We start from the raw sequence: 143759 nt of genomic DNA, 5'->3' as shown, positions 1-143759 counted from the left end.
GCCCAAATCGCATAGAAAAATAACTTATAGCCTGTTTTTACTAGAGCATAAAGGCTTGGCCACACTGGAGGGTATGCGGTAGCGGTACGGGTAGCGGTGAGGGTACTTGTATGAAAAAAATTCCAAACTGACACATCAAAATTCAGGTGTGGAATTTTTTTAGTACAAATATCGTTACCGCTATACCGCATACCCTTCGGTGTGGCTAAGCCTTAAGGCTTGGCCACACCGGAGGGTACGCGGTAGAGGTACAGGTAACGGTACGGGTATTTGTATGGAAAAAATTCCAAACTGACACATCAACGTTCGGGTGTGGAATTTTTTTAATACAAATATCGTTGCCGCTACCCGTACCGCTACCGCGTACCCTCCGGTGTGGCCAAGCCTTTAAAGGCTTCGCCACACCGGAGGGTACACGGTAGAGGTACAGGTAACGGTACGGGTATTTGTATGGAAAAAATTCCAAACTGACACATCAACGTTCGGGTGTGGAATTTTTTTAATACAAATATCGTTGCCGCTACCCGTACCGCTACCGCGTACCCTCCGGTGTGGCCAAGCCTTAAATGAGATAATTTTGAAAAATAGGTCAGTTCAAATTATTTTTTTTCTATACGATTTGATATTCGAAATGAGATACCTACCTAATATTCGAAATTATCATTTGAGTAGTGAAAACATTTGACTATTTTTGTTGTTATTGTAATAATGTGAGAAAAAACAATAAAGCTTTTCAGTGAAATGAAATCCCACGTGTTTACAACTGCAAAAGAAATCCTAATATGAAAAATCGTCGAGTGTAAACCCTGACTAAAAAACTACACAATTAAAAAAAAAACATAAAAACAAAACCTCTCTAACATCCCTGCGAATGAATTTTTATTTATGTGTTTGACATGTGTCAAAATGACATTTCCGGTCAAAAAACTTGAAAGCTTTTCTTGTCATTTCCCCCGGAAAGTGTCTCATCACATCCTTCAAAATTAAATTTCAATTCAAAATTCCAAAACAATGTCCCTCTCCCAAACAAATCTCCAGCAATTACACACCGACATCATAAATTACCTCACCAAACGTAGTCGAATAATGTCATGTCACAAATTACACACTTGGAATGAATTCACAACCCAATACCATAATCAATATTCCGATTTCACTCGAGAAGATTTACGACGTGAATTCCTCCAAACAATTCTTCCAAAAGTCTTCTCCTACCACCTGACATCAATTCAAAGAAGAAAAATTGAAATCTATTCAACACACAATGGTTTCACGAAAACTGACAATGGTTTCCAAGAACAACCTTCGTTGACTCATCTTCCAAAAGAGGGAATCCACTTTTGTACTAGCAAAGAAGAAGCTCAGGTAAAAGCTTTTCCAAAATTCATGAAATCAATAAACGTTGATAGAAAAATCCTTTCAAGATAAAAGGATTAGCTTGCGTTCTAGAAGAACCAGCCTCAATTCCGACTTCCGATCAAAAAATCAGAGCTTGGTTATCGGCGGTAAACTCCACTGAAGATGAATTAGCATTGAACCGTCTTCTGCCAGAACAAGAACTCCGAACAAGACTGACACAATCCCACATTGACTTCAAAACGACGGCAAACTATCCCCCGAACCTAACTCCAACGATAGCCCAAAAGATCATCGCCTATCGAACCGAATGCCAGGAACTATCATCCCGCTTCAATAAATCTTAGAAAAATAAGGTTTGTTTTTTTTTCCATGAGTAGGGTGTTGAAATCTTCAAAAGATTCTATGAGGACCGGAACCGATTGCAACTAAGTTCAAATGGAACTTATCTAGCAATTTATTCTTCCCTAAGCCCTAATTTTTCAATAGTCAGTTGGACTATGATTATTGAAAAATTGGCTCTAGGTTACTGATGATATTTAAAAATAGCTAAACAACATTTTTTGTTTTTAAATTAAATCATTTAAGTAATGGTTAAAATTAGTGATGGGAACTATAGAATAAAAACTATCAAACTATCGATAGTTGTAAAATATTCTTTCATTCGATAGTTTTAAATCATTCATTCATTTAGTTACTATTTTCATTCGAATAGTTTTTTCATTCAATAGTTTTTTATTCGATAGTTTTTCCATTCGAATAGTTTTTTTATTCGATAGTTTAATCGATAGTTTTTATTCGATAGTTTATTCGATAGTTTTTACCCAATAGTTTATTCGATAGTTTTTATTTGATAGTAACTTTCCGGTGAAAGTTCCTACTGATGATATTTAAAAATAGCTAAACAACATTTTATATTTTTAAATCAAATCATTTAAGTAATGGTTCAAATTAGTGATGGGAACTATAGAATAAAAACTATCATACTATCGATAGTTGTAAAATATTCTTTCATTCGATAGTTTTAAATCATTCATTCATTTAGTTACTATTTTCATTCGAATAGTTTTTTCATTCGATAGTTTTTCCATTCGAATAGTTTTTTTCGAATTGTTTTTTTATTCGATAGTTTTTACTCAATAGTTAATTCGATAGTTTTTATTTGATAGTTTTCATTCGAATGAATAAGAATGAATGAATTATTCGATAGTTCAAATCATTCAGTTACTAACTATCGATATTTCAAATCATTCGATAGTTCCCATCACTAGTTCAAATCTTGTTATCAAAAAAAATTTTCTATAGGAAATTAAATAATAAAATCTCTAACGGCCCATTTCTTCACAGAGTACTATCGCTAATACCGGTCCTAGTCCTAAAGTTAGTACTCAAATCAGTATCAACTCATTTCTTCACCCAAGTACTATGTCCTAAGACTGTCAATTTAGGACCGAGTACTATATAATTATGACCTAGCTAGCTCTTCAAAATCGGCTAGTACCTGGTTTTTATACCAATGGTTAGTACTCAAATTGATACCAAGTGATTTTTTCACACAAGTACTAAGCCCTAGTACTGTCAAATTGGTACCGAATATTAGTTAGGACTCGGTTTTGGTTAGCTATCTCAAAATCGGTAGTCTAAAAGGTTAGCACTCGAATAAAATGAATGGATTTGATTCGTTTTAAGAGAAATCTGCAAAATTTATTAATTTCTTGGGTGCTGTTTCGCTTGACAAGTGTTTGTTTTTTATTTTAATGATTTCAACGATTTTTAAAAATTTACCAAAAACAATTTTTTTTTGTCTATTTTGTTTAGTTTGCTGAAATATCAAAATAAAAATGACAGTTAGACCAGTTTTATACGAATTATTTCTTAGGACCGTGTTGTGAGCTTAGATAAGGTACTATAAATGTGAAGAAATGCTCAGGTACTAACTTTTATTTATAACCGAGTACTAGTGCTAGGTCCTGGTCTAGGTAGACCAGGTGTTAGGCTGACTTAGGACTCATGTGAACCAAATTGGCCGTAACACATTTAAATTTATATTAATCAATGCCGATATTTTGAAATAATGGAATTAAATTGAAAAATTTCACTGTACCAAATCGGAAGGTTTAGCCCTTCGCAAACGTTTGTCTTATCGAGAATTTCAAGTTGTTCTATAGTATGTTCCACTAACCGTTTTCTATGCTTTTCGGCAAAAGTTTTTATTTCTTCGCGAGCCGTGGGGACTCCAAGATCCCTGTGAAGATCTTTGTTTTATATATACCACGGCGCATTTAAAAATGATCTTAATAATTTATTTTCAAAAGTTTGTAATCTATTTAAATTTGTATCGCGGGTACAAACCCAGAGTTTAATACCATATTTCCAGATAGACTTAAGTACCTGCTTGTAAACTAATAAGTTTGTTTTCGACACTAAGTCTAGAATGTTTTCCGAGCAACCAGTACATTTCTTTTAATTTCATATTTAATAGATCACATTTATTTTTAACATACAGTTTCTATTTTAATTTCGCTTCGAGAGTCATCCCGAGATAGTTTGCCTCATTTGCAAATAATGGGACTTGAGTAGTATTAATAAAAATAGGTAGTCTATTTATTTTCTTATAAATGTAAAGCCCACGGAGACTGACTGACGCCATGTTTTTCTCCATTCATTGACATTATTAAGAGCATTTTGCAATTTACTTGTCGATTCGTTGATTGTTTTGCCTGCTGCAAGTATTGCGATATCGTCAGCAAAAGTTGTGCTTTCTGTTTGAGGTATATCGCTTGTAAATAGAAGGTACAGAATGGGACCTAAAACACTACCTTGTGGTACCCCAGCGACTATTTCCCTAAAGACTGAGAAATCATTTCCATGCCTAAAGTGGAAAATTCTCTAAGAATGGTAAAGAGTCATTCAGGTAGAACTTGTCTTAACTTGAATTTGAGGCCCTCGTGCCATACTTTGTCAAAAGCTTGAGACACATCTAAAAAGACCGCTGAACAAATTTTCTTTTCTTCAAGAGCTTTCTCAATGACATCGGTGATTCTATGCACTTGATCAATCGTCGAGTGCTTGCTTCTAAAACCTAACTGTTGTTCAGGTATACCTAAGACCTTTTTCTTCTATTATTAGCTCAAGACGTTGTAGACGTGTACAGAAAGTAGTAAAAATAAAAATAAAGTAAATTCAAAGTTTTATTTTCATTACATTTTAAGTTGGTATTGCCAATTGCTTGACAACTCCCGCCAGAATCTCTGGAGTCTTAAAACACCAGTTCTTTATGTGTTTGCTAACGGCACACCATGCCTCTCCGTGTTTTGGCTCAGCAGCTACACAACGCTCTTGGACTTCTTTTTGTTGGTCCTCATTTCCATGAATCAATTCGAACTTGTAGAAATAAGCCCATGCATCTCCAAAATCAGGATCAATTTTAACCTGCAAAAAGAATAGTCATTAGAATCCATGGTCTCATATTTCTTTTAATTACCGTTCGATTAAACCAATCCCTGCACTTTGAAAATTTGTGTTCGGACCAAAATAGTTTTGAAACTGCCAACAAAACATGTGGATCATGTTCACACTTTTTGAGAGCATCCACAGACTTGGTCTTCCTCTGTGGCTTCGATTCCATGAATATAGCCTCAGCCCAAAGTTCTCCAGCTGTGGGACACTCTTGTAATGCTCTTGCCATCATGGTCGAGGCGATTTCTTTCAACCCGGCCCGTAATTCCACTCGAATAGCTTCCAACCAGAGTTGCGAAGTCTTTGGATTCTTAAGACGTCCACGTTCCAAAATCGAACGAGCTTTAGTCAAAGCTCCTTTAGATTCTTCCAATGATGACGACAAAATCCACAACGGAATCGAAGTAGGACATTTTTTTATACCTTGGGTATAAGTGTTGGCAGCTTCGTCTAATCGCTTTTCCTGTTCTTCTATTTGTCCTTTCATCATCCACAATTTTGGAAAGTCAGGGAAAACTTTTACAGCCTCGTCAAGAAGACGAAGTGCATCGTCCATGCGATTTAGAGCCCATTCTAATCTCGCCGATTTCATCATAACTCGAGGAGTTGGTGCTGATGCTCTAGCTTTGGCCAGGAGACGTCGAGCACGTTCGTATTCAGAATTCTCACTTTCTAGTTTGACGGCTGCCAACCAGATATCCTCGGAATTGGGATTTGCCTGGAAAGCCAACGATAGAATACCACGAGCAGCTGGAACATCATCAGCCAACCATTTAGACTTGGCTCCCATCAACCAAAGGACCTCCGATTTGGGACAATGGGCAACTGCTCGTTGAAGGAGAGCTTCCAAACTCTCGCGAGTTCCGTGGTTTTTCTCGAAATAAGCGGCACGCAGCCAGATACTCTTTTTAGATGGAAACACCTGAAGGGCATAGGCGTAAACTGCTCTGGCGCACTCGAAAGCGTTCTCCTTTGCACACTGAAATAGAATATAACGGTTAACAAGGAAATTGATAGGAAAGAGCTTAAGGGTCAAAATCATAGAGGTGTGAAATTTCGATCACCGAATTCTTAAAAAATCAATTTCATGCTCAAGTGTTCGCTTTAGCTATAATTTGTGGGTTCATAAACGGGCACAGCACAAAAATGTGTATTTTTCAATTTACCGTATATTCAAGTCTTCAATTTGGATAATATTTGCAACAAATATAGAAGAATTTTACTACAAATATACCAGGTATTTTTTTTTTTTTTTGAAACGGTTGGTGACCCAACTCAAATAAGAATGATAGAGAATATGAAGGGTCCAGGATAAAAACGACACATGTCCATTTTTTGCATACAATAAACTAATGATGAGGTCTTGTAGTATTTACTGAGCACTATCTGATGGCATCCTTACTTTTATAAAACAAATTTAAGCCTTGCTGAAAAAACAAATAAATTGTGTGCTTTTAGTACTAAGTTGTATGGAGAACAAAATTTTAAAATGCGTTTTTCTCGAAATGAATTGGAATGGACTTGTGCTGTTTTTCCCCTGGACCCTTCATATGATTATGTTACTTAAAGTAATAAAACATGTAAAATAAATAGATGTGACATGTCTTTGATGCCGGGTACAAAGGGGTTAAGTCAAAAAAATCGATTTCGGATTTTTATTGGACTTCAGTCAGTTTTGTTTTCTCTTTCGTTTGGTCCTATCGCCATAGCTCTAGCGTATCTCCTTTCGTTAGAAATTAGATTCGAAAAGATTCGGTACAAAGGGTTTAAGTCAAAAATTTTTTAAATTGTATGGTACTGAGGGCGTAAACTGACTTAACTCCTTTGTTTTTGCATTCATTTTAAATTTTTAAATAAAAAAATTGATCCTAAAGCGTTAAGTCAAGATGAAGAAAAAAAAAAAACGTAAGGCGATTTTTCTACTGTTTTATATTATTTCAAAAAGAATTTTTACATTTGGTAATTTATCACATTAATATTTCCAACTTTCTTTTATAAATTAAACCTTGTTATCAATGTAAACAAAGATTTTTCTTGACTTAACACCTTTGGACCAAGTTTATTTTTAAAGACTAAATGGCTCTAAAGTTTTAAGTCAACACAATTTTTTTTAACGGTAATTTTCTGGTCAACAGCATATGGATATTAAAATAGATCTTATAAATGATGTTTCTGCATCATTACTTTTTAAAAATAATAATATTCAGATTTACAAACAAAAATTGAAACTTCAATTTCATTTTCCTCAAAACTACATTTTCTGACTTAACACCTTTGTACCCGGCGCCAATGATGTATAAATATATTTTTAAGAATAATTTTCAATAATATTACAAAATTTGTTAAAGAACCATTTAACCTATAAATTATATACCACAAATGCTATTCCTTGCTAAAACAACTAAAGCCGAAAACAGTTTTTCGGGTTTTTTTTTTTTTTTTGTTATTATTTCTAATAAAATATGACGGTTATTTTACACATCCGTTTCTTACAACTGAAATACTAAATTAAGCTTAAAAAAGAAAGTTAGGCCTAAAAACCCCTGGTACAAGCAAATGCAAAAACACCAGCATTCAGTTGGCCTCAGAAACGGAACAATACAAAACCGGGAGGCTTGCCGCCGATTTCTGAGGTCAACCCGGCGAACCCCACAAGCGGATCACTAGTGTGAAGCAGTAACGTGGGAAGGTTATGATCCCCTCGACATCGAGATCATAACAGCGCCGAAAAAAAGGAAGAAGAAGAAGCTTAAAAAAGTCCTCTAGCTTAGTTTGCATGAGCATGAAACAGTTTTTATTGGTTCCTGAAAAATGTTTGGACTTACATAAGTGGTTTTAGAAATGACCGATTCATTCATTAAAAAAAATCAACTCTCTACGATTCACTGTTAAAAAAATAGCTATTTCTATCCTATGTCGTTTTACCCCTGTTTGCCCTATTAAATTTTTGAATTTCGAAAATTCCCTTCTTAATGATCACTTTCAAGTTATACCTATCTAATAAGATATTAACGATTCTTATATATATTATAGTTTCAGCTGTGCTTCGATTATAAATCATCAATATTATACTGTCGCTTTTTCGTTTTATCGTGTTTCAAATCACTACGATACTAAAAAAGTTTTCACTTCAAAAACGGTTAAAGAAGAAAAGAATGTATAAAAACCAAAAGAAACTTACAAATTCAGCATCGTCAATCCAAGTCTGTTTCCTATCCTCCTCCTCGACACCAATTCCAATCACTGCCTTAGTAATCGCCTGACAACAATGAACCGCACCCGATTTCTCCGCTTCAATTGCCTCCTGGAACCACTGCTCCCTATTAATCTCAACTCCATTAGCACTCAACGAAGTCAGCGATCTATCAATAATCTTCTCAACCATATGAATATTCCCATTAGCCTCCTCCAACTTTGCAGCTGTAGTCCAAATCTGTCTATCCGTAGGAATATTCTCCCTAGCTTTATTAAGAACCTTTCTAGCATTTTCATAAGTCTCCAATCGAGCCAAAGCCAACCAAAGTTCTACACTCGTATTGCAACATTCTACCGCTCGTGAGAGAAGAATCCTAGCATCATCAGGATTCTCTAACTCGACAGCGGCTTTCCAGAGACGAACGGAGTTTGGAATATGTTCGAGGGCTTTGCGGAATACTCGTCGCTTGGCTTTGGTTTCGGTTTCTAAGTCAGCGGCTTTAATCCATATTCTCACCGAAGTGGGAATATGGCGAGCAGCTTGAGCTATAACTGCTTTAGCTGTATCTGGTGGTTGCAAACGTGCTGCCTCCAACCAAAGATCCTCACTTTGAGGATTAATCTCACAACCTCTCATTATGAGATTCCTAGCCATTTGAACCTTCCCAGTGACTTCCTCCAGACGAGCTGAAGCAATCCAAGCTGGAGGATGATTAGGATTTGTCTCTCTCACACTCTTTAAAAGCAAACGAGCTTTTTTGATATCATTAATATCACCTCCATAAGTCGGAATCATACTTTGCAAATCTGTCAAGTATCCTTTCGGATCAACGACAGTTTGTCCCTCAACTGAATCAGAGACTTGAGAAAGCTTGACATTCATTAGGGTGTTCCTAGCTTGGCCAATCTTTCTCAAATCCAAGTCACCAGTTGGTGTCAACATTCCCGGTGTAGCAACACCAGGAACCATCGAAGACAAACCCGAACGAGGGTCAATTGTGGAGGAGGCTTCTCCGCCCAGATTTCTCGAAATGACACTATCCGGGAGCGGAGTAAACTTCTCCGCTCGAGGATTTCTTTGTTTCCTATTGCGACTATCACCAACTTCGGGAATAGTTGACCATTCCTCAGCGGTGACAGTGGCCAAACTACGTTTTAAATCAGAAAATTGTTGTTGTATTTTTGGACGTTCTTGACGATATTTTTCCAAGTCCTCTTTCATTCGACGATCTCTGTACTCCTTCCTTTTTTCATCCATTCTTTTGTCTATGGATTCATAGATGGCATCAGCTTCTTCGTCATCTTTGTCATATGGATCTTTGGAAAACAGTGATCCACTGTATCCACTGAATTCGTCATAATTTGAATCGTTTAAATCCTCGTCGTCTTCCTCTTCTTCTTCTTTTTTTTTGCGTTTGGCTGCGGGGGGAGCATGACGATCGTCAGAGACGTCGTTGGCATCGCGAGCGGGACCGATGTCAGAGCGAGTTGTGAAGCCTGTGGCACTGTTGTGGGGAGGGAATGCATTTTTGTTTTAAACGTTTTGGTGTCAGTTTGTATTGAACTTACCCACGACCAACACCGGCTACATAGCCGAGTGGTGCTGGTACACCAAGGAAATGTTTTTTATTTCGATTTGCTATTACGGCCGCTGTTATGTTAGACATTTTAATTGATATTTTAGTTTATTTTGAAGAATTTAATGCTATTTTTTATTTATATTTTTGAGACGTGTGTTGATTAAAAAAAATAAAATTGTTGTCTAGAAAATTTAAGCTGTCAAATTTTTGTATGTCAAAAGTGACAGGAGCAATGAGGTGCATTCACAATAGGAAAATAACTACGGCCATCTGTTGGTGAGAAATGAAGCTTGATTAATTTCGTGATTGTGAACTGTCATATTTTTAAGAGAGTTCTACATGAGTTGTTTATGTAAGTGATTTATTTCTTATCAAATTTTTAAGGCAAAATAAAAATCCGTAGATTCTTTGAAAACACAACCACAAACAAAAAAGTTATTTTGTAAATGTATGTTTTTCTTTACTTACCAACGACTTTCCAATTTGAAACAAAATAAATGAACAGTTCTTCACTACTTGCAAATGGGAGAACGAGAGCGATGTATGCTATGCACAAAGTGTCTTATGTCATTTTCTATTGACTTTGGAGATTTTTGTGTAAAAATCTCAGATATTCCAATGCAAATAGAATATGAAATCTAGTTTTGTAATTGTGTGCGAAATCTGTGAGTATAAAACAAAAAAACAACAACAAATGTTCAGACAAATGTCAAACAGAGGAGTGTGTGTGATAGTGCGTGTGTTTGTATGCGTGAATCTTGATAAAAATCCAGATTCAGATTTCAGATTCTCAGATTCATTTTTTTTGTCATTTTTTTGAATCTCAAGACACAAATAGATCATGAAATCTGAGATTTTTCCACTATTTCCCCTCTTCACCCCCCCTTTCAGCTGTCAGATTCACAAATTTCTTTCTAAGATTCGTGAATAGAAAACAACATTAGACAGATAGATAAATATTTATGAGTGTCAACTTAGCGAAACAACTTTCACCGATCCAAACGGGACTAGGTTCATAATTTGCCGTTATCTAGTCGTTGATTGGTTGTGGTAATTTTGATTTTGTTGTTCATTGTTTTCATATATATTTTTCATGTTTCGCTAACTTGATATAACAACAACTCTTAAAAAAGGTCTTTTTGAACATTTGAGTAGGGGAGAGTGGGGCACATTTGAACACTTTTTGCTCTCGAAGCTGCTTGAACGAAATATGTTCGATTTCTTGATCTGTAAAGTTTACTAACATTGAACAGTAACATTGAACTTCGATTTCAAAGAACATTTGGTTAGTTAAACAAATTATTTATATTGAATTTTGATGTTTTAAAAGTTTTGAACATGGCAGGGGCACTTTTGAACAGCAGTATTAGTTTCGTTGTAATGAATAAATAATACTTAACTTTTTATTAGTTTTTTAATAAGAACATACAAAAACTCCAAATTGATTATTATATCTTGGGCACAAAGCCAAAACCACGAATCTGCAAAATTGAAGTTTTGAGAAAAACAGCTTCAAAGTTTTAGAAACACATGCAAACTTATGGAAACTCGTGCAACAAAAATGATATTTTAGGCATCTAGGCAACAGATGGAAGATTGGGATTAAATCAGTGAATACAGGGACCGATAACAAGTGAAATGACACATTAAAGTCAAAATGCCCAGAAATACAGATCTAAATCGCATTTAGATTTAAATATTAAATCTAAATGTTAACAAAGCGGATGTTCTTCATGTGCCAGGAGCATTAATTGGTGTAGGTAGCTTGAATTTAATTTCTATAACGCTTAAGCGGTATATAATCGAGTTCTCATCGAGAAAAGTCTAGCAGAACTTGAAGAATTCAGGCATTTTTTTAAATCTTCAATTATGTTGTACATATTCCCATTTTTTCTTCAATTTTGGCCACAAATGCTAGTTTCATTATTTTTTTTTTATAAGAACATTACGATTTATTAAATAAAACACATTCAAGTGTCCTTAAAATGTCTGATACAAACTGCTCGGGGCGGTTTTGAACATGTTCAAAAGTGCCCCACCATAATTGTTCAAAACTGCCCCAACTGTGTCAACGACATAAAATGTTGAATAAATATTTAACATTAATATATTCATTCAAAAATTTACCGTCAGTTAGTTTAAAATTCATTAACCATTAACAAAAATTGTATTGCGTTTTAAAAAAACTGAAATAATGCAAAACCACTATAAAAATCACCTTCCACCTATAAATCTGAAAGTCAGCCGAGATAACGATGCAAAGTCATTGACATTTATGGATATCGTGTTGACGGGTTCAAGTATCGAAATACTTCTAAAAAAGATTGATGTACTAAAATTTTGTATGCAGTGTTCAAATTTGAACCGTGTTCAAAACTGCCCCACTCTCCCCTATGTCATAATTTGCTGTTAATTAGTTTTGATAATTTCGATTTTGTAGCTCCATAATTTCATGAGGAAATGTGTTGTTTCGCTCACTTGATATAAACTTATAGCATCCTTGAGAAAGAAGTCAGTGTTTTTTTTTTTTTTTTTTTTATTTTTTTGTAAAAAATGTAGGTATTATTTATTATTCCTTATTGTCTTTAAGATTTTACAGTTTTGTTATTAAATTTTTTATGGAGAAAAAGTTAAAAAAAGAAAACAAATTAAAACACAAAAAAATTTTATTAAAAAAAAAAAACAATGCTTCTGAACGATTTTATATACATACATTCGTCGCTAAGTAGTTTTTATTTTTGTTAAACAACAAACCACGGCGGTTGAAAACAAATCTAATTTTAAGATCTCGTTGAACTCAAAACTCTACCATAGTAATCCAAATTGAATGCCTTAAAACTTAACAGATGTACTACCAATTCTTTGATCGTACTTATTTTGTTTAGCACTATATGGAGGTGATCGTACTTTTCTACCAGAAAGACTTCCAATAACCTTTGGTGCTGCATTTCTGTAGACCTAGAATTTTAAGTTTACAAATAAAATTATAAGTTGCTAAGAATATTGAAAAACAAAATCAAAGACTTACCAATTCTGGTTCTAAGTTAGCAGTATTTTCTTCAGGATGAAAATATTGTCCCAAAGCGACAGCCAAAAGTACAAAAAATATCAAAGTTTTAAAATACATTTTGTTAGAGCTGAAATGTTTATTAAACTTTAAGTTCTGAATGTTTAAGTAAGACTAAATACTTAAGAAAATTCTTGTTTGTTATTTATATGAAATTAAAAAGATACAAAAGCAGGTTCTATATATTAATTTATGATAACAGACTTTCTCATGCATATATCAATACTTTTTGTTATTATTGTGTTATCTTAATATTATTATCTGTTTACGAAAGAATATACATCTTGATTTAATTTTGTTTAGATATTGAAAGGAATGATGGTTTTTAATATGCCGTATTTTATTGTTGTGGTTAAATTTTTTTTTAAGATTGAATATAAATAATCATTTTTAGCAAAAAAAACAAAACCGACTTCCATGGATCAAAACTGGGTTTTATGGTTTTTAAAATAGTTCCTATGGCTTAAAGTGAACGAAATTGAAATGGGACCACACCATGGGACAGCAGCCACCAGCTTTCCAATACAAAAAGAATTATCAAAATTGGTTTACTCAGTCCAAAGTTATGCGGTAACAAACATTAAAACAAAAAAAAAAAAAACAAAAAAAACGAAAAAAAAAAATACAGATGAATTGAATACCTCCTCCTTTTTGGAAGTCGGTAAAAATACTTTAAAGTCTATAGATTAAAAATTGCCGTTTTGATTTTTTAAATTTAATTGAAGATTTTTGTTAACAATAAAAATTTTTTTTCAAAAATTTTTCTTAAATTTCATAAATTAATTGATGCCAAAAGATTGTCTAGGAAATTCAAGGAAAAAAATATATGGGAGTGACGACAATCTTAAATCGTTCAAGCGATAGATGCAATTTTCTTATTATGTTATTGACTTCCAACACAAAAAAAAATATTTGAACACAACGGCAACATCTACAATATTTAAATATACATTTTTAAAAAGCTAGAAGCCTAGTCATATTTTTAAATTTTTGAAAATTTTTGAAAAAAAAAAAATATTGAAAAAATTTTAACATGCCGTTTTTTAAACTTTTTCGTAATATAAAATGCATTTATTTTGAAATATTTTTGGCCGCATTTATTATGATTTAAAATTATAAAAGAAAATGTTAATATGTATTACGGTTTATGAAAAAAATTAAAAAGTAGGTATTTCATTTTCGAAGAACTTTTTTTAATAAAAGTTTTGAAAAAAAAATTTTACTTACTTTTTTTTTTTAAATTCAACATCTAAACATAAAATTATTTTTTATTCATTTAATAACCCTTAATATTGAAAGTTAAATAGCAAAAATTTAAAGTTCTTATTTACGAAAGTCTTTGAGAAAATTAATTATTTCAATGCAAAAATTCAGTTTTTATCAAAAAAAAAAAAAAAAAATTGAAATTGAAGTAATTTTTATTTTTTTTCAAAAGTGTGATATATATTACTTTTTCTGCTTCGGAATTTAACTGATTATATTTATGGCCAAAAATTTTTGTAAAATAAATTCATATTTTATTAGAAAAAGTTTGGAAAAAAGTCATTTTAAAATTTTTTTAAGACATTTTTTTTTTAAATTCTGAGTTTGAGGACCATTTTTTCAAAAACTCTTAATTAAATTTAGTGGATTTAAATTTAAGAGATAAGTATGAGCTTCTGGCTTTTTAAAAATGTATTTTAAAATATTGTAGGCGTTGCCGTTGTTTTCAAAATATTTTTTTTTGTGTTCGAGGTCAGAATGCTAGAAAATTGCATTTATCGCTTAAACGATGGAAGATTGTCCCTTTTTGCTATCATTTGTTTTATGAAATTTAAGCAAAAAAAAAAAAATGGTTTTGTTAAAAAAAAATATATTTTATTTTAATCTTAAAAAACAATACGGCAACATCGGCAGTTTTTAATCTATAGACTTTAAAGTATTTTTAATAACCTACGTTTGAAAAAAAAAATTGTCAAAATCAGAGCTGTTCGGCCGGGTTCCCTAATAATTTGCTTTAGTTACTCCACTATGAAAATGAAATATTATGTAAGTTTATGTAGTAACTTTTTTTAAAATAAGCTTAAATTAATATTTTCATGATAAATCTATTTTATTTTGGCAGTTATTTTACAATAAATTATATTTTTTTTAATCAGTAAATATATTAACTTAAAATCTATATCTTAATCCAGCATGACCACTGTTATCGTTAAATTTGAAATTCCTCGAAGCTCCAGCATAGACATCAAAATTCTTACTCAATTGATGATTGTAATCAATTGTTGCACTTGAACCCATCGGACGGCTGTGTTCGAAAATACCGCTCACAGATCCTTGAGGTGATCGTGCTTTCCTCACAAGAACAACATCTTCAGCTACTGGTACTACATCTCCGTAAACCTTAAATTAAAAAATAATCTGAAATTAGTTTCTGGCAAAACAATAAAAAAAGAGTCTAGACTTACCCATTCAGATTCTAAGTTTGCAGTATTTTCTTCAGGAAGAGTAAATCCCAAAGCAACAGCCAAAAGTCCAAAAAATATTAAAGTTTTGAAAGACATTTCAATAATGAGATATGGGTTTTGTAAATTTTAAGAATTTGTAAGTTACTCTGTTTGAGAATGCTAGTTCAAGACTGATTGTTATTCATGAAACTCTGTTGTCTTTTATAATAAGTTTAACCTTAGTGCCTACACATTTTATAGATAATAGATGTAGGTTGGTACTCTGCGGTGCAGCATATTTTTAATTAGGGGGTTTTCTTACCGGAATATTATTTATTGTTGTCTTATTATTGTGTTTTGGGTGATTTTTTTTTAAATTAATTTACAAAATAATTAGTTCACATTTTCAAGAACTAAACTTGGCGTAAATCATTCATTGATAGCAATTTAATCTCATCTTCTGATCTTCTGTTTATACCACATACGTAGGTACGGTAAAGAATCTTACGCGATCTTTAATTAGGTTCAATTATCTATGAATTAGTCAACGCAAGTGTAGTTATACTGAAAATGATAAGGAACTTTGAAGATTCATTCATTCATCCTGCTCCAATGCAAACCAAACCAGATAATATTTGGGTTAAAGATCAACCGTAAATTTAAAAAAATCACCCAAACCAAAATAAGACAATATTTCGGTAAGAAAACCCCCAATCAAAAATATGCCGTAGAGTACATACAGCAATAAAATGTATACCTAGATCTTGCTTATTATAAAAGACAACAGAGTCTCATGAATAACAATCAGTCTTGAACTTGCATTCGCAAATAGAAGAGCTTAACATTTCTTTAATTTACAAAACCATCTTCAACATGTCTTTTAAAACTTTAATATTTTTCGGACTTTTGGCTGTTGCTTTGGGATTTACTCTTCCTGAAGAAAATACTGCAAACTTAGAATCTGAATGGGTAAGTCTATAGAAAACTGTTTGATTTCCAAAAAACTAATTTTTTTTTTACTTAAGGTCTATGGGGATGTAGTTCCAGTAGCTGAAGATGTTGTTCTTGTGAGGAAAGCACGATCACCTCAAGGATCTGTGAGCGGTATTTTCGAACACAGTCGTCCGATGGGTTCAAGTGCAACAATTGATTACAACCATCAATTGAGCAAGAATTTGGATGTCTATGCTGGAGCTTCGAGGAATTTCAAATTTAACGATAACAGTGCTCATGCTGGATTAAGATATAGATTTTAAGTAAATACTTTTAAGTTTTAAAAATAAATAATTTATTAAAAAAAAAAAAAAAATCATGTGTGCAATTCTACCTATTTTTATTCTATCACCTTCAAATCCATGTTTTTTATATGACAACCTATATAAATTTTATATCATCTGAAAGCTTATTGTCTTAGCACAAAATATATACATATATATGTATATCGATCAGGTCTATGAGACATCTACAAAAAGAGCTAGAATTTTTTGAACTCGATCAATTTCTATCAAGAAAAACGAAAAACACGTATTTTTATCTTCTCACGCTATTAAATCCATTTTCTTCCCTAACAACCTATAACAACCTACACCATCTGAAAGCTTATTGTCTTAGCTCAAAATATATATATCGATCAAGTCTATGAGACATCTACAAAAAGAGCTAGAATTTTTTAAACTCGATGAAATTTCATAAAAAAAAAAAACAAAAAAAAACATTTATTTTTATGTTCTCATGCTATTAATTCAATTTTTTTGTTTGACAACCTATAAATTTTAGACCATGTGAAAGCTTATTATTTCATCTTTTATAATGATGCATAAATCTTATTTCAAAGATGTCTACAAGAGAAGTTAGAAATTTTTAAAGTCAACCATGTCGAATTTCCAGACTGAGATTATGGTACTTCCTACACTGGTAGCTGGTCATCGCCAACAGATCTCCACAGGTGTTTTGAGGTATTTTGAGGTATTTTTAAATTTTTTTCAATTTAAGATTGTATAACTTGTAGAGCTTGTACCGTTATGTGTGATATCAAATAAAAGGTTATGTTATCAGCATGCGTATTAAAGTTAAATCAAATTTGTATGTGCACTAGATCAAAAGATATAACGTGTGTTGGGAAAGAACATCTTTTTACCGTTATCTCCGAATTTTGAATATGAAATTAATTGAAATTTTTTACAATTATAATTTATTTAATTACCTATCTACAGTACAAATTTCATTCATCTATCTATTAAAACAAAAAAGGGATTGGGGACAAAATCCCGAAAACCGAAATCCCGAAAACCCAAAATCCCGAAAACCCCAAATCCCGAAAACCCAAAATCCCGAAAACCCAAAATCCCGAAAACCCAAAATCCCGAAAACCCAGAATCCCGAAAACCCAAAATCCCGAAAACCCAGAATCCCGAAAACCCAGAATCCCGAAAACCCAGAATCCCGAAAACCCAAAATCCCGAATGGGATCCCGAAATCCCGAAAAATTATATAAAATGAAAAATTTGCGCAAATTTTTCATTTTATATAATTTTTCGGGATTTCGGTTTCGAAAACAATCCTAAGTGTGAAATTAAGGTGTTATTACGTAAAAAACAATATAAGTTTATAATTCCGTTAATATCTCTTTTTTACATGATTTCAAGTTCTTATTGTGATTTCAGCAATGCTTTGTAATGATTGAGTTAAGTTGGAAAATCGTTGAACTAAAATCAAAAGAATTATTAGTTTTAATATTTAACTTATAATAATTGTATGTTTAAATTGTTTTTAATTGGTTTTAATTTTATGTTTCAGTTAAAATTTCAGTAAAACACAGTTTTGAAGAGTTTTTTATTTTTTCTGTTTTTTTTTCGGGATTTTGGCCTTTCTGGATTTTGGGTTTTCGGGATTTTGGTTTTTCGGGATTTTGGGTTTTCGGGATTCTGGGTTTTCGGGATTTTGGGTTTTCGGGATTTTAGGTTTTCGGGATTTTGGGTTTTCGGGATTTGGGGTTTTCGGGATTTAGGGTTTTCTGGATTTTGGTCTTTCTGGATTTTGGATTTCGGGATTCTGTCCGTCTCCCACAAAAAAGTTATAACAAGTTGAAGTCGTGTCGCGTTTTCGTTTCATCTTGTTTCAAATCACTACGATACTAAAGAAGTTTTCACTTCAAAAAACTGCCAAAATAAAATTAGACTATTATGAAAACATTTGAGTTTATTTTATTAATGAAGTTTGTTGTAGTTCATAAATCTTTAAAATCTCAACTTTGAAGTAAGTCCTCTTTCAGCCATCAGGACTGTATAAAAATACCTTTATTTTAAACAAACTTCCGCTATTATATTCCTAGTTTAAGTGAAAAATAATATCGATATTGGACAGGTTCAGAAACGTTAGGGACTAAATATTTAGGTAATTTCTCGGTCTCTGATTGGTCAGCTGTCATAAAAAATCGTTCCAATTTAGGTAATTTTATTGGAAAGCAGACTGGAAAGTTAGGCAAGAAAATTTTCCCTAAAAATTTAGGAAAGTTTTTTTTTGTCAACATGACAGCAGATTGTTTTTAATTAAAGAATTTATTTAGCAAAATTAAATTTATTTGTGTGAAAAACAACTAAAAAGTGCATTACCGGTTATAAAAATTCTTAAATACCTAAATTTCGAAATTTAACAATAGCATCATATCCAAACTAATTTAGTCAATTTACTCAAATTTCCGTTCAGAAAATGACGTTGCCTAAATATCTAGTCCCTAATATTTCCTGAACGTGCCCTGAAAGAAATTTTTAAGGTTTTTGATAGACTTTGGACACGTTATAGAGGATGAAATTCTGAGGCGATAGTAATTTCATAACTTTCTCGAATAAATAGTCAGGCAGCACTTTTTTCTTTATACCTAAAAGTGTTGCCTCTAGAAAGTGGCAATCCTTTTTGTTCGATATGAGTATTGAGCAATTTTTTGATTTATTTTGAAAAAAGAAACTATGATAAAAATACGAAGAAAGTGGTTTCTAAGAACACATTTTTGGATAAACAAATTTGTTCTTCTTTGTTTTATTAATTTTAACATTTTTTTTTTCAATGTTTGAAAATTTTTTCGCTACTTAAACTATATTTGTTTATATTCAAACTAAATGAAAAAAAAACAAGACTAATCGACTACTGCATATTAAAAAGCATTATTCTGTTAAAGAAAAAAACAAAATAAAATCAATGTATATATTCCTTCAGATAATAAGATTGAGATAACACAAAACAAAAATAACTATTTTATATGCATGAGAAATTTTGTTATCATAAATAGGTATAGAACCTGCTTCTATATCTTTGTTAGTTTCATATAAATAGCAAACAAGAATCGTCTAAAGTATTTAGTCTTACCTAAACATTTCAACTCTAACAAAATGTATTTAAAAGTGTTGTTCTTTTTTGCACTTTTGGCTGTCGCTCTTGGACAATATATAGTTCCTGAAGAAAATACTGCTAACTTAGAACCTGAATTGGTAAGTCCTCAAAATATTTAGTTTGATAAATTTTCTAAGCAACTTATAAAAATAATGAACTAATAATTCTAGGTCTACGGAAATGTACCACCACAAGTTGCTGGTACTCTACTTGGTGGTTAGAACAATCACCTCAATTATGTTCCTAAACAAAATAAGTACGATCAAAGCATTGCAAGTTTTAAGTTTTAAGCATTAAATTTGAATTTCTATGGCAATGGTGGAGCTTTGATATAATTTAAGTTTAACGAAATCCTTAATTTAATACATTAAAAAATAAAAAAAAATTTAAAACTATATCAGTTATTTATTTTGAATAAAATGTTTTTATATTCTATTGAATTATATTCGTCCAAGAGTTTTATTGCTAAATATAATTCTTTGCCATAAAAGAACTGTTTCTAAAAAAAAAATTTATTATAAGAAGTGTTAAAGATAATAAAGAAAATTAAAACAAAAGTTAAAGTTAATAAAAATCGATAAAACTATATCAAAGAAATGAAAAAAATCAAAAACAATTCTTGTGGAAACGGTAACGCGGTTATACAATTTTAATTTATATCAATTTTGTGGATGAATGGATAACACAACCCTTTTTTTTTTAAAGAAAATCTCAAGTTGCTCTAAAAGTTCGTTGTCTAATTGTTAAAAATGTTACAAATATTTAGGTACTTCAAAATAAGCAACTACCATTCTATCTGAGTAGAAAAAAATAATGAATTTAAATTTGTTTCTTTGAATAAAACATCAGCTCTGCTTCTTCTTCCTTTTTTCTCGGCGCTGTTATGATCTCGATGTCGAGGGGATCATAACCTTCCCACGTTACTGCTTCACACTAGTGATCCGCCTGTGGGGTTCGCCGGGTTGACCTCAGAAATCGGCGGCAAGCCTCCCGGTTTTGTATTGTTCCGTTTCTGAGGCCAACTGAATGCTGGTGTTTTTGCATTTGCTTGTACCAGGAGTTTTTAGGCCTACCTTTCTTTTTATTTCGTGTTGGAACGTTATATGATATTGCTTTTTTGACGGGGTTCTCAGGATCTCTCCTTTGAACATGGCAATACCAACTGAGTCGGTCGTGTTCAATTTTTTGGGAGATGGTATTTTTAAAACATCAGCTCTGCTATCTAACCAAATTTCAAGGATTTGCGATAGTAGAGTCAGAAGTGCTCTATACTAAAATCTTTGAAATAATTCAAAAACTCATTTTACAATAAATTATTTTTTATTTAATTAAATATAAATCTTAAATTTTAGTCTGCCAGTATTAAATTATCTCTAATGCCAAAGTTTATAAAAACACTATTTTTGATGAAAATTAAAAAAAAAAAAAAATGTTTAAAAGGAAGCATTTTTCAATCAAATTAGAATCTATATCTCAAGCCAGCATGAGCATTGTTGTCATTGTATCGGAAATTCCTTCCAGCTCCAGCGTAAACATCCAAATTTCTTGTCACTTGATGGTTGTAGTCAAAGTTTGCACTTGATCCATCTCGACGGCTGTGTTCGAAGGTACCACTCATTGAGCCCTGAGGTGATCGAGCTTTCCTTACAAGAACAACATCTTCAGCCACTGGCACTACATCTCCATAGACCTTTAAGATGAAAATATTGTTGAAAATGTTTTCGTCCAGGATTTAAGTTTTTTCAATGACTTACCCATTCTGAATCAACAAGGCCAGCAGTATTTTCTTCAGGAAGTGTAAATCCAAGGGCTACAGCCAAAAGTCCAAAGAAGATTAAGGTTTTGAAAAACATTGTGCTTTTTTTAATTGATAAGCTGTGCTTTATAAGAATGCAAATGCAAAACTGAATACTGTCTGAGAAAATTGTCTCGTCTTTTATAGTAAATAAAAATCAGTCTTAAATTGATAAGAGATGCTTTTCATCATAATTTGCTTATCAGTTTGCGGGTTTTGCTACAGTCTTTACTTTTGTCTTGAGGGTGATTTCCCTTGTGCTTAAAATAGACTAAAACTTTGGTGTGTACCTTAAGATTTTTGGTATAGTCGGGGGTTTTTTTTTTACAATTTCTGTATTGAGTGGTTCTTTTACTTTCATAGATCTAAGAATAAGATAAGCTTATCTATGTAGCCTACTTATCTTGAGATAATTAAGTAATTCCAGGAGTCTTTCCAGATATCTGAACGGAGTCTTTTAACAAAATATGTTAGATACTTAGGTTCATTAATTAAGTGTGTAGGTATCAAACAAAATTGCATTACTGGGTCACACGAACTTGCTCCATGAATTGGAGTTGCTAAAATGTTTAAGACTTTTTATATACACATTTGGTTTATGTATGAAAAAAAGAAAAAGAAAAAAAAAAACTATCGTTCTTCAAATGAAAAAAAAAAAACATTTCAAATGAAATTGAGCTCCAAAACAAGTAGGTAGGGGAGAAGGGGGTACATTTGACACTTAGTTTTTAAAAGTCTGTATTTTCGAAAACTGGTAATTATTTCCAATGTTTTGTTTTGTATTTGATTTATTGACTATTCAAGATTATACTAACAGTAAAATTTTTTGTTTTACCATATTACAACATTTAAAAAAATAATGTTTTTTAAAAAAAGTCATTTTGTCAAAAGTGCCCCGGGACCGGGGCACATTTGGCTTTAAAAGGGGTACATTTGACAATGGTGGATTAAACCCCACATCGTGTGCATTATATTTTTAAAACTATCAGCGAATCTTGCTTGTCTATTGTTTAATTAGAAAAAAAACAGGTTTTAAACAATCTACTAAACAATATAACGAAAAAAAAATCAAAAAATTTATTTTCTAAAAAGAAGAAGAAAAATCAAAAAACCCTTAAATATTTCAAAAAATCTCTCCATTTAAATCTGAATCAAAATTAATCGATGTCGATTTATTTTTAAATAATTTATTTAATATATAATTCAACAAAATCAACGTAAAACAGTGCCCACATTGCAAAAGTCAAAGGTGCCCCGAAGGAGCCACAGAACTGTTTTTCTTTTTTTTCAATAACTAATACTATTTTTTTACAAAGCTGGTTTTAATTAACTTAATTTTAAGCTTAGTGCTATCAAAATATTGATTCACCATTAAAAAAACTGTTTTATTAGGTTCAGAAATCGCTTACATACCTTTGGTCAAAAATTAGATCAGAAATACAGAAAACACGAAAACACGTGCTACTTCGCGAAAAGTTAATGAAAGACTGCGAAATTTCGCAAAAATTTCTTAAAATCAAACTAAGCTTCTTTCTTCATCCAAACTATTGTTAATTAAGGGCACGATCATACCGAAAAACGCAAAGTCAAATGTGCCCCGGTGTCAAATGTACCCCCGCTTACCCTATGCAGTTTAGTTTTTTAATTATTATTTTTACTTATTAACATGCATTTTTAGAAAAAAAAAAAATTCAAAATGCTTAGAGCCGTTTTTTAAAAGAACTATAAGTTTTTATATAATTTTTTGAAAAAAAAAAAAAAAATATTTAGTAAAATTAGTAGGTATGCTTTTTTATAGCAATTAATAACTTACATTTTAAATCAAAATTTCAATAAAATTCAGTGCCTCCATTTTTTTTTTTATTCCAAAATTTTTTTTTTAAATATTTCAATTTTTATATAAAGTCATATGAGTGGCTTTTTTATAAAAAAAAATTCGTTGAAATCTAATGATCACTTCAGGTGAAAAAGAGATTTTAAAAATGGTTCTGTGTTTCTGTATCTACCGTTCATAATGATTTTCGAAAACAAATTCATTATTAGATAGACCTTGGTTTTATAACATTTGAATTTTTTCCAAAGTTTGATGTTAATTGGTCCATTCGTTTAGGTTGTAGCTCCTTATACGGGCAGAAACATTTTTTTTGCATTGTCTATCATCGTAATATTATGACTGATTGTTATTTCAGCTATTTTTTGTAAGAATGCAAAACTTGCTATGAGTAAGAAGTACAAACATTATTCAATTACTATCAATGAATCATTTACCTACCACAAATTTAGTTAATGAAAATTATTAGGTACTTTACTTCGTAAATTCATTCATCATCGTTTTTTTTTTTTAATTTGGGTTTGAGCTCAAACGTAGATTTAAAAATCACCGAAAACAAAATAACACAACAATAAATGTTCCGGGAAGAAAACCCCCCAATTAAACAATAAGCAAAGTCGTAGAGTACATTATCTGTTATCAATAAAATGTGTACTTAGGTCTGGCTTTTATTATAAAAGAAAACAGAGTTTCATGGATAACAATCAGTCTTGAACTTGCATTCTCAAATAGCAGAACTTCATAAAATTTACAAACCATAACATCTTATTATCAAAATGTCTTTCAAAACTTTAATATTTTTCGGACTTTTGGCTGTTGCTTTGGGATTCACTCTTCCCGAAATAAATGATGCTAACTTAGAATCTGAATGGGTAAGTCGAAACTTTTTTTTTATATATTTTTTTGTGAAACTAATTTCAGCTTTTTTTATGTAAGGTTTACGGAGATGTAGTACCATTAGCTGACGATGTTGTTCTTGTGAGGAAAGCACGATCACCTCAAGGATCTGTGAGCGGTATTTTCGAACACAGCCGTCCGATGGGTTCAAGTGCAACTATTGATTACAATCATCAATTGAGTAAGAATTTCGATGTCTATGCTGGAGCTTCGAGGAATTTCAAATTTAACGATAACAGTGGTCATGCTGGATTAAGATATAGATTTTAAATACCTTTAAGGTTTAAAAAAATTTAAATAATTTATTGTAAAAAAAACTGCCAAAATAAATTTAGATTTATTTATGAAAATATTTGGTTAAAACCTCGTTCTTTTTTTTATAATTAAGTACTTTGTGCTTAGTAGTATCTACCTACATAACAAACATATTTCATTTCTAATCTTAAGGAACAAATACAATTATGTTTCTTTGAAAAATTACAAATAAATCAGAAATTATGTATACATAGACCGATTTTGGGAGTGGAGGTATACCTAACCAAAATGTGAGTATATGCAGTAGGGTGTGTCAAAATGCTAAAGTATGGAATTTTCAAATGTAATAGCTTTTAAAAGTTGCATTACTTATCAAAAATAAATCCTGCGTTAACAGATTTCATTTTAATTAATATCTTTGGCTCGCTCAAAATATAGAAAGAAATCGAAGAAATTTGAATTTTTAGAGATTTTTTAAACATATTGGTACATCTCTTACAAAAAAATTAAGTTTTGTTATTTTTTATACATTAATAAAAGTTGTCCCAAGAAAAATGACGCATAAAACCAACATTTCTTAATGTATCAATATTTTAATCATCTAACGTACAAATTGTGCTGCAAGCAGTTTTTAAAGTTGATTTTATATAGATTTATCATTCCACGCTTATTTTTATGGATAAATATATAAAATGTATGTAAGAAGCTAGTTTTAGTTTCATTTTTAAGTAGCGTACATCAATTAACCGTCATTCCGGGAACGCTTGTTTTGGGGTATAGTTAGATTGAAATTTTAATTTTTTGGTGATATTATGATCAAAAATCGAGGCCACTGCAATATAATCTCAAAAATATTTCGTTTAACTTTGTGACATAAAAAATAAAAATAAATTAAGGTCAAAACGTCATTTCCGGGAACGTCATTTCCGGAAACGCTATCTTAGAATCTGAATAAATAATGCAATCTAACACTCATAATTTAGCATTTTTTTGGTATTTTTACTCAGAAGTCTATATACACAAAGTGTAATATACACTTTTATCAAAAAAGTTACAAGAAAACAAAAGAAATAAATTGCACGACTGGGGTCGCACGTACTTGCTCTTATGCTTAAAGTAACTATAATGTTAAAGCTTTTTATTCAAGAAATTTAAAATTTGATATTTTAAAGAAATTTTATAAGTAGTATAAAAAAATTAAATCTGTTTTTATAATTAATTAAACTCCGTTTTAAATTATCTTAAGACAAAAAACAAATATGCCATTTTATTTCTTGTATAAAAAGGTATTTTTAGAAAAAAATTTTCGAAAATTGTAGGAGCCGTTTTTTAAAAAAATAATTTTTTATGTATAAAAATTTTTTAACATTTTTCAAAAAAAAAGTTGGTATGCCATTTTGAAGAAATAATTAATTTACACATAAAAACTAAATTTAAAAATTTTTCATTGATCCGTTTTCAAAAAATTGATTTTTCAAAAAAAAATTTTGAAATATTTTTTAAAAATCCAAAAATGCGTTTTTTGAAAATTTTCAAAATTTTTAATATTATCTTTACTTACACACGTTTGTATAAAAATTTTCATTTAAATCGGGTTATATTGTACGAGATATTCAGAAATGAAAAAAACCCGTTCTATGACAGGTACCGTTAATAACGGTACAAAAAATATTTTTTTTAATTAAAAAGTTGGCTTTTATGTGTAGTACTACACACAAAAATTTTAATCAAAATCGTTAGAGCCGTTTTTGAAAAAAATTAACTTTTCTATTTCCGTTATATGGCAGGTACCGTTAGTTTTGGTCATAAAAAAAAAATTTCAATTTCCCCTCTAGGGAATCACCAAAAACTGCTAACTACCAAGTTTGAAGAAAATCACTTCACTCGTTTAGGCTGCAGCTCCAGATAGAGACAGACACACAGGCAGACAGACAGACAGACAGACAGACAGACAGACAGACAGAATTGCCGGACCCACTTTTTTGGCATTCTCCATCATCGTAATGTCATGTAAAATTGTTATCTCGAGTTCGATTTTTTTTACGAATCCTAAACTTGCCCTATAGTACCTATATCGCAAGTAAAAATTACTTATGAAATCGGTCTCTGTCCCAAGAAATAAAGTTATATTTGATTAATTTAGGACCTACTACCTTAATATAATAGTGTATCATTCACATTGATACTATTTCTAGAACCCTAAAGTCGTTTTGAAGAGAATGCCACCATTTCGAGGAACGTTTTTCTTGTACTAATTTTTGGGGTTTTGCGGTAAATTGAAAAATATACATTTTTGTGCTCTGCCCGTTGATGAACCGACAAATTATGGCTAAAGCCAACATTTGAGCATGAAATTTTTATCATAAAACAAAGTTGATTTTTTAAGAATTCGGTCATCGAAATTTCCCACCTCCATGATTTTGACCCTTATATCTTGAGTCCTATTGATCGCATCATCAAGATTGATGTCTTTAGGCTTAGGAAAAATGACAGACCATTAGTTCCTTTATAAAAAAAAAATATGAAATATTGTGAATTTAGCCTATTTATATGAATTGGAAAACTCACGATTTTTAACCCCCTGAAATCAATACAAAGCCGCTGTTTAAAGCTGCCAGAATTTTTAATTCGTTATTAGAATGCATAAGGCTATAAAACTGCATACTCACATTTTGGTTACTCTTAGTTACAGAATGAAGTTTATGTTTTTCATGTCAAATTAAAGACAATATCTACAGAGCTTTTAAAAGGGACCAATCGACACCGTTGTTATAACCTGATTAAATTGGGCTATGCAGCTTCAGGGGCGTATACAGGTTTACTTCTTGGGGGGGGTCATGCCAAAATTTTTGGCACAACAATTTTGATAGGTGGAAAATGTGATAGTTGAATCGAACAAAAACGGAATGTGATTCGTTTGCTTCCATTGAATAATTTGCCTAAAAGCAACTATGTATATATTTTTTCCGCTGGCCTAAAGTAATTTTAAAAGTTACAATACAAAATTAAATCTTTTTTTATGTAATAAACAGTGGTAACTTTTGAATTAAAAGTCTTCTTAACCTCAGGCAAACGAATCGCATTTGAAAATAATTTTGTTTTTTAATTTTGTTTTAAAATTGAATGAAAAAATTTAGTTTGGAGAATGTAATATTGACGACTATCTCCGAAAATTTTACCTACATTTTTTCGTTGAAAACTTTTTATACGGAAACATTACAAAAAAAAAGTTTTTTAATTAAAAAAAAAATAGAGAATGAGTTTTTCTACAAAACAAGACAAACAAATCTTTTCTACAACAAACGGAAGCCGAGAAAATCACAAAAAGGCATTTTTCAAAATGGCGGCCAAAATTTTTTTGTAAAAATGTACTTATTTATGAAATATCAATGCTTTCCGAATATTCTCAGATGATTCAATTATGTAGTTATAGTAAAAACTGAGATTTTTGCCAAAAATTGAACAAACCTCAAAAAACTTCAGTTCTGCAAGATTTCAGCCTGCCCCTATTTTTTCCATTTGCTTCATAGTAAAATGTCTCTATTCACTGGACTAAAATTATAGTTTGCCTTAAAACGCGATTGAAGATTGAGTAATGTATGAAAATCGATGAGTTCTTGAGGATTAATCCGTTTATTTTTATAGGGAAAGTTGCTCTAATGGTGATTTTTTTTTTACATACCCAATTCAATTTTTTTTTAAAGCTCTAAATATGTATTCTTGTTCGGATTTTAAATCTACACAAAACTCTACAGCAGAACTCAACTTAGTGTCTGTCAATTTGTAATATTATCGAACTAATGAAAATAATCCTAATCCAGCATAGCATTCGCTAAAAATATCATCGCATCCCCAAAAAATGGTAAAATAGGTTGTTTGAATACCAAAAATTTTTTTCACTTTTCATTTTCGTTCATGTTCTAAAACTTCAATATTTTGAAAACGGTCTTTCTTAAAGGAATTGAGTATAACATAACAATTTCTTGTTTAAGTTTTGAGTTCTTGGAGGGGGGGGGTCATGACCCCGTGACCCCCCCCTTGTATACGCCGTTGTGCAGCTTCAACTATATTTGCTTACAATCAAACTTAAAAAAAAAAAAAAAAAAACAAAACAAAACCAGAATCAGCACCATGAAATACGGCATAATATTAAAAGTCATTATTATTGCCAATAAACAAAATATCTGGTATCTGGTATAAAATTGATATAACACAAATAACAATAACTATTGTATAATGCATAAGAACGACAGTTATCATTATCATAAATATAGAATCTGCATCTGTACCTTTTTTCAATATTATATAAATAGCAAACAATAACCGTCTAAACTATTTAGTCTTACCTAAACATTCATAACTTGAAGTTAAAAAAAAAAGAATCTAACAAAATGTATTTTAAAATGTTGTTCTTTTTTGCACTTTTGGCTGTCGCTCTGGGACAGTATTTAGTTCCTGAAAAAAATACTGCTAACTTAGAACCTGAATTAGTAAGTCTCTAATTTTTTGTTTTGACAATTTTTTAAGAACCTTATAATTTTGTACTGTTAACTTATTATTCTAGGTTTACCAAAATGTAGTGCCAAAGGTTCAAACTTCACGTGTTGGTTGATAAGTACGATCAGCTCAAAATACCTACATAGTCTTTAGTAAAAATAAGTAAGATCAAAGTATTGCAATTAAGTTTTAGGCATTAAATATGGAGTACCTACTATTGTGGAGATCTAACGAAATTAAAGTTCAACCAGATCATAAACTTGAAGTAAAAGCATTTAAAATTATTTGTTTTTAAAACCTGTCTTGGATTTATCATTATATCAAAAATAAAAACTAATTAGAGACGCAATGTACAAAAAATGTTTCACTACAATTATTTTCCCTTGCATTTGTTTCGAATAAATGTTTTTTTTTTTTGTATAAATGCTATTTTTTTTTCAAACCTGCCTGGTTCGATTGCCCAACATAAGCCCATAAAAACCCACCTTGTATTTTCGCTATCCTTCCTTTAGTTTGAAAATTATAGAAGCATTGTTTTTTATTTATCAAAAAAAAAAAAAAAAAATAGTACGCATACACCACAGTGACCTTTATATTTTATAATTTAGAAAATGTTAATCCACTGGTGTGGGCACTGCACCTCAAATGTTTTGACTTGACTTAAAATTCTTACTTGATTGAATATAGTCCACATAAAATCTCTGTTAAGAATCTTAAGTTGATTTGTTTTATTTCACCTTAAAAACCATAAAAGTTAAAAAATAAAAAAATGAAAATAAACTTTGATATTTATTAGAATGAATTTTTTAGTATTTGACTTAAAACTACCACGTCGTTTAATAATGATAAAAAAGATCCATAATATTTCAAAATTTTATACAGAATCTATTAAAAAACGAAAAAAAAATTTGTTTCTAAATTTCGTCTTTAAAACTTAATTTCTCTATAATCATTTTTATCAAAAAAAAAAAACAAAACCGACTTCCATGATTCAAAACGGGGTTTTATGGTTTTTTAATAGTTTCTGTGTCTTTAACTGAACGAAATTGAAATAGGATTACACTGCAGCCACTAGCTTTCCAATACAAAAAGAATTATCAAAATTGATTGACTCTGTCCAAAGTTATTATGGTAACAAACATAAAAAAAAAAAAAAAAAAATGCAGACGAATTGAATACCTCCTCCTTTTTGGAAGTCGGAAGAAACTACGTAATGAAACAACTTGAGTCAAAAAACAAAATAAAGATTAAATTACTAGCTTTGAGAAAAGTTATAGAACAGAACTGTGTGCATTTTTTTAATAATTATTAATAATTTTTTTTTGCACTGCTAATCGGGAGGTAAGCACTTAAGTGGGTTTTACTGTACCAAGAAAATGAAAAATGATCCTTCCAAATAACTTTTTTGGTACCTATTTGATGTGAGAAATGTGCCCAAATATTTTTTTGACTATGTTAAAGACCAAAAAATTGCACTTTGCGTTGTAGGAAACACTGAAAGAAACAATGGATTTGTTCCTAAAGCTTAAAAATGAATAAATTAAAAAACTTTTTTTTACAATAAATTAATTTTTATTTTTCTTAGATATTATTTAATTTTTAGATCGCATTTTTCCTTTGTAAGCATTAATTTCTCTCCTTTGCCAAAGTTAAAAATAATGAATATTCTTGGTGAAAATAAAGCAAAAAACTTGTGTTTAAAATCTATATCTCAAGCCAGCATGAGCATTGTTGTCATTGTATCGGAAATTCCTTCCAGCACCAGCATAAACATCCAAATTTTTGGTCACTTGATGATTGTAGTCAAAATTTGCACTTGAACCATCTCGACGGCTGTGTTCAAATGTACCACTCATTGAGCCTTGAGGTGAACGGGCTTTCCTCACAAGAACAACATCATCAGCTACTGGAACTACATCCCCGTAGACCTTTAAGATGAACAAAATAAGTAAAATCTCTCTTTTCAGAATTTAAATTTTTTTTCAAACACTTACCCATTCTGAATCAATAAGGCCTGCAGTATTTTCTTCAGGAAGTGTGAATCCAAGGGCTACAGCCAAAAGTCCGAAGAAGATTAAGGTTTTGAAAGACATTGTGCTTTTTATTAATTGATAAGCTGTGCTTTGTAAGAATGCAAATGCTAGACTGAATACTGTCTGAAATATTCATCTCGTCTTTTATAGGAAAGTAACAATCAGTCTTAAATTGATAAGAGATGCTTTTCATCATATTTGCTTATCAGTTTGGGGGTTTTGCTACACTATTTATTTTGTCTTAAGGGTGATTTCCCTCGTGCTTAAAAAATTAAATAGACAAATTCTTTTGGTGTATTCGTTAAGGTTTTTGATATAGTCGGGGATTTTTTCTTACTCTAAGAAAAATGCATAATTTATTCATATAGAATGAGATAAGCGAATTTGTGTCCCTATGAATCCAGGTGCTTTTTCAAGATTTAAACTCTTTGAAATAAAATTATTTATTAATGAAAACTTAATATCTCAAGTGTATACTTTATTCAGCTACAAACAAATGTTAATATTTCTATCAACGAATTTTTATAAATATATTTGAATAAATTATGTATTTTCTTTTGCGGGAAAGAACCATTAAATGCCAAATCTAAAAACTTCCCCTATGCTATTTTTAGAAAAAAATTAAAGTACCTAAAAAAGGATCAATAAATTATTAAATTTAAAGCATAAGGGAAATCACATTAGCGAACGAAACAAAACCCCCAAATAGATTCAAAAATATGTAAAAAGAAAAACACATTTCTTATCAAATATTAACAGCATTTATGTTTGATTAGAACTTTCTATAAAAGGGAATACAGTGTTTCAAATAGTATTCAGTCTTGCATTAGCATATTTTGAAGTATATTCAAATCACAGCTTATATCAATACAATATTAAAGCACAATGTCTTTCAAAACTTTAATCTTCTTTGGACTTTTGGCTGTAGCTCTAGGATTCACTCTTCCTGGAGACAATACTCTGGTTGTCAATGATTCAGAATGGGTAAGTGTTTGCAAAAGTTCAAGTCCTTTAGAAAAATATTTTTTATGATACATTTTCTTTTAAAAGGTTTATGGAGATGTAGTTCCAGTAGCTGATGATGTTGTTCTTGTTAGAAAAGCCCGATCACCTCAGGGAACATTGACAGGTGCTTTTGAACACACTCCTGAAGAAGGCTCAAGTGCAAATGTATACTATAACCAACAACTCGCCAAAAATTTGGAATTGTTCGGAGGAGCTGGAAGGAATTTCAGATATAATGAAAATCATGCACATGCTGGCTTGAGATATACATACTAAGTAAAAATTATAATGAGAAATAATTTATAGGTATTAAAGTTAAAGTTTATTTTTATTTATTTCTATAAACGAATTTGTAAATTTTGGCTTAGGAAAAAATTAACTATAGAGAAATTCAACTTTCACTAGAAAATTAAATACTGAGAAAAAATAAACTGTTACATATTTATTGGTAAACAAAAGTTTTAATTTTTAATATTTTGTTGTCAGTTTTATTAATATTAAAAAAAGATAGAATAGATGACTAACGGTTAAAACAGACATGCTAAAAACAAGTTCTATATTAAATTAAGCAGATTTCTGCATGGTTTTTTGCCAAGAAGATATCCGTCTTAAATTAGCAGACAAATCTTCTTAACTTCTTGAATGTGCTTATTTAAAAGAATTCCCTTAATTTAAGAAGAAAATCTTATTAATTTTATGTGAAGACATTTTTAAATTTAAAAAAAATAAAAAAAAAACAGGCAGCCATTGGCGATCGATCCTACAACTCTTGGGACACTTGGCGAATGCTTTAACATCAGACTTTCTTACTATTGAAAATTAATATGATAAACTGCAACTAAAGCTGAAGTCTGACAAAAATTTTAAAATCTGTTTAAGTTTTAACTACAAAACATTTAAAAGATTTCCACGTTATTTTTAAATGATTCACTTAAAAAAAATCTTTTACTTTTACTAAGTATTCATATAGAATTGACAAGGAATCTTTTTATTTTTAGAAGATTTTTCTAAGAAAAAAAAAAACTTTTTGAAATGAAATGAAATCTTATTGTTTTATGATATGAATATGGAATTTAAAGGGGACATCATCTGATTTTAAAGTGAGACACTCTTGTAAATTAGCCCCACAAATTTAAGTTAAAAAATAATTTTTATTTTTGATAGAATGAATTTCAGTGAAAATAAAAAGGCAAATTAAGGCAAAATTAAAAAAAAAAAACAACAAAAATGGTTCCAATTGTCCTTTTTTCTATCAAAATGTATTTATTTTTTTTTTGTATAGAAGTTTTTATATTCTTGTTCATTCATATATTTAAGGGATATAGCTTTGCATAAAATCTGCAAAAATTTAAATTAAATAAAGAAAGAAAAAAACTAAATAAAGAATAGAGTAAATTAAAAATTCTGAAATAAAAACACTAAAAAAATGAGATAAGTACAAAGGAGAATGGGCAATTTTGTATGGAACTTGGACGTTCCGCGGCCAAGAACGATTTTGTTATTTTTTGATGTAGTTAAGTCTTACATACATTGTGCAGAAGTTTTATCCTTCTAACGCTCTTCACAAACCGATAAAATACATTTTTGCATTTAAAAGTTAATGCACATTGTCTCAATGTTTAAAATTGAACGTGTATTTTAAGTGCAAGATATGATAATCTGTCATTTTCCCTGAGCCTGAAGACCTTTATCTTGGATATCCAACCAATAGAACCCAATATATTGGCTTTTTAAAACATCAATTTCGAGTCTATTTTAAGACTTTTTTCTCAATTTTTTATTTGTTTTTTCCTTTTGAAAACTCAAAAACAAAATCTTGAAGTGGTTGGCTTAAAAAGCTTATATTTTGAGTTCCATTGGTCGAATATTCAAGATTGAGGTTTTAAATCATAGAAAAAATGACATAAAATCATATTTCATAATTTAATTCAAATAGTAATTCAATTCGCATATTGCTCGATGCATTAACAACACTAATATTGCCATATCTTCCATTCCAAATGCAATACAACGAAACCAATTGATACCAATTTCATTATTGGCCGCCAAACGTCCAATACGCCCATTCTCCTTTTTATATATATTTAAAATTTTAGCGATTTTGAATTTTTAAGCGAAATCAGACAGCGCAATATAATTTCAAAACGGTTTCATTCTGCTATGAATGTAAAAATCGTGGATATCATAACAAACAATATTAGTTTAGGTATATTACCTGAGATTAAAAGAATAAGAAAATATAAAGTTTTTCATTCCATTTTCATGATTTATGAATAAATTATGCATTTTTCCAGAAAGGAAGTTATAATACTAAAACAAAATAAAATCCCCCAAGTTGGTATAGATATATTAAAAAGTGACAACGCTTACTAAATCAATCAATCAATGAATTCTTAGCTCAAAAATTGGCGGGAAATCACCCATCAAAACAAAGTAAATTCTGCAACAAAACCCCCAAACAGATAACAGACGAATATGAAAATATGATGAAAAGCATCTCTTATCAATTTAAGCTTTCTATAAAAGGCAAGAGAGTACTTCAGACAGTATTCAGTCTTGCATTGAAATCTTTTGTGTTAAAAACAATACACACTTTACTAATATTTTAAACAATATGTCACTCAAAACTTTGATCTTTTTTGGACTCTTGGCTGTGGCTCTAGGATTCACTCTTCCTGAAGAAAATACTGCTGTCGTTAATGATTCAGAATGGGTAAGTGCTTTAAGTAGTATTACAAACTTAATTTAGTATTTTTATAATATTTTTTTTTTCCTAATAGGTTTATGGAGATGTAGTTCCAGTAGCTGATGATCTCGTTCTTGTAAGGAAAGCCCGATCACCCCAAGGCTCAATGAGTGGTACTTTTGAACACAGCCGACGAGATGGATCAAGTGCAAACTTTGACTACAATCATCAAGTGACAAGAAATTTGGAAGTCTATGGAGGAGCTGGAAGGAACTTCAAGTATAATGACAACAATGCTCATGCTGGTCTTAGATATAGATTCTAATTTGAGTGTTGAATATAGCGAAATTATTTATTGTATAGCTTAAGTAATTCTTTAATTCTTTTAAACGAAAAAATAGAATTTGTAAAATTTGGTATTGAAGAGAATTCAATACCGGGAGAATAAAAATTAATATGTATCAAAAAAAAAAAAAAAAAAAACAAACATATTTGACTAATTCAGAATTTCAATCCAGAAATAAAATATTCAATTAGGACACCTAGTTGGATCTTGTACTTGCACAAGATGTAAATTTATATGTACCTAGTAAGATTGAATTTAAGTTTAATTATTGAGAATTTATTTATTGTTCTTTTTTTATGATATGAACTAAGAAAATTAAAAAAATGATGCATTTTGTATAGGAAAAAAGATTATAAGGAGTCCACAAATATTTTTGGTGAAAATGTGTTTTTTGGAGGAGACCTTAACAAAACGAACTGCTGTCCAAATTTAATGACTTTTTGGAATTGTCTGATGTTTTTAAATCATAATTAAGTTTTTGTGAAAATGTTTTTTAAAATTTTTATAAGTAAGGTAATTGGAGGCAGGATCTATTTTTCCCTATTTGATGAGGAGGGCATTTTTGTCAACACCAATAACACGATATATATTTGTGTGCAAAAGGCATAACAACATGAGTCGACTTATCTGAAAATTGAGTTTTTTTTTTTTACAAAATCTGGTACACATAGCGATTCCGTCTGATATCATTTTTGCGTATTTTTATCTTAAGCGGTTTATGAATAACAGGTAAAAGCAAAATTACACAATCATTGATTTAAAATGGGAAGCCAAACATTCAAAACACTCTCATGAAAAGTTGCAAAAAATGACTTATGCTCTTATACCTTTTTGCTAGAGAAGTCACAAATTTTCTCAAACCAGAATTTTTTCAATAATTCCATCATTTAACTGGTTACCTAATTGAACAATTAAGCTAATTTCAAACTCAGAATTTTGAAACTGTTGAATTTTTGAAAATTTATTTAGTATTTTTTTTTTAAGTATGTCATTTTTTTTATATAAAGTAAATGAAGATACGAATTTCCAACATTTTCTGATTTACCCATTTTTTTGTACGAGTTTATTTCTTCCGCTTTGAAGACTTTTGAAAAATCTATAAAATTAGAACTTTTAAAAAAAAAAAACTCTTTTCATAAAAAAAAAAATTATTTATACTCGAGTCGAATTATTATAAATAATTCTTTCTTTTGACGTGATAACGTCTTATAAAACAATGAACCATGGCAGCCACCACAAAAAAGTGACGCCATTTTCTAACGTTACACTCTCGCACTTTCGCAGTGCGGCAAAAAATTTCAATTCAAAATTAAAAATAAACTATTAGAGATACAAAAATCTTCTATAGCTTATTTGAAAGATAATAACCTCAAGCTTAATCCAAATGAAGGATTTTTTAAAATTCCGTCATTTAAAAGGGTAAACAGGGGTAAAACGGATAGATGAAATTTGGGTTAAAATCTAAACGCAAAGTCGTAAAAAATTGATTTTTTTGCTATAGATAGATGAGACTAATTTAAGAATAACTGCATTTAAGAAAAAATTCTAAAAAAATTTGAAACTAAGCTATAACGTTTTGATTGAACGTTGTATACGTGTTGGGGCTATGACAAAATGATGATTTTGGGTAAAGGAATTTTTTTTTCACTATTCTAAAGATGCCAGGTGAAAGATGAGGGAAAAAAAATTAGGCGTCTGATACGGATTTTTTTCCAACACTCTGTGTTTCGAAATATGAATTTTTGAAAAACACCTTGTTTTTTAGGGGTATTTTTGGGTAATTTTTGATTTCTAGCTTTTTTTTTTTGAAAAGTTCAAAAAGTCTCAAACTTATGCATACATGTGCAAAAAATTGGAATCGTTTAGTGAGTTTTGACTGAATAACGGAAGAAAAAAATTTTTTAAAAACAAGTTTTTTGACCGTTTTTAACCGATTTTCATCGTTTTTTATTTTTATCTTTTTTTATTTAATAAATACAGGAATAGAGTATGTGGAGTAATGATAGACCATGACTACGACTATGTGTGTGCGAAGTTTCAATCATTTTCGTAAACACAATTTTGAGATAACGGTAAAAAAATTATAATTCAACAGGTTATAACTTTTGACCAAGAGCAGATAGAAATTTTATTAAACTTTTATGATCATTCTGATACAATTACCTTTCATTTGGTACATCACACATAGACTAACTACAAGCTACACAATGTTAAATCAAGAAACTTGCGGAAAACCTCAAAACACCAGTGGAGATCTGTTGCCCCCCGAACAGCCACCAGTGAGGGAAGTACCGTAATCTCAGTCTGGAAATTCGACATGGTTGACTTTAAAAAATTCTAACTTCTCTTGTAGGCATCTTTGAAATGAGATTGACACGTCTATGAAAGGCGAAATAATAAGCTTTCACATGGTATATATTTTTTAAAGGTTGTCAAACAAAAAAATTGATTCATAGCCTGAGAACATAAAAATAAATGATTTTTTTCTTTTTTTAATGAAATTTGATCGAGTTAAAAAAATGCTAGCTCTTTTTGTAGATGTCTCGTAGACCTGATCGATAAATATATTTTGAGTTAAGACAATAAGCTTTCAGATGGTATAAAATTTTGAATAGGTTGTTCGGGAAAAAAATGGAATTAATGACGTGAGAAGATAAAAATTCATGTTTTCTTTGCTTTTTTTTGATGAAAATGATTGTTTTCAATAAATTTATTTTTATATTTTTTGCGCATTGTAAAAATTTAAAAATGGTTTTATTCTTAAGAAGAAATACTTGGCTTTTAAATTGCATAATTTTTTTTTGTAATGTCGTTTTCTATTGACGAATCTCAGAATGAGATTTGTGAATTTGACAGCTGAAAGGGGGGGGGGGTGAAGACGGGAAATAGTGGACACACACACACCTCTGTTTGACATTTGTCTGAACATTTGTTGTTGTTTTTTTTTTATATGCACACATTTCGCACACAATTACAAAACTAGATTTCATATTCTATTTGCAGTGGAAAATCTGAGAATTTTACACAAAAATCTCAAAAGTCAATAGAAAACGACATAAGCTTTTAAAATAAAAATTAAAATTATAATAATGAGAAAATAAAAAAGGTATTTTTTTTTTAGCTTTTTCTTGTAAATTATGATTGTTTGAAAAAAGTAAACTCTTCAATTGACTCATTTTAAACAAAAGCACACAACCTGTTTTCTGACGACGTTATCACGTAAAATCATCGTCCGTAAACCGGCTTTACAGACAGCTTCTTTTTTTTTTTATTCAAAACATTGTGATTAGGAAGTTACAAAAACAAATTTTGAATTCTTTTAAAAATAATTTAATTCTTCAAATTTTTAAAAGCAATTTATTATAATATTCCAAAGGGAATATATAAATGAGAATTGCGATGTAAAAACATAACCCAGGATGTTCTCATTTTTTTTTTTTTATATTAAGCGTGCACTAAAGGGATTAATGTACTCTTAATATGGTGAACACAGTACGAGCATTAGGAAAATAGGGAGGGGTTTGAAAGGAGATACCGATGAACATTAGTTTTGAAGTTCTGAGTTTTGAAATGGGATGGGAAAACAGAGGCGTAACGGTAACGCGTTCCACATTCGTGTAGTGCGGCTGAAGAAAGAATCTCTGTATTTGACGGTACGTCTGAAGTTGAAACAATTTTATACTTTCCTACGAATGTCCATATATTACAAAATTAAATTAACTTTTTTTCATTGAATTGTGTTCCTAGATTAATATGAGTCAAAAACGTTTGTTTTACAATAAATAGTTTTATATTTTAAATATTAAGTCATTTTTAATGCGCCAGTAATGAATTCTCTAGATATAGCACCAACATTTACGAATTCGAATTTTGTTGAAAGAAATTTTGGAAAAACAAAAAAACACTTAAGCTATACAATAAATAATAATTTCCCTAATCTAGACTCAATTTAAAATCTATATCTCAAGCCAGCATGAGCATTGTTGTCGTTGTATCTGAAATTCCTTCCAGCTCCTCCATAGACTTCCAAATTTTTGCTTAGCCTGTGATTGTAGTCAAAGTTTGCACTCGAGCCATCTCGTCGACTGTGTTCAAAAGTCCCACTCATTGAGCCTTGAGGTGATCTAGCTTTCCTCAAATGAACAACATCATCAGGTACTGCATCAACTTCATCTCCATAAACCTTTAAGATCAAAACAAATTCTATAAAATATTTGATTAAATATAAGTGAATGTCTTTAAACTCACCCATTCAGAGTTAATAGTTTCATATGAATATTTTTCAGGTAGAACAGATCCTAGAGCAACAGCCAACAGTCCGAAAAAGATTAATGTTTTGAAAGACATAATGTTTCAAATATTGATAAAATTTACTTTGTATTTAACTCAAAAAATGCAAATAGACAACTGAATACTGTCTGAGGCACTTTCTTGCCTTTTATATAGAAAGTAAAAAATATGAGAAAAGTACCTACCTAATAAAAGTAAATAGCTTATTGATAACAGATGCTTATAAATCATATTTGCTTATTATCTGTTGTGGCTTTCGGGGATTTTGATGTATCTGCGAACTACCTTCAGGGTGATTTCCCGTCTTTTCTGTGCGTTGATTTTGTTTGCTAGTATTGCATGTGCTTTTGGTTTTTTGTCCTAAAAGACTTAGATTATTATGTGTTTGACCGAAATGTGAAAATGTATGTTCATCTGTTTCATCATAACTGCTGAAATCCTTGTCATAGTTCGACAAATGAGGTATCGTTGGAAGGGTCTTGCTTGTACGCAAGTTATAGGCTGAGTGACGTCACATAACATTGACAAAAACAAAAACAAAAGTCATGAACTAAAAAAAAATTCTCATAATAGTCTAACCTAATTTCAAATACCTACCAATTATAAAATTCATATAAAAAATAAAACTTTTTTTTCATAATATTTATTATTATTCGTGACATTTATGGGCTTACGTGGAACTCTTAAATTGTCATCAAAAAAATTACCTTATCCCAGAAATATTTACGGGGAATCACTTTTAAAACAGAAAAAAAAAATATAACAACAGATAATTCACAACTTCGATTGCATAGCATCTCTTATCAATTTCAATACAAAAATTACTTATAGCTACAATGAAGCATCCATTTATTGCAAAAATCATTTATGTTAACATTTTTTTAATGTGGTAAACATAAAAAAATAATTTTTTTAAAGCTTTTTGATTTAAAGTTAAACTGATAAATGCTAAGTCCTAATGCATTACTTAGGCTTTTACCCTACTGATTTTGAGTTGGAAACTTGTTTTTTAAGCTCTGACATCTTCTTGAACGCACGAATTTTTAATTTTACGTTAATCCGTCAGATCCGTCAGACTTTTTTCAGAAAAGCATTGATCACAATCTGATGGATCATGGACAGAATCTACACCTGAGTCGATGAAAATGCACAATTTCTTTTTTCCACATGGACCAGAACTCTAGGTCTATAGGGTAAGCAGTCTAAACAGAAAACGCCTGATGGAATACTGCCAATCTAGGAAGCGAAATTCAGCCCTTTGCTGAAATATATATTTTCAGGATGCTCACTCGCAAAGTGCCAGCAAGAGTAAATCTGTGATCTTCGCGGTGAAGCTGGGAATCCCCCATAACACCTCCGTCAAAAGTTGTGAAATGCATCATGAAAGGGAAACGATTACTCACTTTATCTGCAACTCTTCTCCTCTTGTCGGAACTTGAGTGTAAAGTGAATTTAAATCATGTAAAGTGAAGTAAAGTGAAGTAAAATGAAGTAAAGTGAAGTAAAGTGAAGTAAAGCGACGTAAAGTATAGCGGAGTAAAATTAAGTAAAATAAAGTAAAAAAAAGTGAAGAAAAGTGAAGTAAAGTGAAGTAGAGTGAAGTAAAGTGAAGTAGAGTGAAGTAAAGTGAAGCAAAGTAAATTGAAGTAAAATTAAGTAATGTTAAGTAAAATGAAGTAAAGTGAAGTAAAGTGAAGTAAAGCGACGTAAAGTATAGCGGAGTAAAATTAAGTAAAATAAAGTAAAAAAAAGTGAAGAAAAGTGAAGTAAAGTGAAGTAAAGTGAATTAAAGTGAAGTTAAGCGACGTAAAGTATAGTGGAGTAAAATTAAGTAAAATAAAGTGAAGAAAAGTAAAGTAAAGTGAAGTAAAGTGAAGTAAAGTGAAGTAAAGTGAAGTAAAGTGAAGTAAAGTGAAGTAAAGTGAAGTAAAGTGAAGTAGAGTGAAGTAAAGTGAAGCAATGTAAATTGAAGTAAAATTAAGTAATGTTAAGTAAAATTAAGTAAAGTGAAGTATTGTGGAGTAAATTTAAGTAAAGTGAAGTAAAATGAAGTAAAGTGAAGTAAAATGAAGTAAAGCGGAGTAAAGTTTAGTAAAGTAAACTGAAGTTAAGAGAATTAAAGCAAAGCTTTCTTCTATTGTTTCATTTGATGGATTTGGAGCAAATTTCTAGGTTATGTCCAAGAATATATGCGTCAAATAAAAATATTTCGATTGCAATAACTCAGCAACCAAACTTCATAAATAAAGCTAAAAGATATCTTGGTTTTTTTTTTTTTTAATTTTTCAAAATGCATTTTTGTTCCGCAAGGATTTAACACTAAAGAATCTGTTCAAAAAGTTTTTAAATGTCTTTTAACTCAAAACTTTTATTCAAAATCTTTAAAATCTTCAACTTCATAAAAAAAGAGATAGCAATTAACTTAATTTAATAGCATCTTTGTCCATTGTTTTTGACTTCTTTAATCCATTTCCAGATCTCTACTCAAAGCTTCGGTTTTCTTTTGTAAAAGTTCTTTCATTTCCGGTTCAAATTTCAATATTTCAACAGCTTCTTTCAACATATCCATAGCTTCTTGTAGTTTTTCCTATAAAATAAATTAATTTCATTTCAAAACTTGTACTTTAGATGACTAAGTTCCTACCTGTGTTGCAGTAATTGTTAGCAAATCTTTAGCATAATCCCTCTTAGCTTGAATAACCATAACTTCTTGCAAATCAAGTAATAAATTTCCACGGAAAATACTCCATCCAGGATCAAATATATCAGCAATTTCTAAAAGCTCCTGACAAAGTTCTAATTTTCTTTTAACAGCTGCATCACACAGTTCTGTTTTTAAGGAATGGTTATTATTGATAAGTTGACACTTGACAAGAATTTACATACCACTCAAGTAAAATCCTGGGACATTTCCATAAAGTTGGGTTAAGGCATACTTAACCTGCAAAACATGCGTATTTTTGTCATGTAAAGTCTCCCGATAGCGATAAATGAACTCTTCGAATGGTTTTGGAGAATTTTTATCCAACGATTCAATTTCCTTCAACATGGCATTATTTCCCCAAATTATTTGCTTAGCTGTGATTTCGTGAGGACAAAGCAAACATCTCCAAACAGCATCATTATCCAAAGGATCTGTAGAAACAATCTAGAAAAAAAATTGATTTTAGTTTTTCTGTTGGATCTTTTTTCAAGAAATTGCAATCACCTTTCCAACTTTACATTTTGAGCATAAAATTGCTCCAGCAAAAGTATCCATCTCCCATGGGTCTACACATCTTCGACAAGAACAATCGAAACACTTGGCTTGTCTCAGATGAAGCCTTCTCAAAATGGTACTCTTCAAAGGTTGTGTATATGAAGTTGCAATGATTTCTCCCTTTTTAATCGTTGTTTTAGCCAAAAACATAATTTGCATATTATCATCGAAAGCATGACGAGCATTCGAAATACAATCATGAGATATCATAGCAGCTTTTGGATAAAGTCCACGAACTTTAACCTGCCTTGAAGGTTGACGAATTTCAAAAGCATTTGTATCCAAAGTTGCAGCAATACGAAGAATTTCATTTTCATCTAACTCTTTAAAGCCAAGAATTGTCTTGACAAAAGTTACTAAATTAGCCTTGAGAACGTTATAATAAGGTGTTTCAAGACGTTCAGTAAGATGGTCTTCCAACTCCATAAGACGTTTGTAAGCATCAGGTTTTTTCATTTTCATTAAAATACACCTCAAAGGCAAGATTACACAATAAGCTGATTCTTTTTTCGGTTCCTTACTGTAGTCAATTTTACAACCGAATTTCTTTTCAGCCATTAGCTGACATTCTTCGATGTGATGGGGAGATTTTTCGCAATCTTTTCCACATAATGGCCATGAACATTTACTGCATTTGTAAAAGTTTTTCTCTCCTGGTGGTGGAGCTGAAAGTTGTCGATGGCAACCAAGACACAATGGATGACATGCAACTTTGGGACCATAAATGAATGGTTGTTCACGAAGGATTATTTCACCACGTTTGATGTCACGTGTTGCTACCAAATGTCGGCCAAGAACTTCGTTTGTTGCTACCTTTTAGTAAAAAAAATAAATTGTTAAAGAAGGATAATTTAATAATTCGGAGGAAATTTGAAGAATTTTCAGAAAAATAAAATCTTTGGATGCAAATAACTCGGCAACCAGACCTCGAAGAAATTTTTGATTTTCAGTTATGAAAAGAGCTTAAAAAGACCTTTCTGATGCCTCACTAAGGAGGCAAAACAAAACAGCAACAATAACATTAACTGTTTTTTCCGGCAACACAAAATCCCAAATTAAAAAATAAATTGTTTTGCTCCAGAGCCCCGACATGCGACAGCTCAAAGTACGCTTCTGTCAACGTGAGATTTATGATCCGGTTTATGTCAGCTTTCAGGAAATACCTGATGAAGAAGATACCTTCATTATTGAACTGAAAGATCTGTCCAATTACTTGTAATTGGTCAAAAAACTTTACATTATACATAAATTAGAACGGGCGCTTGAAACGAGTAAGCGTTTATTTTTTATTAAAGTTGATGTAAGAGCTAAAGTGAATTTAAAAAGATAAGAAGCTCTTTCCATTTGTTAAACCATTCAAAAACAAAAAAAAACTCCTCATAAAATTTCAGCTACTTAGGATGAGTATTGAGTAGTTTCTGAGATACATAGCTTCAAAAATCGCAAAAACCGTAATTGACTTGACTCACTGACTCTCACTGACAGATCATCAAAATTATGGAGAACTTTCCGTTATCGTAGAAACTTATTTGCGATGGGTCTTGTAGTGCATACAAGGGAAAAAATCGAACATTTGAGATTTTTAATTCAGAGGGCGTGGTAACCGCCCATTTTTGCTGAGTTTTCATCTTGGTAGAATCTTATGCAAAAGAAACAATACAACAATAGATATTCTCTTATCATAGATTCGAACACAACTTCCTTAAAAGAATAAGTTTTACAGCAATACCTTGCAAAAAGTAGTGAAATCACAACAAAAACATAAATGTTAAAAAAAGAGCAAAATTCTCCTATGTTAAAATTTGCTGGCACAAAAAGTACTAAGTTATAAAAGTGTACCAAATTCTTAAATTTTGTATTAGATTTGTATCAAATAAATTTTGATTGTTTACTTGGCAATTTTTAGAATAACCTTAAAAATCGATAATTAAAAGAAAAATTGTCAAGTAAGAAATGGTAACGGAGTTATGAATAAAAGAGTAATGCTCGACAGAGTTACGCGCGATAAAGTTACGCAAAACCGAAGTTACGAAAAACCGAAGTTATGAAAGACCGAAGTTATGAAAAACCGAAGTTACGAAAAACCGAAGTTATAAAAAACTGCCAATCCAAAAACCACGTTTCATAGCTTTTGTGTTCATAACTCTGGTTTTTCGTAATGCGGTTTTTCGTAACTTCGGTTTTTCGTAACTTCGGTTTTGCGTAACTTTGACGCGCGTAACTCTGGTATTCATAACTTCGTAGGTTTCCCGTCAAGTAAACAATTAGAATTTAATTGATACAAATTTAAAACCAAACTTAAGAATTTGGTACACTTTTATATCTAAGTACGTTTTGGGCCAGCATAACTTGAACATGCTACGAGACGAGAACAGCAGCAATATTCAGAGTGAATTTTCTTCAACGAGTTGGTATGATTTAGCCAAAATGGGTTTTCCATGGTTTGCACTTGTTGGAGAAAAGACGAACCTGAGTAAATCAACAAAAAAAGACTCTTATAAGAACCTTATTCCAAATACTATAGCAATCGAATTATATAGAAATGAAATGAGAACTTGCATTATAGTATTATTTATAGACTCTGTACTAGACTGATTCAAAAAAAATTTTTTTTACTTGCGATATAGGTACTATATATCAAGTTATGCATTCGTACAAAAAAAAAAAGTTGAGATAACATTTTTCCATGACATTACGATGGTAGACAATGCCAAAAAAGTGGGTCCCGGAAGTCCGTCTGTCTGTCTGTCTGTCTGTCAGTCTGTCTGTCTGTCTGTCTGTCTGTATAAGGACCTACAGCCTAAACGGATGGACCGATTAATGTCAAACTTGGTATGTAGCGTTATTTGGCGACTCTCCAGAGGGGTTTTTGGAATTAATTTTTTTGGACCAAAAATAACGGTACTTGTCATATACCGATTTTAGTAAAATTGAAATATCTCGAAAACGGCTCCAACGATTTTGTTTAAAAAATTCAAATGTTAGTTTCAAGCTAAGGTCTATATTTCAATGAAAAAATTTTTTTTTGAAAATCATTATTAACGGTACCTGCCATAGAACCGTTTTTTTTTCAAATTCGAATATCTCTGAAACTTCTTATTCGATTTCAACGAAACTTTTTGTGAAGAAGCATTTATATAATTTAAATATAAACCAAAAATTAAATTTCAAAAAAAAGAATTTTTGGATTTTTAAAAAAAATTTGAAAATTTTTTTTTGAAAAATCAAATTCTCGAAAACGGGACATTGAATTTTTTTGAAATTTTGTTTTTAGATGTTGATTAGTGATTTCTACAAAATGGCATACCAATATTATTTTCAAACTTTTTTTCCAAAAAAAATTTATAAAAAATTGTTTTTTTTAAAAAACGGCTCTAACGATTTTGAAAATTTTTTTCTAAAAATACACGTTAATATATCAATCAAAATGGCATACTTGTTTTGGAGGGCAATTCAATTTCAGATTTTATTTTATTTTTTTTTTAAACGAATTTTATTTTTTTTTTTCAAATTTCTATATAAAAAGTCTTAAAAATTTAAGCAACTTTAACTCCAAGAGCAAGTTCGTGCGACCCAGTCGTGCATTTTATTTTGTTCAAAGTAATACCGAAAATATTGTTGCTAATGACGACAAAAAATACTGTCAAAGTTTCAGCCCTTAATAATTAGCATTAAGTACCGCCGCATCACAAATTTCTATATTCCATATGATTAACATGGGAAAGATTGTGTTTTTGAGTTTGGAATTTTATAAATTTTATTTCTTGTATAAAATTGAACGCTCTACAAAATTGCATTTATAAAATTAAAAAAAAAAAAAACGACGAGAAAAAATAATTAAAATAATTTTAAGTTGAAAAAATGAATACAGTAAAACCTGCTAATTGGGACACTCTATAATCGGACCACCTCCTATTCGGACCGCACTTAATGCTTTCCCTGCTATTTTTCATACAAATTTCCCTCTATAATCGGGACAACTGCTAATCGAACCATGGACCACCTTTATAACATTCTTTGCTTATTGTTTTACCTGTTTAATTGGACCAAAAGTCAAAAATATGAAACATGTGTGTTCAATGTTCATGTATGTACATAGAGTGTCCGCAAGAAATCGATTTTCGAAATTTGGTCGGGGGAACCCCATAAAATGTTCCGCCTTTGCAGATTTTTAGATAGCCAAAATTTAAGCTCGATTGGATAAGTCTAAATGGTGCCGACACTCGCTCAAAGTATCAAAAATCTCTGTTTTTTCACTGTTTTTCGAAGAAAATTAGCTCTAGCTCCCAAACAGATGGGGTTATTTTCACTTTTTATATATTAAATGAAAGGTAGTGTTATTACACATAATTCAGATTCAAAATTTGTTTAGTTTTACAAAAAAAAAAAATATTGTCATCAATTTAAATTTTCAGTACTTACCTCAAAAAGAGCTGAAGTGCAAACTCGATTTAAAATGAAACTTTTTTTTTACTGTTTTATTTAAAAAAAAAATCGAAACATTTAACAGATTTCTAAAAAACAAAATACTTAACATCGTGTTAAATTTCTTATACATAATTATTGAAGTAAATACTAAAAAATTTAATCAAGTGACTTACTTAAAGTAGTTTTGGAAGCATCAGGATATAATTTTCGGCACTCACTGACTACCTGAAGTACATATTGTTTTTGTTCCTCATCTTTAGTTAAAAGATTATTAAAATCGGTTATTAACTTGACTCAATTGGATTTTGCCCTAGTGCTTCTATCGTAGCAATAATTATGCGAGAAGCATTTCTATCAGATACCTTACATCGATCTAATAACATAGAAAGTTTCATTGTTAACAGCTCTTTCACCCCACGACTATACCTCATTTTCCTGCTACCCGATGGCCCAGAGGTTGCCTGAGATAGAGAAACATCCATTCTATCCTAATCCGCAGAATTCTGGCTATATACTTCTTCTTGAGCTTCCTCCTCCGTCCCCTGTGTTTCCGCGTCATCTTCAGTATCTTTTAAAATCAGTCAACATTAGCAAAGATCTAATTAAAATGATAATAATACTAAAGCTTACCAATATCAAATCTGAATTCTTCAATTCTGCGTTTTTTTTCATTAATGGTCAAGGCATCTCGATGTGCTATATCAAAGAGATCGTCCATTTTCAACGCAAATTCTTTTATTTTATTTTTGGTGCTTTCAAGCGTTTTGTTTTTATTTCGTTGGTGATTTCTCCACTCATTGTAAAGTTTTTCTAATTTAACAATGGCCTTTTTCATATTTTGTTTGAATTCTGGCTTTTTCCCAAAAAATATGTACCTCTCGAATGACAAGTCTTGCAGATTCCTTTAAATTTAATTTTACAATTCGCAAATTAAAAAATAGTGTTGACAAAACTTGACGATTTGAGGGTAATTTACACCCTGTAATTTGATGAGACGGATAGCCTACAAGAAAAATTTTTTCTCGGGTGTTTGCTGCCAATGCCATATCAACGAACACAAAATATATCTGGAAAACACTAACAATTCTTAAAACTTCTTTTAATCTTAAAACAAAAACGCAACAGAATTAATACTCACATTTTATTTTAACTTAATTTATTTTATATACAAAGGAAAATTAGCAAAAAGCGAGAGTTTAATAAAATTATTGAACTACCAACGAAACGACTCGTGAAGCTTAAACTTCATAAAAAAAACAACAAATATGTATTTTACAACTGCATTTTATTTTTTTTCTATAAAAAAAAACGTAAATAAACAGAAAAATTATTTCTCTAAAATTTAATTTTTTTTCTATTAAAAGCTTAAATCCTGAAAATTCCATAACACTTCGTTGAATATCTTAAGATTTGTTTTAGTTTGTCACGACAATTGTGAACATTGAGTTAGCCCGATGTTAAAGCGCTCGCCTATCATTCCAGGCATAGCAGGTTCAACCCCCACTGGGTGCCCTTTTTGTTTTGTTTTTTTTTTTTCAGTCAATTTTACTCTGTGCTTCTATAATTGATAAAATTATTATATATTATTATATATAATACGAGAAGCATTTCAATTAGATAGGTAACATCAATCTATAACATAGACAGTTTTATTTTAAATCGAGTTTGCACTTCAGCTCTTTTTGAGGTAAGTACTGAAAATTTAAATTGATGACAATATTTTTTTTTTTTTGTAAAACTAAACAAATTTTGAATCTGAATTATGTGTAATAACACTACCTTTATAAGAATAAGATTTAATATATAAAAAGTGAAAATAACCCCATCTGTTTGGGAGCTAGAGCTAATTTTCTTCGAAAAACAGTGAAAAAACAGAGATTTTTGATACTTTGAGCGAGTGTCGGCACCATTTAGACTTATCCAATCGAGCTGAAATTTTGGCTATCTAAAAATCTGCAAAGGCGGAACATTTTATGGGGTTCCCCCGGAAAAAATTCGACAAAAATTTTTTTCTATGGGAGTTGCGGTCACTCTAATGTACATATGTATCCCATTTTTTTTTCTTGGCCAATTTTGCAAAGTTACATTTGTTATATGCGGGGATTCCTCAAAATGTTTAATTTTATTTTTCGTTTCTTAGCAAAGGAAACAATTTGACAGTGCAATAGAGTTTTTGAAGTTGATTGTTTTGCGAAATTGATTTGAAAAAGAATGTTAAAGTTAAAAGCCTTTTGAAATTTGTTGGTACCTATATTTGTTGTCATTTTTACGTGGGTTAGAGGTATGAATGAGAGAAAATTTTTTCTAAATGGATCGGTCCGATTAAAAAGGAACCTCTATAAGTGGACCACCTCCTAATCGGACCACTTTTCTTCGGTCCCAAGGGTGGTCCAATTAAACAGTTTTTACTGTAATTCGAATTTATTGAAGAAATCTAATATGATAGTATTAGGGGTTTGAGAGTTATATAAAAGAATCAGTGAAACTAAAACACAACATAGAATGCAAATATTCGAAAAGTTTGCCAAATTTTTTGAAAAACATAATAGTTTCGTCAAAAAATTGAAAAAAATGAAGAAAAAATTACATTTTATACCTATTTTAAAGTTGAATAACTTCGAAACGGGGCAGTTTATCAGAAAAATTAATAAGAGAAATTAAAACCCCGCCAGAAAAGTCTTATAAAACCATATTTGTATTTTTTGTATCCATGTACCTAATAAAAATGTGAACAAATTTTACCAACGTGCCAATTCATTTCCTCACTTTTCAAAACAAAACAATATCGTAATCGGCAAAAACAATCCAAATGTAAACAAGCGAAAAAGTCACACAATTCTTACGCTCAAAACAAAATGAAAATTCCTTTCTCTCTTTTCTATTTTAAGCAGCTTAAGGGCAATCACCTTAAACTTAGCAGCACGTGCCATTGCATAAAAATAGCCAAGCACATTTTTGACCGAAAATAAATTTGCACTAAAAACAATGCACTGTGATGCACATAAACTTGAAGTAAATTCCTTCGAAGAAAGAATTTTATTGAACTTTAAAAATGAATCAGCGCCATTTTGTTGATCGACTTGAATATATATTGAATAATGACAAAGAACTTGACATTTTAGATAAAATCCTTAAATAAAATTTGACACTTATGTATAATTTTTGATATTAAAAAATTATAGTAAAAACCACCGCACCTCATAGCATTTACATTCGGCCTTGTGACCTTTTTTCCAATGAATTTTCTGATGTTCTTTGCCACAATAAACTACACTTTTACAACCGGCACATTTAAGTGTTGCCGGTGTTCGGCAAATTGGACAATGTGTTGCATTTGTCATAATTTCAAAAACAAATTGTCAGAAAAGAAAATTAAATTAACCAAATTTTTGCGTAACCGTAAGAAAAAAAAACCCCGACGAGCAATTTTGTTGGAAAAATAATGTTTCAACGACAATGGGATGAGCGAAACTGCTGTGAGATATCTTAAATCAATGAGTTAAACAAACGACAAACAGAAATCCCAAAATGATTAAAATTAGAATGGCTCAAGTGAAATTTATTTCTCGTTTTCTTCTTGTGTCGTTCGAAAGCTAAAAATACACTCGAAAGCAAATCGATGCACTCGAGAATGTTGAATATCATAAATTTAAGAGTATAAATGAGCTTTAGTACGACCCGAATAGTCGGTGAAATCTCATGGGAAATGAATGAATTACAAGGAAACAAACAAAACTAAAATGGGTTGAAAATGACGAAGCTTGAAGTTTTTCTATGGCTTAAGGTTCAAAAATATATAAATTCAAACAACTTTTTTACAATAAATTACTTTTTTTATTTTTCTTATTTTTAAAAATTAAGTTCTTTTTTTTTAAGTTTGCCAGAGTTAAATTCTCTTTTATGCCAAAACTAGCTTCAAATTAAAATCGATATCTCAAGCCAGCATGAGCATTGTTGTCGTTGTATCGGAAATTCCTTCCAGCTCCTCCGTACAATTCCAAATTTTTGGTCACTTGATGATTGTAGTCAACATTTGCACTTGAGCCATCTCGACGACTGTGTTCGAAGGTACCAGTCACGGATCCCTGAGGTGATCGAGCTTTTCTCACAAGAACAAGATCATCAGCCACTGGAACTACATCTCCATAGACCTTCAAGATTAAAATTTCAGTTAAAGTTTTCGTTTTAATGAATTAGTTTTATCAATCAATTAGATTTAAAACACTTACCCATTCTGAATCAATAAGGCTGGCAGTATTTTCTTCAGGAAGAGTAAATCCTAGAGTTACAGCCAAAAGACCGAAGAAGATTAAGGTTTTGAAAGACATTGTGTTTTTTTTTTTTATGATAAGATTTGCTTCTATTAAGATTGAAAATGTGAGACTGAATACTGACTTAGACACTGTTTTGCCTTTTATAGAAAGTATAAATCTGTCTGGAATTCAGTGGTAGATTGATAAGAAATTTTTTTTCATCTTTATTATTGGCTTATCTCTTTTGGGGGTTTTGCTAGAGTATGTTCTTTGTTCTATGGGTGATTTCCCTTGTGCTTAAAGTTTATTAATGGATTGATACTTTTGTGCGTGCGTACCTTTTCGGTATAGTCGGGGATTTTTTAAATTTCAGTATTGGGTGGTTCTCTTGTTTAAAGCATACATATATGCATAATTAATTCATAGATCTTAAAAACGGGAATTGAAGTTTGTTTTGCTACTTATCTAAAACTGAAACCTATTGCAAGTTTTCGAGTTTTGTTTGTCAGTTTTGGTTTTACTGGTACACTCATACTTCAAAATGTCTACCTATAGAAGCTTATTTCACGGACAGGCTTTTTTACTGGTAGAAATTTATCATTCCAATCAATCCACCCAATATGAATATAAGTCCGTCAGAGTTCCTTAGGACAACCTATGTCCAGAAAAACTTATGCCCCCAGCATCCAATCTATAAGAAAATATGGTCCAAACTGAAGATAAGATGAGAATCTATACCCAAAGAGCTTTTTAAAGAATGAAATTTAGCATGTTTTTATTTTTATTCTACACTATTGGAAAAAAAGTAAATAAAAAATGTTCAAAATTTTGTTGAAAATAGGAAGAAACCCGACTTTACCTGTTCATCGCAGGTAAATTTTTTCCTCAAAGTCCTTTTTTCAGTTGTGGGAATTAAATATAATCAGACGACCAAAATCTGAGTTTACCCACCGAACTCAAATATCTGTAAGGCAGTTCTACTAAAAGCAGGGCTGCCAGAAATCATGCTTTAGCATGATTTTCATGTTTTTTGAACTAAAATCATGTTTTAATGTTTTCGTGCCCAAAATCATGTTTTTTTTTAATCCAAGAGAAAAATCTTTATAATCTTTTTGTAAACCAACAATCTTTTTTACTAGATGAACTGTTATTTTTAATGGGGGTTATCATGAATAAAAATTTCCCTCCAAATGTTTCCCATGTTTTAAATATGGGAGCGAAAATGATCATAAAAAGTTTCCCTCGGATTTTATGGGTATCGGCAATCAATTTTCCAGGGGAATTTAGACATCATTTCTTACGATTTTTTGCTCCCTGGAAATAAATTCCGAGGAAGATTTAGGATCGCACAAAAAATTCCGAGGGAAAAAAATATTCTGAGGGAAACAAAATTCCCCTCGAGATTCACGATAGGGCCCAATAAGTCATTCAATACTTACATGAAGTATGTGTATATTAAAATTACCTTGAATGAGTACAAATTATAAACTGATTTATGTTTTCAAGTTTTATTCCCGCCATTTTTGTAATTTAAGTTATAATTACAATGGCCACCTTTTGAAAAAAAAGTGGGTAAATTACAAAAGCAAATAATTTATTTTTTCCTTTAAAGGGCAATTTTTCCCGAAAAAAAAACTATAAACGTTTTGAAGCCAAGATCTAAGAATTCTCCATCATAAAATGAGTTTGGTAATTTTCACTTTAAGAATTTTTGCAAAAAGTACCCTGTGTAGTTATACCTCTGATACTTTATACTATTTTCTAAAATGAACTCGAAATAATTTGTTTTATTCCCCCTAGTCACGATGTGGTTGTTCATTTTCTTTCAAATTTTGCTTTTTTTTATAAATCATGTTTTTGAACTGAAATCATGTTTTTTTTCATGTTTTTTTAAATTTCAAAATGGAAGCACTGACTGTTAGAACTTGTCTGTAAAAGCAGATCCCCTTTGTCCACTTTCATATTTTTTTCTCTGATGAAATTTTTTCTTATGCCCGTCGTACACCTCATGCGCTCAACGCATTCAACGCAAATTTAAAACCTTAAATTCTAATTGATGGTGCTTTCAATTATATTCAAACAACGAGTTTTAGAAAGTTGGAGATCGCTGCTAAACGAATTAATTAAAAAGTATACGTATAGTGGCGTCGTTTTTTTTTTAAATTATAAATTTGTTAAATTTGCGTTGAATGCGTTGAACGCTAGGTGTACGAAGGACATTACTCTTTGTTTGTGTAGTATTATTAAATAATTTATTAGTGTTATGTGTTTCAAATAAAAGACTTTTAAGTATTTTAACTTAAATATAAAAGAGAACTTTATTAAAAGACTTCAAGTATAAGACTGACTTAAAATAAACTTAACTATTAATACAATGTTGATGAATGATTGCAGTGCATGTGTGTTTGTTAATATATAAAGATGATAGAAAGTATTAGCTATAGTTGTGGTATTAGTATTATAAAGTTTATACCTTTTAGTTCTACTTTATACAACATCTCCCTTTATATAATTATTTTTTTTTTTTTTTTTTTTTTTTTTTTTTTTTTTTTTTTTTTTTTTTTTATGAAATATATTTGAAAGATATTTGAAATATATTTAAATGCATTTAGCAATTCAATAACTTAATTATAAAATTAAACAATTCAAATTTTCAATTTTAAATTTTAATAATTCAATAATGCTACGATTAGAAAAATGCCATTATATGTTACGAAAATTATTTTAATCAAACGCGAATCGACTCGGTGGCGCTACTGTTCTTCCGAAGCGAGTTACATAATCAGGCGTTGGAGTGAGGCTATTCGAATCACTAGAATGAGGTACATCTTCATTACTTTTTCCTTCAACGGACAATGATTCTTGTTGAATTTTTTCATTTTGAATTTGGTCACTATTTTCAGATGTAATTTTTTCAGCGTCAATTGAGGATCCCTCTAGGAGATGCTCCCTATTACGACGATATTCTGAACCATCATTTGAACTAATTATGTAAGATCGAGGCTCTTGGCATTTCTGCAAAACTATACCTGGTTCCCAATTAGAAATTGGAGTTTTCTTATAGAAAATATTTTGACCATCGGTCAATGTTGGTAAGGTCTTAGCATTTTTGTCATAGTAATTACGGGTCTTATTTTGCTGGAGTTTAATTTTCCTATTATGCTCATCAAGGTCAACATTCACAGGCTTTAAATTTTCATTTAAAACGGGAAGTTTTGTTTTTAATTGCCTAGACATTAAAAGTTCGGAAGGCGAGTTAATGTTTCCCTTACGAGTTGTCCTATAGTGCAAAAGAGCAACATATGGATCTGAATGTGTTTCGTGACATTTTTTAAGCATTTTTTTAATAGTCTGAACAGATCTTTCAGCCAATCCATTGGACCTAGGAAAATATGGACTTGAGGTAACATGGTCAATTCCCCATTTTTCAGAAAAATTTTTAAACTCCTCAGAGTTGAAAGGGGGTCCATTGTCACTCAACATAATGGTTGGAATTCCATGACGGGCGAAAATAGACTTGAGATGAGTTATGACGACATTACTTGAATAACTTTTATTTAATTGTGCAATCTCAATATATTTTGAGAAAAAATCGACGACCAATAAATACATACATTTATTGAATTCAAATAAATCCATACCGATTTTGAACCATGGAATAGATACAACATTATGAAATTGAATTGGTTCTTTTTGGTTTTTCGAGCGGTGGCGAATACATACGTCACAATTTTTTATGACGTTTAAAATGTCTTGGTCAATATTTGGCCAGTAAATTGATTGTTTGGCTAGATTCCTACATCTTTCTATACCCATGTGTCCTTCATGCAAAAGCATTAAAATATTATGGCGCATTTTTAAAGGAATCACTAGGCGATTTGCCTTGTACAATAGCGAATCTATTACTTCGAATTCATTTCGAATATTGTAATATGGCATTAACAATTCATTAATTTTAGATTTGTTGTTTGGCCATCCGGCTAAATGAAATTCAATGACTTTTGACATTACATTATCCTCTTTCGTTTCTTTTTGAATTTCTTCATATTTTGACTTTGACATTGATAATGGACGAGAAGAAAGAACTAAATTGCAATGAAGACTAATGTCTTTGTCAAATTCCGTTAGAGTTGCGTTTGGCATTGCAGCACGAGACAATGTGTCGGCGACATACATGTACTTTCCGGGTTTAAAAATAACTTTTAAATCATATGCTAAGAGTCTTAGCATAAATCGCTGTAACCGTGCTGGGACTTTATATAATGCCTTTTCGAAAAGAGGAACCAAGGGCTTATGGTCCGTCTCAACTAACACTGTTTTGCCAAAAACAAAAGCGTGGAACTTTGTACATCCAAATAAAATCGCGAAAAGCTCTTTCTCGATTTGAGCGTAGTTTTGTTGAGACGATGTTAGTGTAGCTGAGGCGTACGCGATAGGATTTCCATCATGAGAAATTACAGCTCCAACTGCACTCTGTGACGCGTCAACTGAAAGTGTCAATGGTTTATTGACATCGAAATAAGTTAGGACTGGTGTGTTGGAAATCAACTCTTTCAGTTTTTGAAACTCTTTTTCATGGTCATCGGACCAATGCCATTCTACATCTTTCTTTAACAGATTACGCAAATTTACATTTTGAGTAGACATGCCCTTTACGAATGTACCTAAATAATTCACCATACCCAGGAAACGTTGTAACTCCGTCTTGGACTTTGGCCTGGGTATAGCACAAATCGCTTCAACTTTGGATGGATCGGGACGAACACCATCATGACTAAATAAATGACCGATAAAAGTTACTTCAGTTTGACAAAATTTCGACTTTGTAGGATTAAATTTTAAACCTATATCCCTGGCTCTAAGTAAAACTAACTTTAATATTTTGTCATGCTGTTCTTTGGTCGTTGCATGAATCAAAAAATCATCTATATAAATTTCTAGGTTTGGAATATCACTGAACTGTTTGACCATTTCACAATGAAAAATTTCCGGCGCTGCATTTATACCAAAAGGTAGGCGCAAAAAACGACGACGACCGAAAGGCGTATGAAAAGTGCACAACATTGAAGATTCTTCATCTAGCTGAATCATCCAAAAGCCCGAGTTTGCATCTAAAACGGAAAAATATTTTGAACCACTCAAATGAGCTTTAAAATCTTCCACGTTTGGAAATTGAAAATGTGGGCGAAGAATCGCCTTGTTTAAATTACGCGGATCAAGACACAAACGTAAATTCCCATTGGGTTTTTTAACCAAGACAATAGAGTTAACCCACGGAGTAGGCTCTTTGACTTCTTTTATTACATTTAATCGTTCTAATCTTTCGAGCTCTTTTTTAAAATCCGACTTTAACGCGAAAGGAATTTTACGAGGGCAGTCAACTACCGGAGTGACATCACATTTAACTTTAAAATGGCACTTTTCTTTTAAACAACCTAAACCCTCAAAAACATCTTTAAAATCTTTTATAAAATTGGGCAAATTGTGAATATCATTTTCATTTTTAGAACACATTGCATTGACATTTAGATTAAATTCATCATTTTTCTTAATTAATTTCATTTCAAGACACGTTTTAAGACCTATAAGACACTTGCAATCAATTTCTACAATAATAAATTTGATTTTATAAACTATATTTTTATAAGTACAATCTAGCATGCAATATCCTAATGAATAAATTTTTTCACCACTAAACGTTATTAAATTTTGATTACTTGATTTAATATAATTACTAGATAATCCAAGTGTTTGTAGTTGATTGGCAGACATGACATTACCTTGAGCTCCTGTGTCAAGTTGACAGGAAATGTTGCAGTTGTTTATCTGCAAAGACACATGCCACTGGGGCTCATCTTCGTCATGTTGATAACGTGGTTGATTCTGGATCTGATGATGAGAATTATGATGACGTTGCTGGTTCTCGTTCTGCTGTTGTAGCACGCCAATAAACAATGATGACAAGACTGATTCTGTATCAGACACATCAGGCATAAATTCGATGTTGCGGACTTGAATATTTCTTGGGCACATTTTCGAAAAATGATCTTTACCTCTACACCTATAGCAAGTTACACCGATAGCTGGACATGTGTATTTGTGAACCTGTCCACAATTTTTACACAAATTCTTACCGTTCGATGAAGTGTACTGTGAACTCTGCTGATGATAGTTTTTTGGAACGGTTTGTTGTTGGCTGTGGCGTGAGTAGCGGGAATAGTTTTGACGATTTGAAGACGATTTTATATGAGACTGTGGTGATGACGACGATGACGTATTGGTTTTGTATGGCTGACGAGCTGGCTTCGAAAATTGACGATGATGAGGATGACGATGTGTTTCTGATGACGAGTTGTTGTTTTGCCTATGCAAAGCACCGATGAAACTGCTTGTTTGCTGGGCTTGCAATTGTTGGACGTGCTCTTTGTTGAGCTCCATGCTTCTGGATATTAGGACTGCTTTTTCCAAACTGATTTTTTCTTCATTGAGAAGTTTTTCTTTTAGATGAGAAAACTTGTTGTGAAGTCCACAAATGAATATGTCGCGTACCAAGTCCTCACGTATGCTTCCAAAGTCGCATGTCAGACTTAAGTTTTTTAGCGAAGTGACAAATTCATCTATGGATTCGTCTGGACCTTGCCGCCTGGAAAAAAATGAATATCTTTCCATTACAATGTTCACCTTTGGAAGAAAGTAAGCATCCAGTTTTTTCACAAGGGCATCGTATGTGATTTTATCCAGATCTTCATTGAAAGAATTGAATATATCCAGTGAATCAGGACCCATGTAATGAAGCAACAATGCTACTTTTCTGCTATCTGTTTGCTCCTCGAGACTAGAAGCACGTAAATAGATTTTAAATAGACTGAGCCAGTGCTTCCATGCGGCTGGCAAATTTGTGCTTTTTAGGTTTAGTTGTGACACCGATGATACAGGTGTCATTGCTGATGACACAGTTGTCATTGCTGGGGGCACTTCTTCAATTTTGGGCGGCATGAATTGCGTTTATACTTTTTTTTTTTTTTTTTTTTTTTTTTTTTTTTTTAAGACTTAGTGACACACACCTGACACCATGTTATGTGTTTCAAATAAAAGACTTTTAAGTATTTTAACTTAAATATAAAAGAGAACTTTATTAAAAGACTTCAAGTATAAGACTGACTTAAAATAAACTTAATAACTATTAATACAATGTTGATGAATGATTGCAGTGCATGTGTGTTTGTTAATATATAAAGATGATAGAAAGTATTAGCTATAGTTGTGGTATTAGTATTATAAAGTTTATACCTTTTAGTTCTACTTTATACAACAATTAGGTAAATCCGTTCCGTATCCCAAAAAATGTATTGACTCTCTACCTCATTTATACTTCATTGTTTTTCCAATTGAAGTATCCTTATAAGTATCCTTATAGTCAAGAACTTTATCACAGTTAGAGAATAAATTGTATCCATAAATTTATTTTGTACCTCCGATTCTTTTGCTTACCTACTCAATGAAAGCAAAATAACTAATGACCCATTTTTTATCAAACTTAGATAATTTTCCCTAATAAATGTCCAAACAAACCCTTTTATTCCATGAATTTTTTGACAAACAGAGGGGTTCCCTTTAATTTAAATGCATAGTTATTTAAGACCAAGACATTCAGAAACAGAATTAAAGTAGGGTTGCTTCTACTTAAATTTCTTCTGTCTGAGAAATACTTTTTCTATGCCACACGACATTTGGAGAGATGAAAAGCCAAACAATTTTCGCACAGTTTTTATCTCTCCGGAGAATATTCTTTTGAAAAGTCACTGTAAATTGCCAACGATGCATTTCTTTCACAATCAAAATAAAAACAAAACATTTTTTATATTGGTAAATTGGAAATCAGTCTTTTATTTAAACACAAAATTATTAATTAACTATTTCAGATTTGTTTTCTTTTTTTTTATGTAGCAAGAGATGTAATTATTTAAGTTTTGTATTTTTCATCATCATTTCGTTACAGTAACAAAAAATAAATTAAATAATAAAAAAAACTGTATTTAAATTAAAATATAAATGAAAAAAAAAAAATGTTAAGAAAATTTGTTTTCGTTTAAAAAAAAAAGTATTAACATTATTGTCTTATAAGAAGAAGAATTAGAAAAAAAGCAATATTACAAGAATGAATTTTATATAATTTAGTTTTGTATTTTCTTTTTTGTTTTTTTTTTTTGTAATGAAATAAAATTTTCTACCATAATAATGTACATTAAATATCTATTCATATATATAAACTTCTTATTCACAACATTTTTGTTTTTTTTTTGTATTTATTTTTTTCTATATTTTTTAACATTTTATATTTTTTAATGTATAATTAAGAATTTTCCTGCATTAAGTTGGCACAATTTATGTATGTATACCAATAGTCTAGGAAAATTTTGTATTTTATTTTTTTGTATTTTAATGTTTCAAAGTTTTTAATACTTATGTTTGTTTCATCCCTGTGTTTTAGACAAAAGTTGTACAGCAAATAAAATTTAAAGTTAGAAGTGTTTTAATTTTAAATTTTAGTTTTTTTTATTTATTTGGTCCTTCTTATCTAAATTTATGATGTTTAACGTCAAATTGCCTTCAACACAGGAGTGGTTTTGTTTTGTTTTTATTTTGCATTTTTCTTGTTTTTAATTTTTGTTTTTGGCCAATCATTTAGATATGCATTTACATTATTTAATTACATATACATATTTAAATAGTTACAATAAATTTATATTTATTTTTTATTTTTAATTAGTTTTTCTTGCATTGTACACATTGTTTTGTATTGTAGTTTGTATAAAAAAAAGAATTTTTTTTGCTTAAGTTTCTTAAAAAAAAGTTCGAAAGAGTATTATATGTTAATTTCGAAAAAGAAAAGTCATCCATTTTTAAGTTAAAATTAATTTAAAGTTAAGTAAAAAAATAATAAAGTTAAAAAAATATTTGTCAATATATAAAAAAATATTTAAATATATAAATAAATTATTTAATTAGTTTTTTTTTTCTTTTGTTTTTCCTTAAAAATTAATACAGCAAACTGTCATAATAAGCATTTGCGTTTGTGGTATCATATTGTGGAGAGTTTATTTGACATGTGTCATTTTTTTTTGCAAAAGACAGGAAATATAATTCTTGTAACTGTCATCACACATTCTAACTAATATCCATCATAAAAATCCTTCTTTGCATTAATATGAAAAGAAAAGAAGAAAAAATTTGACACATGTCAAAAAAACTTTACCACAAAACGATGATTACAAAAAAATCACTAAACCACCTCACAATAAGCACACTCACACATTCACAAATACAAAAAAAGCATACAAATACCCGTTTATTTCCATTACCCACACCATTACTTCCACCTGCTTCACAAATAGTTAACAACCTAACCACAATGTAGCAGCAGTAGTAGCAGCAACCAACTCTCTCTCTATGTCAAACTTAACTTTCTAAACTGTCAAAATAAATAGTTTTCTCCAACTTTCAAACGCAATCTATTACTCCTCCTTATCTTCAAAGTGATGATAATGATGGTGAATGTGCTCATGCACGTATCTATGTATTAACGACGACGAACTACTGGTACTTCGACCCTCATCAACACCACCTCCTAGACCACCACTGACATTACCACTAATGGCAGCATTTGGAGGAGATGGAGGTGGAGATGGTGTACGTGGCACCGTGGTAGATTCCTCATCTGACGTGAGATGAAGTAAATTTTCACATTCCAAAGGATCTCCATTGATTGGTATCAACGTCACATACTTGCTACTGCTGCTGCTGTTGTTGAGTAACTTCTCCGTGCTACTGGCACTACTTCCGGATGTTGGTTGTGCCGCCGCTGCCGTAGATGGCGCTACAATAGCTGACAATTGACTACGACGATGATGATGCATTTTCAGATTTTGATTTTGTGAATTGTGCATCCGGCGGATGTTCTCTTTGTTTCCACTGTTACGTCCACCATTTGTAGATTCTTGTTGTTGTTGTTGCTGCTGTTGTTGAAGTTTCTCTGTCAGTTTGGCAAACAATAAATTATCATAGTTTTTGACATCTTTCTTGCATTTTTCATCGACTCCTGCTGCGGCGTTTTTTAATAATTTACGATCACGTTCTGACAGCCATTTTTCTACATGCTCGATGGTCTGGTGAAATCTTTCCTGACTCGATAAATTCGGACTCATTGAATTTAACAGTGAAATGTTAAGTTTTGCAGCACTTTGACTTCCTGATGGCAATCGATGGTAACCATGAAATTGTGGTGAGTTTTGTTGACTGCTACTATGATGGCCGCCATTACGGAGAATTTTACTTGTTTTAATTTGTTGTTGTTGATTGTTGGCATCGATTTTTGGTGAACTTGTCATAATTGGTTGTACTGTTGCAACTGGCTGAGAATGTCCGACGACAGTTGTTGTTGTTGGTGGTGGTGGTGAATGGCTAGTTCCACCACTGCATATTGTTGCATGTAAAAAAGAATCATAACCACATAAATTCATTTTACTGTGAACGATGCCATTTTGGGCAGCTAAAACGGCTGGATTAATGGCCATTTGTTGATGGTAAATAGGAATGTGCGGTTGAAGATGATGGTGATTGTGGTTGTTTGCTTCGAGCTGTTGCTGTTGTTGTTGTGGTTGTTGCTGAGGCTGATGATGCGTGATGGCTGTAGGAGGATCGGTAATGATGGTTGTGTTGTTGTTGTTGATAGGAGTATTGTTGGTGTTGGTGTTGTTGTTCGAACTTGTGAGCATTTTCGATACCGTATTTGAACGATGCCGATGACGGATGGGGCTCACATTTGCTTGGGGTTTTCTAAAATGAAAAGAACAAAAATATAGAATAGTTAAGTAAAAATTGTTATTATTTGGTAGATTTATTTGGAGAGGTGAATAAAACATAAAATAATTTACAAGAAGAAGATAGATGAAAACAAGCAAAAAATATTAAATAAATACTTAAGAGCATTATATACACTATCCGACCCCTGAAACGTTTGTCTTTCTGTATACTTAACACTATTCTAGAGCTCATACCTCCAAACCAATCGATAAATTCTTGAATGTATTCAAAATCAAAATGCAATCAGAAACCTGTTTGATAATTGTTGGATATTTATTTTATTTTTGGGAAAATGGCGCCCAACGTGGAAAATATTTTCCTTAATTTTGCTTGTAAGGATAAGTTATTTAATAACAGACTGCAGGGATGACTAATTAAAACCCTGTGACATTATAATTGCTTGCTAAATTAAAAAATTACTGCTGGGTTCATTTTTGAATGGCGCCCAACGGACAAATATATTTTTTTTATTCTGGCACTAGAAATTTATAACCGATTGAATACAACAACATAAACCATTTGGAATTGTTGATAGGCAAAGATTGAATTTTTCATGTTTTTTTTATAAATTTATCAAAATGGCGCCCAACGTGAAATATTTTTTGTGTTTTATTTTAACAATTCATTTAAAATGAAATGTAACAATAAGTGTAAGAGTGGATGGGGACTATTCTCATAGTAGATTCGAACACTTTGCTGTTGGATTTTTACTAACCTTATGCAAATGGCGCCCAACGTTAAGCAATCTTTTCAAAACATTTATTTCAATGGATAAATATTACATTCAAAACTTAATAAGACTTGACCAATTTCTGCGACAACATATTTCTATTTGAGTACAATTTTTTTGGATTTCTTATTTTCTTTTTAATGGCGCCCAACGCACGAAAAATAGTACCCCATGGCACAATGACACACCAGAGGTCTGGGTTTATAAAGACGTACTTACTGCCTTTTGCAAGGCATTGCCAAAACCTCCAAGACTACCATTGTCAAGAAAAAGCGCATCATTTTTGAAAATATTAATAATTTAATTTAAATGGCTCCCAACGTGAAACATGTTTTCTATTCTACGATGTATTGAAAACAAATTTCAAGCAAAAGTACTTAAAAATGAAGTTAAAATATATTCATAAAGAGGTTTCGGATATTTAACGTTTCAATTTCAGGAAAATGGCGCCCAACGTAGAAAAAAATCGCTTTACTTTTCAAAAAAAACTATGTGGAATTTGATATACAATTCCTGTACAAATCTTATGAAGCACCAGCGCCAATTAGTTCTTATTACACTCATTTTTCTTATGTTAAATTGGCGCCCAACGTGAAACATGTTCTCTTTTACACGATTTATTGAAAACGAATTACATACAAGACTTCGTTAAAATAAAAGTAAACAATTATTCACAACGCAGATTCGGATATTGAAGGTTTGAATTTTAAGAAAATGCCAAATTGCTGTTTTTTCTAAGTGCTGCTTGATTTAAAAAAAATGTATAAAAAAATGGCGCCCAACGTAGAAAACATGATTTTCTTTTTATTTCTAATAACAATTGAAACGGAACTCAATACTACAGAAAATATATGAAATATCTGCACTAACTTTTTGAATAGATTTAAAAGTACATTACTCCATCAAAATGGCGCCCAACGCGATATAACGTATTAAGATTTCCACATTTGTGCGTAGTAAAATTTTGCAAATAATATAGTTCCTGAAACCTGTACCTGCAGAAAATAATAAGGAAAAATTAATTAGATGCTTTTGAGCTTCCATAACTCTTACAAAGAGATGAAAAGACTAGTTTAATATACACATTTTAGTAGAACTTCAATGGATGCTATCTTATCTATGATTTCTATTCAACAGCAGACTGAATTCCAGCAAAAGCATTTTTCAAACAAAAAAAAATATAGTAAAATCAAAAAGACCATAAAGACACTACACAAAGTAAAATAAAAGAAATAATTAAATTAAAAAAAAAAGAAAAAAAATAAATAAACAAAAAAAAAATAGTAAAAACAGGGAAATCATCGCTCTCTCTCTCTCTTTTCCATCATCGACATTATCCTTACCTATTCGATTGAAAACACAGTCGATTCTTCTCCATACTCTCTCGAATGATATCAATCAAATCGTTACGATTCAATGCATTATTCCAGCACTCTGCTGTTGTTGATGCTGCGTTTGATGTGTTATTAACCTGAGCCTGAGTATTATGACCACCTCCACCACTTCCACCAACCATCACCCCAATGCTATCAACTACATCCTGACTCGGATGTTCCTGCTGATGCTGATGATGATGATCAGGACTACTTGTTTGTGTATTGTTGTCTGTTTGATGTTGATGATGATTATGGTGTGAGTCATGATGTTGTTGCTGTTGATGATGATGATGTTGTTGGTGTGACAGTGTTTTTATAGAATTATTCGCTCGAATTTTCCAACACGATTCATTTCCAACAGAAAGACTTCTTTGACGGGATTCATGACAATGGTCCTGGTACTAAATAACATAAAATGTAAAAATAAAAGAAAAAACAAAAAATAAAATAAAAAATAAATACAAAAATAAAAACTCAAAGTAAAAAAAAAACAAAACTAAAACAAAAAAACAATCTCCACAAAAAACATCAACACAACAACAAAACATTTTTTTTAAAGGTTAAATCACAATAACGATTTTTCAGAGAGGCGTTGTTGCTTTGACAAAAATACATGAATACCGGGATTAAATCTCATGTTTTTTCACATGAACTGAGTTTGTCTGTCATGTCAGTCAATAGAAAGTAATTAAAGTTTATTCAAGTATATAATTCACACCCTCTTTTAACACTTATTGTGATTTAACCCTATTAAAACTGTCAAAAATTAACATATTCTCACCTTCTGTTTTCGAGCCTTGCGCAACATCTTCACTCGCGTCGATGCTTGTTTTAAGTACAATTCAGACTTTTGCTGTTGCGTTAAACATCCCTTGCATTCGTCTTTGAGATTCGACATATTTTCGTAGATATTTTCATGTCCACCACCACCAACACCACAATTGACATCCAAATTACTTTCCACTTCAACTAATGGTTGTGGTTGTGATGGCTGTTGTGGTTGTTGTTGTTGTAATTGTAGCTGTTGCTGACAGCATTTTGCTTTGCTAGAACTATAGGACTTTTTGACCGCTTCCTTTTCACTTGTACTATCATCATCTTCGTCATCAGTTTTAACCAACTTCCTTGGTCTATAACGATGCTGACGTCTCGAATGACCACCACCACCGCCCCCATGATGTGTTGTAGTTTGCTGACTACCATCTCTAGTCGAATGGCCAACGACTGCTTTCTTATTGTACTTTGTTCCAGCTGAGGCAGCAGCTGCGGCAGCGGCAGCAGCAGCCGCAGCTGCCTTTGATTTACCCTCGGGTGAGACAGTAAGACGAACATTTATCGTTTTACTACCACAATGTGGCACCACAACCGACTTGCCAATGGATTCGTATATCGTATAGACAATGCCAACGATGTCGTCCTTGGTAATTTTCCCATGATGCCCATCTAAGTCGTAAAAGGTGAAGGAAAATTGCAAAGGTTGTGATGATTTGCCACCCTCAACGGACACATCACATGTGAATTCCTGCAAAAACAAAACAAAAAGAAAAAAAATATGTTAGGAAACATGATGAAAAAAACTACTACATTTTTATTGAGGTCAAAAACAGAGGAAGTTGTTAAAGAATGAAATTGGCTTTGAAAAGAACATGGCCATCATCAAAAAGCCGTATGTATGGATGATGGGATCGGGATGGAAAAAATATATATATATATTTTAATGACGTATTTAGTTTTGCCTTGAAGTTTCAATTTATTACTCTCTCTGAAGAAGATTAAATCTTGATTCAAGAAAAAGAACTTAATTATAAATCCTACTTTGTATTGTGACTTGTGAAGAAAAAAATAAGAAACAGATTTATTGTTCCAGGAAAAACAGATGCTATGAAACATTTATGATAGAATTAATTAATTTTGTTTGAATTTTATTGTTTAATTGGCGCCCACGTGATATCATTGCGAGGACCCTAGTTTCGCAGACTTGGATACAATGATTTTTGTTGGAATTCATTTCATGAAAATGGCGCCCAACGTGAGAATATTGTTAGGTTATTTTAATCAAATAAACTGTAAACACAGAATTTAAGAACTAGATAATGCGAATATTGGTTGTGTGGTATCAGAAAATCCGTGCCATATTGACATATTGAGAACATCGCACTTCAGCTGGCGTCCTATATTTTTTTGAGCTATAATGAGTATACATTGCTGTTGGAATTGAAAAATGGCTCCCAACGTAAGACCATATTTTGCGACTTTTTTGATGCAAAAAAAAGGAAAAATGGAGGTGTACACTTGATTTGCGAGACTGTTACTTCTGAGGCACAATTAATTCATGCTTGAACTTAATTCATTTAAAGAAAATGGCGCCCAATGTGAGAAAATTCAACTGACGTTTCATTTGCCTAAATCAATACTAAACACAAACCCGCAAAATGCTAATATTGCCAATAAGGCAAGGGTATTTGTCAGTCATTTCAATTGGAATATCATTGAATAAACGACTTGGAACACCTCTGAGAGGAAATAAGCTTACAATTTTGTTTAATTTTCAGCATTTTATCAATTTGGCGCCCAATGCGAAAAACTCCTTTATATTCTAATGACTTTTATGAACAACAATATAAATGAAAATTCTCAGATTTTGTTTCCCTAAAATACTGCTCTCTTCACAAAACTGGCGCCCAACGTGAATCATTTCGTGGTTATGAGTTACTGACATTAAGAAGTTCATTAAAATGGCGCCCAACGTAAAATATGTTTTATTTGCTCTCTTAGTATGCAAACCTCTAGCAAAGACTTCTTATGGCTTAATTTAATATTAATAATGTTATAAAAATGGCGCCCAACATAAAGCCTTCAAATTCTATTGAAACTTTATTAAACTGTTTTAAAGACTCAATTCATTGTTAAATAAATCAAAATAGCCTCTAAAACAATTTATCAGAAATGTCAAACTTCCATTTATCAACAACCAAAATCAGAGAACCGCCTTTATTTAGTTTTCTCACCATAACTCATCATCTATACCCATCATCAAAAAATTGATTTATATTTTCAAATCACGTATTGTGTACTTTGAACTTTTCAACAAAAATATTTCAAAACAATCCCCCAATGTTTCAATGCCAAATAGAAATATTTTTTAAGAATGTTTATTTGAAAATTCTGCAACTTCGACCGACCGACTAAATTCCCCACAGTCATAGTCAGTTGTATGGTAGAAAAACAAAACAAAACAAAAAAAAAAATATGCGTAAACATTTTTGTTGTTTGCTTTTTATTCTTTTGACCCCTATAGCGTAAACCAAGGTAAATATACAACGAAACAAAAGAAAAAGAATACTTTTTTTCTTCTCCAGACTGTTACAAAAAGTTTTAAAACTAAGTAAACAAAATAAAACCACAGGATGGCTACATAAACACACACACACAGATCATTGCTAGTCCTCTCAATCAACCATCAGGCGAAACTATTTTGTGAGTAGGAAGAAAAAAACAACAAAACAAAAAAACAAAGACAAACAAAAACCAGGGCCAAGATAAACATAAAACAAGGTTAAACAAATAAAACAAACGTCAAAGAATCGTCTTTTTATTGGTTTAAAAAAAAAAAAAAAATTTTTAACCACACTTGTGTTGTGTGTGTGTGTTGAAAAATGGTCAAGCAACATTATCCCGCAAAAAAATTTAAGAAGAACATTTAGACCATAAAATGAAGATGGCTTGTTTTATTTTTCTAGCTGATGCCTTTTAACAATTTGTTGATTCAATTTTGGATTCCTCTACTGTGATTTTCATAAAAGAGCAGGGGGCTTTATCTCAACACCGCATCACTTCCTGGAATCGCGCAAGCAAGCAGAAGAAAAGTATCAATCTCTCAATAACTCCCAAAAGGTGACAGCGGGTGGGTTTTAAAATGGCACAGCAGAGCTACAACAGAGCGCAACGAAATATATAAAGGCGCTTAAACACACCAGAATAAATTTTATTATATTCACCTTGACAGTTTGGCGAGTGGGTGGTAGGTATAGGTATGGCACCTCTTTTTCCCGGATAGAGAGATGGGACGATTGCGGGAGAAATGGGAGCATTGAATTTATTGCTGCACCACACCGCGGGAAAATAAAATGCTCCATTAAGCATTGAGAAAATCCCCCAGGGAGTTTAGCAGCATTTTCCAATCCTAGATATATACTTTTAAGAGATATTTCTTGTAGAGAGATGGGGCCCGTTCTGAAATACCTGGTATCCAAGCATCCATAAAAAAAACCTCTTCTAATTTCGTGTTGTATCCTTGAGTTAAATATATGTCTTCTTCTTTATTTAAGCTTGTATTTTCTTTTTCTAAGGGATAAAACTTTTACTCCTATAAACATTGTATAGCATAGTGTCACAACGATGACAACAAAAAAGACGACAACGAATAAAATTTCGTTGACATTTTGTTTTACATAGCATATTTTTAGGCTCTGGTGCTAATTTAAAAGATTTTCATCTCAATATTGCGAACGTCGTCGTTGTTTGTCGGTCGTTGTCATTGCTGCAAAAAAAAAAGATGGAAGAGGTACCAAGGAGTTAAGGGACTATAATAATAATTTCGAAAGCCTACACAACGCACATATTTTCTTTAGGGATGAATTGTAAAACATTAGGAAATGATAAGGATTCACGCGGATTTGTTTGACAGTATAATAAAAATGAAAATCATAATAACAATAATGAACATTGGAGCGAAACGAATTTTTCGGGGTAAATTAGAATTACCCCTTTAATACTCCTATAATGTATAAAATGTGAAAGAATATGATGCGAGAAAACAGATTATTTCAAGATGGTGTTTTTGACAGTATTTTTTTTTTACTTTTCTTCATGTTAATTTGACATTTGGATGATTTCACACAATTAATTTTTTTTTTTTTGGGAAATTAAAAATAAGTATTATAAATTAGAAAGTTAAATAATTAAGAAAAATGTTTTTTGTTTGTATTTATTTTAAGAGAAAAGTGACTGTTAATTTGGAGATGTATATACGGTAGAATGAATTTTCATTAAATTTTATGACAGTTAGGTGACAGATGTCTGCGAGTTATTAAAAAATATACAAAGAGAGATTATTATCATTATCATCGTGTTTTCTTCAAAAATTAATTAGGAAGAACTTTTGAACTTTGCCTAATTTTTCGCAAAAAAAAGAAGAATTAGATTTTATGGCACTTGCCATCAGGAGAAAATTGTGACAGGAGAATGACAATTGTTTTCACAGTTTTGATTTTTAATGTTTGAAGAGAATAAGAAGAGTAATTGAAAGAGGTAAATTTAAACATTGACAAATCTAGCAATTAAAGTAAAGAAAGAACTCTCCTCGACAGGAACTGAGAAAATTTGTTGATCTGTTTGTGGAAGCTTGTAATCAACAATACTTATCCGATTTTAATATAACTCTGTGAAGACAAGTATTTTAATATGGAAATGAATATAAGCTACAATTTTTTTAAATGTTGGTTCAACTTATGGAAAATGTTGCCGTACCGTGCCATTTTCGTCTATATCTATATCGCAGATGACAAGAACAAAAAACAAACGCTTAGGGACTACAACACCAATACGAGTTTATAGGTGTTGTAGTTACTTTCAGCTCATTTTCTGTCCGTTTGGACACTGTTTCGAGTACAAACGGGTAAGGTAAAATGCACTTTAACAAATTCGATTGAGGAGAACGTAATTGATGCGGAGAATTCTGAATCAATCCAGCAAAGTCGTCTAAGTGTTGTAGTCACTTTCAACTCATTCTGTGTCTCATTGTTTTTTCATCTATATCTATAGAAGTCGTTAAGAGTTAGGTAATTCGGTACAAAGATTCCTCATCAAGGACTATAAGAAATAAACAAATGCCTAAGGACTACAACACCTACATCAGTTTATAAGGTGTTGTAGTTACTTTTAACTCATATTGTGTTTGTTCGCTCATTTCAGCGAATCCAAATGGGTAAGGTAAAATGCAGTTTATCAGCTTCGATGGAGGAGAACGAAGTTGATGCAGAAATACTGAACCGATCCAGGAATGTCGTAGGTGTTGTAGTCACTTTCAACTCATTCTAGGTCTGTTTGGTCATAGTTCCGAGTCCAAACGGGTAAGGTAAGATGAATTTTCTCAACTTCGATTTAGCAGAACGTAATTGATGCACTCTAAATATCTTCGTATATAAGTGTTGAGATCACTTTCAACACATTTATTTTCTTAAGTCGGTGTTTAGCTGGGGTTTAGCTTAGGTTCAATGTCCATAAAGCATAAGATAGTTAAGAAAATGCTGAAAAAGTGTGGAACCTCATCTTAACCCCCGAAATAGTTGAATTAAAAACTTTAACCAAGGTTTAACCAATGCTAAACCACGATTGTACACCTGGCCCTAAGAAATTCACAGAATGTCAAATATTTTAACTTACTTCTAAATGTATCCGTTCATCTTTTCCCTGTTCCACCGTCGCCGGTGCATCTCCACCGCTGCCATTTTGTGTTTGTCCACCACCATTTACATTAACCGATTTGCAATGTTGTTGATGATGAGTTTTACTGCTACCGTTTTTTGAATTTTTACTAAGAACATCTTTTGGTGTGCTGTGTTGCGGTTGATGTGACGAAGGATGATTAATGTGATGTTGATTCTGTGAATGATGATGTTGTTGTTGGTGTTTGTGATGTTGTGACGCAGATCCGGCTGGTGATGTAGCGGATATTATATTAACTACCGGTGATTTTAATGGAATATTATTCTCTCTATCGCTAACTAGAAGTAAATCGGGTGGCGCACTGCAGGATGATGGTGCTCTAACTTGATGATACATCAATTCTTCAGAATCTGTTGTGCATTCTTGAACTGAAATGATAAAAAAAACATAAAATAAATATAAAAATTAAGAATGTGGTTTGGAAATAAAATTCATGATGAAGATATTTTTTTGGAAACACATTAAAATTGAATTTCATTTAGCACCGTTTTGACCTCTTATTAAAGCTTTACGACAAAATCGAACTCTAAAAACGACCGTTTAATGATTTTTTCGTATTTTTTCCCTCATTTTATTTTCAGAGAAAAGGAAATTGAATAATTTTTTTTTTATTTTTTTTTTTCTTCTAAAAGTAGATATAACATCCATTTGGTTTGCAATAAAAATCCACTTAGGCTAATATAAACGAAGGCGCGGTTATAGCTTTCAAGTGGTCTGTCATTTACAACACCCCCTATCTCATTTTCTCTCTCGGATTAAAATTCGTATAATAAAACTGTGGAGAAAAAAGTATAAATTGAGAAAACGAAAAACAACCTAACTTCGTAATGCGCGGCGACGATGAACGAGTATCGAATGGAAAATGCTGTTTTTTACTCGCCAGTAACGTTAATGGAATATAAATTTTCAAATGCAACCAAATGAATGACAAACGAAGCGCCTCCTTACTTTCTCCCTTCCCCTTACCCCCCAAATCTAAACTACTCTTCGACGATATTGGACGATTATTTAATCAAATAGTTAATTGAATTGTAATTTGATGCGTAGTTTTTCTTTTTTCAATGATTTTCTTGGATTTTTTTTTTTTCTTTGGTCGTCTTGATTTTTTCACTTATCATTAAAATCAGTTGTTTCAACAAATGTTGGACACAAGTTAGTCTTGCATACCAAAATCTAACCGCCACGGCACCGGGAAACTAGTTTTCTTTCAAAAGCAGGAAGTAGGTACGTAGATTTTATGTGAAAACACGAAAAAACTACAAAGCGTTGGGCGCCAGTTTCACAATCAACACCCTCTAGGCAGTGCATGTTTTTTCATAGCATATTCTTACATCGTTTAGGTTTCCAATGTTGAACACTTAAATGCCACTTAATCGACGGTGAAACTGCCCCAGAATCTGTACCAGGCAGTTACAAGGTTAAGCAGGGACTCTTTTTTGAACGGGTTTAATTTAGGCTGTCCCACGCCAAAGACGACTCAAAAACATCACCAAAAGAATTTTTATATGAAAAATGTTGAAAGCCGAAACGTCGACGTTCAGGTGTTGAGTTTTTTTTCATACAAAAACGCTGTGGGCGGTGGTTTTTTTCGTCGGTGGTCGTTGGTGATAGGTTTCAGCTGACAACAGCGTTTTTATATGAACAACTCCAAGGGCAGAAGTTTCTTGGAGTTTGCGATTTCTTTAAGACGCTGTGCATCCAAAATTTCACACCTGAACGTCCACAATTTGAAAAACGAAGATTGAAGCGTTTTTTGACGGTGGTCAAATTGCATTCCAATATTTTGTAGAAAAACACTATTTCGTGCTTATTTCCTGCTTATTTCGAATTCTGAGCTTCAAGACCAATAAACTAATGAACTGGGGAAAATACAAAAAAATTCCCTAAAGAAAAGTTTTTTGACATTTATGAGGTGAATGGGAACACAAAGAAATGTTATAAATTATACAAAAGAAAGAAAAACCAGAGTTGTAACGAGTTTCTTAAAAACCACTTGAGGTCTGAGCTAAACACCAATGGACTATTTAGGTGATGAAAATACAACCAACAAAATTCTGAGTTTTTGACACTAATGAGGTGAAAATGTGAACAAACAGAAATGTTATAAATGAGACAGAGAAATCAAATAACCAAAATTATAACAATTTTTTGGAAAACCACTTGAATTTTGAGAACCCAACACCAATGAACTAATGAAGTGGTGAAAATGAATACAAAATTTACCACACTCTTATAATCTGCTACAGAAATGGTACTAAAATGTATTGTAAGAATCTTTTTGAAACACTAAAATATTTAAGTGCCAGATAAAATTTCAAAAAAGACTTATTAAATTCGCTTAAAGTCCCACCCAACATGAAAATTCACCTCCTTTGAGGTGAAATAATATTTCTCATTTTAATATCACAAATCTCTTCGTCTATGTTATCATCATTAATGGATATGATTTCCCATAAAAACTTGAATTATCATATCACTTTGTACTTGTCTTCAAAAAGGTCAAAAGCTTTTAGCGTAATTTATTTTCCAAAAATCAATTATTTATCAGTTTAAAAAATTACCCCCTAAAGATATGACCTAAAATAATGACCCTGTGATATCTTTTCTACTTAAAATATACTAAATGAAATCAACTCACAAATGCTAATTTATTTTTTTTTGTTTTTGTTTAACCGCGATTGTGAGAGAGACGATGACAAAAGACTTAAGTATAATACCTACTTATTCATACCCCACGTAGAGAGACCAAAAATACAAAAAAAAAAATATCTATACTAAAAGGAATAAATATCGAAAAGATATTCAAATTTACCGCCCGATGAAATAAAAAACTTAAATACCGACCACCGCCCCTCTTTTCAGTCCCTACTTTAACAAAGCGGGGGCAATGATGGCAAACACTTATCGAAACTCCACAAAGCCACAAATGGTGTGTTAAAAAAAAGCCGCCGCTACCGCCGCCGGCCGTCACTTCGCCGTGTATAGTGTTTGTGCTGGCCGTGTCGCCGCGTCGTTGTCGATATATCCGACCACGAACCTCACATATGAACCCAAGTCATTACTTCTACTACTATATTCGAACCGGTATTTCGAATTAACGCCAAGCGTAATTAATTTCCGTCTTAAACCAGTTCCCGCACTATAACACATAAAAGAGAATTCGCCGCATTTTACGAGAATAGATTTTTTGTATACCAGCAACAAAAAAATTATTTATAAATCGATGGAAAAGGCTACAAAAAAATTTAAAAACGCGCACCGTATGCCGCCACCACTTAAAAGATTATAACCGCTCGCTACAAACAGCTGCCGCCACCACACCGCCGCCGCTGACACGCCTGAACACCAACCACTCATAGACCATAGGTGATTCGCCACATACAGTGCGATTTTTTTTACTTTCTACACCACTTGAATCTGTTAGACAGATATTTTCTACAAAAGGGGCCGTCATCGTCAGTGGCAAAGCCGCCTGCTGTTATCGATGACAGTGGCACAGCTGTTTTTTTGCGCATGCAATTCGATAGAGAGTAAGTTGCTGCCCACAACTAACAACCGACGATCGAATAGATTCGATCATCTAGTTTTAAGCTAGCAATACATTACGGGCTCAGTTTTTTTTTAGTTTTATTGTTATACAATTAGTAGAACAGTTTTTTTTATATTCATTACATCTAACAAATTACAGCATTCCTTTTTTTTCTAATCTTTTTAACGCCCGCCGCCATCGCCACCGCCAACAACGACGCTCTACTTATATCGATCTAAATAACGATCATCGTCGGCGATTTAGCGCAACAAGGCAGTAAATTAATCGATCAGTTTTTGTTTTGGCGCGCAAATTATTATTATTGTTTTTTTTTTACAATATAACAGTTTTTTTTTTTTTTCTTTCCTTTGCTTACTATTTGAACTAGATCTAGATAAAAATGTGTGATACAATTACTAAATAGTTGTGTTGTCGGTGACACACAGAGTGACGTTAGCGACGGCGCACAGTGTGGGAATTCGCGAATTTAGCGGAATAAAATTAATAACGCTTGCATTTTAAATTTTGTTGTGGTTTTTTTTGTGATTAGTTCATTGAATATGTGTATACAATCAAATGTAATTCACATTTTGGTGATATTTTATTTAAGTTTTTGTAAAATGAGCTTTGAAGTGACAGGTTATTTTCACCAAAAAGTACTTTTTTTTGAAAATCATAATTTACAAAAAAAAACTTTTGAGGAATGATTTATTGTTTAATTTTATGACAAATATGAATAAAATAAAGAAAAAAGTTAATTATTGTCAGAATTGACTAGGTTTTTTGCAAACCGATATGTCAATGACGTTGTTTATGAACTAAAGAAACTATTCTCTAAAAGGCTACTAAAACGTACAAGATACTATTTCAAAGGATGTTTTAAATTATGTAGCTTTATTTATGCACAATCAATGTTTTTTTTTAAATTGGTAAGTGTTCTGTCACGAAATTTTTCTGCCATACATTATCAAGGATACCAAAAATTAAAAGAACCTTAAAGTTCCTGTCGAAAAAAAATCAGTTTAACTGGAATAGACAATTTGTTTTTACCAATCGTGTTATTTTTGTAAAATAAACAGCCAATTTGAATTTATTTAATTGTTTTTACTATATGTTTTGTTTTTAATGTAAACAATTTCACCCTTACTAATTCCTTTTTCCACTTTTTCGCAAACTAATTTCATATGCAGTTGAAATTTCTTCAAAGCTAAATGAGTCTAAGAGGCCTTGTACTTTCTTCTCCTTCATTTTTTCACAGCACTCATTAAATGATTTTCTAGGTCGTAAAATATTTGCTGTGGTATTACTAAATAGCCACTGAGCCAGGAAGCATTTTTGCATTCAAAGCTTTCACGGTTCCTGTTTTTTGACCATAACTGATCTAACTTAAAACAAGTTGTGCTCACAGACGCTTTTAATGATTTAACTGCTTCTTCAGAAAACCAAAAACACTTAAAACAAATGAAATAACTGCCTCAAAGCGCTTAATTTTTATTTTTGAGACCCAAACATCAAATATTTCCTTCTTTGTTATTTGGAAAGACATTCTTTAAATTATATAATACCGAAATATTTTGTAATTTAAAAGGATAGTTTGCTAATTATTCAAATAACATACCACATTATAAAAAGACGAAAATTAATACTCCACAGTCATATACACACAATAACAAAACACAGCACTTATAACAAGTAAAATTAATTTTAATACCGATTTTCAAAGTATCAAATATCAAATTTTGTGAAAAATACGCGTTAAAGGCACTATTGCTCGAAAAATAAACAATTGTTTTTTTTTTTAATTAATTTATTTTTATTATTATAATTGGAACACCCTTTATCAGATGTAATACTTTTTTTTTATTAATTGATAGTTTTCGTTTTTAATTTTTAATATAACTTAATTCTTTTTTTTTCTTACTGTTAACTTTGAATTTGAACACCCTGTATTTTTATTGGAACTATTTTAAAATCAAATTCACAAATTTTTTGAACACCCTGTGAAATAAAAAAAATTTCTAATTCTATAACATTCTTCTTCTAACAAAATACCAAAAAGTTATTCGATTTTTACGGTATGCCATCATTTTTTTTTTGATGGTCATTTAGAAAAAAAAAAATATATATCATAACAAAATTGGGGTGTCAAATTTTAGTGATTCTTGATAGATAATAAATCAAGCTTTGCATTGAATATTGTCTCTAAGCGGAATAACGCGGAATAACTAAAGTTTTGCTCTAACAAAGGTACAAAAATCGAAAAAAAACACATTTTTTTAACTTCAATCACCAAAACAAATATGTAAAACACCCTGTGAAATAAAAAATTACTTACATAATTATATCTTGATATTTAGAAAATATAAAAAAAATAAAACTTTTATTAAAACGCACACCAAACGCACGAGAAAAAATTAAGAGCAAAGTAATCTCTTTCACCAAATAAACAGAAAAAAATCGCCAACTGCAACTTCGAAGCTATTTTTTTTTTGTTTACATGATCCCCACCTATCAATGCTTTTGTTATCACTTTCTACAATCTATTAGCTTTAATAAAAACCGGTTTTGGCATCAAACAAGACAAGTCATTTTTCGAATTAAATTCCGCTAAATTCGCGAAATCCCACACTGTGCGGCGGCTGCTGTGTTGACTATAGACATGGCAAAGGTGGTGGAGGTGGCGGTGGTGGTGGCAGTGATCGGCATTTAAGACAGCAATGTGTTGTCAGTTGAATGTTAAGAGATCTTTCTATATATATTTCACTTTTGATATACATGACTACTTAGTGCATATCGATGATCTAATAAATTTTATTGGTGGACATGCCGCTCTGGCTCTATAGTAGATCTATAAGAAAAAAATAAAACAAGGCGCAGTGTGTGAAAATGACGTCAATTTATTGATTGCGTGGGGAATTTCTTTCTTTTCTATTTGGATTTTATACAATCGTGTAGGTGGAATGTTATGTTTATAATGGCTCTCATGGGGGATGTTATAAATAGTGAATAGCAGATTCTGATTTATAATATTGTCCGTGGTATTGTCAGTTAGAAGTCAAATGGAAATTTAAAGGTTAGATACTATGACAAGGCAAAACAGTCGATGATATCAGACTAAAGGTTCTACCTGGGCGCCACTTTTATGTTGTTAATGCGAATCAACATCATTTATTCGTAACAAAATTGCCAAGAGTTGAAAGGCTAGAAATAATCATGAGAGGAACAGAAGAACAAGATCAAAAACCAAAAGATTGTTGAGAAGTATAACAGTTTTCCTGTATAACAAGCGATAAACGTTGCAGGATGAGCCATCCAGCTTTTTAAAAAGTGGAAGCGTAAAGGTCAGAAGGCCAAATTTCTGAGGATAACACAACCAAGACTTTAAGTTAGGTTATTAAGGATGATCTTGATGCGTATAACAGTTTTCTAGTAAAAAGGCACAATGACAGAAAATATGGAATATTGTAAGAAAATTATACGTTTAATGTAAGGTTTCACTCCTCATAAATTCTTATAATGTCATTAAAGTCTTTAAACTACAAAATTAAATTAAAAAAAAATAGTAATAAATGGCGCCCAACAAAAGTGAGTAAAAAGTAAAATCATTTAAATGCACTTCTTTCCGAATAAAAACAACAAAGTTGCGGCTATACCTTATTATAAATTGTTTTCAAATACTTAATTACAATCTTTATACCTTACAACAACGCCTATGGCGCCACCATATGAGGCACATATAAAAATTTACAATCAAATTGCCTCTTTCCAAGTATTTTTACCCCCTAATGGTTGTATGGTATAGAAAACACATTTTTTCTCAAAACATAAATATTTCTCTGAATTTTAAATCATAATAAACTCTCAGTTATTAAGCCTATCTATCATATTATCATCGTGTCTATTATAAATCTCAAAAAATGTTTTCTAGATTGCCTATATTCGACGAGAAGTGTATTTTACGATTTCTTGTTATCGTATACAAGTATCGTAAATCTATTTAAGAGAAATAAAAACATAGACCCAAAATGACATTAACAGCAGCCAAAAATGAGCTTAGTTCAATATTACAAAAAAAAAAAGTATCGAAAAACAAACCCAACAAAAAAAATTAATGTTGTATATTATTTTTCATCTATCTATATGCTATCATCTATAAATATCAATGTTTATGATGAAAAAGAAAAACACAGACAAAAACAAACTTCTCTTATGCTTACAACAACAAAATAAAAAAAGTATAATTCCAATCGAAAATAAAAATAAAAACCCATCCAAACCATATAAATTCATATGCGTGGTCATAAAAAATTATTGGAAATAGGCCGAAATGTATTATTATGGGGTATCGGATATAGTAGATTCTATATTTTTGGACATTCAAGCTCATTTAGAACATACAGTTTTTCTATTGTTATGGTCGCACATTTTCAAAAAAAAAAAAAGAAAAAACAACTTTATTGAGGGTCAATTTATTATAGACATGGGACATCGTTCGTATATGCGATGACAGATAAAGGTTTACACACAATGATATTTCTATAGTACTCTCGTAGAAATTGTAATTTTATTTTTATTTTTATTGCCATAAATGACAGGAAAACTCCATTGAATTAATGGAAATATTTTTTAAGTATTGGAATTTTGTTTAAGCGAGGTATCGTTAATCAAATGTCAAATCTGACATGTGTCAAAATAAAATTCAATACTTCAATAAATTGTTCAGTTTGCTTTCAAGTTGATAAATGAATTGATTTTCTCCATTGAATATCTCCATTCGCCTCCGTTGTCGATTTGAAATTCAAAGCCATTCTAGGTTTTTGGTATCTTACTTATGGTAAAAAGCCTTAAGGGCTCTTAACCATATGTTTACACTACATTTATTTCTATGACTTTCCTTTTTTTTTTGAACCACTGAATAACGATTTACATGCAAAAGCTGTTTCAAATCATTGTCTATCTGGAAAATTAGGTTACATTTATGTAAAAAAAGCAAAGAGGGTTATACACCAATTGTCATCCACCCTTTTTCTCAAACAAATGAATAAAAATAACCCAAAAAAAGAAACTATTCTTATTCCCATTCCAATTCCAACCCATCCCACATATGTCATGTCTGTTTTACAAAGTTAAACGAAAGAAAGTAAAAAGTTTTCTTCTGTTTTTTTTTTTTTTTGTTTGTCAAAAGAAAAAAAGAAGAACAATAACATCACACAACTCTTTGATCATTTGTATGAAAACGAACAACAACACAATTTTCGGTCTCTTGTGTCAAAGTGATGAATGGCAAATGGGGTTGGGAAGGTCTTTTCTTATCAAACAAAAACGAACAAATAATACAAAAAAAAAAGAAAGAAATAAAACTTTTTTTCAGTTCACTAAATAATCAAAAGCAAAAAAAAAAAAAACTTTATTAGATTGTCAGACTTAAGACTATGATGAGCGAGCAGTCAAAGCAAAGGCAAACAACAACAACAACAAAAAGAACAAACACAAAAAAAAAAACAAAGATGAAAGCAAATAAAAACTTGCTTTTAAGTTGTTCACAAGAACACACAAAATTTATCTATCTATCTTATTAACCAGACAAAAGAACAAGAAAACAAACATAAAAATAACATTTAAATCTAATTCGCATCTGGCAACAATTCAATTTGTTTAATATGTTATTGTTTTTTTTTTTCAGCTTTTACCTACACTTTTATTTTTTTTTTTTTTGTATAAATAAATAACCTAGTCTGAGTAGAGTATAAAAATAAAAACATCAAACGAATGGACAATACAGACATTCTTAGTTATTTTTTGCGCCATGTCATCATCAATGTCATTGACAAGCATAAAACAACAATTTATTGACATTAATTTGACAGGTGAAAATATTGCCGATATGCTCAATGGATTGGTTGAACGATGATGATGATGATGATGATGGTATGGTAGTGTGTTGTAGCTGTCAAAAGAGGTTGTTTTTTATTCGCAATGCGAAGAGATAGAAAATAAAGGAGAAAAAAAAACACAAGTTATAAAAAAAGAAAATTTATCTGAAGGTCGATTATCTATATCTTAAAGAAGCACTATAGGAGTTAAAATCCACAACGAAAAAAAGGAGTCGGACAACATAAAGAAGAGTGCTTGGGAATTTGGAATATATCGTCATCGTTATCGATAAAAAAAGAAACATGAACACACAAAAAATTACATATTTCCTCCATTGATTTCCCATTTCTGAAGTAGGTAGGCCTTAACCGTTTTTTTTTGTGGTTTTATATTGGAATTCCATTATACATATGAACCTATTATGGTGTGTACTTTTGGGTGTATACAAAATAATATCGCTCTCAAGTGCGTATAGAGATATCTATCGATCTATATATGGTTTTTAAAGAAATCTTTCGGTTCTTCTAAATAGATAACCACTTGAAATTGAAAATTACAATTCAATTGGTGTTGCTTGAGTCTTATCAGAAAAGTAAAAAAGAAAGTAAATCAGTAAAGTTTTTTTTTTTTCTTCTATTAATTTAAAGGAAATGAAGCAAACACTTGACTTTTGTGGCGCCATAAATTGTGAAAAGAAAAACCACTAACAATTAATTAGAAATGTCTGTCAGTTGTAGGTTGGAATGGACATCCGGATATTTTAATGAAAATTTGGTTAAAATTGCAAATGTAAGCGATTTTTTTCTTATAGAGGGCTTATAGGAGGCTTATAGAATATTGCACATCAAAGTCCCAATTTTTTTTGTTCTATGTATTTAATTTGTCTCAATTTAATAGTTCACTACTTTTTTTGCTAGCAGTTGACAGTTTCAACTGACGTTTGAGCCTGAACTGTCAAATTTCTTAGTAAATTTCACTTATTCAGTGTAAACACGGTGTGAATTATAAAAAGGCAGAATAAAACAAACAGAAACATTTATATTTATTATTTCTGTTGATTGATTTTGAGCAAACTGTTATAATTCAGATCTCTGACACTTGACCTGACCAAATATAACGAATAAGTCAAACTGTCAAGTGATGACATCAAAAAAAAATTAAGTAGAACACAATCAGCCAAGTTTTCATAAACCCATAATTTAAAAAAAACTGAAAAATAAATAATAAAAAAACGAATTAATTAAGAGAAACTTCCTCACAAAACTCGTTACGAGTGTGAAAAAAACACTTCAAAAAAAGCTACTGTTTCACTCTGGTACACCGCGATCACACGAGTGTCAAGATCTTTACAAAAGATCACTCTGTTCTGCAACCAAAAAAGTCTGGTAATTAACCTACAAAAATAACATAAATAACCAAAAAAATCAAAAAAAAAATCTGTTTGTGAAAAAAAATATATAAATTGCACTGTTGATCAGTGAAGAATCAAAATAAATGATCATCAGCCTCTGATCTTTCGCACTTAATTTGCAAAAGACCAGTTGCTACCAACATCACATGAAAATAAAATAAAAAAAAAAAACAATTTTTTTTTCTTGAATGCTGATCAACTTAACACCAGAAGCAGCTGGGCCAGTCTCCAAAACGACCGATCGACCAACGACGGGACAGACGTATACGATAATACAAAGTCAATGATCACCATCATCGGCTACTGGAATCTGAATTTCATTTTTTCCCCAATTTTTTTTTTTTTTATCTCATCTTAATGTATATCTACAGATAATGGAACAACAACAAAAAACATCTCCACTAAAGATGCTGATGTGTTGTATGTTTATTTTTTTTAACTTTTTTAATCGTCACGATCTGATTAATCGTTGTAGACTTGTTTTTTTTTTTTCTTTTATTGGATTACCATTTTTTTGGGACAGATTTTCAAAATTATTCACCTCGTATGTCAGGTTTTTTTTCTGTATAATATTTTGGCAACCATAAAAAATCGATTCCCCATGAGAAAAAAAAAATAAAAAACAAATCTGTTATAATAATCTTGAACACAAAAAAAATTATCGGGAATCTTTCAATCCGATTGTGATCTTTAATATTTTTCTTGTTTAAATACAAAAAAAATACGCTACATATAATTCGAGGCGACGACTAACAAGCTAATCGCCGTCTAGACAATAAAAAATGACATGAGTTTTTCTGTGATACAATTTAAGTGTTATATTTTTGTTTATTGTGGAATTTCTTTGTAGTTTATTTTAAAAAATGTTTTGTTTTTTTGTTGTATTTTTTGCAAATCATTGAGATTGTTTAATTAAAAAGAATTTTTAATGAGTCTGTGGTCTCTGGGAGACGAACTTTGAATTCTTTGGCTGTTATACAAAAAAAAAAAAAATTGAATAAATTAATAATTATGTTTTTAGTTTAATGTGAATTTTAAATTTATTTCGCAAATTCGTTAGTAAAACACATTTATGCAAATTCTTACAAGTCTTAAATGGACTTGTTATTTTAAATTTTAATTCATCTCATTAAATATGAAAATGATACATGTTCTTTTGGTACTTAAGTTTAACTTAATTATATAGTTGTTGCGAGAGACTTTGTGGTGGGAATTTTTTTTTTTTTTTTCAAAACAGAATTAAATACAAAATTGCTACTGAACTGATTTTTTCTGAAACATGTGTTTAATGGAAATCTGAATTTATCTACAACACGATCAATAAAAAAAAGAAACCATTTAAATGTTAATTTAATTTTAGATTTTAATCAGATCAAAATGCTTTTAAGAAGAATTTTTACTCTGTCCTAGATGGAGAGATGGAAATAGAGAGAAATAGAAAGATATGGAATTTATTTTGATTTTAATTCTCATGAATATGTAAGCCCTATAAGAAGACTTGTATGTATCGATAAGAAAAGGGCATATCATTTGAATTCTCAGTATATACTTTCTATTAATTTAATCAATTTTACTTTGAATAAATTAAATTTATCTGACTGAAGAAGATATATTAATACATCATATAAAATGAAAATTATAATGGTGACCTAGTGAAATAAATATGACTATCAATTTCTGGAATTCCATTGATATGAATAATGTTTTGAGATGGGAAATATCCTTAATCAAAGTTAAATCTTTGTTATAGAAATTATTTTATCTTGAATTGAAAATTTTAATAATTCTATGGAATTCCTTTAATTCCATTCAGACAATAAACATAGAATTTGAGCTTAGATATTTAAATATTTCTCAGTCTTTATATTTCTAGTGAACTATCGAAAGCAATTTATTCCCTTTTTTTAATTTAAAGAGGAGTGAAATCGGCTAACACGATAGCCTTAAATATCTGCCAAAAATAATTCGTTTATCAAGGATACTTTCACAGGGTTACCGCTTACATTTTTCTATATATATATATTTTTTTTTTATAAAAAATTTAAACAAAGAAATTGATTTATTATTCTTGCCTTGAAATCTATCAAATATGTATATTTTACCTGAAAGGAGTTTTTTAAGTCTTTTTTTCATTTAAACAGGGTTACCATGTACTTGCATGTCTTTTAGAGATGGTATCCGGTGGGACTGATGAAAAGTTCATTTAAATTTTGATGTCACTTCTTGCTATTTCGTTCAAAAATGGTAGGTATTTTGGATAATTAAGCAGTTTATTTACCTTTTTTTACTGTAGAAACACAGGGTTGCCATATAAATTTTCAACTCACAAAAAAAATTTCAAGTAATTAAAGAGTTTACGTTAAAATAAAAAGTGTATATTAGCCCAAGCCCAACATAAATTCGGTCAATTTATTTTCATTGTTTGAATAGGGTTGCCGCGAAAGCGTATTTTACCCTGATTCAGAAATGACAATCGATTTTTTCAAAGAAAATCTAAGATTCTAAGATGTGAATTGTAGTCATCAAATCTATTAAAACGAAGACTAATTAAGTGTCTTTTATTTGAATTTTAACAGAATTGCCACGTCTGTAGGTGTTACTACACCAAGTCAACATAAACTCAGCATAACAGCAGTTATTTACATGTAAAACAACAATGCAGACAAATTTACAAAACCAACACAAATATGTAACTGCGAGAAAGAGAGGAAGAAATCTTTATATAATTATAACTGTCAAAAAAATAATATTAACATTGTAAGGCAAACTGACAGTGTAATTTTAACTAAGAAGTGTCTGACATGTAATCTTTATAACATACACGTTACAACAACGTTATAAAGTTTAAAAAATTATTGTTAAGCTAAGATTACACTGTTAACAAAATCTGTCAAATTGTTGAAATTCTGACGTCATCAAAAAACATTAAAGGTATTCATGGAATGGTGTTACCTTATTGTCAGCGTGGTAAAGTGCTAAATGTGTCAACATTTTGTGTGTTTGACAGTTCGTTTAATACATTTCCTATTATACCAGGTTTACTAAGAGTTTACACTGTTGCGTGAATACCTCTATTATCTTCAATTTGTCAATCTCGAAACTTCAAACTGTGTGTGAGCCACAAATTTTACTATACCCGTCAACAATGACAGCTATCTTTTTTTTTGTGTGGATGATCGCATGAGTGAAATACAATTTGACATAATTTTTACGTGTGTAACGCGTGTAATAATAGCTTTAGACTGGCCCAAAATAGAATTCTGCATTAAAAAAAAAACTACCAAATCTTCACCTCTGAATTTCACGTTCATAACCATTTTTGATCCTTATTCATAAACACCACATATTAATATTCTCTTAAATTTTATCTTATCCAAACCATCATCAACCAGCGAACATTTAAAGTCCATTAAAAGCTGAACGATAAAATATAAAAATCTCAAAGGAATTCACCACAAAGTGTATACATATTTCCAACATTCCAGTTTTATTTACTTCCCCTCGTTTAGCTATTACTTCACTCATCTACTACTTTCATATATACATTTTATCTGATTGACGTCTATGGTGGCGACATCTTGACTGCACGTCTACTGAGCTAGTGCAGAATTTTTTTCATAATCTACCATAAACTATTTTTCTTATGAGCGAGGTTTTCTACACTGGTCTTTATTTATTTACTTTTTTTTTATTACAATCTTTCACGTTTTGCATTTGACCATTTACAACTCAAAACAACATAAAATGCTGCTCGCTTGCGTTTGTATTTTTTTTTTTGTTGAAATATTTTTTCTACTCATGCATGATCTAGGGTCATAAGTTAACAACACAACAACGCGGTGTTTGCTCGCAGAAAGACTAAAAAAAAATAAGAAAAAAAAAGTAGTAGCATAGCCTTTTATTACATTTAGTTTGCATGTCTAATGGTCATAAGAAAAAAACAAGTTCTATAGGATTGCATAAGCATTACTCTACAGCAACTAACTCTTGTCGGTTTCTATAAAAGCCATACAACTTAGACTAAAGCTATGATCTGTATCGGGTTATGTGTTGTGCTAGCTGTAGATATGAATATAGTCTACTACATTTTACACAGAGTGTTAAAAAATGCAGAATTTTTGTATTTATAAATTCAAGTTCTCAAAGTCATAAGAGATATACAAAAACAACAAAAAATAAGTATAATGATTAAGAATTGAGATAAAAAATTATAACTTCAAGTGGCGGTAAAATCTTAACATATCAAAGGGTTATAAGTTTTTTTTTTTATTTTTTTTATTTGATTCGTTAAGCCGCGCGCCGAGTTAAGCAGATTTTGCTTAATTGTGTGTTGAACTCGACTTCTATTGATTTTTATCTTTCATGGGATTATGGAGATTTTTGTAGTCGTCGTTTTGTGTGAGTGAGATTTTTATCTTTTAAAGAAAAAAAAAAAAGGTGAGATTGTCAAGCCAAGTCAATGCATTGTAGAAGTCATTAATTATTCATAATGTACCTACCTACCTACTAACAAAACTAAAACCAAACCTACCTACTTGGATTCTTTTTTTTTTTTTTTGTGATATGAAAGAATGTTGTTGGGAATGGGAGGATATATAGATACTTATCTTGAATATACACTTGTTTTTGTGTTATCTGAGAATATTTTATACAAAATGCACTTGAAATATTTGTTAAATTGTTAAAGGTCTGTTTGATTCTAGTTTGGGTAGAGCTTCGAGATTAGATCAACTTACAATATTAAATGTGAATCGAACCTGATAATGGACCATCTAAATAAACAACTACAGTCCAACCAGTAGTACTTAAGTGTCTGATGTTGTCACTTTTCATGTAAAAAAGTATGCACTGTCTTACCGACCCTAATTTTAAGTATTTACTGGAAACTGGAGTTGGAGTTGAATGTATGTCGGTTATGTAGTCTATCTACAATGCCAAAAGCTTAATTTATTACTGGTGGAATTTCGGTATAACAGTTCGTTTGTCACTCAGGTCTAACTTCCGTCCAGTGTTTGATTTTATATCTCCTAGAACCATGAAGAAAATAGTTTATAGTGTCGGTTATGTAGTTCACTTATAATGCGAAGAGCTTTAGTTAATTAATGGTGAAATGTCAGTATAACAGTTCGTATCTCGCTCAGTTCTGGCTCTCGTCCAGTGTTTGATTTAATAACTCCTAGAGATTCAATCAACGAACAAATAGTTTATAGTGTCGGCTATGTAGTTCGCCTACAATTACAAAATCTTGAGTTTATAATGGTGAAATGTCGGTATAACAGTTCGTGTGACGCTTAGTTCTGACTCCAGTCAAGACATTGACTTTATAATTCCTAGAGTTTCAGTCAACAAACAAATAGTTTACAGTGTCAGTAATGCAGTTTATCTACAATTCCAGAATTTGAATATATTATTGATGTAGGTATAGCAGTTCGTTTGTCACTCAGTTCTAACTTCCATCACGTGCAGTCTTTGATTGTATAACTCCTAGAGGTCTAATCAACAAACAAATAGTTTATAGTGTCGGCTATGCAGTTCATCGACAATGCCAAAAACTTGAGTTTACTGCTAAATCCGAGCCAAGACTTGCACTTGTTTCGGTGACCAAGAGCCTTTGTTTGCTCATAAATTCTAAATTCTTGATGAACTACTTTTTTGTTTACAAGAAACTGTAAAATAATTTTGAGAAGAAAGTGTTATACATGAGTTGTATGTCAGAAATTTACATAAAAATCTGTCAATTTTATGTCTAGTTTTGGTTAAAATTCATCACAATTTATTTTGTATTCTTAGGAGGTATTATGCTGGTATATAGACGAGTTGTTTAAAACCAATTTCACAGACGAGTTGGTGAAATTTCATGACTGTGAAACAATTTCAAGTGCAATAGACACAAATCATTGACTGAATCAAGGTTATTTATTTGCAAACTAAAGTAAATATTCAGATTCATTGATATTCGGTGTTTACTTAAATCTCAAACGTCATATCCTATCAAACGTCAAATCTTCTTCATTTGGATATTTTTGTTTTCTGAAATGATTTCCAAGAAACAAGAAATTAAATCAAGAAATCATCATTTAAAATCCTATAAAACGAATGTAAACTGAAACAATTTAATCATCTGACATTACTCTGACAGCTGTCATGTTTTTTTTTTCACCAGCCAAATTCTTTCTACATCCAACAAAACACTGTTAATCATAAAATTCTCAATGTAACCCAAATTAGAACAATTCAAATTTAAACAAAACTCATGTGCCAACAAAATAAATTCCTAACAATAGAGAAACAAACAAAATTTGCTATAAAAATAAACTCAACCATAATAATTACAAGTTTATACAATTAAGAACTTCTATAATATTTTTTGGCACTTGAATTTACACAGCACAATCTTAGGTAGGCAGAGTAGGTGAGTGTGTGAGTGTACTATGAAAAGAAAATTAAATTTCCTTCTTTTAAGTCATTTTCCTCATGAAAATGAATAAAAAATGTACCAAACAAAAAAGAGGAAACTACTACTTTTTTTTTTCTTAAAGTGTCAGAAAACTGTGTCATCGTATGAAACGCACACACAATTAAAACCGATTGAGGTAGAAAATAAGAAACTCTTTATGGAAATTAAAAAAAAAAAAAAAGAAAAACGACAAAACAAAAAAAGAAGAAATAGGATAAATGAATGAGAGGGAAAAACCCCATAGAAAATGTAGATTAATTTTCTTCACTTCACCTTGAATTACAATTAAAAAGAATTCACCAACGCACACATGACATGCAGAATAGAGAAGGCCTATTTGCACAATCATCGCATTTGTATTCGCTACATATAACAGCCAGCATAGGTATAAGGCAGTACCTACACTGTGCATGTGCACGTGCGAATTTCTGTTTTCTGTCATGCTGCTGCACTCTACTCTCCAGAATCCAGAAGCAGCAGAAAGTAAAGTACTTGAAAATGAAGCACCATGCTTATTCGCACTTCTCCAATCTTCTTTGTTGTTGGCAGGATGGCAGGTCGTTCATGGGGGCTAACGGGTAAAAGGGTAGGTACCTATCTTACACAAATGGGCATTAAGGTGAAGATAGCTTCTAGGTTGGTAGGTTTTGCCATCTTGTCAGCGCACACAACAACGCAAAACGGATGGATGACTTACATTTTCGCCTTGCCAAGCACGATAAAGCACTACCTTACCTATAACTATAGCTGTCATCACGATTATGCGAAATAGTGAGAAACATGCCAACAAAGAGGACACACAAAAAAGGCAAACCAACAAAAATAAGGCATAGAAAATTTAGGAAAACAAATATTTTTCCAGACTTGTGCGGATAAGATGGCAGAAAAAAAAATATAGCCTAGCCACGTCTCCAGCTCATCCTCTCATCTTCTACTTTATTTTCTACGTAGACGTCGTAGTCGTTTCCGTCTCCGTCGTTATAGACGTTTTAAACGTCATGTCGTCGTCGTCGTCATTGCCTTCGTCGTCGTTGTTGTTTCCATAACTCATATACACACACAAATCATAAGCAATAAAAACTTTTCTGTCAGAATCTCATTCTACTACAAACGTATTAATTGAGTTTTTTCGAGTGAAATGAAAATGAATGAATTTGCGAGTTTTGTTTGTTTATTGTTTTGTCTTTTTTTTTTTTTTTTGTTTTATGTATTTCGATGATGCATGAGCATGATCCATGATGCAAAAATTATTATTATTATTCTCTCTGGATACAACAACAACAATTTTTTTTTAATTGAATAAAATAACCGAAAAATTACTCTCTTCGAGTTCAATTTTTAATCAAATTTATAAAGGGTAAAGTTTGCGAAATTAATTTGATGAACTTTGTAGACTATTCACATATACACTTGCCATGCACACAACCTGTGTAAGTGTCTGTGTTTGGCTTAAAATTTTTTTTTTTAAAACTTTGTTAAACGATTTTTAATGGTGAAATTATTGGATTTTGTATAATTTTGATCGATGGAAATGGAGTTGAGAAGGATGATGTCGATAAATGAAATATAATAAATGAGATTTTGCAAAATTGTTTCCTTTCAGTTAAGTTGTAAAGTTTATACCTGGGAAATTGAAGTTTGTTATACTGTTATATGATAAATTCACATTCAATCAACAAGACATTAGTCATGAGGCAGTTTTAATAAATATTAAGGTGGTGTCGGTAACGCAGTTCATCTGGTGAATTTAACATTGTTAAAAAAAAAGAAGTGAGTATTGGTAATAGCGCTGTTGTTTGTTTCAATTTCAAAGAGATCTCTCACGAAGTACCAGTTACTTAAATAATTGAGATTAGAAATACAAGCGCCAAATAACTTATACATATAAGTCACTACGTATGCAACAAAAATAAGCACTACCTTATCATCCTTAAACTTCGGTGCTGACTTACAAACTGGCCTTAGTTGTAACTGCCCATGCTCTACCTTACCGTCCCTAGATTTAAACATTGACTTAAGTTCTGGATACTAAAGGCCAGTTCAGAATCAACACTTATATGTGTGGATGGTAAGGCAGTGTTAACACTTTTACAATTACAATTACAATTACAATTACAAAATTTGCAATTTTACATGACGGTGATACTCTTTTAAGTTTTTTTCAATTCCCCACTAAAGGCGCAAAAATCCGTAGATTTGAACTCAGAACATCTGCTGTGACAGTTCATCAGACTACCTGTTACGTCACAGGGCTTGCAAAAAACTGTCAAAAATAGAAAAGACGTAAACGTCTGTCATTTTCTACCTAAGGCATTCACTTCGGCTAAGAATTTTTTTAGATTGGAATTTGGAATTCTTTAACATGGTTATTACTATCCATAAAACGTCAAAAACCAAACAACTTTATGTAGCTAATTTACACCATAAACATATTCACCACTCTAGTGTCAAAATGTATTATTGAGTTAAAGTTTAGCCTCACTTTAAACGGAATTGACACACATCGTACTAAAATAGACAGATTTACTATAGATATTTTCACCTCTTCAAACTTAACCCACCATTTAAAATTATTTCCAATCCATCACTCACTAAATTATCTTTTTCTATTAGACACATTTAATGCCCACACATAAAACTGCATTATCTAACCATAAATCTTTTGCTTAAGTAGCACATTAAACAACGTTCAAGTTTATTATTATTATTTTTTTTTATTTTATATTTCAAAATAAGTGATTTTGAAATATGTTAACGCCTCCATTCATCTACTCTAATAAAAAAAAAACACACCTTTCACTCAAAAAATAATAACATAAAAAAAAAAAACACAAAAAGAAACAGCTGAAGTAATTATAATAAAACATTCCAATAAACAACTCAAATAATCTTGTAGGTCTCTTCTTTATCTTCAACATCTTTTTCAATAAAAACTTATAACAAAAATAAAAACAACAGTTTCCAGCTGTTAAATCTATGCTTTTCTGAAAATACATAGCTATTGAACAAAAAATTTATGCGGAGGAGTGTTTTTGATGGGGTCTCTTTAAGTGCCATCTTTGTTAATTCCTACTTTCTATATTGTTTGTTTAATTATATCTTCAAACTAATTGTATACTCTCTCTTATACACAAATTTTGCCAAAAAAAATTATGTCAACGAACAAAAAATATTTCAAATAAGAATTAATGCCAAAGTCAACAAGGTAATTACCCAAAAACAGCGAGAAAAATCAAATTAGTTCCATTAGCACACAAACAGAGCCTAAAGGAGCTCAAAGTGTCATAAATTAAGCCAAAAGCAGAAACTTCAAACGAACTGTCATTTTTTTTTTTTTTTTGAAATAACAAAATACATAAATGCTTTTGCTTTCGAAATCAAAGAGAAATGTTTTTAAGTGCTACCAAATCATAAAAATAAATAAAAGCAAAATTATAAAAAAAAAATTAAAAAAAAAAAGAAAAAATAAATAAAAACTAAAAAGCAAATAATAAACAACTCTTTGCCATTACCACTTCACCTCAATATCAACAAACAAACAGAAACAAAAATCAGAGAAAAAAAAAAGTAAAAATGAGGGAAGCGTCAGAGAAAAATAAAAACTAAATTGACATTTCATAACCGCACACTGACACTGAGTGCCCCCATTTCTTTTTTTACTTCTTTATTATTTCCGATTCAATGACATGACAGATCGAAAGAAAGAGATTTTTCTTCTCCGAACTAGGTTGACAAATAAAAGTGACTTTGACACTACATATAAAATAATGTGCACACCAACCAACACCATCAACGTTGCGTTAAAATTTAAGAACTCTTTGATATTCTTTAAAAGTTAAAATCTTTTTTTTTTTATTTTTTTTTTTTTCTTGGGCTTTGTCAGGCCCCAGACCAGGCCAGCACTTGAAAAAAAGTTATATCAAAGCGAATCATTAAGATTATCACGTCATGGCCATGAGAAGAGTTCATTAGAAAGAAATTCTTTCGAAAAAGTAGATTAGTCGGGATGGAAATGGAATGCGTGGGGCGTAACAGCGACCAGCTAGCGGCTGCTGGCTGGCGGCTGTGATGTACGAGGGAATGCGACGTGGCGTGACGCCGCCGCGCGCACCGCTTCGTCACCGTGCCGCGTTTCACATAGAAAATTAAGATGAAAGGAATTCCAGTGGTAGCAAAACTTTTTGAGAAAAGTTTTTCTTTTCAGAAATGAAAATGTATCTCAATCGAAAGTGGATGAGATAGCGGCATTTGTAGTGATTTGGTGAAATGGGCGGAGGAGAGGTCGGTAAAGTTGTAGAAAAAAAAAAATATGTTCGCTTATCATCAGAGAGGGCGTGTATGTGCTGGAAAGTAGTTTTGGCGGTCGTGTGGATGAAGTGGTAGACACTCGAAAACCTTTTAAGACTTTTATCTCTCTCGACAGTAAAAATTGCTTTCAACTTTTTTTTTTGTTGTTATTATTGTTGGGAGAGTATAAAAATAAAGATAGTTTTTTTATGATTTCTTATTTTTAATGTCGCTTTTATTATATCTTCATCTTATTTTTTTTTTTTACTTTATTATTTTTGGCGATTTGCTTTGTTAGATTTTTGTCAGTCGCGTACGCCCATCATAATATCATCAGACTCTAAGTAAAAAGGCAAAGATCAAAGGCGGTCTGACGCGCGCAACCATCTTGATGGTTTTTTTTATCTTTTTTAAGGCTTTGTGCTTCATTTGAACTTTTTTTTTTTTTTTTGAAAAAGTATGTTCGGCATCAAAAATTCCCATTGAAGAAGAAGTCAACGTTCAGTAAAAAAAAAAGAAGAGAAACGCTTTTGTTCGCTTCAAATATATATTATTTGTGTGTTCTTTTTTGTTTTGTGTCGTCGTGTCTGTCTGAGGGCCGAGAATGAGGTTGGTAATCTTGATGGACGATGGAATGTTTGTCGGTTTTATTTTTCAGATGTTAAACTGACTTTGTTAAAAATAAAAAAAAAAAGTTAACAAAAGTCTATAAAGATCTGTTTGCGCACGTTATGTGTGCGCAGTTTTTTTCTTCTTTACCTGCAAACCCCGAAAGATGAATTATGGTGAGGTTTTTTATTTGTTTTCATAGTTTAACTAATGGATGGAGTTTGGTTTAACAATTAACTGGTGACTAAAGATTTAAGTGATTTTGAGAAGGTTTGTTTGTAAGCAATTTTGTTTACCTAACTTTGGATATTTGACAATCATTAATTATAATTGTTCAACCATGACAGATGACAACTCAAGGTTGGTCTTTGTTTAGTTTTTTTTTTTTTTTTCCTTTAACATCATGCTTGCATAAGACAAGTTAAACCTGTAACAATTTAAAACGTTTGATCTGCCTTGGCATTGTTTGGTTTTTGCAAACAATACTTGCCATGTACCTGAGATAATTGAACTGTCATAAATGACAAGAAGATTTGAAAATTATATCTTTAAGGCGGTGTTCACATTAGACTCAAAAAGAATCTGCTTTGATTTTGCTTTCTCACTTGCACTTTATAGCGAGAAGGAGACAGGCAAGTGAGACATTTTTAAAATCTGTGGACTCTTTTGGGTCCAATGTGAACACCACCTAAGTAAATTTTCTTAAACGTCAGAAGTGACATTCATTATTTTCCCGAAACTGACAGTAGTTGTAAAACTTCAAAGCTGGCTCTCAGGTCAAGTTAAGGAGTGAACACTCAAGTTTAAGGTCAGTAAGATCAGAAGTAAAATCAAATCATTTACATATATGTAATTTTTGACGTAAACGCAGTTATTTGACACTTTCAATCGAAGGACATATCTCTTTTTGAAAAGTAGGTTCTATGTACGTCTTTATAAATATAACAATAATGGTTGTTGAAGCCAACCTTAACAAAAAGGAAGCCAAAACTTATTTTCATACATAAAACTAACACTGTTATAAACTGTTATACTGTTTAACGTTTCAAAACCATATAATTGATTTACACACAGCATTTATTTCAATCATGTTAAGAGGTATTCAGGCAAATTGTCTGCTTTTCTTACTTCTGTTTTCTGTCTTACAACTTTACATGAAAAAAACCTTTATATGATTTGATTCATCACACAAAAATTTCCATTTCCATATGTCATGTTTTATTTCAAAAATTCCCTTTTCCCAGAGAATGCCAAGATGTTAAAGTCTTTTGCCATATGTACACATCTTTTGACACACACAGAAAAAAATTTAAATATGTGCAAAGAAATTGAGTTCAATTCAGCAAAAGCTGTAATAAATTTTATATCTGGCACAAAACGTATGTAAAATTTTATGTATGTAGGTACTCCTTTTCTGTGTCAAATAAAATTCTTCTTGCTGCACAGATCTATCTATCTGTCAAAGTAAATCATTCAAATTACTACAGATGTAGAACCGAAAACACATCACAGAGAGACTTGAACATCAAAAAAAAAAAGTTTGTTTCAATATTTAATATTCATACATTCATGGAAAAACATCCATGATGCCATCTCTCAAACCTACTCTACCTTATCCTATATAAAATCGACCTACCTACGTAAATATTCCAATTGAAAAATTCTCTACAAACGACAACACACAAAGTCTACATACCTCCTCGTACATCTCCTACTTAATTTGATCATATAAAACGATACATAATAAATTATTTCCTAACCACAAAAATTCTTTTTTCTTATAAAAAAATTCTTGTAAAAATAAAAAAAAGTAATAAAATTTGAAAATTTATATATTTTCGAAAAAATTTAATTTAATAACCCCGCGTGTTTTATGGTTAGATTAATTCATAGAACACACCTCCACTTTTGATGTGCATATGCAATCCAATCGATATGAGTATGTCGTAGCTTCCGGTGGTGTAATATGCTATAATGTCTACCTATGCCGTCTATATAATTTTCCTGTTACACCTTATGAAAGGCAAAAGGTAGGTAGGTATAAGTTAGATAAATGACTGACTACCTCAATTGAATTGTAATTTTTCGAAATTGGAAAAAAGTAAAAAAACCCAACGAGCTATATTGCACCTCTAATTCTGTCCAATAAAACATGCTTTTCACTCACTGAAATGGCATTAGTTTTTTTTTTCCAAATATCAAATTAATAAGCAATTGGTGTCTAAAATATATATTTTTTTTAAAGTCCATTAGTGCTGCTAGACTTTCAACTTTAATTCATGTGAATTCGAGAAGGGGTACCCCCATGTCATTCATTACTTGTCATGAATAAGCATTCAGTTAATATACTGCTCAGAAAAAATAAAATTCCTACTCAAATTGTCACACGAACTATCAATATTTAAGTGAAAAGGTATTCTTATGTAATGTCGGTAATGTAGTGCTTCGACCAAACGAATGCGAATATTGAGAAGGCCGATTTCTTAAAGTCTTCACTGCCTGGGACTATATATCGATTTGATGCAACAAGTTAATGATAAGGATAAAGACATGATTATGCATTGTTGTCGGTAAAGTAGTGGTAAATAAAAACATGAAATCTAAGGAATGTTAAAAATCAGAAGGTACTAATTGGGATCGTAGGTAGATCTATAAGCAAAAACAATTTTATGATTCTATGAAAATTACGTGAAATGCATGCATTTGTATTGTCGGTAAGGTAGGGACCAATATGAACATTAAGTCGGCCGAATGGCTGAAATTAAAAGGGTACTGGATTGGCATAGTAAGAAGATCTAATGCAAAAAATTGATAATGCTATAAAAATAATCCAAAATGTATGCTAACGCACTGTCGGTAATGTAGTCAGGTATTAATACAAACATTAAGGCGGCTGAATGACTAAAATCACTGATTGACTACGTGCTCAGATCTTATGCAAAAAATTTGATAAAGCTATGAAAATGATGGGAAATCTATGTTTGTGCATATGCATTGTCGGTAGGGTAGTGTTGCGAGAGATAAACATATCAAGGCAGCCAAATGACTACAACCACTAGGTACTGACTGACTAAGAAGGAAAATAACATAATGCAAAAAATCGATGACTTAATGAAAATATGGTGAAATTCAAACTTATGCACTGTCGGTAAAGTAGTGTTACTAGCAATACAAACATCAACAAAATCGAATGATTTAAATCAAGTAGGTACTGATTGAAACAAAATGCATATCAACTGCAAACTGTTGATGATGGTGTGAAATGTTTACTTATGCATTGTCGGCCAGGTAGTTTTGGAAGCCATCTACAAAACACAGTGATGCCAAGTAGTACTGCTTGTTCTCAGAGTCCGAATACTACGGCTGAGTTCAATAACGCCTCAAAAAATTGCATCAAAAATATTTCTGGTGCAAACGTGATGCTTTGTAGGTAAGGTAGAGTTTTCTATTTATACAAAAAGTTGTGATGCAAAAGCACTGATGCGTTTATGAATTCCATGTTCATTTACCTTTAATAATTTCAGATGATATAACGATGAATTAAAAAAAAAAATATTTTGGTCACTGTGGCGTATACGTAACAAAAAATACATTTTTAAAAACCTGCGAATTTGATGTAATTCTCAGCAAAATCATTGAAGAAGTATGCAAAATACCTAAATAAATATCAATTTGCATTCTACAAGCCAAAAATCAACAAACCAATATCACTTAATTTGTTTTGAACAGTGCACTTTTTGCACATGATCAAGTCTGATGGTGTTCCCATGTTTTGTGGCGTGTGGTGATGGCGGCAGCTCGATCGTCGTCGGCGACATGGCTTCAAGCAGCCGGCGTGACTTGTCGTTGTATTCTTTAAGCTTGCCGTTTTAATGTTTTGGGTTTTTCTTTTTTATTTTCCATTTGTTTGTTTCTGTTATTCTCATTTTTGCGCACACTCGTTGTGCTTGTTCTATATCTATTATGGGGGGTAGGCACTCTACAGTACACACACGATATTATCGACTTTTATCGTGGGGCTATGATGAAGCTAAGCGACGACGACGATGAACGGAGTCGACTTAACGACATAAGGCGGCATAGTGACTATGGCTCGGAGACTAGTGGTGGCGGCATTTTTCTATTTGAAATTAAAAACTCAAACAATTTGTTTCGCGAGCCGCCCGATGACATTCATTTTCATTTCATTTTATATGTATTTTTTTTTTATTTTGATACCCCCATTCCCGCAAAGTGAGTTAAGTGTATTAAATAAAAAAAAAAAAAAAGTAGTGTTTCGAGGTAGGGTTGGGATCGTAAATTTTATTTACTTATAAATGTTTTGTTTAACTATTTTTTTTTTCTTTGTTGTTGTTGGATTTTTTTTTCATTGCATTTTGTAGGGAGATATTGACAAGACTTGGACAGAGTCACAGGAATGTCTAAGTGGTTTTGTTTTGATTTTTTCTTTTAATGTATTATATTGGATTGACAAATACTTGAGATTTTAAGTGTTTCACTAGATGAATTACTGGAGTAAATTGATGTGTCAACGGATTGTGTTTGTTTGAGATATTAGTAGGATTTTTTTTTTTTTTTTTTGATATTTTTCTTGGCAAATTGATAATTATCAAATCACGTTTGTGTTTAGGTATCTGAGAGTTTTTTAACAGGTTTTTAGTGGACAACTAAACAGAGATATAAAGATAGATAAATAGAATTGCACAGTGGCGGTACTTCTAAGAAGTGTTATAGAATGTAAGTATTACAATGTTTTTTTTTTTTTTATTGGAATTTATCATTTATGGTTGATCAATTTTGTGGAATTTTTTATATCTTAAGTTTAGTCAAGGGTAACTCAATGAACAGCGACTAGATGTAGTTGAAAGGTATTTGAACATATTTTAGTTTGTTGGTTGAGCAATAAATAGACACATAAGAAAATTAATTATTTTTGAAATCGAGATTGACCAAATTTGGTAATAAGGAATTCAATAATTTGATATAGATTGTTATTTATGTGTTTTTAATTAGAGACAAAAAAATGAAAATACCAGAAGTAATTTATTGGAAAAGAAATATATTCCAAGTTACTTTGTATGTAGTGAAATGTCGACCAACTGTCAATTAGATTATATGGTTGCCAGGTATGTATTGAAATGTCAAATTTCAAAAATTTATTACAAAAATACCTTATCCCAGAAAAGAGTTTTCTCATATTGAAAGACCGTTTATACCTGAAAAGAAGAAAGAAAAAATTGTTATTTAAAATGCAGTTAAAAATTAGAAAGTACATAAATATGAAAAATCTTAAAAATTAATACTTAATAGAATATAGTGAGCCAACTTTGCCCTAAGCGTCACTTAACTGTGTGAAGCTTTTATTGCCAAAATAAGTATTGCCAACTTTTCATTTAAATGCCTATTAAAATTGGAGATTGAATGATACTAATCAATGCTGGTTTGGTGGACAACTCATCCCAGTTAACTCAGCTTTACTCACATCACTCAAAGCAGATGAATTTTAATAATATTTGAATCAACATTTCAAGAAGTTTGAGCTAGAGAATCCGGAATTAATATGAATTATCGAGTTGAGTTTGCAATGATGAGTTTTCATAAGATGAGTTGTCAGGAAATGTGTTATCAGGAGATAAGATAAATTGAGCTGACATAATTTCAACTTACTCGTACTAAAATTTAATTCCAGAAAATTATTTTAATAATTTGAAACAATTCAACAGACAGCAAGAAGACTGCTCGGATTAAATATAGCAAATCAAATTAAAAATGAACATATTTGGTGCTTTATAAAGTATGTAACAGCAGCGAGGATAATTGTAGATCACCTAGAGAATGTGACATCATGGATGAAAACAACACATGAAGGTTTCGAGTTTTAAAACCACAAAAAGTAATCGAAAAGCAGAAAACAGATGCTATTTGTATTGCTTTTGCAGTTAGCTCTGTTGAGACTTACTTCGTCAGGAATAGCTTCACATATTTTAAAGTTTATGGTCTTAAAAATATTTGAATTGGATTAGAAAATTACTTAATATAATGTTGTTTCTAGTTTTAAGAGTTCCTAATTTTTTTTTTTTGAAACGTTGGGCGCCATTGATGACAATTTTGTATCTTATTTCTTTCTTGTATTCAATGATCTTGATAATACAAAAATAAAGATTAAAACATTTTTGTTTATGAAATTATGTAAACCAAGTGCAGAATCGCACTTTGGGCGCCATTTAAGGAAAAAGACAATTTCTATTAATTTGTAACCTAAAATCTTTGAAGTGCTTTAAGTTTTGAGTTTATAACTATATCTAACTTATATCTTATATATTCAATGAATGAATATTCAATTTTATCAACTAATCGTTGGGCGCCATTTTAGAAAAAAAAGATTTTAAAACTACTTTGTTTCATTAAAAACTTATTGATCATTTTTGATGATTAGTATATTATTTGCAAGAATATGAAGAAGCAGAATGTTTTAAATGAGTGATTTATACAATTTAACGAACAACGTTGGGCGCCATTTAAGTAGATTTTTTTTTTTTGTAATCTAAGGTAAATTGCGCTGTCATTTAAAATTGTCAAATTGTGTGCAAATTTAAGTCGATAAACAAAAAGTAGTAATGCTGAAACAATTTTAAATCCTAACGTTGGGCGCCATTTAATAAAACTAAAACGCTATATCTAAAACTAGTAACCAAATTTGGCTTTTTTTTGCTTTTGTTAGGCAATGCTTATGTGAGTGCGATAAAAGCAAAAAAGTAAGATTATCATCAGAAACCTCTGTCAGTTTTTTAAAAATCATCTTAATAATAACTAAAACGCATTTCAGGACATATGAGCTCTTATATTACCCAGACTTAAGCGCCACGACCTTTAATTCACACAAATGCCCACAACCGTCGGTCAGATTTATAAATATCTGTCTCTTGTTTCATTCAAATAGCAACAAAAAAAATATATTCAATTTCATTCATTATGATGCAAAAGATCGTAATTCAATTAAAAATTTAATCCGATAACAACAAAAACAACAACAAAACGAAAAAAAAATAAACCTGCCATTGCCATTTCAAATATAATTACTCACAATAAGTCCGATGTAATGATGTTGATAGAACCAGTTAATTGACATTCGGACAACGTCTAACACGTTCACATCATTAATTTTGCAGCGCCACTCGACACTTTGTTTTAATTTACTTTTAGCTATACATATATCCTATCAAATGTCATTTGTATCTTTACATTATACGTTTTGTATATATACAAATTCACCAAAGTCAGAGTCACACAAAGAGAAATGAGATGAAAAAAAAAAAAAAACAAGCGCAAGCAAACAAACACACATCATTTACTCTCGAAAATAAAAATTCCAAACACAAATTAGACATTTGAATGAGACTGAATTAAAAAAAAGGAAAATTGAAATTGGAAAAGAAGAATTTGTTTAGATTCAACTGTCATTTACAATTTTTTTTCGGATTTTACAAGAAATCAACAATTGGCATTCAATTTAATTCTATAATCTTTCAATAACTCTACTACATTTTGCCTGTCAAATGTCAAATTTCAACAATAGAATATCATTTACACACCCAAATTTTTTTTTTTTTTTTTTTTGCTAGAAGCTTGGGGTTGTGTTATTAGAAATGCCTACATATATGTATATATTCACTTTTTAAATGACAAAGGGTGCCAAAAATTCTAAACGTCAACATGAATTGACATAAAAATCAATAATAAACCATTCTCATACTTAATTCAACTCACGTTGACTTTTGAATCCTAAAAAATGTAAGGGTGGTAAAAAAAAAAAAAATCGAATGTTTTTGACAGGACGCTGACACAATATCCTTTACATCCCTCCAGTGCTTGAATATCTACAACACCCAAAAAAAAAAAAAAAAAATGTTAATATTACGTAAAATTTCTGAATTCGGAATTTTTAATGAAATTATATTTGTATCGTCGTTGTCATCGTTGTCGTCGTAGATACTCATTCATACTCGACGTACTTTCCATAGATTATATCGAAATTCTACTGTGCAGAGAATCGTCCGTTTCGTCGTCAGGTCGGTCCAGACAAAGAGTCTCTCTTTTCAACTCTCTGTATGACGATATTTTTCAATATATATGTATTTATTATAGAAAATGTAATTAAATTAAAATTGATTTCAGGAATCATGTTGTTTTTTTTTTTTTTTTTTCATTTTTATTTTCTGGTGTTGTCTTCTTTTGTATAATCGGGAAATGAATATGGAAATTGAATTGCTAATGGGCGGTTACGCAGACGTCACGTCATATGGAACACACCTCAGTTGGTTTGATGGTGTGCTTGCTTGCTTGCTGCTGCTGATGCAGGAAGTCATGTGCGCGTGGTATGGTAGGTTGTCAATATATGTGACGTTTAATTAACATTGCGAATAAAACTTTATCCTTTGACAGTTGTTGTTGTTGTGGATTGCTGCCACTGCAGAGATTCCAATTGATTGGTGCTTGTAGAAATGTCAAAGTAGAGAGAAAAAGTAATGAGAAAAAATATTGTTTTTCCTCCTGATCGTGATTTAAATTGTTGTCAATTTCATGAAAAAAAAAAAAAAAACATCACTTACGTTGGGCGCCATTAAAAAAAAAAATTTTTTTTTGTTTGTCATCCAACCAGATGAGATTTCATTCAGTTCCGAATTCTATCCTCAACACATAAAATACTAATAGTTGTTGCACTTTATCATACTGTCAGCGAGACACACAATCTCTGATGGCGGGAACAACACTCTAAATGTCAAAAATACACTTTTGCTCATTATATTTAATTGCTTTATGTATGGATGTACGAGTTGAGTATGAATTGAAGAAGAAGAGGAAGAACATTCATGATAATAATCACAAAACTGCATGGGCTAAAATCTAGGAGTGCTACTTTCTCCCTTTATAACCCCCCTCACTCACTTCCTACTCGTTTTAGTTGTTTTTGCATGTTTTCAAATCAAGAATCATAGTAATCATCGTATCTTGTGTTCAGTATGCTTGTTTTCTGGAGTGGTGTTCGTTCGTATATACTCCAATTGCATATCTTTACTGTTAATTCAGGAACATACACACTGCTTTCTCAAATGTTTCCATTCTGGGTGTATAAATTGTTGCAGGGGATTCGTACGAGTAGAGTAGAGATATGCGTTTCTAACGTTGAGAGTTGAAAATCTGATTGTTTATTTTTTTTTTTTTTCTGAATGAGGCACGTTGAGAGTCTATATAGTGCTGCAGTTGATATGAGCTATATATAAAATACTGCGCTGCACTGCTCTAGGTCTAGGAGGTGTTTAAAAATAGACAAGACTCTTGTCTTGTGTATATAGTGTTTTTGTTTACGCATTTTTATATAGTTTTGTTTTGAGAATGGATGAGTTGACTTGGTTTTGTGCTTATTGTGTCGCATTTGGAATGGGGAGTAGTTTTGATGGTGGGAAGTGTATACATTTTGTTTTTTTTTTTTTCATTCATGTTTTTAAAATTTTAAGAATTTATTCAATTTGTACATAATTGTTCATAGTCTGATTTCTCAAAATTCAAATCATTTAGATACTCTCACATTTACCAAAAGTTAACCGAGAGTTAACTTGTACATAGAGTGCATTATTCTTTTTTTAAAATCGCACTTCTTTGTCTATGTCTTGATTTAGTTGAGCTTTGATAAAGGAATTAAAATATTCAATGAAAGCGCCATAAAAATGAAGGATTTAATGAATTTTAAGAGCCCCACGTTGGGCGCCATTTAAGGAAAATGTCGATTTATACTTAGTTGTTACCTAAAATCCTCATTATTATTATTTATAATTTGTAAGAGCGGAAGAATAAACTATTTATTTCTATATAATGGGTGATTGATGTAATTTTAAGCCTTACGTTGGGCGCCAGTTAAGTCGATTTTTTTTATAATTCAGGGAAAATGTCGCTGTCAGTTTGAATATTAGGTATAATTGTCTTCAAGTTTCAAGTCGATAATTTAAGAGTAGGGTATCTTATAAAGACTAATTCAACTTAATATTTTAACGTTAGGCGCCATTTAAAAAAAAATAATTTCAAAAATTATTTTCTTATTTTTAATATACCTAGATTAATATTTAATATAATATTAAATATAGATAAATATCAAATGTAATAAATAATGAATAATTTATGAATAAAAAAGGGAATCTGAGAGCGAAGAATGCCAATGTTGCATTCTTTCAACTCACTTTACGTTGGGCGCCATTTAAAAACATTTTTTTTTTATTTTTCTATTTACCCAATGATTGTATATTTGTAATATAGAATAAATAATTACGATTTGTGAATATAAATGAAACTCTCTGAGTTCAGAATGCAAATTTTTCATTCACGTTGGGCGCCATTTAAGAAATTGAAATAAAGAAAGCCCAGTTTTTTTTTACCACAGAAATGTTGCTTGTTAGTGCGAATGACAATGTTGAAAAGCCTTTTATTTTGTTTTCTAATAAAAAAAAAAAAGAAACTTGCAGTCGATACAAAAAAGAAACCATCATCATCATCCAACTCCATACCAATTAGATGCCTAACAATCTGTCAGATAATCAAAATACACCCTTTTCTATTTTCATTCGACAGCGCCCATCAATTTCAAAATTCTCTTCTCCTCTTCTCTCATTCAATCGCTTGAGTGCATTTTCAAATATTTCCCTGTGCAATCTCGCCGCTCTGCTGTTCGCTTGCCGTCACCATCATCACCGCTGCGCTTACATTGTCTTCTGTTAGCCGCTGCTTCTTCTTCGTTGTTTGTGTCGTCTTTTGGTTGTAAAACCATTTGCTGATTCCTGCTGATTTCCAGGTCGTAAAGACAGCCCACTATATTGACTGTCATTCCTCTTCCAATGGTCCACCATTCAACAATAATAACAGAAAATAACAACAACAACAAACAAAACAGTCAACAGTCCATCGTTGTGCTGTGTTTTTTTGCTGCATGCAACATCACAAGAAAATGGGCAGTAAGAGTAGCAGCAGCCAGCATCAGCACTTGGGGAGTATATAGTAACAGCAGGAATGGCACACGGTATATGCCGCATCGTCGGCCGCCAGTCGTCGTCCAGTATAACAAACGATGACACAAAGAAAGCCGCTTTCAAAAGAATAAAATAACTTGCAACAGCAAAACGGTAGCCATAAACTTTTTTTGGATGGTTTGGTAGTATTTTTGCTCTTCGTAAAAAAAAAAAAAAAAAAAATTTTTTTTTTTTATAAAAAGATACAAAAGTATATATACCACTTATTTTTCTCTCGTTGAGCATTTTATTTGTTCGCCTTATATTCCCCTGGTGTATACGGCTTTTACTGGCTGTTGTGCTGTTATGCTGCTGCTGCTCCTTTTTATAATGTTTGCTGGCTGCCTTATTTCCACTCCTTTTGGCTTTAATACTTTTTCAGAGATTGTGCACGATTATTGTCGTTGTTGTCGAGGATGTACACACAAAAGATATACCTTCTACGCTGCTGACAAACGTACGTAAGAGCAGCAGAGACGGACGGACAGACAAACGAGAACAGTCAGGACAGAGTTGAACCACAAAACAGTAGCGTGTTTAAGAAAAATAATAAAAAAAAGGAAAAAATTCAGTCTCTCCCAACCAACACAAAACAATAATAAAAAATAAAATGAAACAAACAACAGAGAAGTTGTAAAAAAAATATTCCAGCGTGTAGAGGTACTCTTGTGCCGAGCACGAGATTTTCATTTGTTGCAATTTTTTTTTTTTTCATCTTCCACTTTTTTTTTTTGTCTCAAAATTTTCATTTAAACTTTAAAAAGGCAGAATTCAGTATACACCTACTCTGTTGGGTCGGTTTGGGGAAGCCTTAAACAGGACTTATAGAAACTATTTTTTTTTTTTTTTTTTATTCCGGCCACAACGTGATGATGACATTGATGGAAAAATTACTTGAAAAGGAAATGCACTTGCACACTGACTGCTGGCTGCTGCTGGATGAATGAATAAAAACAGTACCCCCAGACAACAAAATACAAACAAAAACAAAACAAACTGAAACTACAAAACTCAACAACAAAAGCTTTTATCGTAATATCGATTTTTAGTTTTTTTTTTCTGTTTTTTTTTTTTTTTTTTTTTTTTTTGTTAAAAACTGTCGTTATAGTAACACTTATTGCTTCTATGCTTGAGTAATTATTTACTCTTGTTTTATTTGTATCTTAAACTGTCAGTAACTAACTGTCACGTGGATGACATAAATGAAAATAGAAAAATAGAAAATACTCTTGAAAAAGAAAAAATAGAAAATCCTTATAGGATTCATGAAATAATCATCAGAAAAAGTGTTGAAAAAGTCAATGAATGGGAATAGCTTTTTTTTGTATTTTAGTTGTACGTTGGGCGCCATTTATTGGGATGAAAAAATTTGGCCCCATTAAAGGTTAATGATTTTAGTTTCGAAAAACAATTTCATATCGTGTTTGATTGAGAAAGTTTTATGATGTTGATAATGATGAAATGAGATTATATGAAACAAAGACGAAAAATACATGCAGTTGAAGCTGAATTATACATTGTGTATGTACGTGTTTAAAGGTCTTTAAATGAAGGTTTAAGTACTATGATTAGAAAGCAATAAAAAAAGAAATCTAACAAATGACAATTTAAAATTGTTCAATCTCACGTTGGGTGCCATTTGAGCTAAAAAAAAAAGTTGTGACTTTATTGAAAGTTCAATGATTTCTGGAAATGAAAAACTATTTCGTGTTATGAGGCTGATTGTTAGAGTTTTATAAATGTGATTATGAAAATAAAATGAGGATGGTAAAGTTTTTAAAGTCATTGTTAAGTTTTATTTCTTACTTTTAATCCAAATGTAATTCAGTAAAAACAAATTTTTTTTTTAAATTAACGCTGGGCTCCATTTTAAACATTTTTCTTAAAATGACACTTTTTTAACCTTAAAAAGTTCAGTTTAACCTTATTCTTTGATATACAAAAAAATCAGTTTCACGTTGGGCGCCATTTAAGTTGTTATAAAAAATTTGCTGCTTTAATTTTCTCTTACTTGTTCTCAAGTAAGCAGATATAAGTTTTCGTTGAAAAGCTCCGTTTTTCATATTTTGTCAAAAAAAAAAAAAAACAGATTTGCACGTTGGGCGCCATTTAATTTAAAGAGAAAACAATGCTGTAATAATAATTTCTATCATTATTTTAAATAAGCATATGAACGACTAATAATACTATCACTTTTGTATCTTTTTTGTGACATGAAACATTTCAGTGTCCACTTATTCAGTTATACATAAAAAAGAACCAATTTGGCGTTGGGCGCCATTGAGATAAAAAACATATTTTATTTACTTCTTCTATTTTTTAAAACTTATTTCTTGGTTTGAAGTAACTATGTGACAGTTTCAGTAAATAGACACTTTCCTTTCTCATATCAAGGGATGAAACAAATCAGTTTTGCGTTGGGCGCCAGTTAAAAAAAAAAAAGATAGTCACTATAGATAACCAGTCACTCAATGAATTAAAGACTCCTAAGTCTTATAATATGTATTTATACATTTGGCAAATGATTAAAATACTTGTACAAGAGCTACAACATCAGCCTTGTTATACCCAATCTTAATTCAAAAGACTATCTTTGTTTTGATTTATACACTATTAGATACATTTATGAATGGTGTCATTTACTGTGAATTTATTTGCAAATCTTATCACTGAAAATGTTCAATTCATTCATAAAATTTCTATAAATGTCAAAGTGATAAAAAAGAAAGAAAAAAGAAACAAATTCCATAATTCATTACAAATTCTGTTCTAAAATGTCTGCCACAATCCTCGTAATCTGTAATAAACCACCTTTTTATCTGTCGCGCTCCATTCTCCCATCTACTTTTTCCAACAACTGTCAGTTTTGTCATACATTTTTGCTTCTGTCAAACTAGGGATGTCCTGGGTTATCTTCAAATAAATTTCTATCTATTCTATTTATAAACAAACAAAAACAAAAAATCATCTTAATTTTATCAAATAATCTTTGTATAAAAAAGTGCTTGTTTTTTTTTTTATTTTTTTGCAAACTGTTGATTTATTTCATCTGTCAAATAAGACCCACTTCCACAAATAAAACACATATATAGACCCCTACACCATAGAAGGGCAAACTTCCTCCTTTCAAAATAGGTTCATTGTATTCAAACAAGAACACACGAAGAAATACAAAAAAAAAAAAAAACACAAAAAAATGATTCAAAAAGACTTGAAAAGGAGCATCTTCAGCACATTGAACTTCATCAAAAGAGAATCATTCTCATATGAAATTGGCCGCGGCACGGGAGAGCGGCAAAAAACCAAAGACATTGTCGTCGTAGTCGTCGTCGCCGCCAACGAGAATGGCGATGTCGGCGACTTTGTATGAAAAAAAAAAGATATAAATGAAAAATGGTCTGCTTTATAACATAACTTCTTCAACCAAAAAACACAGAGGAAGAAAATACAACCAAGTCGGAACAATAGAAAATAGTTGTAGTAGAGTAGTTTGAATATGTGAACAGACAAAAAATTGTCTAATAAAACAGCAATTTTTTTTTTTTAATCTTTCCTAAAAAAAAAAAATTTTTTTTTATGAAAGAGAAAACACAAGAAATGGAGAGGAGGAAATGAAATTGCTAAGACAGACAGGCGACTGCTGCATCAACAGTTTTCATTCTGTCTGTCTAGATGGGGACTGGCATTTAAAGTAGGTATAGGTACCGCTCTATCTACCTTGGGAGGAAAATATTTTTTGAAAGAAAATCATAGGAAACGATGATGTACCTAATTTCAAAAAAAAAAGTCTTGTTCGACGACTTGACTTGACTTTGTGTGTGGAACGAACGAACCTACTTGAGAGAGATGGTATGGTGGAATACGGGAAACGGAACATGACCCAAACAATGATTGTAATGGCGGCAGTTGTGGTATTGGGTACCTCCGTCTCTCTCTCTTCCTTACTCTTTGCCATCTCTGTGGTTAGACGTAAGGATGCTCTTTGGTTAAGTGGTTTTCTTTTTATCTGACACACGATTCAATTTGAAATTTTCTGTGGTCGTCTGACAGGATGGCATTAGTGTGTGAACGAACGAACTAAAGAAATGCGAATGGTGATGAGATGAAAGGAAGGAATATATCGGTTTTGAGAAACGTTTTTTTTTTCTTCAATTTCATCGTTTTTTTTTTTTTTTTCTTTCTTCTGTCTATAAAAAGTTTTTCAAGTGCATTTTTTTATTTTGATTGCATTCTACCCATTTGACTGCAGTGAACTTGAATCATAGTGTAAGCGGCACTTTATTATGAAGTCTGTCAAATAATTTTGTCTACGATGAGTTTCGAAGTTTATCATAAAAATCTTTCGAATAATGACGTTAATGTTCGAATTCGATGCACTGGCATTTAAGAAAAAGTCTAATAAAAATCTTTAATGAAGGTTGAATGACGTTTAAAGGAAAGATCTTTGGACCGAAATGACAGCTGCTCACTAATGGCTTTACACAAGGGGTCTCTTACGTTACGTATCTACTATTTCTCGTGTAGGAAAACATCAGTGTGAGAGGTACATTATTACATTTTGAATGATGATAAAACTTAATGGATTATTATTATGTTGTCGTGTTATCCTCGAATATTTCTATCTACCACTTTTTACCTAATCATTACTAAACATTTTTTTTTTTTTATTTCTTTTTTATTGTTTCTGTTGAAATCATGTGTGTTAGGCTCATAATGGAGTGTAGAGAGAAGGTCTACATAAAAGTGCTGATTGAACATTTTAAATTAATGTTTACGAGAGTAGGCAGTTGTATATGGTGGAAATAGAGAGATAGTTATGAAGGAGGATGATAATGGTAAATGGCTAACGGGCGCCTTGAAAGCAACTCAACATCAATCAATCTTTTTTTTTTGTTTCCAGGTAAAAAAGAAATACAAATTAGTATACGTATGGATGGAAGATGCAATTTGCGGGTTTGAAGTGTCAATGATGAAAATTACTTGCAACCTAACAGAAGTTATGAAAAAAAGCCTGAAGGCGGTGGTGAATTGGTAAAATGTGATGAAAGAAGTTTTGATGATGATTGGTTATGATGATGGGGCAAGAACTTGAAATTATGATTGGAAAATAATGAAAAGAAGGTTTTCATACTGATTGGGCCCTAAAAGTAACTTCGAAAAAGAATAAAATATTTTTTGACTGACTTATTTCAGGCTTAAAATACCTTGATTTCAAAAACGAATAAAAACTTAAGAAAATCTATCATTAATTCTTAAATTTTATTAAAAAAAATTTGCATAGAAAACTTTACAAGGTTTCGTTGGGCGCCATTTAAGATTGTAAGTACAGCAACACAATCAGCGTTGGGAAAAAAACAACATTCGGTTGTAGTGAATGCTCAAGTTTAATGCAGTTAAAAACCTAAACAAAATTATAGAATAACTAAAAGTCTCATATTGGGCGCCATTTAAGTTAACAAAGTTGGCAACACTTCGAGAAGAAAACAAATATAAAAATAATTAAATGCTTAATGTTACAGTAAAGTCAAGAGAGAAGGATTTGAATAAAAATGGAAAAAAGTTTCATGCTGGGCTCCATTTAAACTATACCTGGATAAAGGTTGCCAGCACTTTCAAATTGACAGAACTTGAAATCTTATTAATACCTGAAATAAGGCTCATACAAATAAGGCCCAACAAAATAAAGTAAGTGTAACGTTAAAAATGGGACTAGTTGAAGCTCGCATTATGATTGAAACCAAAGGACACAATCCCTTAAAATGTTTGTTTTATTACTAAGACAACTGGTCTGCGGGTCTATCAGCACAATTTGTACATAAAAATTTATTACTCATGTTAACTACATTTTCATTTCATATTTTAAGAGAGAGACCAAAATATTTTTTGTTACTTAAAACTTCTTGAGCAAAATCAACAAATTAAAAAAAAAAAACACGTATACCTACGCAACAGTGAACTTACAAGTTTTGTTCCTATTTATTTATTAAAAATCAATCGTAATTTAAAGAAGCTATCTTAATTTGAGGAATATGTCACAAAAAGACGTCAAGAATCAGAAAGCTTTAGCTGAAAATCCCATTTTGAGAAAAAAAAAGTGGCGCCCAACAAATGGCTTTTCTTGCAATATACAAAAAGTGATTGATTTTTTAGACCTGTTAACGATCTAAATTAAATTCAATGTACATAAATAATGAATAACACTTCTATGTTATAAAATAAAAATCTTTATATACCTTCATTCAATGAGCTATCGAAAAACTCAATGATGCCCAAAGTTAAATTAAAAAGCAACAAATTAATATCATCATCCATTATTAAAAACTTTACAAGCCATTAAAAATGTTTGCTCATTCTTCCAAACTACTCTAATTAAACAAAAAACTTTCTAAACCCAAACCACAAAAATGTTCAAAATTAATAAACGAAAAAGACTCTTGTCACAATTTACTTGATCTTCAGCCTTATTATCATATCTTTTTTTTTAATTTAATATTTTCCCAAGTAATATCATATTTTAACCACTAATTCTCAACCTTTCATTAGCAATTTAAATTGCCCATTTTATCTTTCCTCTTAAGCCAGTGCAAAAATCTGAGAATATCACAGTTCAGCACACACACACACAGAAAGTGGAAAATGGACATTTACCACACGAAAGTCCATCTTTAAACGATTTATCTCAGTTGAAAATCTTTTAAAAAGTTCATAGCTTATAGAAAAGTTTATCTTACCTTAAGTTTTCTTTAAATTTTTTTTTTTTTTTTTTTTTTTTTTTTCTTTCCGATGCTGTCATCCTTATTTTGCTTCTGGCAATCATCTGTATGACACTTTGCTCAAAGGCAACCAAGGAAAAAAGAAGGAAAATCGAGCACGAACGTCGGTCGCATCCCGAAAAAAAGCACGATTTTTTTTTTTTTTTTTTTTGTGAAAATTTTATTCTTCTTGAATTTTTTTTTTAAATTTTTTCTTCCTCTGTATTGGAATATCAATTTACCTTATTTTTTTCCTGTAAGCGATGCGGTGTTTGGTAGCACAGCGAAAGGAAGAAAAAAAAGGAAAATATTCTTCCTTTTTTTTTGTTGAACAGATTTTTGTATATTTCCCAACCAAGGCAAGCAAACTTATAAAAGGGGCTTCTACGTAAGCAGAGATTTTATATAGTTTTGTGTCTCTTGTTAGTTTTTACAACAACAACAAAAATAACAACAACACATCTAAAAGATACACGAAAATATAAAAAAAAAATTTTTTTTTTTTACTTCTTGTCCAGCTCTTTTGCTACGACTTTGTAGAGATTGCAAGGACATCATCTTTAGTCCTCCTATACAAAACGTAACAAGCTAGAGCTACCCCATACAAAAAATCCCAACCAGAGAATACGTCATTTTCTTTATTCTTTATGCCAAAGCAGGGAAAATATTTTTCATTTTTTTTTTTTTTTTTTCATTAAAAAGATATAAAAAAGAAAATATGAAATTTTACGTGAAGAACGTGAAGTGATAAGGGTCCCGTTCAAGCAAGATAAAGGGGGCCAAAGGATTATAGATTTTTTTTCTACTCTTCTTCTCTTCATTTTATTTATTTACCTCAACAGTAACAAAAAGTCAGCGAAAAAAAGGGGGGAGAACTGCAAAGAGAGAGAGAGGTATGGTAGCATGCTGCATATTGCAAAAAAAGACAAGAAAGCAAAAAACAAAACAAAAAATAAATACAAAAAGAAGAAAAAAGTAGGTATACGCAAGAAAACTGGGTCAAGTTGTTCCACTCCACGGAAGGACTTTTATCATTTTTGTTTATGTTTGAAATTGAAAACCATTAAAATGGAACAGTGGTAAAATATAGGCGATGGACGAGACGTTAAGTGGAACTCTGTTAGATGATGAATCCTAACAAAACGAGGGGAGTTTTCTTCTTGTTTGGGAGCACTGCTGTTAGGCACGTTGCATCACTCTGGAAACTCTCTATGAGATGAGTTATACTACATTTAAGGGGGAATATAGAAAAATGGGGAAGGATTATTTTCCTATCGAACAGGAAATGACGGTATTTGAACAGGAAATACAAAGAACATAAAAAAAAAACTGATAGAAGTTTGTTATATGAAAAAAAAACTGCTTCCTTTTTTTTTTGTATCCTCACGGCTCTGTCCACCCCTCATTGTATTATTAGTAGGTGAAACGTGCTTGGAGAGTTTTATAAGTCAAAAAATTAAGGGATACTACGATCTAGAAGAAAATCGGACAAACATGCCATTTGTTAGATATACCTACAAAAAAAAAAAATGCTTAAGAAAGTTGTGAAGATAATTTAAATTTTTGCAACAAATTAGAATGGAAGAATGCCAGAAAAGAGAGAGAAAAAGTGAAGCCAAGAAACATCTGAATGATAGATTGTTTTTAGGCAAAATGGTTAAAATTGAAGATGGATAGTAGCACCTGGCACGTTTCTTGCTTAACTTAATAGAGGGATTTTTTTTTATTTCTTTTTTTTTTTAATGGGGAAAGTTTTTTTTTTGTATATCCTTAGTGAAGAAAATTATCTTTTGAAGAAAATAAAATAAAAAAAAGGTAAGCTTATTTTTGCTGTAAAAAGATCAAAAAATTTACATAATTTTCTTTTACATTTTTATATATCTTTAGTGTGTCACTTTTGACATTTTAATTTGAACTTATTTGCATTTGTATGTTGAGTTATAAAAGAAACAACAGTGCCAGATGGCAAAATATTTAATTTTCTTTTTGAAAGAGAATCAAAATATGCTATAGGAAATCTTTTACTTTTAAATTTAAGCCTTTAAATCGAATTTGAAAGGCGTTATAATAAAAATCAAAACAATTATTTTCATCTTTCCAAAGCTAGAAAAATAACAAAATGGCACAATTCAGAGAGAATAGTTTGAAAAATTAAATGTTTAAAAAAAAAAAGTGGCGCCCAACAAAAGAAGCCGAATTTAATCAACTTCTTTTCTATTTTTTTTTTCTTACAAATAGTTCCAATAATAAATTAGTTGAGTGTAAAAAGATCCCATATAGGTCGGAAAAACAAAAAAACAAGCTGAAACTGAAAGTGAAATTTAATGAAAAAAAAGTGGCGCCCAACAAAAGACGTTCAAGGTAAAATGAGACTGCTAATGGAGTTGTTTTTCACTTATGGTGAAATTGAGATCACTAAAGTAAAGCGAACTTTGTTCTCATGAGAGATAGAAAATAATTTTTGAAACAATGCATACCATACAAGTCAATTGAATATGAGAGCCTTTGGTACAAAATTTGTGTCACATTTTTAAGACACCGTTTTAGATCCATTCATTTGCTTCTTGTAAAGATGGTAAAAGAACGACAATAATCTAAGAGGGAATAAGACTACAATTAGACGCAACATTCACTAAATTAGAACTTAAACCACTTGAGTAACATCAAATTTTCTACCATGCAAAGTGGAATCAATTTTAAAAATATTTAAATGAAAAAGTAAGCTAAATCTATTAGCTTACTGTTCAAAATAGCCTTGAAAACGTTTTTTTTTTTTTGTGAACATAATACTTTCGATCGAAGAAATCCATTTATTTCAACTTTTTTCAAACTAGAAAAGTGAAAGGACGACTAAAACTACTTGGAAAAGGAAATTTTATTGAAAAAAGTGGCGCCCAAAAAAGGCTTTGAAGGCAAAAAAAAAAAACACTACGAATGGAGTTGTTTTCCATTTATAGAAAATTAAAATCACTTAATCACTTAGTAAACATAGTTTCCATGCAAGGTAGGGAAAAAATTAAACACAAAAATAGACCAAAATGTGGGAACTTAAGGTAAAAAATGTGTATCAAATAGTTATTTTGCTAAAATTCATCTTCCTTCCAACAATGAATGGAAAAGAGCAACAAGAAAAAGGAAACTTCAGTTAAAAATGGATTTTTTATGAAACAAAAGTGGCGCCCAATAAAAAACTTTTTTTTTATTTCTGACGAAAAAAACTGCAAGTGAGGACCAACGGTTGGTTCCGATATAATAAGTACATATACCTGCAAGCAAATCTACTAAGGCAAAGGTTTCCGCAAATAGTTCCTTAACTTTCTGCACCGCAACTAGAATGCCAATAAATGAATAGATTATAGTTAAATATTCAATTATCAAAAAAAGTGGCGCCCAACAAACAAAAAGAAAAATGCCAATGTCTTTAGTTACCTCACACGTAAAATTTGATTTCACATTTTTTGTGAACTGAAAACTGCATTGTAAAGCTGTATTTAAAGCCTTAACTACATTGGCTCAAAAAGTGAAAAATTACTAAAGTGAAAATTTTCAAATGCATTTTTGTATAGTTTTTCGGACAAATGATGCAGAAAGCTTATTTTATGGTCTAAAAAACAATTTGTAAACTCTTTTTCACAAAACAATTGCGCTAGCCAGAAAAGCGGTGTATGTAGTTAAGCCTTAACATATCAAGTCAAAGTTAAGAAATTAACAAGATGCAAGTTTCCTAAAACGTTGGATTACATAAAAAATAATTTACCCTACAGAATGCAAACCAAAAAAGGAAATCTAAATACTTGTCTTCACAACTTTGCCTCATTAGTCAGATTGAATGAAAACTTACCATTTATATACTCAACAGCTTCCATTAAAAGTATAAAAACCCCAACTAACAAAACCCCACCGACCACTGAAAACATTCTCAAACTTGATATTTCCCCCAAGAGTGCTTACAGAAAAGAACTGAGAAAAAAAAATCAATAAAATAAAATTCTACTTCCATTCCATCATCATAACACAAAATGGCGTTTTAATCTAATTTACATCTCTCCCAACATGGGTCACATGTAGGAATGCTGTTGTAATTCTTTTTCATTTCTTCCCTCTTTTTCACAAATTTTGTATATAACCATCGTCGTTGAATGACTAACTTTGCCATAACTACTGCCACGAAATGCCACAAAAATACCACCCTCACCAAAGGGGACCACAAAAATACACTACTATACAGAGTGTTTTGTGTCAGAATGTTTTGCCTGAGAATTTACCCAAAAGTCAAATACAATTTAAATGAAATCATTTTACTTTGGCTTTTACAAGTGTTATAGAAGGAAGAACCATCAAAAGTTTGTTGCGATGAATTTTTTCGGGTGCACGTTTTTTTTTTTTTTTTTTTGTTTTTTTTTTTTTTCCTAGCCATGTAAAAGTACAGTCCCATATAAAGTAAAGCACACCCTGAGGTTAGAATTGATTTTATGGTGCAACCAGCCCCCAATTCCAAAATGAACAACCCTTCGTTCTCGCAATGTCTGAACTCTTATTTGTATAGTCTATGGCAAAAAAAAAAAAAATAGCAATTTTGTAATAAAAGTCGCTGACACTACACTGACACATGAAACCGTTCGTCGTCTTACATGATATATATCTCTAAAGGCATTTTCATTGATAAAAATACATATACACAGAGTAAGGCAAAAAGGGGTTGAAGAGTGGGTTTGAAGTCCATCGATAACGGTTCACAATGGCATTTGATTAAAATGTCTGGCAAAACACAATATAACACTGTTATATAGGGGTTGAATATTGTGAACAGCTGATCAAGGGGCCAACAAACGTTGGTTGTTGGTTATTTTGTTGACGTTTTCGATTCGACCCATGATAACAATCAAACTTAGACATTGCACAGTAATATACAGTTATGTGTATACTACTCTCGTCTAGGTCTATATTGGTACCGTTATAGTTGCATGAAACACGAGAGAAAAATGAATGTAATCAAGGAGGGTATGATTTGACAGTTTATGGTCTGCACTAATGCGATTATACAGTTAAATGAGAAAAACTTTTCTGCTTTTTCTTCTTCCGTTTTGTCATAGAAGTGCGGTGATGGGCGGGAGAGGAGAGGTTGGTAAAGTACTTAATTTTGTATTTTATACACAGTAACTTGTGCTAAGTTTGAGGGGTTGATTCAACTCAACTGAACTGTCAACTTGATAGCTGCTAGAGGAAGTGTAGACATTGAGAACTGAAGCTTAGGATAGAAAATAGGTACATAAGTCCAGTTGATTACATTTGCCTTGCGTGCGTAATTTAATGTTTGATTTTGATGACATTAGTGTCTGGATGAGAGAATTCTATTTTGAAATAGAGGGTTGTGTCATGTATACTTTGCCACGTTGTTGGTTGATATGATTGAAATTTTTGGGGGAGTGACAGTTGTTATTTGCGTTAAGTTCTTAAGGGTGTTGAAAAGGTGTTATAATTATAAAGTTAACTTACTATTTGCTAAAGAAGGCGTTGCATGTTGGTTTATTGAAGAAAATTTAAGTCATTAATGAAGCTTAGCTTACCTGGAAGAGAAAAAGAAAAAAAAAATGATTAATATAAAGATTGGAAGTATTATACTGTTATACTGTTATAAAGAAACTGAAAGTAATAAACAAGAATAATGGATTTTCTAAAACATTCATCGATTTGACGGCAACAAATCTTTCATTAAATACATAAAATCATTTAACTAAAAAAATTTAACTGTCAAAATTTTAATTGCGTTTCATTCACACAGACTAAACATTCATAATCAAATTTACCTGCTCAAAGCAAGATCACAAACCTATCCCAATTTACTGATTTTTCAAATACTGTGCAAACTTACATTATTTTTATTAAACATCTACAAAAATGACAGTAGCCTCTGAAAAAAAAAATTTTGTAAGGCTGGGATTCCAACCCAAACCTTTACTGTCGCAAAACCAATTGTACCACAGGGTCCTACAAAAAAATCCACTCTCCAGTATTTTATAAAGATCAGTTGTACGACACGTCACTGTGACACTCATGTCAAAATTTAAAATTTACAAAAATTCACTTTCTCCAAATTTTTTTTCGTACTCGTGTGAACATGCCTTTTAAAAATTTAGTAGGTTAAAACCATAATAATACGATGTAATACCTGGGTTACTTAATATAGGCAAAAGTTATTTTGACATTTGACAAACAATCATAGTTCGATGTAATCACTGGGTTTGTTAATATAGAAAAAAGTCATTTTGACATCTGTCAAAAAGGAACTTTTCACGCTGTAAATGAATTATAACTTAAAAAAAGAAAAACAGTTTAAAAGCACATCTACTACTACTACAATTTGCATGAGTTCGATAAATTCATTGAAACGTCAAAAATTATTCGAAAGGACTCGTCAATTTCAACTGACAGATGATGGTTAGTTCGATTCAATAATAACTCACTCGATGATTCCGTTTTTGGTCAACTTATTTTAGCAAACAAATCAACAAATTAGGAACATTTTGGAGGATATAAATTCCTCTTTTGATGCTAGCTTCATAAAAAACAAAAAACCGTAAAAAACCAAAACAAGTTGAATACATTTCCAGTTAACTATAAATGTCCCATAAATTCTATACCAAAAAACCTACCGCTACCATCCTGACCATCAATTCAATACCAGCTCGATGACTACATGGAGCATGAATATGATGCAAGTTATAGTATGTATATTTGTTGGATGTATATGTGAATAACATCAATTCAGAGGCGTAATTTGCATTCTACAATGCAATTAACCGCTGGGAAATCGAGATGTAGCTAAATATAAATTAGCAATCGCATCCGAATCGGAATCACTACATCAACACCATAAAATGTGTGCGCTCTGTTGCATCCTTGTTATCTGCAGCGCGCCATCATTGCGCTCTGTGTGTTGTGTTGTGTTGCAGCACTTATAGAGTAGAGAGCTCTTGTTGCCATACATTACACCCAGAGCTCCCCCATTTCGCTTACCACAGAGAAGTGTATTGCTGTGCGCGGCGAAAATATCTTTTTTGAAAGAAATTACTGAAAAGGAAGAAGCGGTTTTGTAAAAGAGGTGAGGTTTATAATTTTTTGTTTTTTTTTTTTGCGCGCGCTTTTTTATACTGCAACGTGCAATTTGAGATGCAATTTAATCATAATTTTTCCCGTAATGGTCAATTCGTACGTCAAAACAAGTCAATTCCTGGATATATACGGCCGAACAATGACCATTCATATATAGTATATAGGTATTCGCCGCAATTCAACCAAAACGGTGACGACTACGACGACGACTATGGAAAAAAGATGCCGACCAGCGATGAGACGATGCGATGGTCGATGGCGCAGCAGAGAGGATGTGCAGCAGCAATAATAATGCCAACGAGCAAAGCAGAAGCCAACGAATTATACGCGTAGGTTGGGGCACCGGAATGAGAGTCATGTAGTCTTTAGCTCGTGTTTGACTAGAAAAATCCAGCAAACTGGATGGCGGCGCGGCGGCATGGCAGTCAAACTGGCTTAATGGGTTTCGGTGTGCGAATATGCCACGACCAATTGGCAAAATGCACGTCGTCGTTGCTGTGCTCTGTGTGTCGCTTTTTTTTGTTATTAATGGCTGCTTGCCAGCACCATCAGCATTTTGTGTAAGTTAGTTTTTTTTTTTTGCTCCTATAGAGCTTCTATACGAAGCTCCGGTCAATAAGTGACCGCTTACCGATAGTAACCTAACTGTAACTATACTTATTCCGAACATAAAGTTACAGCAAGCATATCCACCATCACTATACCTATAGTACCACCACTTCGCATAGCAAAGCAAAAAAAAAAAAAGACGTAAAGTGCCCCCCAATGTGTCGCAAATGGTGGCGGTTTTTCTTTTTCGTTTGTTATGTTTTTATTTTTTCTTGCTTGCAACATTATTCCGTCAGATGGCAGTGACTTGTATTAGGTGATATATTGACCAGTTTTCTTCTATACACGATAGGATCCCATCTTACATGGTTTCGAGAAATGCGATTTGTTCTCCGCCACGTCGTCGTTGTCGGTTGTCGTCATCATCGACCGACTATTATGTTGGTCGGTTAAAGTGTAATTAAGCCTTTCGTTAGGTTGCCACTTCCTTTTGCCACTGAAAACTCTGCTGTGTGATGTGTGGCAACTGGCAAAAGCCTCGAGATCACCAAAGCGCACGAAAGACTATTACATGTTTTTTTTTTTTTTAATAGTAGCCAAAGTGTAATTTAATCGCGCCTCTGTGTAATTCGGTTCGGTTTTCGATGCTTTGGGCAAATGATTGTCCTACTTGGGATATGATGTTGTTATGTGGTCCAAATGTATAGTAAGTGGTATAGAGATATCAATCTTACATTTTTTTTATATACGTGTTCTGCTGTGTTGTGCTGATGCCTGCATTGGTTGTGATCGCGTATTGGAGGCTGTCAGATTTCCAATTATTATACTTTACCAACGCCGCTGTTGTGTCTCTCTTCCCCTTTCTCTCTCTCTCTTTTTCTTTGTCATAGCATGAAATAACATGATTAAGCGAAATGCACCTGGTATCAAAATAATAACAGAGTGGAATGAGGTTTTATGTTGTGTTTTCTATTTCGGATCTCACAAATTAAATTTCTTTGAAAACGAGTTCGATAATTATAGAATTGTATAATTATATATTTGAGGTGAATTTGGAATCAAAAACACAACCTTCAACTGTCATTTATTGTTGAGCTAGTTCCTCCTTATTTGATAACTCAGAAATCATAATAAATGACCCACAAATGATTTGCTGCAAAAAGAGCTGGCTTTTAATGTGTTTCCACCCATATTTTTGAATCCCTGACAACTCGTTGACAGATAAACGTCAATGATCAGAATACTTGGCCATTTTGAAACACTTTCATTATAGACAGAAATTTGACAGCTTTAAAAATAAGCCACCATCCCTGATTATTTGTTTGTATGACAAGCCAGCAATTATAATAGATCACGCAGAAATGATTCGAGCTTGTGAGTTACGTTGCAATATGAGTTGGCTTTTAATGTGCTTCCACCCATATTCTTTAGAGACTGTCACCTCGCTGACAGATAAACGTCGATGATCAGAATCAGTTCAATTGAGTTGACTTTTAATGTGTTTCCACCCTTATTTTTGAATCACTGTCAACTCTTTGACAGATACAATTCTATGATTAGAAAACAAGGCCATTTTGAACCCGTTTTATTGTTGACAGCTATTTGACATATTCAAAAAATCGACAGCTCATGCGTTCACAAATCTCAAAACACTATTGGCAGGTTGCTCTTGGACGTTTGCCTAGTCTGTTTGTTTTCTCAGCTATTCTTTGAGAAATAGAATAGTTGGCAATGAGGCGTTTATATAATCTTTTTAAGATCAATATAACAGTATAACAGTATAACATTATTTAATTTATTTATTTTCTTTCTTCGAACCAAACATTTTATGCAAATACACTCCCCAGTGTGACGCAACATTTCTAGGCCTGTTTGTATCTCGACAACGTATCTCAAGTAAATATCGCACTCAATGCCAATTTCTATAAACGTCAAAATCCCGATTAGGAGCGTTTATGTAGTAGCAGTAATCCGAATGAATTATCATTTCATGATATTTAATCTAATAGCTTCCAATGCAATTGCATTGGGGTCAATGACTCACTAGCCATTAACAAACAATGAATTTTAAACTATGACTTAACTAAAAAAAAGTAGGTAGACAGAACAAAAGTAAAAAAAACAACAACTCAATTCCCAGCCGTAATTAACCACTTTGGTGTTTCCTCTTCAACAAGCACTTAACTATACCGACATCATAAACCCAAAGAGACATGGCCATTAAACCAGACATCCTCTTCGAAACATTCTAATCTTTTTCTTCCTATTTTTTTTTTTTTTTTTTTCAATAAATGCCGTTGCCTGGCTTTTACTTTAGCTTGACTTGGTCTCTGACTCTGGTCGGGTATATCTTAAACTTCAAAAATTTTACATTTCACTTCCTGTCCACTTATCTATGGCTATTTTTGCTATAACCTTGTATGAACCAATACCTTTGGGAGAAAGAGAGAGACAAAAGAACATGAATAGAAGAACTTAATTGTAATAGAAGAACTTGAGATGGTATAGTAGATGGCGCTCCTTATACAATGATTTCGCTAGTGCAAGCATATTCTTGTGTTGAAGGCACTTAAAGGTATATTTCACCGATATATAGAAACTAGAGATGGTTTACTTAAAACATCGCAAGCAAAGAGCGAGTGCATTAGAGATGGGTGGGTATAAAAACAAGCGGGATATAGTTTTAGTTTTAATGCCCCCATCGTCGTCGGCGGCGTGTCGTGGTCTTTGTCTGAAGTCCCGCCATGCCCAGTATACCAGTGCCAGTACTCCCGTTTCACTAATGGAGATTTACTAGAGCATGGAACACATATAGTCAACAGAATATTTCTCTAGAGCAATATAACAGAGAAGGACGGCGGCAATAAAATAATGGAAAACACTATTTAACCCCCCCTGAGGCGAGCAAAAGTGTTGTACCATTCCATTTACAAGACTTACCATAGAAAGCCAACTAAAGTGGCTGTATTCAGGAATAGTTTGTTCTTTGTGGTGAATTTTGTTTTTGTTCCTGTTTTTTTTTTATTGTAACCACTTTTCTTGGAGTTATACATTTTTTCGAGCGGATATGAAACAAAAAAATCAAAGTAAACAAACAAAAAATATTGTTTCCATACAGATTTCACTTTGTGTTCAATTTTATACTGCGCGGCACTATTGTGTCGAGTTAGTTACCCCTTTTAAAGGAAATTCGCACCATTAAAGGTGTGAAAATCGTCTTTGTTTACACCATTCATGTTCAACACCTCGCCTGTTCGCACTGAATGACGTTTGATGCCCTCGAGACCTCCAAGTTACAACACCACATAGCACTCAATATGTACATGAACGCACTTCAAAAAAAGCATATATGCTCGTTTGTTACTTCAAAATGAAAAATGAAAGAGTGCGGTGAGCAACATGGGCACATTCAGTGCTCAAAACAAAGCATACATACAAAATAGTATAACAAAAAAAAACAGTTCACTGGGCTTATAAAATTCCCATTTATCCCAGTTTTTTTGAAGAGTTTTTTTTTGTACTTTTTTGTATTATATGTTTTTTTCTTGCCTATTTTTTCGGATATTTCTCATTGTTGCCCTGGAATTGGGTCATTTGACGTTTGTATTGTGTGCTCGCGCGCTCGCTCGAATGATGACATCCCTTGCGGAGTGAAACTTTCAAATGCTACGTGCCTGGCATTCTAACAATTGGATATATCTCTCTAGGCTACTGCTGGCGTTGATGATGATGCTGATGCAAGAGGGGGAAATGTGTTTGCTATGGGGGCGGGGAGGGGGCGTATTATACAGAGAGGGATTGGATTTGAGAGTTGGGATGTTATTATGAGTTATGGTCTAAAAACCACATTCACACATGACGCCACGCCATCATCAGTATCCTTGCAGTATATTTCATTTTCTCTAGTGTTAAACCGAAATACGATTGTTTTTTTTTTTTATTTCGTTCGTTTGTTCATTTTTTTTTTTTTTTGCTCTAGTATTTTGTAACCATTCATGAGTCTTATAGGAGTATTGTATTTTCCATTTTGTGCACAGAGGAAATTTTGGTGTTTTGAGGGATGATACTTTCTCTATCTATATGTTACTCCCATTTGAGCCTACTACTATGCATTCATCCTCCTTCCATCTATATATGTATGGGAAATCCAATTTAATTGGGAAAATTTCACACGTACGTCATTTGTATTCCCAGCAGCCGTCATCATCATTGCTAAAATTGGATTTATCCTTTTGTTTCCATCATGGCAACGACGCGATACTCGTTCGTTCACATGCGTTCACATATATAGGTTTAAGCCATTCCATTAGGGAGTCCTTTTAGTGTTCGTTTCTCTCTTAGTTACATATAGGGTTGTTATAGGATGGTTATAGGAGTGTGAGAGGATATTTTTTGGTTTCTAGAGTTTTGTTTGTTTGCCAAAAACGGACTAAACTCGCCTGTCTACATACATCTTTCTATATCTCTATACAACACTTCCCTCTATCATAAAGTGAATATATGGTGAAAATTTCGATGCTTTACTTGCTGCTATAGAGTTTCTATAGGGTAAAATCGATCATTTTGCTGTGTAGAGGATTATTTGCAAATGATTTCTATTATATGCTTAAGAGATAAAATAACATTACACCATGACCATACTACTACTTTAACATGGGCATGGATTTTCTGTATGTTTGGGAAATGATAAATTGGTACATTTTGTCAGTATAGTTTGGAGGGCTTTGTGCGTTTTATATGAATAAAGGATTATTGTTCAACAGAGAGAGCATTTTGTGTATGAGTTATTTATCTACTATATAATTTCCTGTTAGTTTTTGGTTATGGGTTTTTATTAAATTTGAAGTCAACTTGTAGTTGAACTTTGCAATGATGTCATATTTCGTTTTGTCAAAATTGACAGTGTAATATTTTGTGCTGGTATTAAAATCAAACAGAACTTTATTCAATGGAAAAGAGTTAATTGAAATTTGAAATACCGCGTATTACTTTCAGACATGAACTGTCAAAAATGTGTGTCAATAAGTAAGATTAGCCATCTAATAATCTGTTTGCAAATAAAAATGACAGTTGCCGGTTTTAATAGAATTTTGCAACAGAATAACTGTTTCAACTGCATTCATTTTGTGCCTCTTTATTTTTTGTTTTTATGTTCTTTTGGTATTTTTGTGTATTTGGCTTTTTTAGTTGAGACTTTCAACTCAGTGAAAAGGTAATTAAAACATTCTCCGTCCGATTGATCCAGAAGAAATAAAAACAGCGGTGTCAAAACTTAAATGACCTAAAGCTTTTGTCTAGGCTGAAAAGGCTTTTTGATTAATCTTGGAAAATGATCCGCCATTGTTATAAATGTTTAGCTTTGCCTAAACTGAAAAATGCGAAATTTGAAAGTCTAATAGACGATTTAGGTCGAGATTTAAATTTCGCTGTTTTAATAAAGAAAAAAAAACTGTTATATATTTCAGAACATTCACTACCGAGTGTATTATCGAGATCAATTTGTCAACCTCACAAAACGAAGTCACAAAAAAACTATTTAATCGATATCAGGCAATTTAAAAACTAATTTCAAATAAAAGAAGTCAGAAAACTGCTCCTAGCAAATACAAATGTCAAGCAATTGTTATGTAATATATGTTGTTATCATATATTTTTTTTTCTCATAATTCAAAATGTCACATAAATAACAATACACTTGATTGAGCTTTTTATTTGACAACCAATTTTCCATTTCAAATAAACTAGGTAGGTACTCTGCCTTAAATTCATATGTGTAGCAATTTCAATTTCATGAAATGAAGCCAATCAATTATATTGTGAATTGCTTGCGTTCACTCTATGTTTGCTGCGTTCATCAATAAAACTTCTTTCTTTTCTTTTGTGTTCAAAGTAGTTCACAATCTTTATTTCCTCCTTCACTTTTATCACAAAAAAATGCATAAATAACGGTGCACATTTTGTTTATACCTTTTTTTTTTTGTTAAGATGCACATTTTCCTTGTGTGTTGCGTATGATGTCAGTAGTAAGTAACTTTGTGTCATTTTTTTGTTTTTGCTGTAAAAGGTAGGTTATTTGTAGAGAGACGTGACATATTGGTAAATTATTTGTGAACATGGTGACAAGTCTGGAAATAACGTGTTTCCTTCATTTTTTCTTGACAAAGAAACGCGCATTCCATTGTAAATTTTTCTTGCACTTTTTGTATTTCCTTTTTTTTTTTTGTTTGCTTGAATGCTTCCATTCAACTTTGAACTGAAAATCACAACTTACAAGTCGAAGAGCCAGAATGAATTTCAGAAAATTGTTATTTTCAAACCAGCAATGCCAGATATAGATTTTTATATCTGAGAGTCAAAAAACCCCACATAACAAATGGTATATGGATGCAATGTATCTCTACAAGAAGTAGGTATAACACATTATTTGTGGCGGGACAACAACAAAACTTCAGAAAAAATAAAATAACAAGTATAATGATTGCTGAAAGGAACGTGTGCGGTTTTGCAACATTTTAATGCCAAACGGTACACTCCTCCAAGAGTGACTCTTTGGTGTTCTGCATGATATTTTTTCTTCGATATTTTGATTTGTTTTTTCTGTTTGGTGCAATACAATGTTGCAGGGAGGAGTTAATGAGAGGTTAGAAATTGCATACGTGTAAGGTTGATTCGTGTATAAATAAAAATAACATCAAACTATTATACCGAGAAAGAAATCGGAGAAAATTATGAATGAACTGGTTCTGGTATTGCAAGTTGACTCAATCGATGTATTGTTATTTTCAATCGATAATAAATTTAATGCCGACTAATACAATGTATGCCATGGAAAGTGAGCTGTAAAAATGATTATACAAATGACAACTGCTTGATAGTTGGTCAATTTGACACCAGTAACTTGTCTATTCCTGAAGTGGTTAAATTACTACTATCCCTGTTAAACTGTGCATTCCATGCAATTTATAACACTTTCTTAAGGCGAAGGTGGCGAATTTTTCAAAGTGACATACTAATTATAACACTTTTTCACTGTCAAGAGACCTCTAATTGTGATACTGTTATAAAATGAATGTATGAGATTTAACATCAATTATACTGTTATACATGTATTTATTCTGTTATACATATATGACATCTCATTGATTCATTATTCAATTTTCAATTTTTATAAAAGAATAGCTTCAACCGTTTGACATCTGTCAATTTAAAAAACTGTTCACGTCAAATTAGTTGATCAATTTAATTATTTGGCAGGTTTGTATGAAGTAAAAAATCTTTTTCCTTGTTATCACGCCCTTGTAACAATGTCAAATTCCAGTTATTTCAAATCTTTTCTAACTTCACACAGAGAGCCCTGTCATCTTAATTAACATTCATAAGACATAACCTCATTACGACACTCAAACGGGCTTTGACAATTCAAAAGAACTCTTTTTCAACTTTTGATTACCATCTTTCAATATACACACATACCTTACCTATACTCTTTTCTGTTATACATTTTCGGCATATCTTTTACATTTTTTAACATTATCATTTGAACTCATTCTTGGAATTCATTTTCTCACCCAAAAAGGCAGAGATAATAATAAAATAAAAAGAAAGGAGACAAAAAAAAACTCATGCATATGTCACATACATTTTTTTGTTTTTTTGCTTCTATAATAACAATAGACATAACGCTCAACGACGAAAACACGACTCTACGCTGACAATGACGATGACAACACTAACGACAATGTAAAGCTGCGTCGTCGTGGTCTATACGACAGCAGCGACAACCAACGGCGGCGGTGGCGGCTTATTTAAAATTCCATTCACCTAGGGCTTCCTATTCAGAATGAAAATTCCGCTTACTATGGATGATGTCGACATCAATTGATTACATGTTAATGATAAAATAGGAAGATACAAGAAAAAAGAATAACCATGAAGCTATAGATTTTGACATTAAATGTGGCATACAACATACATACATAACATATATCGCAACATAGTCCGCAACTTTATAACAATGGCAGCATTCAGCTGTAGCCTTATAAAGAGTCAGCGAGTCAAAGTTAGAGCTACAGAACGCGCACAGAGCAATATGACGGTTCTGCTTATTTAGTACCATATTGAATGTGACATTGATTGATTGTTGTAAGCATAATTTTTAACACGTTTATTGTGGTTATTTCAGAATGGATAGATGTATACGGTCCCTAAGGCTATATAAACACACAAAACTGATTTCCAAGTCTGTCTCAAGACAAGAATCTATGTGTGTGGTGAGTTTCAGTATAACCTTCAGCATGTTTCACACCTCTTTTGACAGTTGTATAGTGCAAGTATATGAGAAAGAAACACCAGAATAATTGTTGTCGGTCGTCGGCAAACAACAATATAACAGAGTTTAGAGAATTAAAAAAAATAAAAAGAAACAACACAAACGTGTAGGTCTTTTCACAAGAATAAATGGTCTTTTGATATATGTCTGGGGTCTTACCACTGACGTTTTACCTGAGCCCATAAGTCACACGAAGAATGAGAATAAAATAAATGTTCTTTTGACTGATTTCCAAATCGTTTATTGTTTCTCTCCAACGACCGACGCGACGTCCCACGGTGAGGACTGTGCTGTTGTTTGTCAGTTGTTGTTGGTGTTCGGGAATTTCTTAAGAATCGCATGAACATTGAAAAAAAAATACCTCCTAAAGACCACCCACGGGTATTTCAAACACTCTCAACAAGATCAATATTCTTAACGAACAACAACAAAAACATAACATTGATTTTTAATGGTGGCAAAACATTTTATCATCTTTTATTTTTCGGTGTCCTTCTTGTGTCCCTTTTTTGCCTACTAATTACCCAAGTTTTATGTGTGTTTCTAGAGATGATTTTTTGGAAAAAAAAAATTCCTAGAAGCTAAAAGTACCTAAAACCTCCCACAGTGTGATGACGACGATGAAGACGAACCGGTGACCTCACTCAACCATAATCTCTTTAGACGACTTTTGGTGAGTGGCTATTACAATGGAATTCCAAAAGTCTCTAACAAATTCCTAACATTTTTTTCTTCTCTTCCTATCCATCGTATATAATTAATTATCTTCCACCTAATGACGCACTTGTGAAATATTCCTGGGAGGGTCCTTAAGAAGATATTTTTCTTTCTTTTTTTTTTTTTTTGCTTTTATCCCTATACCTACCATGGACAAGTAAGCAAAAAAAAAATAGGTAGAGACTTCCGGATTAGTGAAGACGAACTTACCTATTTTGTTGTTGTTAACAAAGAACTTTGCCCATAAAAACGAAACAAAAAAAAAAGAAGAAGATTATAGCATGTTGGTCAGTCATCCGATTAAATGTCAAATAACAGCGATGACAGCGATGGATACCTGTCAAAATGTTTTTGTGTTCTTGTAATCTTTGAATTTATTACTCATGTTCTTAGAAAAAATGAAATATTGATGTTTCATTCTTATTTATACGAGTGTTATGTGAGCTAATGATGCTGTTATAATCTGTTATAATTTATATTTTTATTATAATCGATTGAATGACATTTTAAATGTCACATTTCATCAAATTCAATTGCTTTTGTTTCCTGTCATCATCACACAATTGTTATTGTCTACTATCTATCTATGATGGTGTCTCTCCGACTATGTCTACTCATTGAATCGGCGAGGCCGATAACACAGACGCCTCCAATTAAATGACCCGTTTGACGGTATAATTACTGTTACAAAATGCCGACATTGCGCGGCGGTTAATCTGACTATCAAATTGCTATAATAAACAACTATAGACACAAAGCACACAAAACAAAAAAAAAAAAAAACCTCCATTGAAACCGAAAACTGTTCCCACGATGATGATCAGATCGGTTCGGAGCGCGGAAGCTCATTTTTAATGTGTAAATGTCCCCTTATCAATTTGAATAAATATAACTAGAGCCCATAACCGAATGCTAGCTACTCTTTTATTTATAATCGGTTTTTTTTTTCTTTTTTTTTTATTTCTCTCATATTGTCCTTCTCTCATTTGGTTGTGGATTTAATTGCTGATTATTTGTATTTTATTGAAGTATTTTTGTTTATTGAGCAAAACGAAAAACCTTATCTTTAATTCACAATAATATTACATGACTATAATATATCGATTTCATTGTGGGGCTTTTGCGGTACTCTGTGCTCTGTTTGTACTGTCAAACTCCTTTGGCAAGTAGCGGTTTTTTTTTTTTTTTATTTGGGAAATATTTTATTTTTATGGTTGAGGTTTATCAGTTTTTATTCTTTGTATAATTTATACGGAAAAAGTTATCAAGTAGCTTGAAATTGTATTAATGAGTATTTTTGTCTCTATTTTTGTGTTTAAGCGCCAAGACCTGTTCACAATGTCAATATCATAATTTTTTTTCAACTGTCAATTTAGGTGCCATAACTTTCAATTATTTATTAGAGGAGACACAATTGTTATATTATATTGTGAACATGTATAGTTTAAGTTGAGTACACAATTTGCTGTGGTACGATATAGTGTTGGTGGCGCCATATTGAATAACTGTCAATAAAATATGATTAAGTGATTTCATAGTAACTAAGTTTTTTTTTTTTATAAATTAGGATTCATTGAACTTTTTTCGAAACATTGTAATGTATATAGTACGAGTACGGAATGTGGTGTGCTGATAAGTTATAAAAGTTTTGTTGTTGACATTTTATTATTCACCTGTTCATGGGGGAGCTCATATTTTAGTTGACGATGTTGAAAATGAAAATATCAGCTGTCATCACACTTATATATGGGTGGAGAGTTAATAGTTTTTGATTGATTGATTTCTAGTGAATTATGACAGTTAATATGAAATGTCATTATGATTGATCATGAGGAATTAGTAATTGTTTATGTTTTATGTTATGGAAAGTGAAATGATACGTAGAAAGTTTTGCTACAAGACGGAAATTTGACAAGAAAAGTTTGTCAGATGGAGATTAAGATAAATTAGTTTTCTTATACACAGTAAGAAGGATGGGCTTAGGGAAAACTGTTATACATATATAAAAATTAGAGGCATAGTTGTGGCATATACTAATGTTTGACAGGTGGAAGTTGAGTGCGATGTTTTTAACAATTATACCAACAAAGACGAAAGATGTTTCAAAGCATTTTACGATCTTCTCAAGTAGTTGGCTGATGCAAATGTCATTTTTCGAGACTTCCGGAAACCATCATGAAAATGCTGGCCAGCGTCTGCTTTTCAGCTGATGGAGAAATCACGAAAAGCAAGCGGTATATTTCCATTGGAGAAGTAGAGTTCCAAACTAGCTTGAACGCCAGGTTTCTTCAATTTTTCGAAAACAGGATTAGATAAATTATCAGATGAAGCTGACAATCAAGCTAACAATTGATTCTATTTAGAGTTTCAATGGGAAGAATAGATTTTCAGGCTGGCTGGTTGGCTATTCAAAAATCCTTCAGTTTTTCGAAAATTGGGTTGAATAATTTACCAAATGAACGTGACAATGATTAGGCACATTTTAACAGGACCTCAAACAACGTTGGGCCCATAAATAGAGGCAGTAAGACAAGAGACAAAGAAAGCTGGAGAGGCTTAATATTTCGTGCAGTTCGAAAATCGAACTGTTTCTTCAATTTTCGAAGATAAGCTTGGCTAAGCTATTTGATACGATTAACAATTACTAGGCAAGTATAGCTGGGTCTCAACTAACTTATTTTTCGAAAGTAAAGGGAACAAATCAGACTGAAAGAGCTGCATTTCGAAAAAAATCGATTTTTTACTTCAATTTTTCGAAGATTGGGTTTGATAAATAACTTGATGCAATTGACAATCATTAGATAAACTGGAAATATGTCCCCAACCAACCTCGTATTTGTAATTGGATGCGGTAAAGTTAGGAATTAGGTTGACTGGGAGAGTTTGGCTGTTGTTCCAACAGATTTCATGTTCGAAAATCGAACTAAGTTTGATAAATTCAATGATAGCAAATCATTAGACACATAAATGTCTTAGAACTTTGAGTAACGCAGAGGTCTACAAAAACATATGAAACTTAGCTTAAGTTAAATTTGTTTTGTTATTTTGAAAACCTGTTGAACTGCAATAAAATCAAAACAAAAGAAAAAGCATAAAATTCACCACACGAACCAAAAAACAAAACCAAAGACAAAATTGCCCAAAAAGAGACAAAAAGAACAACAATAAGGCAACAAAAAAAATAAAGGAAGAAAAAAAAAACATAAAATATAAAAGTTCCGTCGTTTCTCCATCAAACAAGAAATGCGCCTTTTTCATCGTTGCGACGGCTTTGGAAACGACGACAAACGACTAAAAAAAAACAAAAAAACGACAACTCGGATATTATTTTTCCTTCTGTCGCGCTGCCTTTTTACCCTCAACCAAAGCCTGGCTTGCTGCTGTTACTACTTTTGTGCGGCGTATTACTGTTAAAGTTTTCAATAATAAAAGGAAGATACAACAACAACTAAACCACATCTTTCAAGAAAAAAAACTTAAAAAACCTTTTTTTTTTTTGCAAATATAAGAGACCTTCATTCAATACCCCTCTTCTTCTTTCATTTTTATCATTCCTTGAACTTTTTATTTTTGTTGTTGTTTTTTGTTGAAGATTCAACTATTTTTTTTTCAACTGCCCAGTGGCCAAACGCGACTATACAACAGCAGGTTCTGGTTTTAACCAAAATCGAAAGAAACAACAAAAAAAAAAAAAATCCACATAAGATGTCGGCCGACGAGAGATAGAAGAAGCACAGAGCACTCGCAATATACAACAACCGCCGCCTTGCCGCTATCATCATCTTTTCGTCTTTTTTACGTGAGCTCTGCTCATATACACGCCGCCGCCGAGCCATCACTGCCGCCATTTCAAACCGCCCGCCACCGCAATCACCCTCGCCGCTGCTCCGATCATCATCATCATCAACATCAGTCGCGGCTCAAGGCGGCAATGTGGTTCGTTCTTAAAAGGCAGATATACACAAGAGAGGACGGTATATCTACCACCTCTGAAAAACACCGGGTCCCTCCCTCAAACCCTCGAACTATAGGGTTCCTGACTATTCTTCAGTTATTTTCGTTTTTTTTTGTTCGTTTTAGTGAACATTTCAAAGAGCGGCACCGCAGGTAATCGTAATATACTACACTCTTCTTCTTCCTCTGCTTCACTTCTTGTTTGGCCAGCTTATATAGGCTCTTCCAGCTTTAACCATAACAGAATAAGATCCGAGAGTGTCTTTATAGATCTTTTTTTTTTTTTGTAAGGTAGGTAGGAAGGTAGGTATGCTTCTTCATCATCTTCTTTTTGCATCTTCACTTTTGTTGTTGTTGTAGCATCATTTTGTTGAGAAGGTTTGCAGGTAAAACGAGCAACGAAGAAGATGGAAGAGGATTATATCCAGAGATACCCAAAAGAGATGAGAAACTTCTGACGTCATACGCGGTTTGCCTACAAGCTGCTTTAGACATTTTTGGATAAGTATGCGTGAAAAAATATACATTTTTGGCGAAGTATGCGTGAAAAATTGACATTTTTGCTTAGGTGTGCGGAAAAACACCGTGGCTACACTATGTGTGTTTTTCACATTTATTCACGAATACAAAAGAGATTACAACAACACGAAATAAACAAATGGGTTTTGGGGGGTAAAACGTACGAAAGTTTCCCATCTCCTTTGGGTATCTCTGATTATATCAGCCGAGAGAGAGGTATAGAAAAGTCGGGAACACAAGATCACCGCTCCACACACAAACGGTTTCAGAGGAAAACAAAAGCAGCCGAGTAGGTTTTTCTTCTTCTTCTTTTGCATCTTCTTTTCAGAGTTATATCTGTTATACTGAGGGACTCTTTAATAGGAATAGGTATAATCATACCCTCAACTCTATGTTATGTTTTCACATTAACCTCATAAGTTTCACTCTATTGAAATAGATCTTGCTATTGTTATGAAGATTTGTATACATTTCCCCTCTCTTTTCAAATAGTTGTTTAAAGATCAACAAGCCTATAAAATATAGAAAAAAAAAAACTGTATAAAAGAGGTACACATTAAGCGGCCTTTAAAAAGAGTGTATTCAGAACAACAATAACAATGAACTACAACTACAAAAGATGAAGAAGAAGAAAAAAAATCTGGCACGATCAATACAATATCTTCAGTCTTTTGCATATTGAATGAAATTTTTTTTTTCTTCAAAAGAAGGTTCAATTTTTTTTTTTTTTCTTGGAGATTTCTCGTATTTCGTTTCCATTCAAAAGATTTTTCTGCTTAAGTTTGTTGTATTCGGTTGTGATCTTCGTTTGTCCCGGCTGGGGATTCGTGGAAGATCGCACCATCATCAACATTATCATCATCGCGTATATCGTTGATTGAAGTTTTTTGTTTGAATTCATTGGAAAACCCTTTCTTCTTTTCAGTTGGCACACCTTTTTCCTGTCTTAATTTACATATTAAATGTTTTTTTCCATCTTCTACTTTTGATTTTCTTTTGAAAAACTTAAAATCAAACAGAAGCGATCGTTATATTGATCTTCGATTTGAAGATGAAGAAAAAAATTGCATTCCATTTCTTGTGGTTGTCAATAAAAAAAAAAATGTTGGAATGTTGTAAAATGACAGCTAAACATGACATGTCATCTTTAAAGGAGGTATATAGAAAACCTAATTTTATTGGTTTCCTTTTTATTTTTTGTTCTCCTTTTTCTTCATCAAAAATAAGGATTTTCTAGGAATTTGATCGTCCCTTTTTCTGTGCGGTGTTCGTTTTCTTTTAATAAATTTTGTAGAAATATGTTCAGCTGTCTGTTTTTCGTTCACTCCCCTAAAAAAAATATAAAAATACTATACATCGATCGCCCTTTAACCATAAGAATCAAACAAATTGACTGATTACTTTTTGAGTTGTGTAGTCTGACATGGTTTATCAATTAAAAATAAAAAAATCGGTACAGATGTCATGTTTTTTTTATTTTCTTTACCTACCAACTTTACTAGATTGGGTTATTTTGTTGTTTATGATTGGAAGAACAAAACATTTTATTTTTGTTGAAGACCCTGATAATATGGAAGGTTATTGGACTCCAATGCTGGAGCCCGTATTCTTGATAATTAAAAAACAATAATAGATAATATTATTTCACTCTTTCGGAATTTATTGACATTTGAGCAAGAATCTGTCAATTGTTGCATTTAATTGTTATATTTTGAGGTCTCACAGGAATTTAAAAACGATTTTTCATAATTTACCAACAATCTTTGAGTTTTATAATTTATTTTCCGTTGAAAAACAAGAAAAAAATTATTTTATGACCTAGTTATTAATATAAGTGTCCCGGAACTGTTATACAACTGTTATAAATAACTATTATAAATAATTTTACACTATTAGCAAAGCCCCCAACACAGTCATTTTTAAAAGTAAGAAACTGACAATTGCGAAGTTTAATATTGACGTTACACTTGTATTAGACTGTTATAACTGTTAGAAACAGTTTCATATAAGCACGCTCCGAAAAAGCGATTTTTATAAAGCTACAAACTGACAGGGTTGACATTTAATGTTGACTTAACTTTGACATAAGACTTTTATGACTGTTATAAAAAGTTTTAAACTTATAGCAAGCCCCCAGAAACAGTAATTTTTAACAGCTAGAAACTGACAGTTGCGTCTGACGTTTAGTGTTGACGTTACACTGTCATTGTATATTGTATTAAATCTAATTGATTTCATTTTGCAAAATAGAAAAGCCACTTGTTTGGTAGACATTTTTTGGCTTTGTATATATAAATTTGTTATGGTTTGGTTAGCTCCAATTTTCATTAAGTTGGCGACAGAATTAATGACAGATCATGTCAATCGTGTAATAGCGCCATTAAAGATTATTAAATTAGCAGTTCATTCGCATGACATTTCTATCTCCTGACTTTTTGTCATTAAACTAATTAGTGTTTGCAGCTATTTCCTCTATAATTTGCTATCATTTAATTTATATACATCAGTGCACTTAATAACTTTCAGCTATATTCTAATTGATTTAAAAATTAAAAATACAGTTGCTTTCCCATGATATCTATCTAATGTAACATGAAAAGATGACAGTTATTAAGTCCTCTCATGGTAAACAAATTTACGTTAATTCCCTGTTTTTTTTTTTTTTATTTAGTTCTCACCCTGTTCTGGTCAGCATTTTAAAATTGTTTCCGTCTTTTTTATTATTATTTTTATTATTACATATATCTACTCTATATTATAACCTCAAGGCATTTGCTGTTTTAATTTCCTGTTGAATTAACCCCAGAACACACAAAATTGTTTAAAGGAAGGAAAAAATCAACAGTCAAAAAAATTTAAAAAAAATATCCAGCCCCATTAAGGCCTGTTCACATCCGTGAAATTGTTTATAAATCATTAAACATGCGGGAAGAAGAAAATTTCTTTGCTTTAAATGTTTTTATTTTTTTTCTCACTGGGCCTCTCGATATTATCATAGGGGACGACATTAATATCTATAGATACCTACTTGTATACTTTATAGTCGGTAGCGGTACTCTCTCTTTTTTTATAATTTTAAATCGGCTTTGGCGGCAATGGCGGCTGCGGCGAGGCTATAATATAAACAAATATATGTATTGTATCGGGGTAAGAAAAACAGGATAAAATTGTGCTGTGCTTCCCTTGGGTTGGGTGTTGATATGTCAACATTTGAAGAGTAACTGGAGGGAGTGTTATTATAGGACACAAACCACTTTGCCTACGATGACATAAATTTACGTGGAAATAAAAATTCATTGACTCTTAGACCCCATTCCCGGCAATGTTGACTTTTATTTTTTTTTTGTGGGAAAATGTGACATTTGAAAACTGAGCAAAAGTGTGCTCAGTTTGACATTTTAATTTTGACAGATTCCTTTGATACCAAAATCACATAAAATATTTAAAACTTCATAAATTTTGTTTCATTTCTCTTTTCCTTGCTTCCGTTATCAAGAAAAAGAGATTTTCTTTAATTTCCCCCCAAGAAAAAGAAAACAAAATATTATCTGTTCATTATATCGAAACGTCATGGTAGCTAAAAAGAAGTTTTTTTCCTGCCTTTGCTTATTTTATTTCAACTTAAAAGTTGAAGAAGTGATTTGCATTAAATTATAAGATTCTCTCTTTGCAATGGCAAGCAATGTTTAGAATTTTGGTAAATCGGCTTAAGATTTGAGATGGGTAGGGGAAGGAAGAAATAGGTAGTTATTTAAGAGTCCTTCATCTAATGGTTTTTCTTTTGTGACATTTTGTTTGAAATGACATTTAGCACAAAGAATGGGGTGCGATATTTTTTTTCTTTGTTTTTTTTTTGTCTTTGTTAAACAGTTTTTTTTTTGCTTCCAGTATAATAAGATTGAAAAGAGAAAAAGTCAAAAAGTCGTTTAGGTACGTGATTTGATTGGAAATTCTGTCAGAGAAGATGACAGAATTAGATTGTAATCTTTCGATTTAAGAAAATAATGAAAGAAAAAATGTCAGCAATGGAATTCGATTAAATTGAGTCTTGGAGAAATGATAGAACTTTCTTTCTATCACTTTTTTTCGACCATTAGGTTGTCGTGTAGGAAAATTGAGTGAATTGAAAAGCAGTCATTATTTTACCCTGGAACGCTAAGATGTTAAGATTTTGATTCGATCTGTCATTTCAACTCGATCCTTCTTTGTAAATCGATTGATCGAAGTATATGTAGTTCAAACTCAGCTTATGACGTTAAAACTTTGACAGTTTTAAATAAAATTGAGATGTCATTCCACAAAATCTGACAGGATTTTTCATTTTCTTTCACATTTTAGGTTATGAACACACTTATTTAAAAGTAAGTCAACTGTTAAAAAATCAAAGAGAAGCTCTTTAAAAGACAAAAACAAATAAAAAAAGAACGAACAATTGACAGCTGATTGCAGTTAGTGAAATCGTCCTTTTTTGACAGTTTGAATGCTTAAGTGCAAACCCAGAATATTATCAAAATATTCTTAGAAAACTTATCAAAAACAAGCATATGCTCATCAATCATGATCAGTAGCGTATGATTTTGCAGGATCAATATCTACAAAAAAAAACAACATTCAAGTAGCCTTGCGTATATAAAACCTATAACTCAACATGAGAGTGAGCTAAAAATACCAACAACAACAAAAAAAAAACACTCCTACTCATCATCCGTCTGTCAAAGTTGCTTCTGAATTTGTGTGTTAATTTCTTCCGAAAGACAAAAACAAACCAAAGAAAAAAAAAAGGATTTGCTTAAGCATGCACCCCAAAAGAACATACATATTTTTTTATTCCAAAAAAAAATCCAAATCAACAACAACAACAAATAACTCACGCATCCAAAAATAAATCGAATGCAGTTTTCAATACTATACACAAGAAGCGAGAAGTGTGTTGCTGTAAGAAGACGACGAGAAACTTGTAGAATTCACTCGAAAAGAAAGACGGTAAACACAAACAAATGGCGCGGCAAGACACAGAGTAGTGGTACCACTTCGTTGAAAGAACCTTAAAAAGTGGTCGGCCGACTCCTTTAGTTCTTCGTTTTTTCTTTTATGTTTTCGTTTTGAAAAAAACAGTCTTTTTTTGACTTTTTTTTCTTTTCTGTTTCGTATGTATGATTTTTTTGAAGATAATTTTTTTTTGTTCATCTTTTTTTTAAGATGCACCTTGGACCATCTGCCTTAGGTTCAGTTTTTTTTTTTTTTTCATTTTCTTTGTTTTTATTTTGTTTCGTTTGTTGTTTTTAGGACGATTTTTTTTTTTCTTATAGATAAAAAAGGAGAACAATCTTAAAATGATGTGTTATGTTCTTCCGGAAATACTTTTGTTGGAGCAAAGTAGAAAACACAATATTTCTGCAACAATTCAAGATCATAAACAAGTAAATAAGTTGCAGAAAGTTTAAACTTATTGGAATCTTAACGAATACTTTGATGATTTGCTGAGAATTGTTTTAATATTTCTGAAAGAAAATCTAACGGAAAACAATCACAAATTGCGAAAATTTTTAATGAATCCTTGTAAATGGCGCCCAACGCAGAAACAAATTTCTTAAACTTCTTGAATAATTAAGCTAGTTTAGGCCCAAGTACAAAATAGGTCTAACGTAAAAATATCCTAGTTTATAAATGTTGTCCGTTTAAAATATTGCTCAACGTAAAATCAAATTCTATAGAACAGTCTTCAGAAGATATAGAAAAAAGCAATGGTAGGTATTTGAATGAAGATTGAACCTACTTTGGAGCTGCGTTAGTTTTGCTGGGCTAACGTAGCAGTATCTTAGATTTGTAAATTTGTTTGTTTTACTGGGCTAACGAAGCAGTATCCCATATTTGTAAATTTGTTAGTTTTAAATGGCGCCCAACGCAAGATCAAATAACTAATGATTGTGTAGTTAAAGCGTTGAATTGAAGAAAGATCAGATTTCAGTAACTAACCCAGATCTAACATAGAACTATTTCAAGTTGCTCAGTCTATTCGTTTTAAATGGCGCCCAACGTGAAAAAAAAATTCATCAGAATAACTTTCTAAGGAAGGCCTGGACATTTATTAAAAATTGAGGCTAGTTCCGATAGTTATAGTAAATATCGTAAGAATAACAAGGAACATTCTCAAATTTCTGAGGATATTCGTTTTAAGTGGCGCCCAACGAAAAAACAAATAGATCATAGCTTTCTAAATCACATCTGGAAAAATAATGTTTAGTGAATTAGATTGAAAGTCAAGTTGAAATTGTATTTGGGATTCTTAAAAATCAGAGATTTCGAAGGTAACGATTTGAATAAAAATTAAATGGCGCCCAACGTAACATAAGAGTTCTTATATTTCTTTAAATAAGGTTCGCAAAGCCAAAAGTAAATTATGACTTAATTAGATTGATAGTTTAAAGATAGTCTTATTAATTTAACCAGTTCAAATCACGCTATAATAGAAAAATTACAATTCGTTTTTAAAATGGCGCCCAACGTGAAAATTAATTATCTTTTCTTTTTTCTTTTCAGCTCATCTTGGACGCAGACTTCTTGGAATCATGTTTTAGTACCATAAGCAAAAAAAGCATTTGAATAGAATTATTTCTCTTCAAAATGGCGCCCAACGTAAAATCAAATTACTAAACCACTAAGTTTACGTTCTTCTAACTTCTTTCAAGCTTAACTGTGACGGGTTTAAGAGTATAACTAGAGCTGGCATTCCAAATGGCGTCCAATGTAAAAATATATGCAAAATGTTAAGTTTTCTTTCGTTTGTATGCTTATTTTCCCAAAAAAACGATTTTTTAAAACAAATCTCAAATAAACAGCTATTATTTAAAAAGAAAAGACCATAAAAGCTGTCAATTATCTTGAAAATAGCGCCCAACATAGAAATAATAGCTAAGTAACAATTTCTCAGAACTAGAATTTACAAACAATAACTAACTCTCTTAAAAATCGTAATTAAACTATTGAGATTAAAACTTTTCGTTAAGTTTCAAAAATGCTTAAGTGCAATAACCTTATAGAGGACATAAGGTCCAATTTCAATCGAAAACAATTTTGACTAAAAATTTGAGGTTAAAACAGAATTTGATCGGTTTTCGTTAAAAATGTCTAATATTGAAATGAGTTTGAAAAGATTCCAAAAAGTTAGTCAAAGTTCAAAAACCTTTCTACAACTATATGCATCAAAAAGGGTCCATATGACATAATAATAAATTCTCAATTGTCAAACTTGTCAATATGAACAAAAATAAATCCCCAATGAAAAACTAACTGAAATTTCATTGAATAGTTAATAATGACAGTTTGAAGTGTGACAAGAAGTTTACTGTCCCTTAAATGGGACAAAAACCTGAACGGAAGTGTCACCCCCTAAAATATTCCATATTACATTATTCATATAAAAAAAAAAACTTCAATCACTTACCTGAGAATTGTTTATATCCACCGAGTATCTTGTGTTTCCACCATTTAACGATATTTCCCGCCATCGTCGTGAATTATTTGTTTTCTTTTTTGCTTTTTTTTTTTGCTGTTTTTGCTACTTCAAATTGAAAAGAAGTAATTTTCCACGTTGTTTACTATCTTCTAGGATCCTGCTGCTGATGAATGTATAAAACGACCAACGACGTTGTTGCCGTATCTTTCTTTTGCTCTATTTATTATCCTTCATTTTCTTTTATTTATTTTTTTTTTTTTTTGCTTTTTTTTCGACCAACAAGTGTGAAGACGTTGATTTGTAGTCCTCTATCTTTCGTCCTTTTTTTTTGTATTTTTTTTTTTTTTTTGCAAAACTCTATACCATTAAAAATAACGATTTTAATTAGGGAGGGGTTGCCTATGTACAATTTTCACTTTGATTTATGAGAAATTTTTTTTTTCTAATTTTCCTTTGAATATTTTTTTTTTTTTTTGAAAAAAAAAATTTTTTTTAACTTTTTAGGATTTTATTATAAATTTATCAATTCTATTACACAAAAAACACAGATAAAACTGAAAAATTGAGTAGAAGAAAAAAAAAACATCAAAAGAACACAAAATACCGGAAAATCATCAATTATAATCTCGTCAAGGCGCTCGCTGCGGCGCTGTTAACTCTGCTGAGCTATATAATTGATTTTCTTATTCAAACAGCTTTTTGTATATTGAATAAATTTTAATTTTCGACTTTAATTAAATATTTTCCACACTATTATTTACTACCCACACGATTTTTTTTGTAGTTTTTTCCTTTTTACAAATTTTACGTTTGCACGCGATGTGTTTTTTTTTTTTTTTTTACTTCTTAGTAAGAAATTCTAAGGCAGTAAAAATATTTCGAGAGCTAAAGTATGGTTGTAGCGTATTAAATGGGAAACAGATGTTTTCAAAAAAAACCCGAATGTTTCTTCTTATTTCAAAAAAGACTTTAAAACAGTAAAAGAGTCCTTTTTTTTCTTAATCTGATAAAGAGGAAAAAAGGATATTGGATTTTTTTTTGTTGTTTTAATTTACTATGGAAACTGGAAAGGATTTGTAAGGTAATCCCTCTTTCATGAAAAAGATAGATTTTTAGATTTTTCTGAGTTTTGTCAGAGATGCGCGTTTAAACAATCTTCTCTCACCCACGAACGGACACTGACTGAAATCGAATTTGTGAGGTGCGAATGGAAAAGTATCTCCTCTACTCTACTCAGTCAGTCTCTGCTGGATTTGTTCGTAGATACTTTTTTCGTTGAGTTGATTTTTTGTTTTCGTTCGAATGTCTTCGATAAATTTATATTCGAATAATATAAAAGAGAATATGTTCGAAATTCGAAGTTGTTGTTATACTCTCTTGTTTACATTTTGTTTATATAGTGTTTTTTGTTGTTATATTTAAGAGAGAATATTAGTAGTAATGCAGCGATGAATAAAATTTGTTATTTAGTTTTTGTTGAATTTGGTGCATAAGTCAAGGCAATGACAAGCGTTGCCAACTAACCCATTTATTCATTTTTGAATAACTTTTGCATTTTAGGACGGTAGTCGGAAAGATTTATAGATTTAAAAATTAGGTATTTAATTTTTTATTAAAAATAATACAAATTTTGGTGTTTGAGATAAAATTTGAAAAAAGTGGTTGCCTGTAAAGTCGGTTTACGGACGATAATTTTAAGTGATAACGTCATAAGAAAACAGGTTGTGTACTTTCGTACACTATTTATTTGTCAACTTTCTTGTAAAAAAAATTATATTAAAGTACCTACCTAAGATTAACACCTTACATATTTATATCTGTATGCTTTGTAGAAAAACAGAATAACTTTTTGAATCCAATCATAATTTACATAGAAAAAGCTAAAAAAAATTACCTTTTTTTTTCTCTTTTCTCATTATATCAATTTGTTTAAAAAAAAAATGCTAACACAAAAATTATACCATCAAAAACCTATATATTTCTTCTAAGGAATAAAACCATTTTTAAATTTTTACAATGCTCAAAAAGTATTAAAATAATTTGTTTGAAAACAATCATTTCTTATGAAAAAAAAGTGAAAAAATCACTTCCATCATCCAAAAATCAATTTTTTATACAACAACCTTTAATAAATTGTATGCCATCTGAAAGCCTATTTTTTCAGCTTACAATATCCATATCAACCATATCTACACGACATCTACAAAAAGAGTTAGAATTTTTTGAACCCAATGAAATTTCATGAAAAAAGCAAGAAAATTACCTTAAAGTCCATTTTTTTATGAAAACCTAAAATAATTTTTATATCATCTGAAAGTTTATTATTTCACCTTTTATATGAAGCTTCGATCATATTTCTACGATGCCCACAAAAAGAGTTAGATTTTTTTAAAGCCAACCATGTCGAAATTTCAAACTGAGGTACTTCCCACACTGGTGGCTGGTCGGTCATGGGCAACAAATCTCTAAAAATAAAAATCCACCCAAAAATACCAGTAAAAAAGCAGGTGTTTTTCAAAAAATCATATTTCGAAACGCAGTGAGTTAAAAAAAAAATCTGTAATAGACCCCTAATTTGTTTAATTATCTTTTCAATGGCATTTTTCAAATTGTCGAAAAAAATTTCCTCCTACTTAAAATTACTACTTTGTCAAAGGTCTACCTCATGTTTTAATTTTATAAAACCATTAATAACTTGATTTTGAAGCTGTTTAGAATTTTTTCAATACCATTGTCAGTCTAACAATAAATTTATATATCGATTAAAAAAAATTTTAGCAATTTTGTTTTACCCCTATTAAATGATGGAGTTTTTAAAAATCCTTCATTTGTTTTTAACTTAAGGTTATTCTTATTATCTTTCAAAAAAGCTATAAAAGGTTTTTATATTTCTAATAGTTTAATTTTAATTTTGAATTGAATTTTTTACCGCACTGCTAAAAATTTCAAGTGGAACGGGAGAAAATGGCGTCACTTTTTTTGAAATATTTTTTTTTTTTTTTGTATTAAATAATTCATTAATCCATAAAACAACTCAAAGTTTGTATAAAGCAAATTTCGCGATGCTTACATTGGCAACGCCAATTAAAGAGGAATAAATTTTAACATTTTAAGAGAAACCAATTTAAGAGAAACGCAATATGAATCATCATAACAGAATGAATGTGAAGGGATGCCAAATTCAAAAAAAAAAATAATTTTTTGTAACATTTTTTTTTTAATATCTAATAAAGAAAAAGTGTAAACATTTACCAATTTTGTAAGAACAGAAGAAAAAGTAATCTTAAATTTGAATTCCTTAAATGTTTTGGAATGAATATTATCTGATACAAATGAAATTTTCTTATTTAATTTGTATTACAATTTTTACTAACGAAATATTTATTCGTTGTATTCGTTTGAATAATAAGTTCCATTGTGTTATAATTTTTGAGAATTTTTTTTTAAAATAGTTTCAAAATTATATAAAAAAAATTATTAAATTACATAAAATACGTAATTATAAAATTGAAAAAATCTTTTTTTTTTCTAAGGGTTCGTAAGATTTTGAATGGAATTTTTGTTTGTAGGTAAGTTTGCAAATACCGTAGTAGGTACTCTTAAAAAAAAAAATATTTTTTGAAAAAAAAAAAAATGTTTAACAAATTTTCGAAAACGACTTAACCGATTTCATCAAAAATTTTATACAGAAACGTTATAGTAACTGTAGGTAATGATATAATTTTGAAAACTTTTCAAAAAAACACATTTTCGGATTTTTCAAAAAATAAAAAAAATCAATTTTTTGAAAACAAAACAGTTTTTGAAAAATAAATTTTCAAAATCAAAACTTTGAAAAAAAAAATGTCCAAATAATTTTTTTTTCAACATTTTATGTTATTAAGCACTAATTAAGTTTTCGAAATTTATTTATTTTTTAACAAACACAAAAAACCGGATCCAAAAATATACTACCATTTTTGAGAAATAAAAAAATAAACACTTTTTCCTAAGAAACCTCTTTATTTTTGTTTTTTAAGTGTTGATAAATTAATTTATGAAACATTAACCATTCTTTTTTATGTTTTAAATATTGACATTTAAAGATTGATCAACTTTTTTCATTGATAACACCTGAAACTTACGTGAGAATTTTTCTTAATTATGTCTGAGGTGCTCGTCGCCGCCTATGGATTCTTGCTGTAAAGGCCTTAAGTCAATAAAATCGCAATTTTGTAATGAAAATTTAACAACAAATAATATTGTACATTTTTTCGAATCAAAAAAACTGAGTAAAACAATAGAAAATCTGCTGATATACAAAAAACTCCATACCTATTAACCTTTAGGGTTTTTTCATTTTTTTTTTTCAAGTGACTTGTGAACCCTCTAAATGTTCAACAAAAAACAAAATATTAGCTCGGAGGTCCCAAAGAAATAATTAAAAAAAAAAAATTACATAATATCTTGGGGCCTCAAAAAATATTAGTAACATACTCAACAAATGATATGTACATCAAGGTGCCTAAAAAAAACGAGCGCGTATACGACGTACTTTTTTGTCTGTTCTTGTTTTCTATGTCAAAGGGTCCCCAAAATTAAGTCTTGCTCCGGGGCCCCGACAACTTAACGTACGCCCCTGAGGAGTAG

General features: G+C 31.3%; 14 protein-coding genes and 1 long non-coding RNA gene across 15 annotated transcripts; 5 read left to right on the top strand and 10 right to left on the bottom strand.

The window, feature by feature from the left end:
• The first annotated feature begins 924 nt into the window (after window positions 1-924).
• Window positions 925-1705, top strand: LOC129919993 (uncharacterized). The gene is made up of 2 exons (XM_056001140.1): window positions 925-1365; window positions 1425-1705. The coding sequence occupies exons 1-2, from the start codon at window positions 1012-1014 to the stop codon at window positions 1701-1703; spliced, it is 633 nt and encodes a 210-aa protein (XP_055857115.1). The 5' UTR covers window positions 925-1011; the 3' UTR covers window positions 1704-1705.
• A 2824-nt stretch (window positions 1706-4529) lies between these two features.
• Window positions 4530-9781, bottom strand: LOC129918845 (pre-mRNA-processing factor 6). The gene is made up of 4 exons (XM_055999589.1): window positions 9580-9781; window positions 7997-9515; window positions 4841-5794; window positions 4530-4788 (listed from the first exon to the last, which is right to left on the bottom strand). The coding sequence occupies exons 1-4, from the start codon at window positions 9675-9677 to the stop codon at window positions 4564-4566; spliced, it is 2796 nt and encodes a 931-aa protein (XP_055855564.1). The 5' UTR covers window positions 9678-9781; the 3' UTR covers window positions 4530-4563.
• Window positions 9782-14761: 4980 nt separating this feature from the next.
• On the bottom strand, window positions 14762-15305 carry LOC129919925 (uncharacterized). Its single transcript, XM_056001033.1, has 2 exons — window positions 15105-15305; window positions 14762-15039 (listed from the first exon to the last, which is right to left on the bottom strand). Exons 1-2 carry the CDS (start codon window positions 15198-15200, stop codon window positions 14809-14811), a joined length of 327 nt encoding a protein of 108 aa, XP_055857008.1. The 5' UTR covers window positions 15201-15305; the 3' UTR covers window positions 14762-14808.
• Window positions 15306-15891: 586 nt separating this feature from the next.
• Window positions 15892-16383, top strand: LOC129918382 (uncharacterized). The gene is made up of 2 exons (XM_055998871.1): window positions 15892-16052; window positions 16109-16383. The coding sequence occupies exons 1-2, from the start codon at window positions 15957-15959 to the stop codon at window positions 16337-16339; spliced, it is 327 nt and encodes a 108-aa protein (XP_055854846.1). The 5' UTR covers window positions 15892-15956; the 3' UTR covers window positions 16340-16383.
• Window positions 16384-20770: 4387 nt separating this feature from the next.
• Window positions 20771-21394, bottom strand: LOC129918381 (uncharacterized). Its single transcript, XM_055998870.1, has 2 exons — window positions 21224-21394; window positions 20771-21159 (listed from the first exon to the last, which is right to left on the bottom strand). Exons 1-2 carry the CDS (start codon window positions 21320-21322, stop codon window positions 20929-20931), a joined length of 330 nt encoding a protein of 109 aa, XP_055854845.1. The 5' UTR covers window positions 21323-21394; the 3' UTR covers window positions 20771-20928.
• A 2422-nt stretch (window positions 21395-23816) lies between these two features.
• LOC129918380 (uncharacterized) lies at window positions 23817-24344 on the top strand. Its single transcript, XM_055998869.1, has 2 exons — window positions 23817-23967; window positions 24032-24344. The coding sequence occupies exons 1-2, from the start codon at window positions 23872-23874 to the stop codon at window positions 24260-24262; spliced, it is 327 nt and encodes a 108-aa protein (XP_055854844.1). The 5' UTR covers window positions 23817-23871; the 3' UTR covers window positions 24263-24344.
• Window positions 24345-30389: 6045 nt separating this feature from the next.
• LOC129918379 (uncharacterized) lies at window positions 30390-30907 on the bottom strand. The gene is made up of 2 exons (XM_055998868.1): window positions 30739-30907; window positions 30390-30672 (listed from the first exon to the last, which is right to left on the bottom strand). Exons 1-2 carry the CDS (start codon window positions 30835-30837, stop codon window positions 30442-30444), a joined length of 330 nt encoding a protein of 109 aa, XP_055854843.1. The 5' UTR covers window positions 30838-30907; the 3' UTR covers window positions 30390-30441.
• Window positions 30908-31577: 670 nt separating this feature from the next.
• LOC129918378 (uncharacterized) lies at window positions 31578-32077 on the top strand. Its single transcript, XM_055998866.1, has 2 exons — window positions 31578-31761; window positions 31828-32077. The coding sequence occupies exons 1-2, from the start codon at window positions 31663-31665 to the stop codon at window positions 32056-32058; spliced, it is 330 nt and encodes a 109-aa protein (XP_055854841.1). The 5' UTR covers window positions 31578-31662; the 3' UTR covers window positions 32059-32077.
• Window positions 32078-34348: 2271 nt separating this feature from the next.
• Window positions 34349-34927, top strand: LOC129918377 (uncharacterized). Its single transcript, XM_055998865.1, has 2 exons — window positions 34349-34495; window positions 34563-34927. The coding sequence occupies exons 1-2, from the start codon at window positions 34397-34399 to the stop codon at window positions 34791-34793; spliced, it is 330 nt and encodes a 109-aa protein (XP_055854840.1). The 5' UTR covers window positions 34349-34396; the 3' UTR covers window positions 34794-34927.
• Window positions 34928-38714: 3787 nt separating this feature from the next.
• On the bottom strand, window positions 38715-39233 carry LOC129918376 (uncharacterized). Its single transcript, XM_055998864.1, has 2 exons — window positions 39063-39233; window positions 38715-38997 (listed from the first exon to the last, which is right to left on the bottom strand). Exons 1-2 carry the CDS (start codon window positions 39159-39161, stop codon window positions 38764-38766), a joined length of 333 nt encoding a protein of 110 aa, XP_055854839.1. The 5' UTR covers window positions 39162-39233; the 3' UTR covers window positions 38715-38763.
• Window positions 39234-41509: 2276 nt separating this feature from the next.
• Window positions 41510-50217, bottom strand: LOC129918375 (SET domain-containing protein SmydA-8). The gene is made up of 5 exons (XM_055998863.1): window positions 49989-50217; window positions 42313-43176; window positions 41991-42252; window positions 41749-41933; window positions 41510-41691 (listed from the first exon to the last, which is right to left on the bottom strand). Exons 1-5 carry the CDS (start codon window positions 50130-50132, stop codon window positions 41566-41568), a joined length of 1581 nt encoding a protein of 526 aa, XP_055854838.1. The 5' UTR covers window positions 50133-50217; the 3' UTR covers window positions 41510-41565.
• A 487-nt stretch (window positions 50218-50704) lies between these two features.
• LOC129918374 (uncharacterized) lies at window positions 50705-51196 on the bottom strand. Its single transcript, XM_055998862.1, has 2 exons — window positions 51021-51196; window positions 50705-50942 (listed from the first exon to the last, which is right to left on the bottom strand). The coding sequence occupies exons 1-2, from the start codon at window positions 51117-51119 to the stop codon at window positions 50712-50714; spliced, it is 330 nt and encodes a 109-aa protein (XP_055854837.1). The 5' UTR covers window positions 51120-51196; the 3' UTR covers window positions 50705-50711.
• A 2450-nt stretch (window positions 51197-53646) lies between these two features.
• Window positions 53647-58354, bottom strand: LOC129919422 (uncharacterized protein K02A2.6-like). Its single transcript, XM_056000290.1, has one exon. It carries the CDS (start codon window positions 58038-58040, stop codon window positions 53769-53771), a length of 4272 nt encoding a protein of 1423 aa, XP_055856265.1. The 5' UTR covers window positions 58041-58354; the 3' UTR covers window positions 53647-53768.
• Window positions 58355-60174: 1820 nt separating this feature from the next.
• On the bottom strand, window positions 60175-140340 carry LOC129920318 (protein naked cuticle). The gene is made up of 5 exons (XM_056001659.1): window positions 139119-140340; window positions 70458-70888; window positions 64795-65535; window positions 63981-64414; window positions 60175-61880 (listed from the first exon to the last, which is right to left on the bottom strand). The coding sequence occupies exons 1-5, from the start codon at window positions 139180-139182 to the stop codon at window positions 60560-60562; spliced, it is 2991 nt and encodes a 996-aa protein (XP_055857634.1). The 5' UTR covers window positions 139183-140340; the 3' UTR covers window positions 60175-60559.
• On the bottom strand, window positions 102985-104783 carry LOC129920319 (uncharacterized). The gene is made up of 3 exons (XR_008773241.1): window positions 103963-104783; window positions 103244-103898; window positions 102985-103173 (listed from the first exon to the last, which is right to left on the bottom strand). It is a non-coding gene; the product is annotated as an uncharacterized LOC129920319 (long non-coding RNA).
• Window positions 140341-143759: the final 3419 nt, after the last annotated feature.

This window comes from Episyrphus balteatus, chromosome 4 (genome assembly GCF_945859705.1).
Source record: "Episyrphus balteatus chromosome 4, idEpiBalt1.1, whole genome shotgun sequence".
In the NCBI taxonomy this organism is placed as follows: domain Eukaryota; kingdom Metazoa; phylum Arthropoda; class Insecta; order Diptera; family Syrphidae; genus Episyrphus; species Episyrphus balteatus.
The sequence above is the reverse complement of the archived record's forward strand: the minus strand, read 5'-3'. Positions and strand labels throughout refer to the sequence as shown.

Coding starts and splice junctions, on each gene's coding strand:
- LOC129919422 (XM_056000290.1), bottom strand. CDS start 58,040: ATGCCGCCCAAAATTGAAGAAGTGCCCCCAGCAATGACAACTGTGTCA.
- LOC129918380 (XM_055998869.1), top strand. CDS start 23,872: ATGTCTTTCAAAACTTTAATATTTTTCGGACTTTTGGCTGTTGCTTTG. Junction 23,968..24,031: donor CTAACTTAGAATCTGAATGG/GTAAGTCGAAAC, acceptor TTTTTATGTAAG/GTTTACGGAGATGTAGTACC.
- LOC129918378 (XM_055998866.1), top strand. CDS start 31,663: ATGTCTTTCAAAACTTTAATCTTCTTTGGACTTTTGGCTGTAGCTCTA. Junction 31,762..31,827: donor TTGTCAATGATTCAGAATGG/GTAAGTGTTTGC, acceptor TTCTTTTAAAAG/GTTTATGGAGATGTAGTTCC.
- LOC129918376 (XM_055998864.1), bottom strand. CDS start 39,161: ATGTCTTTCAAAACATTAATCTTTTTCGGACTGTTGGCTGTTGCTCTA. Junction 38,998..39,062: donor AAACTATTAACTCTGAATGG/GTGAGTTTAAAG, acceptor TTGATCTTAAAG/GTTTATGGAGATGAAGTTGA.
- LOC129918381 (XM_055998870.1), bottom strand. CDS start 21,322: ATGTTTTTCAAAACCTTAATCTTCTTTGGACTTTTGGCTGTAGCCCTT. Junction 21,160..21,223: donor GCCTTGTTGATTCAGAATGG/GTAAGTCATTGA, acceptor TTCATCTTAAAG/GTCTATGGAGATGTAGTGCC.
- LOC129919993 (XM_056001140.1), top strand. CDS start 1,012: ATGTCCCTCTCCCAAACAAATCTCCAGCAATTACACACCGACATCATA. Junction 1,366..1,424: donor CTAGCAAAGAAGAAGCTCAG/GTAAAAGCTTTT, acceptor AATCCTTTCAAG/ATAAAAGGATTAGCTTGCGT.
- LOC129918382 (XM_055998871.1), top strand. CDS start 15,957: ATGTCTTTTAAAACTTTAATATTTTTCGGACTTTTGGCTGTTGCTTTG. Junction 16,053..16,108: donor CAAACTTAGAATCTGAATGG/GTAAGTCTATAG, acceptor TTTTTACTTAAG/GTCTATGGGGATGTAGTTCC.
- LOC129918375 (XM_055998863.1), bottom strand. CDS start 50,132: ATGACAAATGCAACACATTGTCCAATTTGCCGAACACCGGCAACACTT. Junction 42,253..42,312: donor CAAAATGTAAAGTTGGAAAG/GTGATTGCAATT, acceptor TTTTTTTTCTAG/ATTGTTTCTACAGATCCTTT. Junction 41,934..41,990: donor CCCAGGATTTTACTTGAGTG/GTATGTAAATTC, acceptor CCTTAAAAACAG/AACTGTGTGATGCAGCTGTT.
- LOC129920318 (XM_056001659.1), bottom strand. CDS start 139,182: ATGGCGGGAAATATCGTTAAATGGTGGAAACACAAGATACTCGGTGGA. Junction 65,536..70,457: donor ATGAACGGATACATTTAGAA/GTAAGTTAAAAT, acceptor TTGTTTTTGCAG/GAATTCACATGTGATGTGTC. Junction 64,415..64,794: donor GCAAGGCTCGAAAACAGAAG/GTGAGAATATGT, acceptor TATGTTATTTAG/TACCAGGACCATTGTCATGA.
- LOC129918374 (XM_055998862.1), bottom strand. CDS start 51,119: ATGTCTTTCAAAACCTTAATCTTCTTCGGTCTTTTGGCTGTAACTCTA. Junction 50,943..51,020: donor GCCTTATTGATTCAGAATGG/GTAAGTGTTTTA, acceptor TTAATCTTGAAG/GTCTATGGAGATGTAGTTCC.
- LOC129918845 (XM_055999589.1), bottom strand. CDS start 9,677: ATGTCTAACATAACAGCGGCCGTAATAGCAAATCGAAATAAAAAACAT. Junction 9,516..9,579: donor GTAGCCGGTGTTGGTCGTGG/GTAAGTTCAATA, acceptor TCCCCACAACAG/TGCCACAGGCTTCACAACTC. Junction 5,795..7,996: donor GGATTGACGATGCTGAATTT/GTAAGTTTCTTT, acceptor ATTCTATTTCAG/TGTGCAAAGGAGAACGCTTT.
- LOC129918379 (XM_055998868.1), bottom strand. CDS start 30,837: ATGTCTTTCAAAACCTTAATCTTCTTCGGACTTTTGGCTGTAGCCCTT. Junction 30,673..30,738: donor GCCTTATTGATTCAGAATGG/GTAAGTGTTTGA, acceptor TTCATCTTAAAG/GTCTACGGGGATGTAGTTCC.
- LOC129919925 (XM_056001033.1), bottom strand. CDS start 15,200: ATGTCTTTCAAAACTTTAATATTTTTTGGACTTTTGGCTGTTGCTTTG. Junction 15,040..15,104: donor CAAACTTAGAATCTGAATGG/GTAAGTCTAGAC, acceptor TTTTAATTTAAG/GTTTACGGAGATGTAGTACC.
- LOC129918377 (XM_055998865.1), top strand. CDS start 34,397: ATGTCACTCAAAACTTTGATCTTTTTTGGACTCTTGGCTGTGGCTCTA. Junction 34,496..34,562: donor TCGTTAATGATTCAGAATGG/GTAAGTGCTTTA, acceptor TTTTCCTAATAG/GTTTATGGAGATGTAGTTCC.